Genomic DNA, 144179 nt, shown 5'->3' with positions numbered 1-144179 from the left:
TACCCTTCTATGGGTCGCACTGCCATTTCTGGTAATTCCCTACCCTCACAACACTACACCTGTCCCCAAACTGTATATGGAGATTTACATATCCCCCACGCTCTCGATACGAGCAACTACATAGTCCCAGGATGTACACGGCGACACACATATAGTGATGTCCTCCCCTAAAGTCCCTAATCTTCCCCTTTCCCTACGTCTAGCTGTCTCCTATGCCTTCATAGACTGTGCTCCGGTATTATTCTATCAACTTGTTTTAGGTTAACTACTACTTTTGGCTGATCAGAAGGGTTTGAGTGTGTTAGGAATATGGCCCCCACAATCAAACAGCTACCTACCGTCAGGAGACCTGTGAATCCCCACCCTTGCCCTGAGAACATGTCAGACGCCAACCCATTACTTTACCTTCTACCAAACTCACACAGGGATGATCAGACAGGGTAAGGGAATCTTCGTTAAGGAGGCAACCCCCGATCCATAGTGGATGATCGGATCTTTCTCCTAACTCTGTGTTTGTTCATCAGGTGTAACTGGGTTTACCTTTTTGCAGTGTGTGACATGCACCCAGATTGATCTAATAGGACTTGATAGGGCCCTTCCCAACAGGCCTGCTTCCAGTTTTTCTTCTTTTAGGGACTGGATTCACACCCAGTCTCCTGGTGTGATAGAGTGGGTCACCTTCTCCTTTAGTTCACCTGTGGGGCACAAAACCTCTGACATACGGGTGTGGTTAATAAACTATCTTCACACATACATGTTCAGCTCTCAATTTCTATTGTTGTTTTTTCTTTTTAAGTATTATTATTTAATTCTATCAATATTATTTAATCCTATCACTCCCCCTTTTTTTGACACATGATTCGCCCATGTGTCAATATTACCACCTTTCTAAACCATTTCTTATGTAATTTATCATCCTATTGGCATGCCTTTCATTTTTTAGATTATCTTTTGCTCCTTTATTGCTCCTCCCACTTCCTTTGTCTTTTATGGAAGCTAAATTCAACTTTCATCCAGTTCAGAATCAATTAGTAATCCAATCAATCAATCTCTTATCTTATAAAAACACTTATGTTTAGTTCAAACTCTGTTCTACCCAGGCTCTCCCGGGCTTGACCTGAAGACTAATTGTTGGACATGACAAGTCTATTTTTTAAGTCACCTAAGTCTTCTGTCTAGCAACAAAGAATAAAAATCTCTATGTTCATGATTAACCCAGTTATATCTAATAGCCCACCAAAAAACCTCATCATCTTTAAATCACTACCAATGTCATATCCCTCGTTACTCTCTACCATTTGGATAACATCCCTGATGTATGTATGCCTCCTTAGAGTTCCAAATTACTTTACCATGGGCTACCATTGCCTTCCCATAGATAAGATCACTTAATTTACCCGTATGCAGTACATAATGGAGTACGCAAACTTTACAGCACTTTATCATTACCAATAAGCTCATCATTTGTTTTTTGTTTTAACGGTTTTGGCGCTCCAAATATAGCAGTTTTTATGGATGAGTTTAACATTCTCCCCTCCTGTGTTATAGTGTGTCCTAGGTAAATGACCTCGATCTACCAAAGTTTAAGTTTCTTTCTGCTCACTTTGTGTCCCTGTTCTTCCAGGAAGGTTAACAATTGGATTGTATCCCTCTTACATCCCTCCTGAGTGGGATTAGCCAATAGAATATCATCTATATAAACTAACATTTGCATCCTTCCCTATGTTCAAACTTTCCCAAATTATTAGTTATAGCCTGGGCAAAGATTGTAAGACTTTCCGAGTAGCCTTGAGGCATCCTAGCCTAAGTCCATTTCCTTCCCTGAAAAGTAAAGCCAAACCACCCCTAACTATCCGGATGAACTTGGATGCTAAAGAAAACATTAGCTAAATCTATCACTGTAAAATAGGAGTTCTCTGGTTTCAATTGGTTCAGCATTGTATGTGGATTTTGTACACATGGAACTCTGGGAATGATATTTCTATTAAACTAACTGTAAGTCCATGACCATCCTCCAGTCGGCGCTAGGTGCCTCCTTTCTAACAGGAAATATTGGAGAGTTTCATTGTACCACATCTCCAGGAATTATCACCTCTCCCTTAAGTAAATTCTCAAATGTAGGTGTTATCCCTTTTATTGCTTCTGGTTTCATAGTATCATTTTTGGTATGGTCTATTATCGGATTGAGGAATCACTTGTACTGGAGCTACCCCCTTTATTAGTCCTACATCTGTTGTCCTTGTGACCATAATTTGAACAGAATTGCTGCTAACTCACCCTCCTGTTCCTGAGTTAAGAAAATCTCTTCCTGTCATCCGTTAAAACTTATCTCCAGATGGACACTGGGCTGGGTTTTTGCTCTCCCATTTAACTTTATTCTATATCTCCCAGTGGAGTGGCCATACTGATCCCCATTTGGTATATTCTGCCAGTCAGTAATGTTCTTCCCTTGTTTTATATATTTACCTAGTGATAAACATTCCTCTGAATGTTCTTTCACTAGGACAACATGGGGGCTCCACCTTTCTCTGTACAGCCTCTGGCTCTGTGAACCCATTTTAACCCAATTTGAAAAAACAACAATCACAAATAGCCAGGCCTCACTCAATTTGATAGCTCACTTTTATGACCTAAATTCTGCCTAACTGAGATGAGCTAATCTCTTTCTCCTAGTTATATTCTAAAGATGGTAGTACACACAAAACATGATAGATATTCCCAGTCTTAACCCATCAATAATTGTTTGTATCATTCTAATTCCTCCTAACTAATCCATTAAACCACTCAAAATTCCTCGAGTATACTATGATTATTTAATTGATTACCCTAACTCTGCTACATGTGATCTCATCTCAAATTATCCATTTATCAATTATTTATTCAACCCCCTATGAAAACCTGTCTTCTATTCTATTGTTCCTGTACTCCCTGTATATGTCATATTTGAGTTTTTAGCCAATATAATCACAGTTACATCAAATGTTCCCTCATTTAATGGTATTTTCTTCCTAATATAACTTCCCTAAATGAGATTAAATCCCCTGCCTTCCTCTACCTTCCCTACATCATTACTGGATCAATGATAATAACCGTAACAACTATCAACAACAATTGTAATAACTAATTCACATTAAATTGTGTATTTTTTCTGATTATGCTACAATTGTAGCCTATTCTATCGCCCCAGTCCAAAATATAAGTTTATGTAACAAATCCATAACCCACCACAGGCTGGCGCCATTCCCCAGCACAACAGCCAATGCATACTTTCATCCTAACCAAAATAAATTATCGTTTTATATTCGTTCCAATTATTTTGTATTTCCCCGCTAACCCATTTCAGTTCGCTATTCAATGTATTTAACTGTTCTCTCTGATTATGCCCTAATTAATAAAACAAATACTTGCTATCGTTGGTCAGCATACGCTTAATGACATTCTTATCATCTGAACTATACTGTCTCTCACCCTCCCCTTGCTCCTTCGGGGAGAGCGCATGGTAACCTTATTACATATTTTCATAGACTTTTCTAGAATACTTCTATTTAAGATATCTAATTCAACCTTTCACATAGTAATCTAGGTATATAGCCCCACTGCGAAAGCTTTGTCTACTGTCCCTACCTGTGTTCGAACCAGGGACAACGCCAGTCACTTCACACCATCTGCGATGCTCTCAAAGTAACTACTTCCAGTTCATAGAGCAAGTGACGTCACCAAATGAAAATCGCAGTAGCTTTCACCTCAGCAAAAAACTCTCTCTCCTTTTGATTCCCTATTGTTTAAGTTAGTTTTTTCTATTTACCCCCTAAACACGCTCGCTACAAATAGTCCATTCAACATTACCAAACCAAATACTCCATCGTACCCATTCAATCAACACATCAGCCGTGGAATTCACACTCATAAATGCAGATTATTACTCCATGCCTTGAAATGATAAATAGATTTCCACTAATAGTACCATTAATGATCTCATCTTACCCTCTGACACAAAATGAAGTTCCCTCACTGTACTACGTTAGCTCTACCATGATAATTAGTTCAATTTAACCCTCTATTTGTTTTGTACTATATTATACATTACGTCTAAAACAACATTACTTATGGTCAGTTTATTCCGCCATCATATTATCCAACAACGCCACAATCTTAAACTCATATGGGGCGGCCGACAGTTTAGTGACCAATAGCGCCGCGCCAACAACCGAGAGGTCGCCGGTTCCAATCCCCGAGCCGACCAGGCGAAAAATCTGCCGATGTGCCCTCGAGCAAGGCACTCAACCCCAATTGTTCCCATAAATCGCTCTATTCAATAGCGTCTGCCAAATTACCAAAAACGCACATGTAAATATTCTCTACTCTCTCACCCAACGCACGTCTACGCTCGGTGAGCAAGTTTAGAATAATAATAAAATAAAATTTAGAACACTCTCTCGCCAGATACCCACATGCGTTCCCAGCCATCTCCCAGTCTTTTCATGGCTCCAAAAGCCACACTTTCGCTCTCTCCAGCCCCTCCCCTCGCAACTCTACCTTTTTGAGGAGCTGTGAGGAGCTGCTTCTCGTCCCAGCGCGCCTCTAATATTCCGCCGTTACTCAAAGTACTCCAGTCCATTTATTTAAATCAAATAATTCCCACCTAATTAGTTAAAGTTTGTGCACGTTTATAAACCGAATTATTTCGGTCTAATTGTTTAACCAGTATTTTGCACGGTCAAACATCAAACGTTAAATCAAATAATAAACCAAATAGCCCAAACCAAGCACCTAAAACCAGTATTATTCTATGTCAAACATCAAACCTCAAATCAAATACTAAACCGAATTGTTTCGACACAACTATTCAAAAGCAGTATTATGCTATTTCAAACACCAAACGTTATATTTCAAATATATCAATTCAACCGTTTTACATTTACATTTACATTTACATCATTTAGCAGACGCTCTTATCCAGAGCGACCTACAAATTGGATAAGATTGATCCCCTACCCTGGGTCCTGTTTCAAAGGGTAGCTCTCGCTGAGGCAGACATAACGTCTCACTCAGAATATATGCTTGGTCTGTCTGTACAAAAACACACCAAAATTAAATTTTAAAAAAATCGTACATGCATAAAACTATAGAAAACACTACAGCATTAAGTAGAAAGTACAATTACTGGAGCCAAAGCCTTATTTTGAGATGTATCTAAATATAAGACTAACTGGAACAAAGCCTCTAGCAACTGTATATTATGCTGGTGGATATCTTGCATTATAACAGGAAGTAATCTCTCATGTTGATTTGCATCCATTAGGCTGCTACCTGCTGAGTCTTTCAGGACACTTGAGAGAACAATCTGACACTGATTACATTGGCCTGGCACTGGCAGCACAACCATTTTAGGACCATGCAGAGAATTAAAGGACAACCATTACGCGTAAACTAATGGCTTTACAAGTTACAAATCCAGGCTTGATGTTTTTTTTTTTTTTCATTCTGCATGAAAATGTTTGACAGCATTAGCATATTTTTCGATCTTGACTTCCATCACATATTTCATTTCAGTATGTCTACTTTACATGCGTATCACTATGTTTTTGTGCATCTGAAATAAACCTACCGATTTTTTTTTATGCATCTGATTAATTAAATCTATTTAAAATAAAAAACGAAAATGTGGGATATTTCATATCTCACAACATATGATTCACATTTAGTTCAATCACACAATTCACCACTTTAGCTTTATGTTCCCAATTGTTTTTAACGGGTTATATGGTTTAAGCAACCACAAATCCAACAGTTATTCCCAAATTATACCGTTTGGACAGCCACAGACGTCTTAATATACAGGTTTATTATTTTTTAATAACACCTATTCACTATTTTATTTCGTCTGTGATCATTCGCGCACTCATGCATACAACAACACCCAGTGTCCCCCTGACTCTATCCGTATCTAGCATTTTGATACGTGTCAGTAGCGTAACACTATCTAAAATTTAAGTGGCCGTTGTGATCCTAGCCATATCTTCAGTGGATATGTGCCACAACGTTACACTTTGATCAATTAATCCCTGTATCTCACAGTTACACCATTTGTGCTCCAGAGATTTCAGTATTTTTCTCAGAACCTAGCCATATCTCTTCTGGATATGTGTCAAAGAAACAATACTCAACTAAAATTTTTGGCGTTCCTCTAATCCTAGCCATATCTCTGATGGATATGTGTCAGTAGCCAACGCCCTTAGCCAATATTTCCCTGTATCTCCAGTTCTCACCCCTGGTGATCCTAGCCTGGAGACTTCAGTATTTTCCTCAGAACCTAGCCATATCTCTTCTGGATATGTGTCTCAGAAACAATACTCAACTAAAATTTTTAGCGTTCCTCTGATCCTAGCCATATCTCTGATGGATATGTGTCAGTAGCCAACGCCCTTAGCCAATAATTCCCTGTATCTCCAGTTCTCACCCCTGGTGATCCTAGCCTGGAGACTTCAGTATTTTCTCAGAACCTAGCCATATCTCTTCTGGATATGTGTCAGAGAAACAATACTCTACGGTACCAATGTTTTAACATCACATCTACCAAAGGCTTGCATGTCACAATATTGTGCTTGTCTACTCATAATAGTTTCATAATTTAGTTCACTTACATCAGACAGGTGTTTCACAAAATTAATTTGGATAAAGCCAATTTGCAGATCTTTGGTTATTTAACAACAGGTATCTGCTTACCTTTGTAGAAGCCCGGGCAGTTTGTGAAACACACGGTTCGATTAAAGAGTTGACCAAATGGGCCGGACATTTACCCAGCGAAGTCCCTTCTACCAGATCACGTCGGGGTATCACCAATTGTCAATGTCGCGTCAATTCAAATCTGGTATCAGGAACAAAAGAGGTCAACACTACTTCTAAGGTATACCAGTTATTTTAATTAATGCAAAAACCTTCAATGGTAAATATGATGTTTCGTATATACGGGTTCTCTGATATGCCTCGCAGGACATTCCAGACAACTAACACATTGCTTTCAGAAACAATACCCAAATACCCTGACAGAAAGTTTCCCACTTCTCTGCTGGCCAATTAGAGTAAAGACTTGAGCAGTTTAAACTATCTCAGCCAATCCGTTGATGCAGGGGGTTGGTCTCATCTCTTTGGCGCCCTTTGTTACACACTCCAGCCAGACACAAGATTATCATAACAACCTGTCATAGTGAGAAGAGCCAGCTCCCTTAGACATCATTCCCATGTCAAAGGAAGACTCATAGATCACAATGAACTATTATAGTCTAGCATTTGAAGACACAATCCTTATCTTCTCTTCACATCAATCACAGCCTTGCCAGGTGTCACAGCCTACATTAGCCCAGTCAAGAATGCATTCTTTCTAAGTTAGTCATCCTATCAGTTTAGAAGAATAATAAATCCCTAATAAACATATCTCCCTAATTTCTGAATCATGTTTGTAACGTTGTCAGTAGGATACAGTAACCTATGCTTCAGAGGGGAGGAGCAGGTAGTTTCCACACGCACACCCACTGGCAAAGGTTTCCATTCCAGCTGGCAGGCAGAAACTGGAATACGTTTCTAGAGTGAGCTTTCCCAGCTAACAAAATTACGTTCCAGGACGTGACAAGTTATTTTAGTCCCTACATAAGTCATGATAACGTCATTGTGAAATGTTCCTTCTACGTAGCTGTGGTGTCCGCTGACAAAACTTATGTCCCAAGTCTTTTCAGGACGTATAAATGTGGGGAATTTTAAACCGTTAAATATGTGTATTTTTAAGTCAACCTCATAATGTTGCTAAACGTCAGAAAGTACGTTGAGAGCCCCATAAAATGCAGTTTCTGGTAACCACTGGGAACATAACTTTCGTACGTAACAGTGTGATGGGGACAAGGACATTCCGGCTGGCCAAACCCTCCCCTAACCCAGACAATTGTGCATCACCTCATGGGTCTCTCCAGACAGGTATCGAACCAGCATCTGTAGCAATGCAGCTTGCACTGCGATGCAGTGTCTTAGACCACTGCACCACTCGGGAGGACCCTGAAGACACGTCATTTAATCTACCCTGAACATATACACAGTATCCTGTCGGTAGGTGTCCACTGACGAAATATGCAAAATGCCAGAAAATAAGTTCATTTTTTTACTTAAAATGTATCACAATAGATTCATAAACAAAATCACAGCAATAAGCTCACAAAATAACAAGTCAGTTAAAAACATGAACACTGCACTCCAATCAAGAACTGTAAAACTGCTTAAAGCTAAAAGTGAATAACTATGTTATGTTTATTCAGGTGCTCTCTTCCTCGACCCGCTCCTGGAAGTCAAAATAACACAAACTGGTCATTATTTTCCGTAAACAAATGATCAAAATGCCGGTTTAACGTCGACTCCCTACTACATTCCTTTTTTACTAGCACAATCATTTAGCTATATTGACCGACTGGATTAAAGTGAAGTAAAAAGGTCATTATCCTCTATGGCCTCCATAACTTAGTTCAGAGCAGTCCTGAACTCTGTACGGATCATCTCCAGTTTCACCATTATCCTCTATGGCCTCCATAACTTGGTTCAGAGCAGTCCTGAACTCTGTACGGATCATCTCCAGTTCCACCATTATCCTATATGGCCTCCATAACTTGGTTCAGAGCAGTCCTGAACTCTGTACGGATCATCTCCAGTTTCACCATTATCCTCTATGGCCTCCATAACTTGGTTCAGAGCAGTCCTGAACTCTGTACGGATCATCTCCAGTTTCACCATTATCCTCTATGGCCTCCATAACTTGGTTCAGAGCAGTCCTGAACTCTGTACGGATCATCTCCAGTTCCACCATTATCCTCTATGGCCTCCATAACTTGGTTCAGAGCAGTCCTGAACTCTGCTTCTCTGTCGGCTTATCTGTCAGGCCGTCTGCTTCTCTGTCGTTTACCGGTCAGGCCGTCTGCTTCTCTGTCTTTTACCGGTCAGGCCGTCCGCTTCTCTGTCAGCTTAATGGTCAGGCCGTCTGCTTCTCTGTCGTTTACTGGTCAGGCCGTCTGCTTCTCTGTCGGCTTATCGGTCAGGCCGTCTGTTTCTCTTGTCGGCTTATCGGAACTACAGAGTTGGTTTAACGTTGGAACAGAGCTAATGTTAGCTAGCTAGCTAACAACCTTGTTTGTAAAGTGCAGTGAAGCACTATAATTAAAAAGAGGTCGTACCTTTTTGTTGTTAATAAATCCAATGTGAAACGTGGTGACTATAGTATCCTTAACTAGCATTGAAAAAGTTCATCCATTCTTCTCAAATTAAACATATCTCCCTAATTTCTGAATCATGCTTGTAACGTTGTCAGTAGGATACAGTAACCTATGCTTCAGAGGGGAGGAGCAGGTAGTTTCCACACGCACACCCACTGGCAAAGATTTCCATTCCAGCTGGCAGGCAGAAACTGGAATACGTTTCTACAGTGAGCTTTGTTGCGATTTTTGTGGGACTGGAGAAAAATACCCGAAAAGGAAAATAAGGTTATTACCTGGATTACATGCTTTTAAAATAACTGTGCTGTTCCTAAAAAGTATAGAACACTTTTTCCGGTTCTTTCCCTGAACCGTTTCCAATCCTAGATAAATTATTTGGATGAAGGTCATGCTTAGCCTAATAAACTATAAAGGGAAATAAATTGCTACAGTTTACACATTTTTTTAGTAATTTAATGAAATGTTGTAATCTGATCTCGGAATGCACGGACCGTTAGTAGTGGGGGAACAGGAAGTTCCGGGCAGGCGGCACCATTCTTCACAATAAAGAAAGCGCCATAACTGTGCAGTCAAGAAGATAACCTTTGTGTCCGTTTCTATTTATTACTAGAGGTATGTAATAGCACGTTTACACTTTCTAATGTCGAAAGAACATGTCATACCATGTTAGGTAACAAATCCGTTAAGGTATTATCACGTTTGTTATAGGTTTGATGTGTTATTTTTGTGTCAAACCGAGTGAGTGAAAGAACGTGATAAAAACTATTTTACAAGTCACATAGCTAGAGATGTTGGGTTTGTCCAAGTGAATGTACATAATTTTCTCATGTTAGTTTAATAAATAATCAATTTATTTGAGATTGAGTTCGTTTTGCATGTTATTGGTTTTGTGTAAAATTCACAAGCTGATAAAATGGCGGCTACTCTCGGTCAGCGTCAACGGACTTCAGTGAGGACAGTGCGGGTGCATCAGAGACAATTTCACGGTCGCACTACTGTTTTGAAGATGAATGTAATGATTATCAATTTTCTACATGTGTACTAATATTCAGACACATTCTGTTGTTTCTGTCTTTATCAATAAATGTTGCTATGGTGTGAACAGGAAATACAATTGGTTTTTGATTGAAGTAATACAGTGAAGACAAGGTTATTCAGGAAATTAGCACATAGTGCTGTCTAAAACAATCTGTAACCTTGTACTAAATGGTTTGAGTCATTTATGTGTTTATCTACTATAGGTTAGGTATTAGCTCAAAAGTATTGTGGAGCTCCTGCACCTTAATATAAACAGTACCGGCACCCAAAATGAGTATTAGCACTGTAATGATGTCATGTCATAGGATTGTGAGGACAGGGAAAGTGTTAAGAGATGAGTGGTTTGGGGCCATAAAGTCTACATTCCTTATGTCAAGGTAGATTAGAGATGTTTAGAATAGCATGAGTGATGGGCAGGATACTGACTTGGGGTAAAAAGTGATGAACATCAAAGACAGGGAGTTCCCATGGAGACTTGCCAGATGTATGCCAGCAGAAGGGTAATGAAGGCTATATAAGGTAGAGTGTCTTCTTTGTTAGTTAGTTCGTAGCATCAAGGGCAAAGCTCTGGTCATTGCTGTCACGAACCCCGTACCGATCATTAAATCATTGTATTAACTTTCCTTGATTCTTTGAACACCTGAGAAACTCATCATAACAAGTACCTATTTCAGTCCAAGTCGAGCACTGAATTAGATAATTGAACAAGAAAAAAGCGAAAATATTTTTAGAGAATAAAGAAAGTGCCAGAACTGTGAAGACAATAACTTTTTGTATCTGTTTCTCTTTATTACTACTGCCGATTCAGGTAAGTCTGAGGCCGGTAACATCAACAGTGAGGACAAAACCCAGCCTGCCTTTCTCCTTCCACGCTGAGTCCAAACCTACAGTCACTGGGTCCTGATTGTGACAGTGGAGCCCAGTTTACTGCAGGTACCAGAGATGGCATCAGGGAAGCTGGAAGACTGCAGTCAAACACTGGAGCTGAATGTCAACATTAAAGATGAAGAAGAGGAGGAGAAGATTGGGAAATCTGTTTGTCATGGTAAGAGCAGGTTCTATCTAATTAAGTTTGTTGGACATGATTTGGAAAGGCACACACCTGTCTATATACAGTGCATTCGAAAAGTATTCAGACCCTTTGTCTTTTTCGACATTTTGTTACTTTACAGCCTTATTGTAAAATTGATTAAATTGTCATCAATCTACACACAATACCCCATAATGACAAAGCAAAAACTGGTTTTTATCAGTTGTTGCAAAAACAACAACAACTGAACAATCACATTTACATAAGTATTCAGACCCTTTACTCAGTACTTTGTTTAAGCACCTTTGGCAGTGATTACAGCCAAAGTCTTAATGTGTATGACGCTATAACCTTGGCACACCTGTATTTGGGGAGTTTCTCCCATTCCTCTCTGCAGATCCTCTCAAGCTCTGTCAGGTTGGATGGGGCGCGTCGCTGCACAGCTATTTTCAGGTCTCCAGAGATGTTCGATTAGGTTTAAGTCCCGGCTCTGGCTGGGCCACTCAAGGACATTCAGAGACTAGTCCCGAAGCCACTCCTGCGTTGTCTTGGCTGTGTGCTTAGGGTCGTTGTCCTGTTGGAAGGTGAACATTCGTCCCGGTCTTGAGGTCCTGAACGCACTGGAGCAGGTTTTCGTCAAGGATCTCTCTGTACTTTGCTCCAATCATCTTTCCCTCTATCCTGACTAGGCTCCCAGTCCCTGCCGCTGAACAACATCCCCGCAGCATAATGCTTCCACCACCGTGCTTCACCATAAGGATGGTGCCAGGTTTCCTCCAGACGTGATGCTTGTCATTCAGGCCAAGAAGTTCAATCTTGGTTTCATCAGACCAGAGAATCTTGTTTCTCATGGTCCGAGTCCTTTAGGTGCCTTTTGGCAAACTCCGAGCGGGCTGTCATGTGCCTTTTGCTGAGTAGTGGCTTCCGTCTGGCCACTCTACCATAAAGGCCTGATTGGTGGAGTGCTGCAGAGATTGTTGTCCTTCTGGAAGGTTCTCCCATCTCCATAGAGGAACTCTGGAGCTCTGTCAGAGTGACCATCATGTTCTTGGTCAACTATATAGACAGCTGTGTGACTTTCCAAATCATCTCCAATCAATTGAATTTACCACAGTTGGACTCCAATTAAGTTTTAGAAACATCTCAAGGATGATCAATGGAAACAGTATCCACCTGAGCTCAATTTCGAATCTCATAGCAAAGGGTGTGAATACTTATGTAAACAAGGTATTTCTGCTGTTTTATTTTTAATACATTTGCAAAAATGTCTAAGAACCTGTTTTCACTTTGTCATTGAGGTATTGTGTGTAGATTGATTATACTTTTTTAATTTAATCAATTTCAGAATAAGGCTGTAACGTAACAAATTGTGGAAAAAGTCAAGGGGTCTGAATACTTTCCAAAAGTGGACCTAGAAGTTTGTCCTTAAATATCTATTGGGAGCCCATCTGGACCTTCCGCTTAACCTCCCTTCATATCGAAAATAGCATCAGATATTTCAACACCATCCAATTCCTTTTCCAGGTCCAATTTAGTGTCTTCTGAAGTAGAGGGAAAATCAAGACCTGACTAGTTCAGTTCTCAGGAGATTCAGAGTTGTAAAGTGTGTTGTAATAGGAAGCAAATGTTTGGTTTATTTCTACAGGATCCATTGATAATTGTCCTTGTAAATTATGAATTGCATTAAAGGCTGAATTTTACTTCTTACTGTGCCAGGCCAGCAATTTACCAGGTTTTTCACCTTGATCATAGGACTGTTTCAGCCTAGTTAAGCTGTTTGCAGCCTTTGAGGTGGGAAGTTCATCATACTGAGCTTTAAGACCAAATCATTCCTTGTTTACTTCTACTGAGTTATCCAAAAAAGCTTCCCTCTCCAATTCTCTGATTTTGCTGTCCATCTCTCATTTTCTGATTTTTATTTGATTTTAAACTGGTAAAACGTATACTTTGCCCCCAAATATGTGCTTTGAAAGCCTCCCATCTGGTTCTCACTGACGTTTGGTGAGTGTTCAATGTCAAATAATTATCTATAGGCACTCCAACGTAATGTAAGAATTCTGGGTCCTGTAACCATCTGGGATGCAAACACCATCAAGAGGATCCTTTTACTAGTTTTGTATCCCTATAGAATAATCACACAAGGGAATGGTCATTCAAAACAATAGTATCATATCCACTTCCTGCTACATTGGGAAGCAATAAGCAAGAAACTAAAAAGTAGTCTACATGAGAATATTATTTAAATGTTGACGAGTAACATGAATACTCCCCTTTACTCGGGTTCTGAGTCCTCCAAGGTTCACATAGATTTAAATCCTTAATGAAATGCTGTAATTTCTTTCTACTCTGCGAGTGGGAAGTGTCTAAACCAGAGGAGCAATCTAGATGAGGATCAAGAGTGCAATTAAAGTCCCCTGCCATTAGGACCTTACCAGGAATGGAGGCTATCAATAGAAATACATTCTCAAAGAATTTGGGATTATCAGCATTAGGACCATAAACATTATCCAGATTAATATGCTCATTCAAAAGAGTTCCCTGTATCTAAATGTATCTACCAGCTGTATCAGTTATAATAGTATCCACTTGAAACGAAACAGATTAGTGAATTAAAACCATAACACCATGAGAATGAGAGGAGAAACAGGATGCTATTACTTGCCCTTGCCATCTCCTGCACACTTTAAGTAGCTCATCCTTCAACAAGTGAGTTTCTTGTAGGAACACAATAGATGAATGAAGTTGTTTAAGCCTAGTAATAACCTGTTTTAAGCTTGGATAGTTTACAAACTCCACAGACATTCCACAAAGTACATTTAAGTTTTGCATTTGAAGTCATTTAATCAAAGATGTAAACATGGAATAAGCTATAGCATAAAGTCATATCTAAAATCTGTTTAGTAACCACAAGGATCGCATGAATATTTTGTAGTGAGGAAAATATGTAAAGATCTGTTGAAACAAACATAAATATTTCCTAACAGTAAAACACTGAACTCCATTTCACTGTCTCCCTAACCGAGACAACCAACGCTTCCTCTCTGTTACGTGAATTATTTAACAAACTATTTTAGTGTCTCTGTGCGTCTCCCAAAAGGTTGTAAGTCTTTTGGGATTTAAGTAACGCCAAGAGTCCCGGTCTGCATGGTCAGAGAAATTTATTCATTGAGAATTCTGCCATCACAATTTCAGAGTCCATCTTTTATACTCATACGTCATACAAAAAGAAATCCCTTCCCTCTGTAGGCGGGCTGTAGTTTTCCACTCTAAAACTGCTCTACTGACCTTCAGTTCACACACACACACACATATACACACATGCATACACACATACATACACACACACACACACATATCCTACTCCCTGCTTTACTCAGTTATTGCCGTTCTCACAATATTCTGCACCATGTTTTCATAAGTTTCTCCCCTCCCTAAATTGGGAGGCCTCTTTATCTTAGTTTCTCAGTTGTCTTTGTTGTCTGGCCTGACTCTTACTCACATTGCTAAATAGTGGCTCAATGCCATAGCCTTTACTGGTCCTACACTCACACATTATACACAGTTTCAGGGTGTAATAATTAGTCATTAATAATTAATCTATCAATTCCACCCTTTGACTAAATATTACACACATACAAAATATATGTTGTTATAGAAATGAATCACACTCATTGAAGTATATCAGTTGGTTTGCATATTAAAACATTACAGGTTCATCAGGGTTACCCCATGATTAAAAGCATAACGTTACTTTTTAGCAATGGTAACTAGTACATCATACTTAAAACGAGACTTTAATACACAAAAGATCATTACAATAACTTTTAAACTAGAGATTTATAGTTCTAGGAAAACATCCAGTCTCAAATTATCTGGATCATCGTCGTCCTCCACCAAGCCTGGTAGGTCATATCCTTCAGTCGGAGTCCGGGATTGGGCCGTATCTCACCATCTGTTGGGAAACCGCCTTGCTCACCAACCCTCAGACACAGGGAATAAGACAACATCCACAAAGAACAAGTATACCCATAGAAGCTATAACTTCACCCAGAATAGTTACAACAATAGTTTTCCATTTACCAAATATGTTATCAAACTAACCGTTTAGGGAGCTATCAATATCAGAGTTCTCAGCCAGTTCGTCCCTGAAGCGCTTTGGTCACGGACCCGTCCGGTGCTGTATTGTTGGGGATGAAAGTACAGCACATAGATCCAAACAGAACACAAACCCCGTCCCGCTCAGCCAAAAGCATATCTAAAGCTATTCTATTCAGCCATGTCATTAAGCTAGTTGCCGCTGTCTGCTCAGCTAATCCCTTTATTGCATCACAAGTGTGGTTTATAAATCTTTGCTGGTTATAGTAAACATAATTCATCCAATCTACGTTTTTATTAATTGTTGACCACCAGAAAATACTTGATTCAAACCCAGCTGCGATCTGATTCCTAGCTTTGAATTGTTCTGGAACCCCTCGAGGTACTCCTATCCCATCAATATATATATCCTTTCATCAAAGGATCCCGGGAGGAGGTTCTACTTTCTACGTGACAACTCACCAGTCTCTGACACGTTTGATTGTTTGCGTATGTAGGTGAGTTCACAATCAGTTATCACCACACAACCATCAGATGTCAGCACGGGCCTGGTTTTGGTTCCTAAAATCCTCTGGCTGCAACAAAGAGGAGAGATTAGTCATGGTCTCTTTTAGTTGTGATATTCTCTGTGTGGGAGCAGGAGCTAAGATGCCTTACCCTGTATCCTATCTTATTAGTCATAGAAAAACAATAAGACTCCCCTGTGACTTCAAACGGAGGCAACCCAGGTCGGGATTACTTTGTTATCGGGGGATACAGATAGTGCAAGTTACTACAAGACTCTTTCACCACATTCCCAGGTGGCTTGCATGGAACCTGACAGAGAGTTAAAGCCTGTCAAGGGGAACGGAGTAGTTGTTAACCCTGGTTTGGCTGTCCCACAGGCAAAACAGTCCTCTTTAGACATAGTTCTTGCCGTATACTGAATCCATTCCAACCACAGGTTAAGGTTTCTATACCCCGTTTCCACCTGTACTACTTCCTTCAGGTCTATAGTTTGCACTATCTTCACCACGGCCCCGGTCTCACTACCTCCCTCAGAGAGGTTTACTCTATAGGGTGCCCCAGTTGAAGAAGATATCTCACTTGTCAGGTCTGTAATCTGTTTTAGCATAGTTCAGACTTTCAGACAGTACCTACCCTCATATGGGTCGCACTGCCATTTCTGATAATTCCCTACTTTCACAATACTACACCTGTCCCTAAACTGTGTATGGAGATTGGTGATGTCCTTCCCTAAAGTCCCTAGTATTTCCCCTTTCCCTACGTCTAGCTGTCTCCTATGCCTTTTCAACTTGTGTTAGGTTAACTACCACTTCTGGCTGAAACAGGAGGGTCCGTGTGTGTTAGGAATATGGCCCCCACAATCAGACAGCTACCTACCGTCGGGAGACCTGTGAATCCCCACCCTCGCCCTGAGAACATGTCAGATGCCAGAGGCCAACCCATTGCTTCACCTTCTATCGAACTCACACAGGGATGATCAGACAGGGTAAGGGAATCTTCGTTAAGGAGCCAACCCCCGAGCCATAGTGGTGATCGGATCTTTCTCCTAACTCTGTGTTTGTTCGTCAGGTGTAGCTGGGTTTACCTTTTTGCAGTGAGTGACATGCACCCATATGGATCTCTCAGCTATTCTGCTGGCAAAGGCAGTACTTGGTAGGGCCCTTCCCGCCAGGCCTGCTTCAGTCTCCTGGTTAGATAGAGTGGGTCACCTTCTCCTTTAGTTCACCTGTGGGGCACAAAACCTCTGACATACAGGTGTGGTTAATAAACGACCTTCTCACGTGTTCTGCTAGGGTGCTCTCTAGTTCTATGTCTGCCTGTCTGGTCCTGCCAACTGTGGCATTCTGTAAGGTCTTCCAAACACTTTCTCAAAGGGGGATAACCCATCTTTATCTGGGGTTACTCTAAATTTCTTCCCTTCACTCCGTGATAACACTATAAAATCCATTTCCAATTGCTGGAAAGGGTACTTAGCCGGAGGATACTCACCCTGAGGTGCCCTTTGTCTGCCCTGGTGATTATTTTGAGCACAGATAACATATCTTTTTTTTAAAAATAATTAGTAATCCCATGTGCAACAAAGTGTTGTCTAATCTGTTCTACCATCCATCCCTCCTTTTGACACATGTCACTGCCCATGTGTCAATATTATCACCTACCTAACAATCACTTAGGTAATATTGGTAATTTATCATCCAATTGCCATCCCTTATTTTTATTTATTGGTAAAATAAATTATCTTAAAGTCCTCCTCTCATGCCTTTAGAATTTACCAGTGTGGATGATTAATTAACACCAGAAAGTTCAGAGGCAATTGAAATACCATCCCATAGAATACCAAACATTACCATTATTCTAAATATTTAATAAATGTTACTTATCCCAAGTGTTCATTAATCCTCATGACATTCATTCTCATAAGAAATCATATATACCCCAAACTCAGCCAACACCTAAAAAACTCCATAAAATTCACTGTGTGCTCCTCTAAGACCTATCACCCTTGACCTGCTGAAAACCCCCCAAAATTGAAACAACGAGGCTTTATTAACATCATACTAGGTGTGTTGTTTTTTATTTGAAAACCCCAATTAAAAAACAACAACCAAACAGCCAGGTCATGAGGACTCCTGATTTCTCTCTTCCCCTTCTGCCTACAGTTTCTTAACTGGTGCCCTTTCCTTGCACAGTAACTACACGGTTCCTCACATTCTCTAGCAAAATGTCCCGTTTTGTCACAATTGTAACACTTCCACTCACTCCTGTCTCCACTATTACCATTTCCTTCTTGTTTGTCTTTGCTACCGTAACCTCTCTTCTCTCCTAGCTATTGACTAATAGTCTCACTGTCTCTAATTCAACACAAAACCCCATCATCCAATGTACTCCCAGCAGAACTGAAAAAAAACAAAAAACAGACTGTGATTTCCAGGACACTGCACCTTTGTTTCTGGCCTCACTATCTCCCTGGGAATTGGCCATCCCTCAAGGTCCCTCCCAATCTGCTCTTGGTAAACTGCAAACCTTTTATTGCTTCTAGTTTCATAGGGTATTGCTTCTGATGTGGCCTATGATTAGATTTGGGTATCACCTGTACTGGAATTACCCCTTTTATTAATCCTACGTCTGCTGGACCCCGGGACCACAAATGCTCTGGAACTTCTTTTAAGTCTGACTCCTGTTGTTCTGTCAACAGGTATTCCTCTCCTCAGCATCTGCTATTCTCATCTAAATGTACTATCTGTGGATGGGCTGTGTTGATCGCCACTCACAATATTGACCCAATCAGTGATCCTCTTACCCTTGGATACCCACTGGCCCATGTCTTTCCAGTCCTCTGCTGGCTCCTTTGCTAGGGACACATGTGGGCTCCATATTTCCCTGAACAGTCTCTGACTTTGGGGCCCTAGTTCCACCTCCACTACTGCGTGGGTGTTGTCATAGTGAAACCATTTCAAGGCTATAGTCCTTTCTGTGGTTTTAAATAATGCTTTCTCATAGATTGCATCTGGACCTGGGTGTTTGTTATACCAGAGAATACAGTGTAGGTCATCGGGGGACATTTTAGTGGGGCCTGGTACTACATTATCAGCAAGTTCCATCAAGGTTCGGGGAATATCAGTTATTCCCCCCCTAAACAAATCTTGCCTATACCAATAACATGGCTCCCCTTCCCCACAGACCACCATATTGTCTCTGACTATGTGTACTTTCATTCCCCTCTCAGCGGAAATGACAGCCACATTCAATTTAGTCATTACATCACGTCTTAGTAAATTTACCCGACACAGCTTAGATATCAGGATGGGTATGGTTGCCTCTCATCCTGATTGGTCATGTTTTAGGGTTATTGGGGCTGATAACCTTTCAATAAATTGATGACCAGAGGCAGATCGCACTATGATTTTCTCCCCATCAATCCTGACTCCCTCTGGCTTGTCTGTTGCACAGGTTGCTGTCCTGCAGGCTCCCGTATCACAAAGGAATTTAATTTTCATACCCATTACTGTCAATGCCAAATAAGGTTTCTCTGTTCCTGTTGAAGTGCTAAGTCAATAGTAGCCAATTCAAACACCTCACAATTTGGATCAAAGGGTTCCTTAGTCTTCCCCCCACTAGAGTCTACTATTTCTCCCTCAAGGACTAGTCATGCCTTATCTTCCTCTTCCTCACGCTCAAAGCTGGGGGATGGACTTCTCTCTCTCTCTCTTCTCTCTTTTCTCTCTTTTCTCTCCTGTCTGACTTTCTCTGCCATTGTCTGGTACTCCTCTACCTCTGGCTCTTCCTCACCTTCATCTTCCCTTCCTCCTCCAGCCCCTTCTTCCTCATAGGGAGGTGGGGCCGGTGTGGGGGCAACATTATTCCCCTGCACTCTCCTTCTCCTCCCTACGTATTCATCATCTGGATTTTCTCTCCATGCCTGGTCTGCCAAGTTTGGATATAACCTTTCTGCCCTCTGCTCTGGGGGAGGCACGGAGACCTCAACCTTCACTTCTCTTTCCCTCTCACTCACTTCTCTTTTCTTCCTGCCTTATCTCCTCTCTCTCCTAAGTTTCTAGTTCTACCCGCCATCTCTCCCAGAGTGGCAATTAGTTACTCTGCATCTTCCTCTTCTTTCTTGGCTCTGTCCTGTCTGTTATTCTGCTCATGATGGATTGCATGTCTCTCTGAGGCTATTACACAATTCAGTTATTTTCCCAACATACTCTCCGTAATCGGCCCATGGCAAAAGTGTCCTCTGGGCATCCCCTGAAACCCACTGCCCTCTAACGGCAGCCCAAACCTTACTATTCCTGTTTTGGGGTGGGTCATTCCTTCTACCGCTCTGGCCACGTCCTCTGTGTTCATGGCCTGTCTGCTAAATGGCATATTATTATTATTACTGTATACATCTAAGGTTGCTGGGGCCCCTTTCATTCCCCGCCAATAGATTAGGTAAGGCTATCAGTTGGGTACTGGCCCCCTCCTACTCTCTCTCTCTCTCACTGCTTATTTCTCCTTTACACACCTTATGTATCTGTTTAAGCATGGATTTGAGTTTATCTGCGTCTAGACGTCCCTCAAAACCATACCTCTCCCTCCACCTGGTTACATAATGGAGATTTCTTCTATCCCTGGATTCCATTTTAATTACATCAAGTATTTCTCGTCCCCAGTAAATTCTGGGACCTCTTGTGAGGATTTGCCCCCCCATGGTTGGTACTGTTAAAAATCCCTTAGCCACCTCTTCTATATAACAAGTCAATTTAACAAGTAATTCAAAATAGCTTCACACAACAACACCTTGAATCACCCCTTCCTGTATATGTAATCTTGACTAGTCCCCCAGAATTATCTCATACTTTTACAGAGGGATTGATCCCCACAATGTAATCTTGATAATTCCTGACAGTCTCATACAACAGGAATGGGTTCTCCCTCCTCTATACAACCACCTCTCCCTGTATATGTAGTCTTGACTAGTCCCCCAGAATTATCTCATACTTTTACAGAGGGATTGATCCCCACAATGTAATCTTGATAATTCCTGACAGTCTCATACAACAGGAATGGGTTCTCCCTCCTCTATACAACCACCCGGAATTATTCATGTGACTTTTGAGCAAACATTAGGTCTCACACGTATACAACCTTACATGATTATTGGTGTTGTATCGGTAACCTGGAGTTTATAAGGCTCCAGAACGGATAGAGTTACAGCAAAATCTACAGTTGTTTGTGACTTTTGACTTAACTAATATTCTATTTCTCACACATGCTATTTTAATTCCTTCTGGTGTACTTTTTGTATTTGTTTAACCCGGATTATTTGTTGACTGCTCAATAATCTCTTACAGGTTACATCCCATAGGTGTACTTTTAATAGTTCCTTCTATTTCAACACCGGGTAGTTTCTTTTGGTAATGGCCTATTACCGTGAATCATTACGGACCCACCACCAGGTTGACTAGTCCCCCAGAATTATCTCATACTTTACGGAGGAGTCTATCCTCACAATGTGTAATCTTGATAATTCCTGACAGTCAACCCCACTTAAAATGGCTACGCATTGATCAATTTGCTACTTTTCAATATTTTAGCAAGTTCTCAAATCAATTTCACCAAGTTAATGAATAAAGACTACTGACCTTATCCTTGCAGCCGAGATTCAATGTAGGTTTGGATTCCGTCACCGTCTCTGTCATTAATCAGGTGTCCTCTGGCCTGTTTTAACCCTTAATGTCAAAGGGCAGGACTTTCTATTTACGAATGTATCATTCGCCCGTCGACGGTTTTCAGAGTTACCTGGAATGACAGAAACAGGGTATTGGAGTCCGGCTCAGAAGGACCAAGCTGTTACGTGAATTATTTAACAAACTATTTTAGTGTCTCTGTGCGTCTCCCAAAAGGTTGTAAGTCTTTTGGGATTTAAGTAACGCCAAGAGTCCCGGTCTGCATGGTCAGAGAAATTTATTCATTGAGAATTCTGCCATCACAATTTCAGAGTCCATCTTTTATACTCATACGTCATACAAAAAGAAATCCCTTCCCTCTGTAGGCGGGCTGTAGTTTTCCACTCTAAAACTGCTCTACTGACCTTCAGTTCACACACACACACATATACACACATGCATACACACATACATACACACACACACACACATATCCTACTCCCTGCTTTACTCAGTTATTGCCGTTCTCACAATATTCTGCACCATGTTTTCATAAGTTTCTCCCCTCCCTAAATTGGGAGGCCTCTTTATCTTAGTTTCTCAGTTGTCTTTGTTGTCTGGCCTGACTCTTACTCACATTGCTAAATAGTGGCTCAATGCCATAGCCTTTACTGGTCCTACACTCACACATTATACACAGTTTCAGGGTGTAATAATTAGTCATTAATAATTAATCTATCACTCTCCCACCTCCCCCTAATCGTAGAGTGTAGCCTGGTGGACGACTGATCCATTAAAGAGAGCAGTCTAACAAAACAAAGTATCTCCTGCCTACTCTCGGCCATTACTTCTCACAAACAAAACAAATTGCCTATCTAGCAAGATGATATGTGAAATATCACATAGTATTTGTTTGAAAAGTAGCAAAGAATAATAATAATAATATGCCATTTAGCAGACGCTTTTATCCAAAGCGACTTACAGTCGTGCGTGCATACATTTTTTTGTGTATGGGTGGTCCCGGGGTTCGAACCCACTACCTTGGCGTTACAAGCGCCGTGCTCTACCAGCTGAGCTACAGAGGACCACAAAAGGCTGAATTGGTTTGGATCAAGAAGAATAGCTCCACCTAAAACAGTAACGCTAGTTAGTGAAGCCTGAGACTAACTTTACAGTATGGACCGTCCAAAATAGTCGTAGATGATCCACAACACAGGGTCTTTTGCTAGTAGCTACCAAGTAACAAAATGGCGCATACATATAGCGTTAACATTTACATTTACGTCATTTAGCAGACGCTCTTATCCAGAGCGACTTACAAATTGGTGCATTCACCTTATAGCCAGTGGGATAACCACTTTACAATATGTAATTTTTTTGGGGGGTGGGGTAAGGAGGGGTAGAAGGATTACTTTATCCTATCCCAGGTATTCCTTAAAGAGGTGGGGTTTCAAGTGTCTCCGGAAGGTGGTGAGTGACTCCGCTGTCCTGGCGTCGTGAGGGAGCTTGTTCCACCATTGGGGTGCCAGAGCAGCGAACAGTTTTGACTGGGCTGAGCGGGAACTGTGCTTCCGCAGAGGTAGGGGGGCCAGCAGGCCAGAGGTGGATGAACGCAATGCCCTCGTTTGGGTGTAGGGACTGATGAGAGCCTGAAGGTATGGAGGTGCCGTTCCCCTCACAGCTCCGTAGGCAAGCACCATGGTCTTGTAGCAGATGCGAGCTTCAACTGGAAGCCAGTGGAGTGTGCGGAGGAGCGGGGTGACGTGAGAGAACTTGGGAAGGTTGAACACCAGACGGGCTGCAGCATTCTGGATGAGTTGTAAGGGTTTAATGGCACTGGCAGGGAGCCCAGCCAACAGCGAGTTGCAGTAATCCAGATGGGAGATGACAAGTGCCTGGATTAGGACCTGTGCCGCTTCCTGTGTAAGGCAGGGTCGTACTCTCCGAATGTTGTAGAGCATGAACCTACAGGATCGGGTCACCGCCTTGATGTTAGCGGAGAACGACAGGGTGTTGTCCAGGGTCACACCAAGGCTCTTTGCACTCTGGGAGGAGGACACAACAGAGTTGTCAACCGTGATGGCGAGATCATGGAACGGGCAGTCCTTCCCCGGGAGGAAGAGCAACTCCGTCTTGCCGAGGTTCAGCTTGAGGTGGTGAGCCGTCATCCACACTGATATGTCTGCCAGACATGCAGAGATGCGATTCGCCACCTGGTTATCAGAAGGGGAAAAGGAGAAGATTAGTTGTGTGTCGTCTGCGTAGCAATGATAGGAGAGGCCATGTGAGGATATGACAGAGCCAAGTGACTTGGTGTATAGCGAGAATAGGAGAGGGCCTAGAACTGAGCCCTGGGGGACACCAGTGGTGAGAGCACGCGGTGCGGAGACAGATTCTCGCCACGCCACTTGGTAGGAGCGACCGGTCAGGTAGGACGCAATCCAAGAGTGAGCCGCGCCGGAGATGCCCAACTCGGAGAGGGTGGAGAGGAGGATCTGATCGTTCACAGTATCAAAGGCAGCAGACGGGTCTAGAAGGACAAAAGCAGAGGAGAGAGAGTTAGCTTTAGCAGTGCGGAGAGCCTCCGTGACACAGAGAAGAGCAGTCTCAGTTGAATGACCAGTCTTGAAACCTGACTGGTTTGGATCAAGAAGGTCATTCTGAGAGAGATCGCAAGAGAGTTGGCTAAAGACGGCACGCTCAAGAGTTTTGGAGAGAAAAGAAAGAAGGGATACTGGTCTGTAGTTGTTGACATCGGAGGGATCGAGTGTAGGTTTTTTGAGAAGGGGTGCAACTCTCACTCTCTTGAAGACGGAAGGGACATAGCCAGCGGTCAAGGATGAGTTGATGAGCGAGGTGAGGTAAGGGAGAAGGTCACCGGAGATGGTCTGGAGAAGAGAGGAGGGGATAGGGTCAAGCGGGCAGGTTGTTGGGAGGCCGGCCGTCACAAGTCGCAAGATTTTATCTGGAGAGAGAGGGGAGAAAGAAATCAAAGCATAGGGTAGGGCAGTGTGAGCAGGACCAGCAGTGTCATTTGACTTAACAAACGAGGATCGGATGTCGTCAACCTTCTTTTCAAAATGGTTGACGAAGTCATCCATAGAGAGGGAGGGGGGGGGAGGATTCAGCAGGGAGGAGAAGGTGGCAAAGAGCTTCCTAGGGTTAGAGGCAGATGCTTGGAATTTAGAGTGGTAGAAAGTGGCTTTAGCAGCAGAAACAGAGGAAGAAAATGTAGAGAGGAGGGAGTGAAAAGATGCCAGGTCCACAGGGAGTCTAGTTTTCCTCCATTTCCGCTCGGCTGCCCGGAGCCCTGTTCTGTGAGCTCACAATGAGTCGTCAAGCCACGGAGCAAGAGGGGTGGGGAGGACCGAGCCGGCCGGGAGGATAGGGGACATAGAGAGTCAAAGGATGGAGAAAGGGGGGAGAGGAGGGTTGAGGAGGCAGAATCAGGAGATTGGAGGGAGAAGGTTGAGCAGAGGGAAGAGATGATAGAATGGAAGAGGAGAGAGTAGCGGGAGAGAGAGAGCGAAGGTTGCGACGGCGCATTACCATCTGAGTAGGGGCAGAGTGAGTAGTGTTGGAGGAGAGCGAGAGAGAGAAGGATACAAAGTAGTGGTCGGAGACATGGAGGGGAGTTGCAGTGAGATTAGTAGAAGAACAGCATCTAGTAAAGATGAGGTCAAGCGTATTGCCTGCCTTGTGAGTAGGGGGGGACGGTGAGAGGGTGAGGTCAAAAGAGGAGAGGAGTGGAAAGAAGGAGGCAGAGAGAAATGAGTCAAAGGTAGACGTAGGGAGGTTAAAGTCACCCAGAACTGTGAGGGGTGAGCCATCCTCAGGAAAGGAACTTATCAAGGCGTCAAGCTCATTGATGAACTCTCCAAGGGAACCTGGAGGGCGATAAATGACAAGGATGTTAAGCTTGAATGGGCTAGTGACTGTGACAGCATGGAATTCAAATGAGGAGATAGACAGATGGGTCAGGGGAAAAAGAGAGAATGTCCACTTGGGAGAGATGAGGATTCCTGTGCCACCACCCCGCTGACCAGATGCTCTCGGGGTATGCGAGAACACATGGTCAGACGAGGAGAGAGCAGTAGGAGTAGCAGTGTTTGTAATCCATGTTTCCGTCAGCGCCAAGAAGTCGAGGGACTGGAGGGTAGCATAGGCTGAGATTAACTCTGCCTTGTTGGCCGCAGAACGGCAGTTCCAGAGGCTGCCGGAGACCTGGAACTCCACGGGGGTCGTGCGTGCAGGGACCACCAGGTTAGAGAGGCAGCAGCCACGCGGTTTGAGGCATTTGTATAGCCTGTGCGGAGAGGAGAGAACAGGGATAGACAGACACATAGTTGACAGGCTACAGAAAATGGCTACAATAATGCAAAGGAGATCAGAATGAAATTAACTAAACATCTGGGAAAGCGAGAGAGCGGGGCCTCCCTCATTTACGTTTCACTGAAACACCCAAATATAACTCTCCCAACTTCCACCTCAGAAACTATAATTGTTGTGAACTACAGCAGTTCAATGTTTTCTAGGAATAGACTAACTTAGTTTATTCAGCTAGCTAACTTGGTACAGTATTCTTCAGTGAAAACCGTCCAGGGCACCTAGTCCTATGACGCCACAGCCAACTAGCATGCCAGCCTCCAACAACACGGTTTAGCACCAATACTCGGCCACAACAAACCACCAGTGTGTTAAAACATCAAGCAGATCATTCGTGTCCGTGTCTAACGTTGTGGGTTAGTCCCGACAGCTTGAGCGAGTCCGTCGTCAACTTATTCAGCCAGTTAGTTAGCTAGAATAGTTAGCATACTAGCTAGCCATTGCTTTCTGCCAACGAAAAACCCCCTCCACCCACGGCACAAACACACAGAGAGAGCCAAGCTAACGTTAACTAGTCACCCATGTCCCGAATTCCCTTGAACGACTCTGGCTACCAGTATGTAAAAACAAAACACAAATGTAGGTTATAACTTACCCCTAGCAGCTACTGTTAGCTAGCCAAGTGCAAAGCTAGCCACTGAATCGACTCAGCCAGTTTGTCTGTTCGCTAGGTCGTTCCAGCTATTGTTTAGTAGTTATCCAGGTAGCAACAAGCTAGCTACATTTAGAGCACAGTAGCTACTTACTACCTAACGTTAGTTCTAACGTTAACGCTTCAGACAATGAGGTTAGAAAAATAGCTGAATGGTAGGCATTATTGTATGTAATTATTGTAGGCAGCTAGCTGGCGTAATTACAGGCACTCTTAAGCGTGAAGCAACTATCCACAGTTGCTAATAGTTACCAGTAGCTACCCGCTAGCTAGTCCAGGTAGTGGGTAGCTAGCTAGCCTCGTGCTTCACCGGGCTCAGCCGAATACAATACTTACCTACAATAATTACATACAACAACCCACGATAACTACCTACAATACCTAACTACAATCTAACTACATAGTTTAAGCTTTACTCTACACCATATAAGCCATATAAGGCAAGCTTACCTCCCGCCAGAGAGAGACACAACCTCACCCGACGAACGGGTGTTAGCGTAGTATATCATGATACGTTTATAAACCAAAAAAAGTTTCAAAGACCAGAAATGAACAGCCTACGTGAGAAAAAGAGATCGTTGAATATGTGCTACGTTACACAAAGGCCCTATGCACATGATGTTAGGCTTGCACCTGAGAGTCAATCATTTTAGTACAAGGACATGATCGAAAGGCCTCCATCATTCTTAAATGGAAGAAGTGTGGAACCACCAATACTTTTTATAGAGCTGGCTGCCCGGACAAACTAAGCAATCGGGGGAGAAAGGCCTTGGTCAGTGAGGTCACCGAGAAGCCGGTGGTCACTCTGACAGAGCTCCAGAGTTCTGTGGCGATAGGAGAACCTTCCAGAAGGACAACCATCTCTGCAGAACTCCACCAATCAGGCCTTTATGGTAGAGTGGCTAGACGGAAGCCACTCCTCATGAAAAGGCACATGACTGCCCGCTGGGAGTTTGCCAAAAGACACCTAAAGGACTCTCAGACCATGAGAAACAAGATTCTCTGGTCTGATGAAACCAAGATTGAACTCTTTGGCCTGAATGCCAAGCGTCACGTCTGGAGGAATCCTGGCACCATTCCAACGGTGAAGCATGGTGGTGGCAGCATCATGCTGTGGGGATGTTTTTCAGTGGCAAGGACTGGGAGACTAGTCAGGATCGAGGGAAAGATGAACGGAGCAAAGTACAGAGAGACCTGAAAATAGCTGTGTGGCGACACTACCCATCTAACCTGACAAGCTTGAGAGGATCTGCTGAGAAACTCCCCAAATACAGGTATGCCAAGCTTGTAGCGTCATACCCAAGAAGACTTGAGGCTGTAATCACTGCCAAAGGTGCTTCAACAAAGTACTGAGTAAAGTCTGAATACAGTTTTTATTATTATTATGTTTGCAAAAATGGTGTCATAAAACCTAGCGGTCAAACAGGGAAATGGTTCCATTCATTTTTCCTTTTTATTCCTTTTACATTTTAGTCATTTAGCAGACGCTCTTATCCAGAGCGACTTACAGTTAGTGAATTATTTTATTTTATTTTTTTATACTGGCCCCCCGTGGGAATCGAACCCACAACCCTGGCGTTGCAAACGCCATGCTCAATCAACTGAGCTATATCCCTGCCGGCCATTCCCTCCCCTACCCTGGACGACCCTGGGCCAATTGTGCGCCGCCCATGAGTCTCCGGGTCGCGGCCGGCTGCGACAGAGCCTGGATTCGAACCAGGATCTCTAGTGGCACAGTTAGCACTGCGATGCAGTGCCTTAGACCACTGCACCACTCAGGAGTATATTATTCATTTGAGAAACACTTAAAATAAGGGCTGTGTTTCGTGTAGGCATACCCTGGCGTGACTTTTAGCAATATATTCTGCTCTATTTCCTCTCAGATTTTAAAACGCTAATTATCATAAAAGTAGACATCATGCAAAACAACAAATCACTGCAAACTCCTGCACGTCATCTCTAGCTGACAACTTTGCTACAGGTGTTGTGTCAATTTAAAACTTGCACAAGACAGTTCACAGATTTGTCCATTGCCTTCACGAAACACAGCCCTTATTTTAAGTGTTTCTAAAATACCCTATGAGAAAAATGAATGGTGTAAAAATGATTGGAACCATTTCCCTGTTATGACTGCTAGGTTTTATGGGTATTATCATTTATACTGTGGTACTCCATTGGTGTGCAGCTACCTGAAGCTATTGGGGTGTGGATGAGCTGAGACAAGTGGTAAGATGTCGGACAAGAAAAAAGTGGAATGGAGGATTGCAGTGGGGGATGCACAAACCTTCTGGAAGATCTGATGAAGGAGAAGATGGTGGACAAGGACAAAGGATAATTAACTGTGGTGGCAGGTGCAGTGATGACCGCTGAGAAGGAGCGGAATGTAGAGGGAAGCAGTGTGGTGAGGGAGGTTATCGTCAAGTGTAAAAAGAGTAATACGTGCTCCAGTTGCCAGAGAACCTGAGGATGAAGGACCTGCGGTGAGGAACTCCGAGTTCGGGCCTCGTTCCCAGGATGATTCTGGCCCAGTGGGACTGAGATTTGTAGAGAGAATGGATCCATATGTGGTGTCAGGTTAGGTGGAGAAGAGGTTGGGGACTGTTGAGTTGGTCGTAGCCGGCTGCGACCGGGAGACCCATGGGGCGGCGCACAATTGGCCCAGCGTCGTCCAGGGTAGGGGAGGGAATGGCCAGCAGGGATGTAGCTCAGTTGGTAGAGCATGGCGTTTGCAACGCCAGGGTTGTGGGTTCGATTCTCACGGGGGGCCAGTGTGAAAAATAAAAATAATGTATGCACTGTAAGTCGCTCTGGATAAGAGCGTCTGCTAAATGACTAAAATGTAAATGTTGGTGAAGGTAACTCGGAGTGGACTCGTGATTATTAATTGTTTCTTCTCTGTCCAGAGGGAGCGGGCGCTCCGGATTACGTGATTAGAGACAGGAATTGTGACTTGAATTGCTCTCCGGAACAGGGTGGCATTGAAAGGAGTGATAACGGGGTTAGGTCTAAGTGTTGAGGATGAGCAGTTGAAATGGAAGATTCCAGGTGTCTGTGACACCCTCCGTTTGGTGAGACGTAGATCCGATGTAGAGCGTGGGGAAACAGAATACATTATCTGTCATGATGGATTTTGATAGATAGTCTCTGCCCGATAAAGTCAAGGTAGGAAGTGTCAGTTATCCCGTGAGCGATTTTGTTCCGTAAATACTACAGTGTTTTAGGGGTGAAGTTTATGGGCCTGTTGCAGCATTGTGTAGGCGTGAGATGCCTAGATGTGACAAGTGTGCAGGAGGGCATGAGATGAAGAAATGTGTGGTATCGGTGGAGAAAGTTCTGTGTGTTAGTTGTGGGGGTGCTAACGTGCTGGAGATCTGAGGTGTCAGGTGAGAGAAAGGCAGATTGAGGTTGCCAGGGTTACAGTAGTACAGAAAGTGTTGTATACCGAAGCATTGAAGAGAGTGGTAGAGGAAGATGGGTACAGGGTGAGGGATCTAGAGAGGATTCCTGTGAGTAGGCAGAGACCAAGAGAGAGTGATGGGAAGAATATGTGCTTCAGTAAGGTGGGCTTTTTAGCATTTATAGCAATGGTTTTCAATTGTACTGCAGAAATGGATCAAAAAGTCCCAGAAAATAGAGGCTGTGGTGGCAGCGGCAGAGAAGTACTTGGGATTGCGAGGATTTACTGCAGAACAGCTGCATGGGGTGTTGAGTGGTAGTGGTCTGGCGTAGGACTAGATGGTGTTAAATAGTGGAATGGGGTGGTGGGTTTTTGTCGTGGAAAATCGCCACGAAGGGACTCAAAGTCAAATGAGTCCCTTGTTGGAGAGGTTCCAACAAACGTAAAAGCACCATAGTACACGTCGGTCGGGAGCTCTGCCGGGGCAGTCCCGTTAGTTGTCCTATATACTGCTTACACAGACAAGTTATATTTGCATGATTTTAGCTTTATTAATAATTAATTAATCGTTAACATTTGGTTCCTGCATGTGACCGACCAATACCGCACAAGGCTTCTTCTCTCCAAGCTGAGACCTTGAAACTGAGATATCCCTTTTGGATCCCAGAACAATGTTCTGGGCGTACTGCCAATTGGTCTCAGGAGGTCAGTCATCTGCACGAACCAAGAACATTTAGCCTCACATTTTGTAGAGCAGGCTAATACTGCAATTTTGTATTAATTACCGTATCAATGAATTTAATGTATATAGGCTCTGAATGGCCTCACACACCAGTACAGTAGGTGGCAGTGTATGCACCTAAAAGTTGAATGCGCTCCGCCAACCAAATCCCGAAGAAGAAGGATGGAGAATGTGAAAAAGGAGCAGCGTTCATCTTTATTATTGATGTTTGATGAAGAGTATCTACCACCCTATGTAAAGCTGGGATATATAATATACCCCATAAGAGACTTTGTGTAAAACCTGATGCAATGCAAGAAATGTAAAAAGTTTGGCCACATGTCAAGTGTTTGCAGACGGAAGGAATATGTTATTGAAGAGCATGTGAATGTAAAATGTTGTAACTGTGGTGGGGGTCATATTCCTGAATTCCCAGAGTGCCCTGTTAGGGTGAAAGAGGTTGAGGTGTCAAGGATCAGGGCTGTACAGCAAATCTCCTATGTGGAGGCGGTGAAGAGAGTTATAGTAGCAAGAGGCCACAGTTCTGAAGAAGATATGGCGGTGAATGCACTGCAACCAGTTGCAAATGTTGTACGTCAATCAAGTGATCTGGATACACTTATTTTGAAGGTGGATTTTATAGTATTTTTTGCCACAGTTATTAATTTTACTGCACAATACGTCCAAGAAGCTGGACGTCATTATATCTGTAGTTGAGAAGTTTTTGGGCCTCCAAGACTTCACAGCAGAAGCCCTGCAAGGTCTACTGTTGCCAGAAAATGTTCCACCCTCACAGGATCTTTCTGAGCGTGTGTAGGGAGCTGATTAGAACAGAAAAGTAGGCTGATTTAGTTCAATTTAAATGTTGTTATTGATAGTTTGTATGATTTTTTTGAAATACTGTATACACTGAACAAACATATAAACGCAACATGTAAAGTGTTGGTCCCATGTTTCATGAGGTGAAATAAAAGATCCCAGAAATGTTCCAGACACAAACTTATTTCTAAAATGTTGTGCACAAATTTGTTTACATCCCTGTTAGTGAGCATTTCTCATTTGCCAACATAATCCATCCACCTGACAGGTGTGGCATATCATGAAGCTGATTAAATAGCATTATCATCATTACACAGGTGCACCTTGTGCTGGGGACAAGAGTAGCTGAGGAGGTGCTTGGCAGCATCTAATGGGGATCCCTAACAAATACAAAAATGTGCAGTTTTTTCACACAACACAATGCCACAGATGTCTCAAGTTTTGAGGGAGCATGCAATTGGCATGCCGACTGCAGGAATGTCCACCAGAGTTGTTGCCAGATAATGTTAGGTTAATTTCTCTACCATTAGCTGCCTCCAATGTTGTTTTAGAGAATTTTGAGGTATGCCCAACCAGCCTCACAACTGCTGACCACCGTGTATGGCGTTGTGTGGACGTACGGTTTGCTGATGTCAATGTTGTGAACAGCGTACCCCATGGTGGTTTCGGGGTTATGGTATGGCATGGCATAAGCTACAGACAACTAATACAAATGCATTTTATCGATGGCTGTTTGAATGCACAGAGATGCCATGACAAGATCCTGAGGCCCGTTGTCCTGCCATTCATCCACCTCCATCACCTCGTGTTTCAGCATGATAATGCACAGCCTCATGTCACAAGGATCTGTACACAATTGAACATGCTGAAAATGTCCCAATTCTTCCATGGCCTGCATACTCACCAGACATGTCACCCTTTGAGCATGTTTGGGATGGTCTGGATCAATGTGTACCACAGCTTGTTCCAGTTCCTGCCAATATCCAGGAATTTCCTAGAAGCCTAGAGTCCGGGAATTTTTTTTAATTTTATAAATGGATTTCATGCAATTCTATATAATTTTAGATGACTGGAGATTTTCGCAGAATCTTTTTTAATACCTCACAAATGACCAAAATGAAAGGCTACTTGAATGACACTGAGAATCTGAGATCAATAACCACGACCTTATCTTGAATCCTCCCTACAGTGAGGAAAAAAGTATTTGATCCCCTGCTGATTTTGTACGTTTGCCCACTGACAAAGACATGATCAGTCTATAATTTTAATGGTAGGTTTATTTGAACAGTGAGAGACAGAATAACAAACAAAAAAATCTAGAAAAACGCTTGTCAAAAATGTTATAAATTGATTTGCATTTTAATGAGGGAAATAAGTATTTGACCCCCTCTCAATCAGAAAGATTTCTGGCTCCCAGGTGTATTTTATACAGGTAACGAGCTGAGATTAGGAGCACACTCTTAAAGGGAGTGCTCCTAATCTCAGTTTGTTACCTGTATAAAAGACACCTGTCCACACAAGCAATCAATCAATCTGATTCCAAACTCTCCACCATGGCCAAGACCAAAGAGCTCTCCAAGGATGTCAGGGACAAGATTGTAGACCTACACAAGAATGGAATGGGCTACAAGACCATCGGCAAGCAGCTTGGTGAGAAGGTGACAACAGTTGGTGCGATTATTCGCAACTGGAAGAAACACAAAATAACTTTTAATCTCCCTCGGCCTGGGGCTCCATGCAAGATCTTACCTCGTGGAGTTGCAATGATAATGAGAACGGTGAGGAATCAGCCCAGAACTACACGGGAGGATCTTGTCAATGATCTCAAGGCAGCTGGGACCATAGTCACCAAGAAAACAATTGGTAACACAATATGCCGTGAAGGACTGAAATCCTGCAGTGCCCGCAAGGTCCCCCTGCTCAAGAAAGCACATATACAGACCCGTCTGAAGTTTGCCAATGAACATCTGAATGATTCAGAGGAGAACTGGGTGAAAGTGTTGTGGTCAGATGAGACCAAAATCGAGCTCTTTGGCATCAACTCAACTCGCCGTGTTTGGAAGAGGAGGAATGCTGCCTATGACCCCAAGAACATCATCCCCACCGTCAAACATGGAGGTGGAAACATTATGCTTTGGGGGTGTTTTTCTGCTAAGGGGACAGGACAACTTCACCCCATCAAATTGACGATGGACGGGGCCATGTACCGTCAAATCTTGGGTGAGAACCTCCTTCCCTCAGCCAGGGCATTGAAAATGGGTCGTGGATGGGTATTCCAGCATGACAGTGACTCAAAACACACGGCCAAAGCAACAAATGAGTGGCTCAAGAAGAAGCACATTAAGGTCCTGGAGTGGCCTAGCCAGTCTCCAGACCTTAATCCCATAGAAAATCTGTGGAGGGAGCTGAAGGTTCGAGTTGCCAAACGTCAGCCTCAAAACCTTAATGACTTGGAGAAGATCTGCAAAGAGGAGTGGAACAAAATCCCTCCTGAGATGTGTGCAAACTGGTGGCCAACTACAAGAAACGTCTGACCTCTGTGATTGCCAACAAGGGTTTTGCCACCAAGTACTAAGTCATGTTTTGCAGAGGGGTCAAATACTTATTTCCCCTCATTAAAATGCAAATCAATTTATAACATTTTTGACATGCGTTTTTCTGGATTTCTTTGTTGTTATTCTGTCTCTCACTGTTCAAATAAACCTACCATTAAAATTATAGACTGATCATGTCTTTGTCAGTGGGCAAACGTACAAAATCAGCAGGGGATCAAATACTTTTTTCCCTCACTGTACATGGTTTGACACCAGTATTGCCAGCATTTGTTTTATTCACTGGGCTATCTAGAGTGATCAGAGAGTAGACTAAAGAAGTGAAGTAGACAAACTGCCAATGTTTTAAAGTTCTATTAAATGAGTCTGTGTAGTTACTAACCCTTGTGATAGTGAGTGGAGAATGATATGGCTTCTTCATCTGCATTGCTTGCTCTTTGGGGTTTTTGGCTGGGTTTCTATAAAGCACTTTGTGACAACTTCTGATGTAAAAAGGGCTTCATAAAATACATTTGATTTACATGTATATCACACCAACTGACTGGTTCTTCTGTTGTTGTTCACACAGGAGACCGTGTTGAGACATTCTCTAAATCCCGAGAGCAACAGGAGGAAGATCACAGAGCTAAGAGGTCTCACCACTGCCCACATTGTGATGCGAGTTTCTCAATTCTATCAAAGTTAAAAGTACACCTACAAATACACACAGGAGAGAATCTGAATTCCTGTACTGACTGTGGGAAGAATTTCACAACATCAAAGGCTCTGACAGTTCATCAGATAGTGCACATAGGAGAGAAGCCTTACAACTGCTCTGACTGTGGGGCAAGTTTCTTTCAACTGGGCAGCTTAAAACAACATGAACGTATACACACAGGAAAGAAGCCTTACTCCTGCTCTGACTGTGGGAAGAGTTTCTCTCGACCTGGCAACTTAAAAATACATGAACGTATACATACAGGAGAGAAGCCTTACTCCTGCTCTGACTGTGGGGCAAGTTTCTCTCAACTGGGCAGCTTAAAACAACATGAACGTATACATACAGGAGAGAAGCCTTACTCCTGCTCTGACTGTGGGGCAAGTTTCCACCGTCTGGGACACTTAAAAACACATGAACGTATACATACAGGAGAGAAGCCTTACTCCTGCTCTGACTGTGGGAAGAGTTTCTCTCAACTGGACAACTTAAAACAACATGAACGTATACATACAGGAGAGAAGCCTTACTTCTGCTCTGACTGTGGGAAGAGTTTCTCTCTTCTTGGCAACTTAAAAAAACATGAACGTATACATACAGGAGAGAAGCCTTACTCCTGCTCTGACTGTGGAAAGAGTTTCTCTCAAATGGGCCACTTAAAACAACATGAACGTATACACACAGGAGAGAAGCCTTACTCCTGCTCTGACTGTGGGGCAAGTTTCCACCAACTGGGACACTTAAAAACACATGAACGTATACATACAGGAGAGAAGCCTTACTCCTGCTCTGACTGTGGGAAGAGTTTCTCTCAACTGGACAACTTAAAACAACATGAACATATACATACAGGAGAGAAGCCTTACTTCTGCTCTGACTGTGGGGCTAGTTTCTCTCATCTTGGCAACTTAAAAAAACATGAACGTATACATACTGGAGAGAAGCCTTACTCCTGCTCTGACTGTGTAAAATGCTTCACAACATCAGCTCAGCTAAAAGTTCATCAGAGTACACACACAGGAGAGAAGCCTTACTCCTGCTCTGACTGTGGGAAGAGTTTCTCTCAACTGGGCCCCTTAAAAATACATGAACGTATACATACAGGAGAGAAGCCATACTCCTGCTCTGACTGTGAGATGAGATTCTACATATCTGGCAATTTAAAAAGACACCAACGTATACATAAGAAGTGGTAGTGGATTGGATACACTCTATTGTAATCCTATTGTTTCTCACTGTGAGAGAACTGTGCAGAGGAACGGGAAGTTGTAGAATTTTAGCATCTCTTTACTGATCAGTGTGCACCTTGTCAGTTTTGCAGTGCTTAGATATCTCCTACTGTAAAGATAATGAGAGGTCTAGGATATTGAGGAAACCACGAGTACATGAATCCATGCCTTGTGTCAGCATTGCAGGCTGGTGGTGATGGTGTGGGGTGTGTTTTCATGGCAGACATTGGGCCCCTTGATAAAAGTGGAGAAACGTTTGAATGCCACAGGATATCTAAAAATCATTGTCAATCAGGTGCATCCCTTCATGGCAGAAGTTATCCATCTGCAAATATATTTTTTCAGCAGGATTATGCCCCATGCCACAAGGCTTGTCCAGAAAAGGTTCCACGAACATGATAGTGAATTCAGGTTACTGCAGTGGCCTTCCGAGGCACCAGATCTCAAATCCAATTGTGCATCTGTTGTAGGAGATGGAACGAGCTATTCTGAGTAGAAATCCACTGCCAGACAACTTGACACAACTGTGGGAAGCATTGCAGTCAACATGGGCCAGCATCCCAGTGGAACGCTTTCGACAACTTGTAGAGTCCATGCCCTGACAAATTGAGGCTGTTCTGATGACAAAGACTATCAGCTGTTCAGAAATGACAGGTCCAGAGAGGGGATGCGAGGAGGGGGTGTGGCTATGTATGTGAATCACAGTATGCAGGCAAAGAGAAGAATAACTGACCTAGAGAAAGAAGAGTTTGAGTGTCTTCAGCTCCGTTCCTAAACAACACCCCAGCTCAGTTTCATCTCTGGTAGTGGAGTGCTCCAACATCCACCATGGGCACATGACAAAACACTGCAGCAGAACACTGTGGATTATCTCATAATCACTGTCCATGTGATCAGGATGTCCTCTCCCCAAATGGGTCTCATCCTGTGTGGAGACTTTAATCACCTGCCCATCAAGATGCTGACAAACTCCCATCCAGACATGAAACAAGTGGCCAAAGACAAGACCACAGAGGGGACTCCATCCTAGATCTGATCAACACAACCCACTGTCCTTGCCCCTCTCGGATCCAGTGATCACAAATGTCTGCTGTTCTCTCCAAACACAACATCAGGAGGGAGAAGAGAGGTGCAGCGGAAAAAAGGACATCTGGTAACCCAGAACAGAAAGGAGACCTTTGCACGATGTATGGCCAGTACTGACTGGTCTGCCATATATGAAGTGGAGAGCATCGACGTAAAGGTGGAGATGTTCAACTCCTGCATTCAAACTGCACTGTGCAAACTACACATGCCAATAAGAAAACAACAACAACACTGGACAAGCCCTGGATGACTGAAAGAATAAAGGCTGCTATCAGGAAAATACAGAATATTTTCAACCGATGGGGAGAAACAATGACATGGAGAAAATACAGAAACACAGTGCAAATGATTATCAAGGAAGCAAAGACAATCTTCTACAAAACTGAAATCCAGGACCTAAAGAAGAAAAACCCTAAGGAATGGTGGGACTTCATTAACAAAGGACTGGGACCAAAGAAAACATCAGGAGGGAGAATACTGGTCAAGGGAATTGAAGACGACAACGTGGCTGATGTTTTGAATGGCTTCTTTGCTGAGGCATGGACAAGCACCACACCTCTTGCCATCTTCCCCCTGCCCATGTCTACAAAGCAGGTTGAGCTGTGCAGCATTGGCCAGTTAAAGCAAGCTCTGAACAGACTCAGAGCACGTAAAGCATGTGGGCCTGATGGCATTCCAGTGGTAACAACAACCAAGTATCTTGATTTTAATCTAGACTCTAACCTCAGTGGTGACATGTGGAGCAGCCAGTGAGAAAGGCCTCGAAACGACTTTTTGACTGTTCTGGAATACGTTGGAGTGCTGTTAGTTGGATGCAGTAAAAAGCAGCAGGCCCAACTAGACAGGGTGCAGAGAAGGGCCTTGAGGATCATCTCCAGAGGTGGAGCAGTCCAACCACAGCTCCCATCACTGCAGAGCAGGTGAGAACAGGCTGCAGTGCACCTGGTGAAGGACATGCACACTCTTGACCATCCACTGAATGACCTGCTCCCTCCAAGAAGAGGTAACTGCACCACCAGGCTCCTGAGAAACAGCCACAAACTGTCCTGTATAACTGCCTGTACAAACCGCCTGCGAAACGCCACTCTACCCACTGCTTTTTTTAAATAACATTTTAATATTTAAATTTCCATCATGAAAAATGTCCTGTAATGTTTAATAAATAAATAAATTGGGCATTTAGCAGGCGCTCTTATCCAGAGCGACTTACAGGAGCAATTAGGGTTAAGTGCCTTGCTCAAGTGCACATCGACAGATTTTTCACCTAGTCTGCTCGGGGATTAGAACCAGCGACCTTTCGGTTACTGGCACAACGCTCTTAACCACTAAGCTACCTGCTGCCCAAGTGTTCTGTATTTATTCTACTTATGTCACGTATTGTGTTATGTATTTAACAGGTAGCCTAGCGGTTAAGAGTGTTGGGCCAGTAACTGAAAGGTCGCTGGTTTGAATCCCGAGCCAACTAGGTCAAAAAATCTGTCATTGTGGCCTTGAGCAAGGCAATTAACCCCAATTGGTCCTATAAGTCGCTCTGGATAAGAGCATCTGCTAAATTACAAATATGTAATAAAAAATCATGTTTGTACATGAATTTGTGCTGGGCAACCTCTTCTTCTCTTGTGCATAAATATAACAAAGTGTTTAAAGTGAAATAGTTAGTGTCTATACAGTGCATTCTGAAAGTATTCAGACCCCTTGACTTTTTCAACAAAAAAATAAGTTACAGCCCTATTGTAAAAATGAATTTTTTTTTTACAAACAACAAAAGCAACAAAAATCCCTCATCAATCTACACACAATACCCCATAATGACAAAGTGGAAACAGGTTTAGACATTTTTGCAAAACCTTATTTACATTAGTCTTCCAGACCCTTTGCTATGAATCTCAAAATGTATAATCCTGTTTCCATTGACATTCCTTGAGATGTTTCTACAACTTGATTGCAGTCCACCTGAGATAAATTCAATTGATTGGGCATGGTTTGTCTGTCGAAATAACATCCCACAGTTGACATTGCATGTCAGAGCAAAAAGCCATGAGGTTGAAGGAATTGTCCGTAGAGCTCCGAGACAGGATTGTGATGAGGCACAGATCTGGGGAACGGTACCAAAAAATGTCTGCAGCATTGAAGGTCCCCAAGAACACCGTGGCCTCCTCCATTCTTAAATGGAAGAAGTTTGGAATCACCTAGATTTTTCCTAGAGCTGTCCGCCCGGCCAACTGCGCAATCGGAGGAGAAGGGCCTTGGTCAGGGAGGTGACCAAGAACCCGATGATCACTTTGACAGAGCTCCAGAGTTCAGCCCGCTTGAAGTTTGCCAAGAGGCACCTAAAGGACTCTGACCATGAGAAACAAGATTCTCTGGTCTGTTGTTACCAAGATTGAACTCTTTGGCCTGAATACCAAGCGTCACTTCTGGAGGAAACCTGGCACCAAGCCTACGGTGAAGCATGGTCGTGGCAGTATCATGCTGTGCAGATGTTTTTCAGAGGCAGGGACTGGGAGACTAGTCAGGATCGAGGGAATAATGAAGGGAGCAAAGTACAGAGAGATCCTTGATGAAAACTTGCTCCAGAGCGCTCAGGACTTCAGACTGGGGCGAAGGTTCACCTGGCCCAGCCAGAGCCCAGACTTGAACCCGATTGAACATCTCCGGAGAGACCAGAAAATAGCTGTGCAGCAACGCTCCCCATCCAACCTGATAGAGTTTGAGAGGATCTGCAGAGAAGAATGAATGAAACTCCCCAAATACAGGTGTGCCAAGCTTGTAGCATCATACCCAAGAAGACTCGATGCTGTAATCGCTGCCAAAGGTGCTTCAAGAAAGTACTGGGTAAAGGGTCTGAATACTTAGATATTTCCATTTTTTATTAATAAATTAGGAAAAATGTCTAAAAACCTGTGTTTTGCTTTGACATTATGGGGTATTGTGTGTAGATTGATGAGGGGAAAAATGATTTAACCAACTTTAGAATATGGCTGTAACGTAATAAAATGTGGGAAAAGTCAAGGGGTCTGAATACTTTCAGATTGCACTGTATATAGCCAAGCTACCATTGGACTAGGTATTGGCACCCCATGTATATAGCCAAGCTACCATTGACTAGGTATTGGCACCCCATGTATATAGCCAAGCTACCATTGCTCATCGTGTATTAATTCCTTGTGCTACAATCTTTTTCCTATTATTATAATTGTTGTATTTTGTTCTCCATTGTTGGTCAACATTTCACTGTTAGTCTACACCTGTTGTTTACCAAACATGTGACAAAATGAAAGGACTACGTATTTAGTTAATTGTCTTCTAAAACTATACTGAAAAAATATATAAACTTGACATGTAAAGTGTTGGTCCCATGTTTCATGAGCTGAAATAAAAGATCCCGGATATTTTCCATACGCACAAAAGCTTATTTCTCTCAAATTTGGTGCACAAATTTGTTTCCATTTCTGTTAGTGAGCATTTCTCCTTTGCCAAGATAATCAATCCACCTGCGAGTTGTGGCATATCAAGAAGCTGATTAAACAGCATGATCATTACACAGGTGCACCTTGTGCTGGGTACAATAAAAGGCCACTCTGAAATGTGCAGTTTTGTCACACAACACAATGCCACAGATGTCTACATTTTGAGGGAGTGCGCAATTGACATGCTGACAGCAGGAATGTTCACCAGAGCTGTTGCCAGAGAATTTAATGTACATTTCTCTACCGAGAATTTGGCAGAACGTCCAACTGGCTTCACAGCCACAGACCACGTGTAACCGTGCAAGGCCAGGACCTCCACATCTGGCATCTTAACCTGCAGGATCATCTGAGACCAGCCACCCGGACAGCTGATGAAACTGAGGAGTATTTATATCTGTAATAAAGCCCTTTAATGTGGAAAAATCATTCTTATTGGCTGATGGGTGGGCCCCTGTCATGTGAAATCCATAGATTAGGGCCTAATGAATGTATTTCAATTGACTTATTTCCTTATGAACTGTACCCTTGTAAAATTGTTGAATGTTGTGTTTATATTTGTGTTCAGTTAGTTAAAATCTTACCAAAAAAGTGATGATGAATATGTTTGGAAAACTGCATTGATCTGCCAATGAAAAATAACATGAGTATGTACTGGTAAACCTCCTCTTCTGTATTCAGTTCTTCCATATTAGATCTGACAGTATGAATGGTTCTTCTGGTTGTATTCAGTTCTTCCATATTAGATCTGACAGTATGAATGGTTCTTCTGGTTGTATTCAGTTCTTCCATATTAGATCTGACTGTATTAATGGTTCTTATGGGCTGAGTGCCTGGAGTGACTACAGTCATACCAAGTTTTCTCTGACCCTGTGATCTCACCAGGACAGAACCACATGTCTCTGTCACACTCCAGCCCAGAAGGTGGCAGTGATGCACCTTTAATGTTGGTCTGAACACCACCAATAAACACCATAGAAGAAGAATGCCTGCTTAGCAACAACCAAGGGGCCATGCAGCTTTCCACTGTTCCAAAGACTGTCTATTATATGGAACAGATTGGCTTGTGACCACTCTAACAATGTAGACACGTCCTCAAAGATTGGACATGAATCTGTGTTGGTCAAACTCTTCTCTTCTCTATCATTAAATACAACAAAACGATGTTTTAAGTGAAATATTTAGTGTTTGTCTGAAGCTGGAAGAAATACCTGAAATGAGTATCACAGAGATACATTTGACCTATGCACTAACAAGCTTTTACAATATACGCAGCTTTGTCACTGGCTGCAGTACTGTAGCTTTATTAATCTACTGTACTTCAACATGTACTCACATTGGATGGGTTGATTAGGGTTCATACCATGTCTTAAACCGCTAGCTAGCTACTTACAAGCCACAACATTTACATTTTAGTCATTTAGCAGACGATCTTATCCAGAGCGACTTACAGTAAGTGAGTGCATACATTTTCATACTGGCCCCCCGTGGGAAACGAGCCCACAAGCGCCATGTTCTACCAACTGAGCTACAGGGGACTTACAACACACGTACATTTGCTGTAGAACTGTTTCATGGGGTGTGAAAATATATGTAATCAAAACTACTGGATATCTTTAGAAGGAAAGTTGTTCTACCATTTTCTTACACTTTGAAAATGTGGAATAGTTTTTGTAGGTCGGCAAGATAAAAACTATATTGAATCTCTATTAAGATTTAAGCTTGCAAAATGTAAAGGGGTGTGTAGACTTTCACTGTGACTATACGTACCATTGACTTGCAATGGATTTGTGCCACAAATGCTAAAAAGTTAGCAGTTATAACAATAGTAAGATAAACAATATATGCCCAGGACTATATTGAGGGACAGACTGTTGAAATGCCCAGTTGATTATGTAAACAGTCTTGTAGAACTCTGGCATTGATGGTCCATCTGAGGGTGAGTCATTGATATGAATGCTCAGAGTAAAAGAGCTGTGAACTCACCTGTGATGGCCCACGTCTACCACAACCTTTCCTATTGTGTTTGTAAGCACCACAGCATTTTAGGCAGCCATGGCTCAAAATGTGTTCATACATACAGTACAATGGGAGGGCGTGTGGAAGGAACAGGGGAGAACCAGGAGTTTGATCTCTGACTTCTATTTAGGACTGGGATCCATCTTTGGGCCGGCCTTTTCAGATTATCACTCGATTCTTGTTTAAACATGCTAGAAACATAAAGGACAGCCTATTAAGAGCAGATGAATATGTTCCCCCTCAGCATTTCCTTTCCACTCTCCCCTCAAATCAAGGGGGATTTCTTTCTTCACCCTCATACTGGAAATAAAATGTATGTCATTGGTAGAATTTCCTGTAAAACAAAACGTGTGGTATATTTCTTGATGTGCCCATGTGGCTATTATTATGTTGGAAAGTCTAAGAGAAAATTGAAAGCTGAAAGAGCAACTCCCTGCAGTGTTGCCAACTAATTTTCAGGGGAAGTTGTTAGAGGCAGGTCGATTTGTTGCTAAAAGACGTTGTGATGTCATTACGTGATTACGTAATGACATCACAACGTGATTACGTTGTGATGTCATTACGTGATGACATCATTACATTTTAGTCATTTAGCAGACGCTCTTATCCAGACCGACTTACAGTTAGTGAGTGCATACATTTTTCGTTATAACAGAAAACTGTGTCATTACGTTAAATACACAATAACGTTAATCAAATTGACTGGCGTCTCGGCGACAAATATGATTTGACATTTGTTAGTTTAGATTTGTTTGTTTATTATCACATATTTGTATTTGTAAAAGTAATATAAACACATAACATTTATATGATCAGATATTATTATTTTTAAACACAACACATTGAATTATTGAACAATTACACATAACACATTATTGAACAATTACATTTGATTTATTTTCTTATTAACTAGTAAACCTACACATTCTGAACAATTATAGTTTCAAGCAGTGTATTGGTAGTTAGTTAACATGCTACCTGACTGATCAACAATTATAGGTACAAGCTAATAACAAGTTATACAGTGAGGGAAAAAAGTATTTGATCCCCTGCTGGTTTTGTACGTTTGCCCACTGACAAAGACATGATCAGTCTATAATTTTAATGGTGGGTTTATTTGAACAGTGAGAGACAGAATAACAACAACAAAATCCAGAAAAACGCATGTCAAAAATGTTATAAATTGATTTGCATTTTAATGAGGGAAATAAGTATTTGACCCCCTCTCAATCAGAAAATGTCTGCCCCAAGGGGGGCACTTACCCTGCGACTTGAACAGAATTGCTAAAGTGTAAACTGTACACTGTAATCCCAAACAGTCGTACTAGCTCATAAATAATAAGGTCATAACAGTCAAATGACGTTATGCAGTTGACCAAACTATAAAGTGTTGAGCTCTGTTGAGATTTATGCCACTTTAATTGAAGAGGGCTCAATATTTTATAGGTAATTTGTTTGGAACGCTCAAAAAGTTTAGGTAGTGTCATGACGTTATCGACGTCATGACGTTCTGGTGGGTGGGTCATCTCTCCCTCAGGAAAGCTGAGTCAGCCATCTTGAATTTGCCTTGATGCGGGGATGTTTGGGCCGCCCGTGTGGATGTGGAACACAGTTTAATTTGTTTTAATTTGTTTGCAATGCTCACTTTTATGCTGCCCGCTTGAAACCACCACCACCTCCGTTTTTATCATTAGTCTTATTGCCCTCGTTTTCTTAAGCGCCATCTTATCATCACCTCTGATTTGGTAAGTAACTCTAATGTTGTTTTAAAAAAAATTGAATTTCGATAGTCTTAAATGTGGAACTGGGAATACATTTGTACAATGTGCACAGTGAATATTTGTTGTAAATAGTTTAAAAATCCAAGTAATTGTAACTTTAGAAGTTGTTAAATATGTGACAAATACGTTACTTCATCTTACAACGGTGTAACGTTGTCAGCGGTTTCCTGGATGAACTACATTTCCCATAATGCATGTTTGCCCGGGACATTGACGGTGGAGGAAGGTCCATGAGTTTTCGCTGTTCGCCGGTAATGCAAGTGCGTACTGTGAGTAGACTTATTTCAATAAGTGTCTGCCTTACACAGTAAATATTTTACGTTATCGAGCTGTGTGTGCTAGCGTGAAACGAACAATGCTAAACAACATAATGTGAGTGTGTTATCATGATGCTAACAAGGCCTGTGTTTGTATTTCTTCCTAGGCTCAAGTGTGTGGTTGTGAGATCATCTCGAAATCCCTTTAACAGTTCAGGTAGGATGTATTATGAAATAGTGTTACTAATGTAATGCATTGCTAAAACCAAGTATAGAGTTTATTTGTTACAATTCATTGGTATTAGATTTAAAAGGTGATCGAATAGCTCCTGATTTGTAATGTCATTAATGCATTTCTTTTGAAGCAATGTTTAAAAAAAATGTACAAGTGAATAGGTTGGTTTACTTTTAAGTTTAAATTTCCCACGTATCTCGTTAAAGTTTTGACCAATGAGCTAACTTGTTAAGTTGTGGCCAATGGGAGAGTGGACTGGTTGCTGGGAAAGAAAGGAGAGGGAAAAGTTGAAAGAAGGGAGAGGAGAGACGTTAGTGGGGTTGGTGAAGGAAAAACGACCAAAGGAAACGATAAAGAGAGAACAAAACCATACCTAGAGTTTTTTTTAAAAGGGAAATCCTGATTTTATTTCTATAAGAGAGTGTTTATTATTTAGTTAAGAAAGACCAAGTGGAGACTGAAGCTGCCGTTGCATTGTGGAGACATTCGACATCCTAGAGGTTAGCCTAGCATCGTGCAAGACTTGGAGAGAATTGCTTGTGACGATCAGTTCGGGTTTCCAACGGATGTCTGTTGCTGCTACCGAGTACTGGCTGCATTGATAGCTGTGGATCTTGTGAGGACACCTGCGCAGAACTACTATATTTTGCTGAGGCATTATCTACAAGTAGTGAGTAACTACAAATGTGGGGTGGACTTCGGGGCTTTATGTATGTAGTCATTTTTTTTATGAGCTCCAACGCGCGCCCAGGGTTTAAGCAAGCTTGCAAATAATTTGGACATGGGTTGTGGAAAAATCATTGGGGTTTATAATTTTTATTTCTTTTGATGTGATACTTTGAACATTTGATTAATATAGATCTTGAACCGTATGTCTGTTGTATTGGTGGAGTCATTTACTGTTTCAGTTTCATTTAATGCATGGGAAAGCATATCCTTATAACAATAACCAAGTCTATAATCATTCTATCTGAAGTTAATACCCTATTTGTCATTCACCCTAGCAAGTTTACAATAGGGATTCTTATTGGAGATGTCCTTCTCACCTAATATCCCATGCTGTTCAGATATTTTAAATAAGGTAATATCGTGAGAGTCAAATTCGAGCCTGGTGAGAGGGTTACACTAATAATTGGTTTTATTTTATGTGTTTCCACAGTCATTCTTTTGCTATTTCTCTAAATGTTTTTATCTCAACTGTGGGGTCAACAGTTGATCACTTGAACCCTTTATTAATACTTTGTTAAATACAAAGAACAACAACAGAAATAGCAGATCTTTAAGCACACAACTTTGATGCTTTGCTTGTTAATAACTAACTTGCTTATCTTTTAACATTTTAATTTTTACTATAATTAGTGTACAATGAATGTTTTTGATATTTGTGTAATTATTATTGTAATGGATATTTTTTGTCCATGTAGGAACAACGTGATGTAAATATGAGACGGCCCTCGTCCTTCGTGCACTTCTTGTGTACCTGCGTGAAGATGCCTCCATGTTTTTCAGGACCTGTAATGTAAGTGTACTGGCCTCACTATCAATCCCTTTGCTTAGCTATTCAGTCAGCTTAAACATGACATCACTCAAAGAACTCTAGGAGAACCAGAGGTGCATTCCAGAAAGCAGGTTATGTGAAAACCATCAGTATAGCCAATTGTATTTTTCCCAACAACGCAATTTCAAAGTCCGTGTTTCTAGTTTGTCGCCGCATTGAGTATGAGATAAAATGTTTTTATATTTCATTTTCAGCCGATTTTAAATAAAACAAAATAGCCTAAAATAAAACATTGAACAACATTCAACCACTTCCTTAAAGGCTAATATAAAATAAAGTGATGTTAAATTCAAAATGAAAAGACGACTGCATCTGAAACTCTGTCAGTGATTTATATAACAGCCGCAGCCAGAAAATGTCTGCTTCCTGTTTTCTCCCATTGCCATGGTGAATAACCGTATCGGAGCTCCATTGATGATGGCTTTTTACTAGTCGTCAGGCACAAGCTCAACTCCGAGTTAACGTACTCTGAGTCAACTTACCTAACTCAGATCAGCTGTTCTGTAACTGAAAACTCAGTTTCACTTCACAGGGTAAGTCAACTTTGAGTTCAGGGTTAGGCTCAGTTTGTTGAACCTCCTTTCTGGAATAGCCCCCAGGACCTGTTTATGAAGTTTCCTTGAGTTGTTATTCTGCAAACTGACATGTAGAAATTACATAAATGAAAAGGTAAGTATAAAGAATTCCACTAAACAAAAAGTATGCTTACAGGTAGGTGTGAAACTAACATAAAATAATAAGCATGTGTAAAGAAAATAGTTTAAACATGTAGCTTAGTTGCAGTCTAAGTGCAAAGTGACCGTAATGTCTAGACATCATTAGCATTATTTGTATCCTTGAGGGGCTGAACTTATTTTTGTATTATTTGTGTTTTATAGTCAGCAGATGGTCCAGACCTCACTGACACTCCGGTGGCTCTCCTGACAGTTGTCACTGATGATACTACTGATGCGGCCCTCTTCAGCCCTGAGAGCATCTGTATTGTCGTGGAAGATGAAATACTTGTGAGTGGTCCCACAAACCTGGCTGACTCATTTCTCCTGCTCTTTGGGTATGTCTATGCACTAGACCTACAGTACCCAAAGAATCTCAAACTTACATTCACATTTATCCAAAAAGTTGTGATGTGTCTTGAGGACAACAAACCACTGAAAGGGCGTCTGACACGGAAGAATGATTTGTTCAATGAGTGAATCACTCAGAATGGACTATTTGTTGAGCTGAGTATTGAGGATGTTTTTTGTTTTTTTTCCCCTCTTTACAAATGTAATAATTTGCCTCTTCTACCTCATGTTTAATATGTTACACTGTTTGCCTCTTCTACCTCAGATTTAATACATTGATTGTTAATAGATAAATATCACAACATTGACGTATTGCCAAGCCCAAGTTTTTGTACTGTACTTGTGGGAAACGACTGTTGAATTCATGCACTATACATGTTTAATGTTGTGTGACCTAATGCTTACCTTGATGTTGCCAGTTGAAGTACGGCACAGTAGAAACCAGTACTTTTATTTGAATGTTTTATTTTAAAAAAGTGAGTTGCAGCCTTCAAGGTACAGTAAGTGCCAAAACGTTTTAAATGGCTCCACATTCTAATAGTTGTCATTGCTGTTGAGGATGGATTATAATTAGAATCTTATTGAATTTTATCATGAAGCCTTTGAGTTTTTATCATAATGTTTACTGAATAATGTGATATGGAGACCCAAAATACTGAATCTACCCTCTGTAGCAATGACCACTATCAGAATATGGAACTATTAACACTTAATGTACTTTAAAACACATTTTGTTTTTATGGAGTCATTTCCTTTTCCTTTTTTGTTTTAATTTATGACAAGCACTTTGTTTTGACTGAGCTCCTTTTGATTCGTGCCTTTTTAAAAGCACATTGTGTTGAATAAAAAAAAAAGTTAAATTGTCACTGCGGTGTCACTTTCATGTTTTCTAACATTATTCGCTGATTATAATTGTGTAATGGACCGACATCAGTATTTCAGCTTAGAATTAATTTTGATTGCATGTCCCACATTATGAGTTGAAGAATATTGAAAATTTTGAGTGTATTTCCCACATTTATGAGTTGAAGAATATTGAAAGTTTTGATTGCATGTCCCACATTATGAGTTGAAGAATATTGAACATTTTGAGTGAATTACTCCCTAATTATAAGTTGAGGAATATCAATATTTATAAGATAACATTGAGATAATTTAAGGCAACTGTAAATGTAATTTTTATTTTATGTAAATTTAAAACATTTAAAAACATCACTAAAATATTTTTGTGTAATCTGTTACAAAATAATTTGAGTTATGTGAACTTATTAGGGTTTACAGTGTAGAAGAGCGTCTGATAAATGACGTAAATGTAAATGTACTATTGAAGTTCAGGCTGTTGTAATGTCCAGTTGATTATGTAAATAGTATTGTAGAACTCTGGTATTGATAGTCCATTGGAGGGTGATTCATTGATATGAATATTCAGAGTGAAAGAGCTGAGAATTCACATGTGATGGCCCACATCTAACACAATATTTCCTATTGTGTTAGTAAGGACCACAACATTTTAGGCAGCAATTGTTCAAATCTGTCCAGAGTTTACAGATTAACAGTGAGTACAAACCCAGCCTGCCTCTCTCCTTCCACACTGAGTCCAAACCTACAGTCACTGGGTCCTGATTGTGACAGTGGAGCACAGTTTGCTAAGCAGGATCCAGAGATGGCATCAGTGAAGCTGGAAGACTGCAGTCAAACACTGGAGCTGAATGTCAACATTAAAGATGAAGAAGAGGAGGAGAAGATTGGGAAATCTGTTTCTCACGGTAAGAGGAGGTTCTTTAGTGATCATATATATATATACAGTACACCTCACCTGCTACTCGTGAAAATACTTAAACATTTTAGTAGACTTCATTAATTAAATGTATCTGACACCATAAAGACAATTAAAATATGCAAGCATGCATTAGGCAATGAGTTGATGTTGACTAGCAAGAATTGGTCTGATATTGGAATACTAAAGGTAAATAGATTTAATGACATTGTAAAAATAACGATTCACTTACATTTTTTAAATTTTCAGAGGATCTGGGGTTATGTGCCTTGCTCAAGGGCACATCGACAGATATTTCACCTAGTCTGCTCGGGGATTTGAACCAGCAACCTTTCAGTTACCTTCTGCCCAAGGCGTGAAGCCTAAGTTACAAGTCAATACTGACATTAAACAAAACATTAAGTATCTAAACATGATCAGACAGGAAGAGAAAGACAAAGAATCCATAGCTTGTGTCGTGGCCCATAGCTCATGAGATAGAGAGAATCCATAGCTTGTGTCATGGCCCATAGCTCATGGGATAGAGAGAATCCATAGCTTGTGTCATGGTCCATAGCTCATGGGATAGAGAGAATCCATAGCTTGTGTCATGGCCCATAGCTCATGGGATAGAGAGAATCCATAGCTTGTGTCATGGCCCATAGCTCATGGGATAGAGAGAATCCATAGTTTGTGTCGTGGCCCATAGCTCATGGGATAGAGAGAATCCATAGCTTGTGTCATGGTCCATAGCTCATGGGATAGAGAGAATCCATAGCTTGTGTCATGGTCCATAGCTCATGGGATAGAGAGAATCCATAGTTTGTGTCATGGCCCATAGCTCATGAGAGAGGGGTAGAGAGAAAGACAGTGTACACTGAGTGTATTAAACATTAGGAACACCTGCTTCTTTCCCTGCCATATACTGACCAGGTGAAAGCTATGATCCCTTATCGATGTCTCTTGTTAAATCCACTTCAGTGTAGATGAAGGGGAGGAGACGGGTGAAATATTTATTTGTGTATGTGTTTCATTCAGAGGGTGAAAAAAATATTTAAGTGTCTTTGAACAGGGTATGGTAGTAGGTACCAGACGCACCCGTTTTAGTGTGTCAAGAACTGCAACACAGTTTCCCGCAGTTTCAATAGTTTCCCGTGGGTATCAAGAACGGTCCACCACCAAAAGGACAGCCAACTTGACACAACTGTGGAAAGCATTGGAATCAACATGGGCCAGCATCCCTGTGGAAGGCTTTCGACACCTTGTAGAGTCCATGCCCTGACAAAGTTAGGCTTTTCTGAGGGCAGAAGGGGGTGAAACTCAATATTAGGAAGGTGTTCCTAATGTTTTGTACACTCAGTATATTTCTCACCACAGCAGGTCAAGAACAAAAGAGAAAGACACATTGAAGCTAAGACCCTTTTAGAACCATTTGACCATGTTTGGATTCAAAATCGGACTTGTTGATCAACAACATTACTGTTGAGTTAACTTCCAATCAGATATCAGACCTACAGTATGTTCTCACAACAGGAGCTCAGAGGTGTGACAGAATGGGGGATGGTGAGATAATGCATCATTCAGAATGGGGGGTGGTGAGATAATGCATCATTCAGAATGGGGGATGGTGAGATAATGCATCATTCAGAATGGGGGATGGTGAGATAATGCATCATTCAGAATGGGGGATGGTGAGATAATGCATCATTCAGAACGGGGGATGGTGAGATAATGCATCATTCAGAATGGGGGATGGTGAGATAATGCATCATTCAGAATGGGGTATGGTGAGATAATGCAGCATTCAGAATGGAGGATGGTGAGATAATGTATCATTCAGAATGGGGGAGGGTGAGATAATGCATAATTCAGAATGGGTTGGTGAGATAATGCATCATTAATAATGGGGGATGGTGAGATAATGCATCATTCAGAATGGAGGAGGGTGAGATAATGCATCATTCAGAATGGGGGATGGTGAAATAATGCATAATTAATAATGGGGGATGGTGAGATAATGCATAATTCAGAATGGGGGGATGTGGGGAGCAACACAGAGAAGGCTGAATTCCTGAGAAGACAGTAAAACCTTTGGGTTGATAAAAGAGAAGTCTGGGGTTGGGCCCGCCACTATAGTACTATCTACATCTAGGAGTTATCTCCAATAGTAAGACCTCCATAAGTTCATTCTGTCATTCTGACACACCTGAAGAACTCAACACAAAAAAGCTTGATTTATCGTTGTGCATGAAAAGTTGTTATAGAACTGTTTCGATGATAAGATAGATGTTATTTCATGCTACTGAGACTTGCATGGATGACACCAGTATTGTCAGCATTTGTTTTATTAACTGGGCTATCTGGATTGATCAGAGAGTAGACTAAAGAAGTGAAGTAGACATAGTGCCAGTGTTTTGAAGTTCTATGAAATGAGTCTGTGTGGTTGCCAGGGTTGGTGTCAATTCCATTTAAATTCCAGTCAATTCAGGAAGTACACTGTCATTCTAATTCCAATTCTCTTCAATGTTTTTCAATCAGGAAAATTGGTTTACTGGAAACACCTTTCCTCTTTTGACCTCACCCTTTCCCAGTCCCCTCCCACTGCTTGACCCCATCTTCACTAGAGGCTGTTCTCCTACTAATCTCACTGCAACCCCCCTCCAAGTCTCTGACCCCTACTTTGTTTCCTTTTCTCTCCATCTCTCCTCCAACCTACCCACTCAGCCCTAACCCAGATGGTCATGCTCCTCCCACTCAGCCCTAACCCAGATGGTCATGCTCCTCCCACTCAGCCCTAACCCAGATGGTCATGCTCCTCCCACTCAGCCCTAACCCAGATGGTCATGCTCCTCCCACTCAGCCCTAACCCAGATGGTCATGCTCCTCCCACTCAGCCCTAACCCAGATGGTAATGCTCCTCCCACTCAGCCCTAACCCAGATGGCCATGCTCCTCCCACTCAGCCCTAACCCAGATGGTCATGCTCCTCCCACTCAGCCCTAACCCAGATGGTCATGCTCCTCCCACTCAGCCCTAACCCAGATGGTCATGCACCGCCGCAATTTTCACTCTCTCTCTCCCGCTTCTCTCGCCTATTTTATCCTATCCTCTCTCATGACTCTGACTTTGCCTCCTGGACCCTACTCTACTCCCTTTCTGCACCCTAGAAAATGTAATTGATACGATTTTGATGCGTTGTTGTCTCACCCAGCTATCTTAAGATGAATGCACTATTGTAAGTCACTCTGGATAAGAGTGTCTGCTGAATTAGTCAAATTTAAAAATGTGAATTGATATGGAATTGACCCCAACCTTGATGGTTACTAACCCTTGTGATAGTGAGTGGAGGATGATATGGCTCGTAACACTTTAGAATAGTTTTATTCCCCTGTATTGTGCAGCATACTTATATTAAGTCATTTGTTACCCAGTACAGCCAGAAGAGGACTGGCCACTGCTCAGAGCCTGGTCCCTCTCTAGGTTTCTTCCTAGGATCCTTCCTTCTAGGAAGTTTTTCCTAGCCACTGTGCTTCTGCATTGCTTGCTCTTTGGGGTTTTAGTCTCGGTACCTGCACCCTCAGCGGAGTCAACAAACACCGGAAGCATCCGTGTTTCAGGGAAAAGGCAGAGAGGAAGGCAAAGCCTGAAAACCGGAAGCTTCTGGTTTCTGTGGACCTCGTTTAGGTATTTCTTTTACGCCTGATACATTAGGTTAGGGTATCTGTAAAGCACTCTGTGACAACGGCTGATGTAAAATGGGCTTTATAAAATAAATGTGATTGATGTAAATCACACCAACTGACTGGTTCTTCTGATGTTGTTCACACAGGAGACCATGTTGAGACATTCTCTACATCCAGAGAGCAACAGCAGGAAGATCACAGAGCTAAGAGGTCTCACCACTGCCCACATTGTGAGGAGATTTTCCCAATTCTATCAAAGCTAAAAATACACACAGGAGATAATCTATTTCCCTGCTCTGATTGTGGGAAGAGCTGTAAAATATCAAGGGATCTGGTACTCCTGCTCTGACTGTTGGAAGAGTTTCTCTCAACATGGCCACATACATGTGAGAATCCTCATCAGTTGTCTGACTAGCTAAGATTAAAATCATTCCATCACTTAATTCTCAAGAAATCGTAGCACACTCTATTGTAATCCTATTGTTTCTCACTGTGAGAGAACTGTGCAGAGGAAAGGGAACGTTATAGAACGTTAGCCTCTCTTTACTTTATTGATCAGTGTTCACCTGGTCAGTTTTGGTGTGTTTTGTTAGCTTCTATTGTAAAGATATTGAGATTACCTTGGATTTGCCCTTAGGGTTGAATATCCTCTGTGAGGCTGGTTGACTGGGTGGTTTTGCTTCCCTCTGTAGTTTTCTGTGGGAATGAGCTAGTAGACACAACATGTATCAGATAGAGATGGTGTGATGATCAGTTTTCACCATTAGTTTGGGTGGATACTTTTTGTTTATTAAATTGTATTTTAAAACTAGATTAGTTATTTTAGTCATTAATAGTCATTAAGGCTTCATTTAAGCCTGTTTAATTTATCTGCCAATGAAAAATATTGTGTATATGAATTTGTACTTTTGTTTTTCTTCTCTTTTGTGTAATGAATTACCAAAAAACTATGTTTGAAGTGACATATTTACTGTTGTTCTGAAGCTGAACAAGACAGGAAGTTTAAATGAGCATCACAAAGCTAAATCTGACCTATTCACTAACATGTTTTGTCAGCATAAGCAGCTGTGAGACATGCTAGAGTACTGTAACATTACTGATCTACTGAATCATTGTAGTTGTTGGGGGTTATCTTTACAGTAAATATAATGGTGGTGGATAAGCCTTCAATGCAAGCTGCAGGGGTTGCCTTACAACAAGATGATCCTGACATTTTAAGGTTAAAAAGGTGGACTTTGTGGCCTTTATCGCAATGGTGATTAACGGCACTGCCAAGGTGGAGAAAAGTTCTAGGAAGATAGAAATCATTGTGGTTGCGGCAGAACGGTTCCTGGGGCTGAAAGATTTATTGGCAAAAGAGTTACATGAAATATTGTCAAAAGCCATACTACCATCTCAGGTCCTAGAGACTGAGAAGGGAGATATGGAGATTTAAAGGAAGGAAGAAATGGGAGTTTTGTTTGTTTTGGCAATGTACTATTTTTATTAGGGTGGAGTAAGTTAGTATCACTATTAAGTATGGATTTATTTTTTATTTAATTTATTTTGTGGTTTCAAACCGTCCAGTTGGTGGTGGCAATGCAACTTTTGGATGTAGTCTGCCATAAAACCCACAGAAGAAGAAGAAGAAGAAGATGTCGCTGTTGCATTGTGGTAGTTGGGGAACAGGAACTTCCGGGGAGGCGCGCAACATTCTTCATAACAAAGAAAACGACAGGACTGTGCTTTTCGTTTCTCTTTATTACTACAGGTATGTAATAGCACGTTTAAACTGTCTAATATCGAAATAACGTCATAACATGTTAGATAACAAATCAGTCAAGGTATTATCACATTAAGGGAAAGGTTTTGTGTCATGTTTGTGTCAATCTGAGTGATTGAAGAACGTGATAAAATATATTTTACAAGCACACGGCGCGGCGTCCATTACACGTTTTCATTTGTGAGGCTTTCCAGGTTCGTATATAGGTCAGTGCGTTTCGCCTGGGCATGTTCAGTACAAAAACGTTTTGGAAAGTTGCAGATAGAAATACCCTGAATAGAACTGACATGATTCCTTAGAATCAGAGGCATGTTTGTTCTACATAATACGTTTCTATCTGATCGTGGCCAACGTCTCCGTCCTCCTGCTGGACGCAGCCCTGGTACCCGCTTGTCCCTATGTATGTGAAGCTAGTCATAATAACGATTAACCACAATAGTGGAATTTGCGGTTCGCCCTCAAAATAAAAGGCCCTCATTGAAAGTGATGAAAACTGATACAAAATATTGGAATCATGTCAAACCTTGTTACTTAATTTAAAATGAATTACAAAAACTTATTTTTTGAAAATAAACAGGGGGAAAAACTGTTGAAATCCCACTGTGGAGGTATTAGACCACATAATTGCATTGGGGGCATTCTTATATGCACTTATGAAACGGGTTGGATTGTGCACCCATGGAACGGGTGACACCCACAGAAAACAATTCTCAAGAGTTTATACAAATATTAGCGTCTTAGCTCTTATTGCAGGACTTTAACTGTGAAAAATCACCTTCCCAGTCAGTCTATTGCAGGGGTACTCCAGTACTATTTGAGAAGGTCCGGTCACACACATTTCCTAGGTGGCAAATGTCCGGATGGATATAGTCATTTATTGGTGTAGTAACAAACCCCCAACTTGTGACCCCAAACTGTTCACAACCCACTTGTTGGCGGAGAGAACATTTAGCAGTTTTAAAGCTAATATCCTGTAATTCTACAAATTTTTATGACAGGGCTGAGATGTTTTGTTGTTACTGTTTTTAAGCAATTCTACATGTTTCCATGTCTTATGTGTGTTTATATGATACCAGGGGTTGAAGCCCAACCAAAACAGTATTATTATATAATTATTTTGTGACCTGTGGTCCATATTGACCCCGTTCTTGGTCCTTACCGCGCTACGCCAGTTGAGTATGCTGTTTCTTTTGTTTGTATTGGACATTCATATTGCACTGTACAGCCCTACCTATGTATTGTTCAGCCTACTCAGTGACACCCACAGAACACAACTATGTAGAGTTTACACAAATATTAGCGTCTTCACTCTATTGCAGGACTCTGAAACCACTGTTGTCCGGGAGTTTAACCCTGTCAGCTAAATTGTCATCATAATCAGTGGTTTCAAGTTTGTCTCTGTACATTTTTGACGAGATGATCATAGCAAAAAATTAAATACTTCTAAATTTCCCGCTGTGCAAATGCATTGTTTCTCATTGCAAATAGGCTCAGGATAACTCCTGATAAAGTTGGGTAGCTGATAGGCCTTTTCAGAGCTTAAATAGCCAAAATGATTAGTCACAGGGCTCCCGAGTGGCGCAGCGGTCTAAGGCACTGCATCTGGCACTACAGACCCTGGTTGGATTCCAGGCGGTATCATTATCCGGCTGTGATTGGAGTCGCAATCAATTGGCCCAGCGTCGTCCGGGGTAGGCCGTCATTGTAAATAAGAATTTGTTCTTAACTGACTTGGCCCAACCATTGGGTCAAACATTAGACCAGACCAAATCTGAACCAATCACTCAGACATTAGGCAGGTTTCCATTGACCCAGCTGCATTCGACAAAAGCAATGTTGCTAAAATAATCTTTGCGATGTGTGTAATGGAGACGGCAGATATAGGAGAAATGTTCTAAAGCTCGAAAACATTTTTTATCATTGGATGGGTGGATTTTTCTTTTGTCAAAGTTTCTTTATTCTGACAAGTGAGGATTGAAACAGTGTTTTTTAAATAAATGATTGCCAAATCATTTTGACGGTACAGGGTGAGTCATTACGTCCAGTTGTTTTTATCGACACAGGATAGTTACATGGAAACACATCCTAGATGGCAATTGTCGTATCTATTTTCTATGCAAACTTTTTCTTAATGTCGAGAAACAAAGCACTGGACAAGTTATTGGAAACATAGCTACTGTTTCACAAGATTGGAAAGTACAGTACAGCAGAGTACAGGAAAGAGAAGTTTAGTTCAGTACAGTACAACAGTACAGAGTATAGTACAGTATAACGTACTGTATTGTATTCTACTTTAATGTACTATGTTCGGGCTGGGCTATATGGACTAAAAATCATACAGAGTTTTTTTAAACTTATGGGCGATTAACGATATATCTCGATTTTGTTTTTCTCTAAGTAAGCTTGTACAATTAAAGGTCAAATACACTGCATTTCAAACAGTCAGCTATAATCTAATGAATTCAGGGCTTGTGAAGTTATACCTAGGCTAAATATAAGCCATCCACAACCAATAAGACACACTAATTATTTTATAAAAAATTGTTTAACCTGCTTTTTTTTGTTGGCAATAATCACTGATCTGGCTTTCAAGTTGGTCTATGAAAATGCAATTTTTTGTTACAAATTGACTAATTTATTGTAGCAGGCATTAGGCTATAGACAATGAACACAGGTCTCATCAACAATCTCTCAAGCTCACGTGCTAGTGATTAACCAGCTATTTCAAGATTAGCCAACTTGGATCTGTTTGCTAACAAGGTTGAACAGTTGAGTTGTTATGAACACACCATTTTGTCTGTCTCCAACTGTTTGAAAAGCATGTTAGCCTGTCCACTTTGTTCAGATGTTGAAATCAAGTGGCCTACCTTATTTCTCAGAATGAGAACGAGTTGCCAATTTCTTACAGTGCATTCGGAAGTATTCAGACCCCTCCCCTTTTTCCATATATTCAGACACATTCAGTTGTTTCTATCTTTATCTATAATTGTTATTATGGTGAGAACGGGAAATACAATTGGTTTTTGATTGAAATAATACAGTGAAGACGGTTATTAAGGAAAATATTACATAGTGCTGCCTAAAACAAACTGCAACCTTGTACTAAATGGTTTTTGAGTCATTTATGAGAATTTCTGAAATCTACTATAGGTTAAGTGCACTTACATGGTTTAATTCAAAGTGTGCAATTTGTGTCTAATGTGAAATTAATACATGGTTTGTTGTCAATGCTTAGCTACCTGATCTAATATATTTTTAGAGAATAAAGAAAATGCCAGAAATGTCAAGACTAACTTTTGTGTCCGTTTCTCTATATTACTACTGGACGACTCCGATTAAGTCTGAGGCCGGTAACATCAACAGTGAGGACAAACCCAGCCTGCCTCTCTCCTTCCACACTGAGTCCAAACCGACAGTTACTGGGTCCTGATTGTGACAGTCGAGTCCAGTTTGCAATGCAGGATCCAGAGATGACATCAGTGAAGCTGGAAGACTGCAGTCAAACACTGGAGCTGAATGTCAACATTAAAGATGAAGAAGAGGAGGAGAAGATTGGGAAATCTGTTTCTCATGGTAAGAGCAGGTTCTATCTAACTATAATCTTTTTTTAGTCAAGCAGTGGCAAATATACAGCACCTACTCATTCAAGGGTTTTTCTTAATTTTTACTATTTTCTACATTGTAGAATAATGGTGAAGACATCTAAACTATAAAATAACACATATGGAATCATGTACAGTGGGGAAAAAAAGTATTTAGTCAGCCACCAATTGTCCAAGTTCTCCCACTTAAAAAGATGAAAGAGGCCTATAATTTTCATCATAGGTACACGTCAACTATGACAGACAAAATGAGGGGGAAAAAATCCAGAAAATCACATTGTAGGATTTTTTATGAATTTATTTGCAAATTATGGTGGAAAATAAGTATTTGGTCAATAACTAAAGTTTCTCAATACTTTGTTATATACCCTTTGTTGGCAATGACACAGGTCAAACGTTTTCTGTAATTCTTCACAAGGTTTTCACACACTGTTGCTGGTATTTTGGCCCATTCCTCCATGCAGATCTTCTCTAGAGCAGTGATGTTTTGGGGCTGTCGCTGGGCAACACAGACTTTCAACTCCCTCCAAAGATTTTCTATGGGGTTGAGATCTGGAGACTGGCTAGGCCACTCCAGGACCTTGAAATGCTTCTTACGAAGCCACTCCTTTGTTGCCCGGGCGGTGTGTTTGGGATCATTGTCATGCTGAAAGACCCAGCCACGTTTCATCTTCAATGCCCTTGCTGATGGAAGGAGGTTTTCACTCAAAATCTCACGATACATGGCCCTATTCATTCTTTCCTTTACACGGATCAGTCGTCCTGGTCCCTTTGCAGAAAAACAGCCCCAAAGCATGATGTTTCCACCCCCATGCTTCACGGTAGGTATGGTGTTCTTTGGATGCAACTCAGTATTCTTTGTCCTCCAAACACGTCGAGTTGAGTTTTTACCAAAAAGTTATATTTTGGTTTCATCTGACCATATGACATTCTCCCAATCCTCTTCTGGATCATCCAAATGCACTCTAGCAAACTTCAGACGGGCCTGGACATGTACTGGCTTAAGCAGGGGGACACGTCTGGCACTGCAGGATTTGAGTCCCTGGCGGCATAGTGTGTTACTGATGGTAGGCTTTGTTACTTTGGTCCCAGCTCTCTGCAGGTCATTCACTAGGTCCCCCCGTGTGGTTCTGGGATTTTTGCTCACCGTTCTTGTGATCATTTTGACCTCACGGGGTGAGATCTTGTGTGGAGCCCCAGATCGAGGGAGATTATCAGTGGTCTGTTATGTCTTCCATTTCCTAATAATTGTTCCCACAGTTGATTTCTTCAAACCAAGCAGCTTACCTATTGCAGATTAAGTCTACCCAGCCTGGTGCAGGTCTACAATTTTGTTTCTGGTGTTGTTTGACAGCTCTTTGGTCTTGGCCATAGTGGAGTTTGGAGTGTGACTGTTTGAGGTTGTGGACAGGTGTCTTTTATACTGATAACAAGTTCAAACAGGTGCCATTAATACAGGTAACGAGTGGAGGACAGAGGAGCCTCTTAAAGAAAAAGTTACAGGTCTGTGAGAGACAGAAATCTTGCTTGTTTGTAGGTGACCAAATACTTATTTTCCACCATAATTTGCAAATAAATTCATAAAAAATCCTACAATTTGATTTTCTGGGAAAAAAATCTAATTTTGTCTGTCATAGTTGACGTGTACCTATGATGAAAATTACAGGCCTCTCTCATCTTTTTAAGTGGGAGAACTTGCACAATTGGTGGCTGACTAAATACTTTTTTCCCCCACTGTAGTAACCGAACATCAGACCAAAGGACAGATTTCCACCGGTCTAATGTCCATTGCTCATGTTTTTTGGCCCAAGCAAGTCTCTTCTTCATGTTGCATTCCTTTAGTAGTGGTTTCTTGCAGCAATTCGACCATGAAGGCCTGATTCACGCAGTCTCCTCTGAACAGTTGATGTTGAGATGTGTCTGTTACTTGAACTATTTGAAGCATTTATTTGGGCTGCAATTTCTGAGGCTGGTAACTCTAATGAACTTATCCTCTGCAGCAGAGGTAACTCTGGGTCTTCCTTTCCAGTGGCGGTCCTCGTGAGAGCCAGTTTCATCATAGCGCTTTATGGTTTTTGCGACTGCACTTGAAGAATCTTAAAGTAATGATGGACTGTTGTTTCTCTTTGCTTATTTGAGCTGTTCTTGCAATAATATGGACTTGTTTTTTTACCAAATAGGCCTATCTTCTGGATACCACCCCTACCTTGTCACTACTCAACTGATTGGCTCAAACGCATTAAGACATTCCACAAATTAACTTTTAACAAGGCACACCTGTTAATTGAAATGCCAAGAGTGTGCAAAGCTGTCATCAAGGCAAAGGTTGCCTACTTTGAATAATCTCACATAAAATATATTTGGATTTGTTTAACAATTTTTTGGTTACTACATGATTCCATATGTGTTATTTCTTATTATTATCCTATGTAAAGAAAACCCCTGGAATGAGTAGGTGTCCTAAAACCTTTGACTGGTACTATATGTGAATTTGGGAAAATATACTATAGGTTAAGTACCGGCACCTCAAATATCTAGTGCTTGAGCTCCTGTTCCTCTTATAGAATATTAGCTCAACAGTATTGTGGAGCTCCTGCACCTAAATATAAACAGTACCGGCACCTATTTCAGTCCAAGTCAAGCACTGAATTAGATTATTTAACAAGAAGAAAGAGAATATATTTTTAGAGAATAAAGAAAGTGCCAGAACTGTCAAGACAATAACTTTTTGTGTCTGTTTCTCATTGTTACTACAGGACGACTAGAATTAAATCTGAGGCCGGTAACATCAATAGTGAGGACAAACCCAACCTGCCTCTCTCCTTCCACACTGAGTCCAAACCTACAGTCACTGGGTCCTGATTGTGACAGTGGAGCCCAGTTTGCACTGCAGGATCCAAAGATGGCATCAGTGAAGCTGGAAGACTGCAGTCAAACACTGGAGCTGAATGTCAACATTAAAGATGAAGAAGAGGAGGAGAAGATTGGGAAATCTGTTTCTCATGGTAAGAGCAGGTTCTATCTAACTAAGTTTGTTGTTCGTTCCAACTTCCCACTGTGCATGAAAAGTTGCAGTAGAACTGTTTCTTGATGAACTGTTTCAATAAGATGGTATGTTATTCCATGCTACTCAGACTTGCATGGTTTGACACCAATTTTGTCAGCATTTATTTTATTTACTGGGCTATCTGGAGTGATCAGAGAGTAGACTAAAGAAGTGAAGTAGACAAACTGCCAGTGTTTTAAAGTTCTAGGAAATGAGTCTGTGTAGTGTCTAACCCCTGTTATAGTGATTGGAGGATGTAGCTCAGTTGGTAGAGCATGGCGCTTGTAACGCCAGGATTGTGGGTTCGTTTCCCACGGGGGGCCAGTATGAAAATGTATACACTCACTAACTGTAAGTTGCTCTGGATAAGAGCGTCTGCTAAATGACGTAAATGTAAATATATAATTTTCATGACTGATGAGCATACACTCAATTAGTATTTGGTAGCATTGCCTTTAAATTGTTTAACTTGGATCAAACAATTCGGGTAGCCTTCCACAAGCTTCCCACAATAAGTTGGGTGAATTTTGGCCCATTCCTCCTGACATACCTGGTGTAACTGAGTCAGGTTTGTAGGCCTCCTTGCTCGCACACACTTTTTCAGTTCTGCCCACACATTTTCTACAGGACTGAGGTCAGGGCTTTGTGATGGCCACTCCAATACCTTGACTTTGTTGTCCTTAAGCCATTTTGCCACAACTTTGGAAGTATGCTTGGGGTCATTGTCCATTTGGAAGACCCATTTGCGACCAAGCTTTAACTTCCTGACTGATGTCTTGAGATGTCGCTTCAATATATCCACATAATCTTCCTTACTCATGATGCCATCTAATATGTGAAGTGCACCAGTCCCTCCTGCTTCCAAGACCCCCCTTTTTCCTCCAAACATAACAATGGTCATTATGGTCAAACAGTTCTATTTTAGTTTCATCAGACCAAGGACATTTCTCTAAAAAGTACAATCTTTGTCCCCATGTGCAGTTGCAATCCGTAGTCTGGCTTTTTTATGGCGGTTTTGGAGCAGTGGCTTCTTCCTTGCTGAGCAGCCTTTCAGGTTATGTCAATATAGGACTTGTTTTACTGTGGATATAGATACTTTTGTACCTGTTTCCTCCAGCATCTTCACCAGGTCCCTTGCTGTTTTTCTGGGATTTACTTGCACTTTACACACCAAAGTACGTTCATCTCTAGGAGACAGAACGCCTCTCCTTCCTGAGCGATATGACGGCTGCATGGTCCCATGGTGTACTTGCGTACTATTGTTTGTACAGATGAACGTGGTACCTTCAGGCATTTGCAAATTGCTCCCAAGGATGAACCAGACTTGTGGAGGTCTACGATTTTTTTTCTGAGGTCTTGGCTGATTTCTTTAGACTTTCCCATGATGTCAAGCAAAGAGGCACTGAGTTTGAAGGTAGGCCTTGAAATACAGTGGGGAGAACAAGTATTTGATACACTGCCGATTTTGCAGGTTTTCCTACTTACAAAGCATGTAGAGGTCTGTAATTTCTTATCATAGGTACACTTCAACTGTGAGAGACGGAATCTAAAACAAAAATCCAGAAAATCACATTGTATGATTTTTAAGTAATTAATTTGCATTTTATTGCATGGCATAAGTATTTGATCACCTACCAACCAGTAAGAATTCCGGCTCTCACAGTCCTGTTAGTTTTTCTTTAAGAAGCCCTCCTGTTCTCCACTCATTACCTGTATAAAAGACACCTGTCCACACACTCAATCAAACAGACTCCAACCTCTCCACAATGGCCAAGACCAGAGAGCTGTGTAAGGACATCAGGGATAAAATTGTAGACCTGCACAAGGCTGGGATGGGCTACAGGACAATAGGCAAGCAGCTTGGTGAGAAGGCAACAACAATTATTAGAAAATGGAAGAAGTTCAAGATGACGGTCAATCACCCTCGGTCTGGAGCTCCATGCAAGATATCACCTCGTGGGGCATCAATGATCATGAGGAAGGTGAGGGATCAGCCCAGAACTACACAGCAGGACCTGGTCAATGACCTGAAGAGAGCTGGGACCACAGTCTCAAAGAAAACCATTAGTAACATACTACGCCGTCATGGATTAAAATCCTCCAGCGCATGCATGGTCCCCCTGCTCAAGCCAGCGCATGTCCAGGCCCGTCTGAAGTTTGCCAATGACCATCTGGATGATCCAGAGGAGGAATGGGAGAAGGTCATGTGGTCTGATGAGACAAAAATAGAGCTTTTTGGTCTAAACTCCACTCGTCGTGTTTGGAGGAAGAAGGATGAGTACAACCCCAAGAAAACCATCCCAACCGTGAAGCATGGAGGTGGAAACATCATTCTTTGGGGATGCTTTTCTGCAAAGGGGACAGGACGACTGCACCGTATTGAGGGGAGGATGGATGGATGGGGCCATGTATCGCGAGATCTTGGCCAACAACCTCCTTCCCTCAGTAAGAGCATTGAAGATGGATCGTGGCTGGGTCTTCCAGCATGACAACGACCCGAAGCACACAGCCAGGGCAACTAAGGAGTGGCTCCGTAAGAAGCATCTCAAGGTCCAGGAGTGGCCTAGCCAGTCTCCAGACCTGAACCCAATAGGAAATCTTTGGAGGGAGCTGAAAGTCCGTATTGCCCAGCGACAGCCCTGAAACCTGAAGGATCTGGAGAAGGTCTGTATGGAGGAGTGGGCCAAAATCCCTGCTGCAGTGTCTGCAAACCTGGTCAAGACCTACAGGAAACGTATGATCTCTGTAATTGCAAACAAAGGTTTCTGTACCAAATATTAAGTTCTGCTTTTCTGATGTATCAAATACTTATGTCATGCAATAAAATGCAAATTCATTACTTAAAAATCATACAATGTGATTATCTGGATTTTTGTTTTAGATTCCGTCTCTCACAGTTGAAGTGTACCTATGATACAAATTACAGACCTCTGAATGCTTTGTAAGTAGGAAAACCTGCAAAATCTGCAGTGTATCAAATACTTGTTCTCCCCATTGGGAAATTATTCAGACCCCTTGACTTTTTCCACATTTAGGTATGTTACAGCCTTATTCTAAAATAGATTAAGTTGTTTGTTTCCCTCATTAATCTACACACAATACCCCATAATGACAAAGCAAAAACGTGTTTATGAATTGTTGCTAAAAAATTTTTACCAAATATAATAAAAAATACGGAAATATCACATTTACATACGTATTCAGACCCTTTACTCAGTACTTTGTTTAAGCACCTTTGGCAGCGATTACAGCCTCAAGTCTTATTTGGTATGACGCTACAAGCTTGGCACACCTGTATTTGGAGAGTTTCTCCCATTCTTCTCTGCAGATCCTCTCAATCTCTGTCAGATTGGATGGAGAGCGTCGCTGCACAGCTATTTTCTGGTCTCTCCGGAGATGTTAGATCGGGTTGAAGTCCGGGCTCTGGCTGGGTCACTCAAGGACGTTCAGAGACTTGTCCCAAAGCCACTCCTGCGTTGTCTTGGCTGTGTGCTTAGGGTAGTTGTCCTGTTGAAAGGTGAACCTTCGCCCCAGTCTGAGGTCCTGAACATTCTGGAGCAGGTCAAGGATCTCTCTGTACTTTGCTCCGTTCATCTTTCCCTCGATCTTGACTAGTCTCCCAGTCCCTGCCGCTGAAAAACATCCCCACAGCATGATGCTGATACCACCATGCTTCACCGTAGGGATGGTGCCAGGTTTCCTCCAGATGTGATGCTTGGGATTCAGGCCAAAGAGTTCAATATTGGTTTCATCAGACCAGAGAATCTTCCTTCTCATGGTCTGAGAGTCTTGAGGTGCCTTTTGGCAAACTCCAAGTGGGCTGTCATGTGCCCTTTACTATTCCAAGATGGTGTAGCAGTGCGGTCGCGTTCTTTGTTGTGTGTCTGTGTAAATAGCCTGTATTTTTTGTATTTTTCGTACATATTTTCCTATCATACTTTTCATCCTTCTACAACATATACTTTCCTGCAACCTGCCTCACTCAATGTGGAACGGATTCTATTATTGACTTACCTTGATCTGGAATCTCCAGTTGAAACTAGCTAGCCAGCTAACTAGCTATTTGCTATTAGCCATCGTTAGCGGTTTTCACCCAGAACATCGGATTCTACTTCCAGAATAACTGATTCACTGGACATTAACACCGGATCGCAACTAGCTAGCCGCAACCGATTGGATGTTGCTGTTTGGCTGTTCACCACTGCCCCAGAAGCAACCACCAGTTAGCCGTGAGCTAGCCTCGAGCCAGGCCCATTTCCCGGCTATCTACCTCTGTCTACCGGACGGGAGTAGCCAGCTAACTAGCTACTTGCTATTAGCCACCATCAGCGGTTTTCCACCATTGTCTGTGGCCTGCACTACCAGCCAGCTCTAGCCTGGACTATTATCGGCCAGTCTAAAGCCCATCACCCGGCTATCTACCTCTCTGTCAACCGGACGGGACCTCCTAGTGTTGACACAGAGCCCCGCCGATCCAACACGACTGGTCTGCCGACGAAATCGTCTGATGTGGTTACAGCAGGCTTCCCGTTACGACGTCGACCACGAAGACCCATCTGCTAGCCCTGGCCCGCTAGCACACGCTAGCCATGGCCTCTTGCTCGCCAGTGCTATAGCAGCCTCCGAATTACCTCCGAACTCTCCTATTGCTGTTCACCGGACCTTATGATAACTCAGCTATACAGCTGATGCCTGCTGGACTGTTCCTTTATACGGTACCGCATCCTGTTTATGTTTAGCCTCAGCCCAAACTTTGTCGCCATTACCAGCTGTTGCCTTAGCTCTCTCGAATAACACCTGTGATTGCTTTATGCCTCTCTCCCATGTCAATATGCTTTGCTTATTGCTGTTTCGGTTATTTCTTATTGTACTATTTCACTGTAGATCCCCCAGCCCAGCTCAACCTACCTTTTTAGATTGCTCCTTTGTCCTACCCCCATACACGCGGAGACTGACTCAATCGGTGCCTCCAGTGATGCTATCTCTTTCATCGTTACCCAACGTTTAGATTTACCTCCACTGTACTCATATCCTTCCATATCCTTGTCTGTACATAATGCCCTGAATCTATTCTACAACGCACGGAAATCTGCCCCTTTTTTTCCTCTGTACTCAACGCACTAGAAGACCAGTACTTAAAGCCTTTAGCCGTATTCTTATTCTACTCCTCCTCTGTTCCTTTGGTGATGTAGAGGTTAACCCAGGCCCTGTAGCCCCCAGTATCACTCCTACTCCCCAGGCGTTATCATTTGTTGACTTCTGTAACCGTAAAAGCCTTGGCTTCTTGCACGTTAACATCCAAAGCCTCCTCCCTAAGTTTGAGTTATTCACTGCGTTGGCTCACTCCGCCAACCCTGATGTTCTAGCAGTGTCTGAATCCTGGCTTAGGAAGGCCACCAGAAATGTCCATCTCCAACTACAACATTTTCCGTCTCGATAGAACTGCCAAAGGGGGTGGGGTTGCAATCTACTGTAGAGAGAGCCTGCAGAGCTCTATTGTACTATCCAGGTCTGTGCCCAAACAGTTTGAGCTTCTACTTCTAAAAATCAACCTTTCCAGAAATAAGTCTCCCACTGTTGCCGCTTGCTACAGACCCCCCTCAGCCCAGAGCTGTGCCCTGGACACCATATGTGAACTGATCGCCCCCCATCTATCCTCAGAGTTCGTACTGCTTGGTGACCTAACTGGGATATGCTTAACACCCCGGCCAACCTACAATCTAAACTAGAATGCCCTTAATCTCACACAAATTATCAACGAACCTACCAGGTACAACCCCAAATCTGTAAACATGGGCACCCTCATAGATATCATCCTGACAAATATACCCTCTAAATAGACCTCCGCTGTCTTCAACCAGAATCTCAGCGATTATTGCCTGCGTCCGTAATGGGTCCGCGGTCAAACGACCACTCCTCATCACTGTCAAACGCTCCCTAAAACACTTCAGCGAGCAGGCCTTTCTAATTGACCTGGCCCGGGTATCCTGGATGGATATTGACCTCATTCCGTCAGTAGAGGATGCCTGGTTGTTCTTTAAAAGTGCTTTCCTCTCAATCTTAATTTTTTGAATGGGGCATGCTTATTTATCCTCAGACTTGACTGCCCTTGACTAGCACAAAAACATCCTGTGGCGTGCTGCATTAGCATCGAAGTCAGGAACCAATATACACAATCAGTTAGGAAAGCAAAGGCTAGCTTTTTCAAACGGAAATGTGCATCCTGTAGCACTAACTCCAAAAAGTTTTGGGACACTGTAAAGTCCATGGAAAATAAGAGCATCTCCTCCCAACTGCCCACTGCACTGAGACTAGGAAACACTGTCACCACAGATAAATCTACAATAATCGAGAATTTCAACAAGCATTTTGCTACGGCTGGCCATGCTTTCCACCTGGCTACCACTACCCCGGACACCAGCTCTGCACCCTCCGCTGCAACATGCCCATGTCCCCCCCCCGCTTCTCCTTCACACAAATTCAGACAGCTGATGTTCTGAAAGAGCTGAAAAATCTGGACCCCTACAAATCAGCTGGGCTAGACAATCTGGACCCTTTCTAAAATTAGCCGCCAAAATTGTCACAACCCCTATTACTAGCCTGTTCAACCTCTCTTTCGTAACGTCTGATATCCCCAGAGATTGGACAGCTGCCGCGGTCATCCCCCTCTTCAAAGGGGGTGACACTCTAGATCCAGACTGTTAGACCTATATTCATCCTGCCCTGCCTTTCAAAAGTATTTGAAAGCCAAGTTAACAAACAGATCACTGTCCATTTCGAATCCCACCGTACCTTCTCCGCTATGCAATCCGGTTTCCGAGCTGGTCATGGGTGCACATCAGCCACGCTCAAGATCCTAAACGATATTATAACTGCGATCGATAAAAGACAGTACTGCGCAGCCATCTTCATCAACCTGGCCAAGGCTTTCGACTCTGTCAACCACCGCATTCCTATTGGCAGACTAAATAGCCTTGGTTTCTCTAATGACTGCTTCGCCTGCTTCACCAACTACTTCTCAGATAGAGTTCAATGTGTCAAATCGGAGGGCCTGTTGTCTGGACCTCTGGCCGTCTCTATGGGGGTGTCACAGGGTTCAATTCTCGGGCCGACTCTATTCTCTGTGTATATCAATGATGTCGCTCTTGCTGCTGGTGACGCTCGGATCCACCTCTATGCGGACGACACCATTTTGTATACATCTGGCCCTTCATTGGACACTGTGTTAACAAACCTCCAAACGAGCTTCAACGCCATACAACACTCCTTCCGTAGCCTCCAACTGCTCTTAAACACTAGTAATACTAAATGCATGCTCTTCAACCGAACGCTGCTTGCACCCGCCCACCCGCCCACCCGACTAGAATCACTACTCTCAGCGGGTCTGACCTAGAGTATGTGGACTACTACAAATACCTAGGTGTCTGGTTAGACTGTAAACTATCCTTCCAGACTCACATTAAGCATCTCCAATCAAAAGTTAGATCTAGAATCAGCTTCCTATTTCGCAACAAAGCCTCCTTCACTCATACTGCCAAACATGCCCTCGTAAAACTGACTATCCTACCGATCCTTGACTTCGGCGATGTCATTTACAAAATAGCCTCCAACACTCTACTCAGCAAATTGGATGTAGTCTATCACAGTGTCATCCGTTTTGTCACCAAAGCCCCATATACTACCCAATATTGTGACCTGTATGCTCTTGTTGGCTTGCCCTCACTACATATTAGTCGCCAAACCCACTGGCTCCAGGTCATCTATAAATCACTGCTAGGCAAATCCCCATCTTATCTTAGCTCACTGGTCACAATAGCAACACCCACCCGTAGTCTGCGCTCCAGCAGGTATATCTCACTGGTCATCCCCAAAGCCAACACCTCCTTTGGCCGCCATTCCTTCCAGTTCTCTGCAGCCAATGACTGGAACGACCTGCAAAAATCTCTGAAGCTGGAGACTCTCATCTCCCTCACTAACTTTAAGCGTCAGTTGTCAGAACAGCTTACCGATCACTGCACCTGTACACAGCCATTCTGAAATTAGCCCACCCAACTACCTCATCCCCATATTGTTATTTATTTTGCTCATTTGCACCCCAGTATCTCTAATTGCACATCATCTTTTGCACATCTATCATTCCAGTGTTAATACGAAATTGTAACTATTTTGCACTATGGCCTATTTATTGCCTTATCTCCATAACTTACTACATTTGCACACACTGTATATATATTTTTTCTGTTGTATTTTTGACTATGTTTTGTTTACCCCGTATGTAACTCTGTGTTGTTGTTTTTATCTTACTGCTTTGCTTTATCTTGGCCAGGTCGCAGTTGTAAATGAGAACTTGTTCTCAACTGGCTTACCAGGTTAAATAAAATTACTGAGGAGTGGCTTCCGTCTGGCCACTCTACCATAATGGCCTGATTGGTGGAGTGCTGCAGAGATGGTTGTCCTTTTGGAAGTTTCTCCTATCTCTACCGAGGAACTCTGGAGCTCTGTCAGAGTGACCATCGGCTTCTTGGTCACCTTCTTGACTAACGTCCTTCACCCCCGATTGCTCACTTTGGCCAGGCGGCCAGCTCTAGGAAGAGTCTTGGTGGTGTGTGTGTGTGTGTGTGTGTGTGTGTGTGTGTATATATATATATATATATATATATATATATATCTCAGTTGAAGTCGGAAGTTTAGTCATTAAAACTCGTTTTTCAACCACTCCACAAAGTTCTTGTTAACAAACTATAGTTTTGGCAAGTAATGACAAGTAATTTTTCCAACAATTGTTTACAGACAGATTATTTCACTTATAATTCACTGTATCACAATTCCAGTGGGTCAGAAGTTTACATTCACTAAGTTGACTGTGCCTTTAAACAGCTTGGAAAATTCCAGAAAATGATGTCATGGCTTTAGAAGCTTCTTATATTCTAATTGACATCATTTGAGTCAATTGGAGGTGTGGTTGAGTCAATTGGAGGGCGGCAGGTAGCTTAGTGGTTAAGAGCGTTGTGCCAGTAACCGAAAGGTTGCTGGTTCTAATCCCAGAGCCGACTAGGTGAAAAATCTGCCGATGTGCCCTTGAGCAAGGCACTTAACCCTAATTGCTCCTGTAAGTCGCTCTGGATAAGAGCGTCTGCTAAATGACTAAAATGTAAAATGTACATTTGGATGAATTTCAAGGCCTACCTTCAAACTCAGTGCCTCTTTGCTTGACATCATGGGAAAATCAAAATAAATCAGCCAAGACCTCAGGAAAAAAATGGTAGACCTCCAAGTCTGGTTCATCCTTGGGAGCAATTTTCAAATGCCTGAAGGTACCACGTTCATCTGTACAAACAGTAGTATGCAAGTATAAACACCATGGGACCACACAGCCGTCATACCGCTCAGGAAGGAGACGCGTTCTGTCTCCTAGAGATGAACGTACTTTGGTGCGAAAAGTGCAAATCAATCCCAGAACAACAGCAAAGAACCTTGTGAAGATGCTGGAGGAAACAGGTACAAAAGTATTTATATCCACAGTAAACCGTGTCCTATATCGACATAACCTGAAAGGCCACTCAGCAAGGAAGAAGCAACTGCTCCAAAACCGCCATAAAAAAGCCAGACTATGGTTTGCAACTGCACATGGGGACAAATATCGTACTTTTTGGAGAAATGTCCTCTGGTCTGATGAAACAAAAATATAACTGTTTGGCCGTAATGACCATCGTTATGTTTGGAGGAAAAAGGGGGATGCTTGCAAGCCGAAGAACTCCATGCCAACCGCGAAGCACAGGGGTGGCAGCATCATGCTGTGGGGGTGCCTTGCTGCAGGAGAGACTGGTGCACTTCACAAAATAGATGGCATCATGAGGAAGGAAAATGATGTGGATATATTGAAGCAACATCTCAAGATATCAGTCAGGAAGATAAAGCTTGGTCGCAAATAGGTCTTCCAAATGGACAATGATCCCAAGCATACATCCAAAGTTGTGGCAAAATGGCTTAAGGACAACAAGTCAAGGTATTGGAGTGGCCATCACAAAGCCCTGACCTCAATCCTATAGAAAATGTGTGGGCAGAACTGAAAAAGCGTGTGCGAGCAAGGAGGCCTACAAACCTGACTCAGTAACACCAGCTCTGTCAGGAGGAATGGGCCAAAATTCACCCAACTTATTGTGGGAAGCTTGTGGAAGGCTATCCGACACGTTTGACCCAAGTTAAACAATTTAAAGGCAATGCTACCAAATACTAATTGAGTGTATGTAAACATCTGACCCACTGGGAATCTGATGAAGGACATAAAAGCTGAAATAAATCATTATCTCTACTATTATTCTGACATTTTCACTTAAAATAAAGTTGTGATCCTAACTGACGCAAGACTGGGAATTTTTACTAAGAATAAATATCAGGAATTGTGTAATACTGAGTTTAAATGTATTTGGCTAAGGTGTATGTACACTTCCGACTTCAACTGTACATTGTGTAGTGTGTACTTTGTAATGTTAATTATTTGTTGTCAATTCTTAGCTACCTGATCTATTAAAATGAGATCAGTGTTTTGACTTGGACAGAAGCTCAACAGAGCTGAATATCAGCACCTGAAATGTCTACTGCTTGAGCTCATGTTCCTCTTATGGAATATTAGCTCAAAGGTATTGTGGGGCTCCTGCACCGAAATATATACCTTACCGGCACCCAAAATTAGTACTTTTTCAGTCAAACACTGAATTAGATGATTGAAAAATACAAAATATTTTTAGAGAATAAAGAATGTGCCTGAATTGTCAAGACAATAACTTTTGTTTCCGTTTCTCTTTATTACTACTTGCCAACTCAGGTATAAGTCCGGTAATATCAACAGTGAGGACAAACCCAGCCTGCCCCTCTCCTTCCACACTAAGTCCAAATCTACAGTCAGTGGGTCCTGATTGTGACAGTGGAGCCCAGTTTGCACTGCAGGATCCAGAGATGGCATCAGTGAAGCTGGAAGACTGCAGTCAAACACTGGAGCTGAATGTCAACATTAAAGATGAAGAAGAGGAGGAGAAGATTGGGAAATCTGTTTCTCATGGTAAGAGCAGGTTCTATCTAATTAAGTTTGTGTTTGTTCCAACTTCTCACTGTGCATGAAAAGTTGCAGTTGAACTGTTTCATGATGATCAGTTTGTATGAAAAGGTAGATGTTATTTTGTGCTACTGAGACTTGCATGGTTTGACACCAGTATTGCCAGCATGTGTTTTATTCACTGGGCTATCTGGAGTGATCAGAGAGTAGACTAAAGAAGTGAAGTAGTCAAACTGCCAGTGTTTTAAGTTATATGAAATGAGTCTGTGTAGTTACTAACCCTTGTGATAGTGAGTGGAGGATGATATGGCTCATAAATTTCACGACTTTTGCCCCCCGATGCTGGGCCAATTTTGTGCCGCCCTATGGGACTCCCAATCACGGCCGGTTGTGATACAGCCTGGAATCGAACCAGGGGGTCTGTAGTGACGCCTCAAGCACTGAGATGCAGTGCCTTAGACCGCTGCGCCACTCAGTACAGCCAGAAGAGGACTGGTTCCTCTTTCTGTTTCTCCCTAGGTTCCTGCTTTATACTGAGTTTTTAGTAGCCACTGTGCTTCTACATTTGCATTGCTTGATCTTTCGTGATTTTAGGAAGTGTTTCTGTAAAGCACTTTGTGACTTTGCGGATGTAAAAAGGGCTTCAAAAAATAAATATGATTGACATGTACATTACCAGTCAAAGGTTTGGACACTCCTACTCATTCAAGGGTTTATCTTTATTTTTACTATTTCCTACATCCTACATTGTGTAATAGTAGTGAAGACATCAAAGCTATTCAACAACACATATGGAATCGTTTAGTAACCAAAAAAGTGTTAAACATATCAAAATATATTTTATACTTTAAGTTCTTCTAAGTAGCCACCCTTTGCCTTGATTACAGCTTTGCACACTCTTGGTATTCTCTCAACCATCTTCATGAGGTAGTCACCTGGAATGCCTTATCAAAAGTTCATTTGTGCAATTTCTTTCATTCTTAATGCATTTGAGACAATTAGGTGTGTTGTGACAAGGTAGGGGTGGTATACAGAAGATAGCCCTATTTGGTAAAAGACCAAGTCCATATTATGGCAAGAACAGCTCAAATAATCAAAGAGAAACGACAGTCCATTATTACTTTAAGACATGAAGGTCAGTCAATCCGTAAAATTTCAAGAACTTTTCAAGTTTATTCAAGGGCTGTCGCAAAAACCATCAAGCGCTATAATGAAACAGCCTCTCACGAGGACCGCCACAGGAAAGGAAGACCAAGTTACCTCTGCTGCAGGGGATAAGTTCATTAGAGTTACCAGCCTCAGAAATTGCAGCCCAAATAAATTATTCAGAGTTCAAGTAACAGACACATCTCAACATCAACTTTTCAGAGGAGAACGTGTGAATCAGGCCTTCAAGGTCGAATTGCTGAAAAGAAACCACTACTGAAGGACACCAATAATAAGAAGAAACTTACTTGGGCAAAGAAACATGAGCAATGGACATTAGACTGGTGGAAATCTTTCCATTGGTCTGATGAGTCCAAATGTCCGATTTTTGGTTCCAACAGCCGTGTCTTTGTGAGAGACAGAGTAGGTGAACGGATGAACTCTGCATGTGTAGTTCCCACAGTGAAGCATGGAGGAGGATGTGTGATGGTGTGGGGGTGCTTTGCTGGTGACACTGTCTGTGATATTTTTTAGAATTCAAGGCACACTTAACCAGCATGGCTACCACATCATTCTGCAGTGATACGCTATCCCATCTGGTTTGCGCTTAGTGGGACAATGACCCAACACACCTACAGGCTATGTAATGGCTATTTGACCAAGAAGGAGAGTGATGGAGTGCTGCATCAGATGACCTGGCCGCCACAATCATCTGACCTCAACCCAATTGAGATGATTTGGGATGAGTTGGACCACAGCGTGAAGGAAAAGCAGCCAACAAGTGCTCAGCATACAGTGGGGGAAAAAAAGTATTTAGTCAGCCACCAATTGTGCAAGTTCTCCCACTTAAAAAGATGAGAGAGGCCTGTAATTTTCATCATAGGTACGCGTCAACTATGACAGACAAATTGAGAGAATTTTTTTCTCCAGAAAATCACATTGTAGGATTTTTAATGAATTTATTTGCAAATTATGGTGGATAAAAAGTATTTGGTCACCTACAAACAAGCAAGATTTCTGGCTCTCACAGACCTGTAACTTCTTCTTTAAGAGGCTCCTCTGTCCTCCACTCGTTACCTGTATTAATGGCACCTGTTTGAACTTGTTATCAGTATAAAAGACACCTGTCCACAACCTCAAACAGTCACACTCCAAACTCCACTATGGCCAAGACCAAAGAGCTGTCAAAGGACACCAGAAACAAAATTGTAGATCTGCACCAGGCTGGGAAGACTGAATCTGCAATAGGTAAGCAGCTTGGTTTGAAGAAATCAACTGTGGGAGCAATTATTAGGAAATGGAAGACATACAAGACCACTGATAATCTCCCTCGATCTGGGGCTCCACGCAAGATCTCACCCCGTGGGGTCAAAATGATCACAAGAACGGTGAGCAAAAATCCCAGAACCCCACGGGGGGACCTAGTGAATGACCTGCAGAGAGCTGGGACCAAAGTAACAAAGCCTACCATCAGTAACACACTACGCCGCCAGGGACTCAAATCCTGCAGTGCCAGACGTGTCCCCCTGCTTAAGCCAGTACATGCCCGTCTGACGTTTGCTAGAGTGCATTTGGATGATCCAGAAGAGGATTGGGAGAATGTCATATGGTCAGATGAAACCAAAATAGAAATTTTTGGTAAAAACTCAACTCGTCGTGTTTGGAGGACAAAGAATGCTGAGTTGCATCCAAAGAACACCATACCTACTGTGAAGCATGGGGGTGGAAAAATCATGCTTTGGGGCTGTTTTTCTGCAAAGGGACCAGGGCGACTGATCCGTGTAAAGGAAAGAATGAATGGGGCCATGTATCGTGAGATTTTGAGTGAAAACCTCCTTCCATCAGCAAGGGCATTGAAGATGAAACGTGGCTGGGTCTTTCAGCATGACAATGATCCCAAACACACCGCCCGGGCAACGAAGGAGTGGCTTCGTAAGAAGCATTTCAAGGTCCTGGAGTGGCCTAGCCAGTCTCCAGATCTCAACCCCATAGAAAATCTTTGGAGGGAGTTGAAAGTCCGTGTTGCCCAGCGACAGCCCCAAAACATCACTGCTCTAGAGGAGATCTGCATGGAGGAATGGGCCAAAATACCAGCAACAGTGTGTAAAAACCTTGTGAAGACTTACAGAAAACGTTTGACCTGTGTCATTGCCAACAAAGGGTATATATCAAAGTATTGAGAAACTTTTGTTATTGACCAAATACTTATTTTCCACCATAATTTGCAAATAAATTCATTAAAAATCCTACAATGTGATTTTCTGGAATTTATTTTCTCATTTTGTCTGTCATAGTTGACGTGTACCTATGATGAAAATTACAGGCCTCTCTCATCTTTTTAAGTGGGAGAACTTGCACAATTGGTGGCTGACTAAATACTTTTTTCCCCCACTGTATGTGGGAACTCCTTCAAGACTGTAGGAAAAGCATTCAGGTGAAGTTGATTGAGAGAATGCCAAGAGTGTGGAAAGCTGTCAGGGCAAAGTTTGGCTACTTTGAAGAATCTAAAATATAAAATATTTTGATTTGTTTAACACTTTTTTTGGTTACTACATGATTCCATATGTGTTATTTTATAGTTTAGATGTCTTCACTATTATTCTACAATGTAGAAAATAGTTTAAAGAAATAAAGAAAAACCCTTGAATTAGTAGGTGTTTCAACTTATGACTGGTACTGTATATTACACCAACTGAATGGTTCTTCTGATGTTGTTCACACAGGAGACCATGTTGAGACATTCTCTACATCCAGAGAGCAACAGCAGGAAGATCACAGAGCTAAGAGGTCTCACCACTGCCCACATTGTGAGGAGATTTTCCCAATTCTATCAAAGTTAAAAATACACCTACAAATACACACAGGAGAGAATCTGTATTTCTGCACTGACTGTGGGAAGAATTTCACAACATCAACTAAGCTAAAACGTCATCAGAGAACACACACAGGAGAGAAGCCTTACTCCTGCTCTGACTGTGGGGTGAGTTTCTCTCAACTGGGCCACTTAAAACAACATGAACGTATACACACAGGAGAGAAGCCTTACTCCTGCTCTGACTGTGGAAAATGTTTCTCTCAACTGGCGGTCTTAAAAATACATGAACGTATACACACAGGAGAGAAGCCTTACTCCTGCTCTGACTGTGGAAAATGTTTTAAATCATCAGCTGAGCTAAAAGTTCATCAGAGAACACACACAGGAGAGAAGCCTTACTCCTGTTCTAATTGTGTAAAATGCTTCACAACATCAGCTGAGCTAAAAGTTCATCAGAGAACACACACAGGAGAGAAGCCTTACTTCTGCTCTGACTGTGGGGTGAGTTTCTTTCGACTGGGCCACTTAAAACAACATGAACTTATACATACAGGAGAGAAGCCTTATTTCTGCTCTGACTGTGGGGTGAGTTTCTTTCGACTGGGCCACTTAAAACAACATGAACTTATACATACAGGAGAGAAGCCTTACATCTGCTCAGACTGTGGAAAATGTTTTAAATCATCAGCTGAGCTAAAAGTTCACCAGAGAACACACACAGGAGAGAAGTCTTACTCCTGCTCTTACTGTGGAAAGAGTTTCTCTCTACTGGGCAACTTAAAACGACATGAACGTATACACACAGGAGAGAAGCCTTACTCCTGCTCTGATTGTGGATGTTTTTTTAAAACAAAATATGGGCTAATGCGTCATCAGAGAACACACACAGGAGAGAAGCCTTACTTCTGCTCTGACTGTGGGGTGAGTTTCTCTCTACTGGGCAACTTAAAACAACATGAACGTATACACACAGGAGAGAAGCCTTACTCCTTCTCTGACTGTGTCAAATGCTTTACTACATCAACTGAGCTAAAAGTTCATCAGAAAACACACACTGGAGAGAAGCCTTATTTATGCTCTGACTGTGGAAAATGTTTTAAATCATCAGCTGAGCTAAAAGTTCATCAGAGAACACACACAGGAGAGAAGCCTTACTCCTGTTCTAATTGTGTAAAATGCTTTACAACATCAGCTGAGCTAAAAGTTCATCAGAGAACACACACAGGAGAGAAGCCTTACTCCTGTTCTGACTGTGGGGCGAGTTTCTCACAACCGGGCAGCTTAAAACAACATGAACGTATACACACAGGAGAGAAGCCTTACTTCTGCTCTGACTGTGGGGCGAGTTTCTCACAACCGGGCAGCTTAAAACAACATGAACGTATACACACAGGAGAGAAGCCTTACTTCTGCTCTGACTGTGGGGCGAGTTTCTCTCGACTGGGCAACTTAAAACAACATGAACGTATACACACAGGAGAGAAGCCTTACTCCTGCTCTGACTGTGGGGCAAGTTTCTCTCAACTGGGCAACTTAAAAAAACATGAACGTATACACACAGGAGAGAAGCCTTACTCCTGCTCTGACTGTGGAAAATGTTATAAAACATCAGTTGAGCTAAAAGGTCATCAGAGAACACACACAGGAGAAAAGCCTCATCAGTTGTCTCAGACCAGTTAAGATTAAAGTCACTTCATTCTCACCTCAAAGGAAGTGGTAACAGTGAATTTGATAACATTAAGAAAGAGTAACACTCTATTGTAATCCTATTGTTTCTCACTGTGAGAGAACTGTGCAGAGGAAAGGGAGCGTTATAGAATGTTAGCCTGTCTTGACTTTACTGATGTGTAACCTTGTCAGTTTTGGTGTGTTTTGTTATCTTCTACTGTAAAGATATTGAGATGACCTTGGATTTGCCCTTAGGGTTGAATACACTCAGTGAGGTCTGATAGATGACTGGGTGGTACTGCTTTCCTCTGCAGTTTTCTGTGGGAATAAGCTAGTTCGGACACTCATCGGTACAACACAAGACATGCAGCAAGATGTTTCTTCACAGTCCCCAGGTCCAGAACAGACGCTGGGAAACGCACAGTATTAAATAGAGCCATGACTACATGGAACTCTCTGCCAGGCAACTCAAACTAGCAATAAAACCAGATTTAAAAAACAATCAAATAAACCTTATGGTACATTAAAAAAATAACAACAGGAACTTTTAGCTCAGCTGAGTGAAGCATTTTACACATCTCATATGTATATACTGTATTCTAAAATATTCTACTGTATCTTAGTCCATGTCGCTCTGTCATTGGTTGTCCATATATGTATATACTGTATTCTATAATATTCTACTGTATATGCCGCTCTGTCATTGCTTGTCCATATTCAGTTGAAGTCGGAATTTTACATACACTTATGTTGGAGTCATTAAAACTCGTTTTTCAACCACTCCACACATTTCTTGTTAACAAACTATAGTTTTGGCAAGTCAGTCAGGACATCTACTTAGTGCATGACACAAGGACATTTTCCAAAAATTATTTACAGACAGATTATTTCACTTATTCACTGTCTCACAATTCCAGTGGGTCAGAAGTTTACATACACTAATTGACTATGCCTTTAAACAGCTTGGAAATTTCCAGAAAATGATGTCATGGCTTTAGAAGCTTCTGATAGGCTAATTGACATCATTTTGAGTCCATTGGAGGTGTACCTGTGGATGTATTTCAAGGCCTACCTTCAAACTCAATGCCTCTTTGCTTGACATCATGGGAAAATCAAAAGAAATCAGCCAAGACCTCAGAAAAAAAAATGGTCTGGTTCATCCTTGGGAGCAATTTTCAAATGCCTGAAGGTACCATGTTCATCTGTACAAACAATAGTACGCAAGTATAAACACCATGGGACCACACAGCTGTCATACCGCTCAGGAAGGAGACGCGTTCTGTCTCCAAGAGATGAACGTACTTTGGTGCGAAAAGTGCAAATCAATCCCAGAACAACAGCAAAGGACCTTGTGAAGATGCTGGAGGAAACAGGTACAAAAGTATCTATATCCACAGTAAAACAAGTCCTATATCAACATAACCTGAAAGGCCACTCAGCAAGGAAGAAGCAACTGCTCCAAAACCGCCATAAAAAAGCCAGACTACGGTTTGCAACTGCACATGTGGACAAAGATTGTATTTTTGATTTTGCTGACATTTGCAAATGGTGTAACAGATGAACTTTACTCTGCTTTGCTGAAACATCTGGAAAGCATTACTAAATTCTTGGAAAAGAGGATATGGGAAGATATGTGAAAAGCCAGGGATTGGTGTATTAAAATCACGCCATACTATGTCACATAGGATATAAATACCATGTCTTGAACAAAGGAGGGGAGAATAACAAATCACAGATTAGGTCCGGCTATTCTTCAGATATCTGCAGATGTCTGTAAATCTGACGCTGAAACTCTTTGTTATAATAAACCTTTATAATCAAAGTACAGTGTCAGCGGATCTTCTTATCATCATGGCATTATCAGCATAGTTGTTTTTACACCACATTAAATGGCGACGAGGAACCTTTGGGACGAATTACGTCTTTTCTCAACATTCCATTCATGGGCTGCGAAGTGACTCCCGCTCAAGACGCCGGCAGATAAGGTGAGATTTCTCACAGTTTTGGGCGCTGGTCAGTTCGTGTGCTTGTGCATGTGTGTGGGTTCAGACGTACCGTCAAATAACTTGTGTGTGCACTTTGCTGGTATTTGCTGTGTGATGAGAATTCCGTTCAACATTTTCTAAATTTGTTTGCGTTGGGAACAACGCAAAAAGGGGGGAGTGTCTATAGGGCACACCGATATTTGGCTTGAATAAAATTAAAAGGAGTGTCCAGGAAAAGCATGAAGGAATAAGGCCAGGAATAAGGAAAAAGTATACTTTTAGGACGTCGCTGATTTAAGAAAAGCCCTCAAAACGAGGCGATCATTATGATGGGCCATGAATCTTGATAGTTATTAGATTAACTCTCAAGTCAGTTCTGGGAACTGCAGATTGTAGTATATACAGTGGGGAAAAAAAGTATTTAGTCAGCCACCAATTGTGCAAGTTCTCCCACTTAAAAAGATGAGAGAGGCCTGTAATTTTCATCATAGGTACACGTCAACTATGACAGACAAATTTAGAAAAAAAATTCCTGAAAATCCCATTGTAGGATTTTTTATGAATTTATTTGCAAATTATGGTGGAAAATAAGTATTTGGTCACCTACAAACAAGCAAGATTTCTGGCTCTCACAGACCTGTAACTTCTTCTTTAAGAGGCTCCTCTGTCCTCCACTCGTTACCTGTATTAATGGCACCTGTTTGAACTTGTTATCAGTATAAAAGACACCTGTCCACAACCTCAAACAGTCACACTCCAAACTTCACAATGGCCAAGACCAAAGAGCTGTCAAAGGACACCAAAAACAAAATTGTAGACCTGCACCAGGCTGGGAAGACTGAATCTGCAATAGGTAAGCAGCTTGGTTTGAAGAAATCAACTGTGTGAGCAATTATTAGGAAATGGAAGACATACAAGACCACTGATAATCTCCCTCGATCTGGGGCTCCACGCAAGATCTCACCCCGTGGGGTCAAAATGATCACAAGAACGGTGAGCAAAAATCCCAGAACCACACGGGGGGACCTAGTGAATGACCTGCAGAGAGCTGGGACCAAAGTAACAAAGCCAACCATCAGTAACACACTACGCCGCCAGGGACTCAAATCCTGCAGTGCGAGACGTGTCCCCCTGCTTAAGCCAGTACATGTCCAGGCCCGTCTGAAGTGCATTTGGATGATCCAGAAGAGGATTGGGAGAATGTCATATGGTCAGATGAAACCAAAATATAACTTTTTGGTAAAAACTCAACTCGTCATGTTTGGAGGACAAAGAATGCTGAGTTGCATCCAAAGAACACCATACCTACTGTGAAGCATGGGGTTGGAAACATCATGCTTTGGGGCTGTTTTTCTGCAAAGGGACCAGGACGACTGATCCGTGTAAAGGAAAGAATGAATGGGGCCATGTATCGTGAGATTTTGAGTGAAACCCTCCTTCCATCAGCAAGGGCATTGAAGATGAAACGTGGCTGGGTCTTTCAGCATGACAATGATCCCAAACACACCGCCCGGGCAACGAAGGAGTGGCTTCGTAAGAAGCATTTCAAGGTCCTGGAGTGGCCTAGCCAGTCTCCAGATCTCAATCCCATAGAAAATCTTTGGAGGGAGTTGAAAGTCTGTGTTGCCCAGCGACAGCCCCAAAACATCACTGCTCTAGAGGAGATCTGCATGGAGGAATGGGCCAAAATACCAGCAACAGTGTGTGAAAACCTTGTGAAGACTTACAGAAAACGTTTGACCTGTGTCATTGCCAACAAAGGGTATATAACAAAGTATTGAGAAACTTTTGTTATTGACCAAATACTTATTTTCCACCATCATATGCCAATAAATTCATTAAAAATCCTACAATGTGATTTTCTGGAATTTCTTTTCTCATTTTGTCTGTCATAGTTGACGTGTACCTATGATGAAAATTACAGGCCTCTCTCATCTTTTGAAGTGGGAGAACTTGCACAATTGGTGGCTGACTAAATACTTTTTTTCCCCACTGTATATATTCAGGTGTATGTTACCTCTCAGAATATGGTTGACGAATTATATGTCTGAAGTAACCTCTCATTGAATGTCTACAACCTGAGGTAGCAGAAATGTAGCAAAGGAATATAAAGGAAAATAGGAGCGACGGAAGCTTGCGGTATGAACGGATGCATTCTTTTCTGTGTGTGTATGAGAGGAACAGAGCCTATGTCTCTGTGTGTGTATGAGAGGAGAGCCTATGTCTGTGTGTGTGTGTGTGGGAGAGAAGAAGAAGAATAAGAAAAAATAGAGGTCTCTGATGTGTTCCAGCTGTGTGTCGACTAAGGCTATGACAACAGGGGTTTTAGTCTTTTGTAAGGAAATATGTTAGTTATGGTTAAAACCTTATGAGTCTCTATAAAAAGAGAACGTTCACTAATTATTAGAATAGCATGACCCTACAGGGAGGACTTTTTAAGACTGTATAGAGATGTTTTGTAATTGATAACAACATAACTATGAATCTGTAGATTAGGATAAGTGCAGATAACAAACTTGGAAGTAGGATTTGTGTTCTATGTTCTATGTTTTTCGTGTTCGTTTGTGAGCTCTGTTAAGTGTTATTGTTTGTCAAAGGGGGGAGAGCACGGAGCGATAGCTGGTCTGTCTACTCTGTTGTTTAGCTGGGAGAGAGCTGTTTAGGAGAGTTCTGTTCACTCTGAAATCGCATTGGTGACTGAACTGCGCACGCGTAGGATTTTATGAGTTTAGAGTTACGTAGAACAGATGTGCCACTCCCCTGCCTGCACTGAACTGCTGGGAGACGCAGTCTTAGAGCAGACAAAGAGGGAGGGGGAGACTTGCACACAAGTGGAATGTTCTGCTTGTTGAATTAACTGTTGCTTGACTGTGAAACTGTTTGGTTGACATCGGTTGAGTTGATGAATGAGAGATATATTGATGGATTAAAAATAATAATAATAATAAATAAATAAATAAAATAAAATGTTATTGAGCTATTTATATTCTTGAGTTAAGCTGTTTGCTTGTTTCTTAGCGTGAATGTGAACATAAGTATGCATAAAAAACTAAATTCTTGTCTGTTCCTTTGTTCTTCTGTCATATGAGAGACGAGAAGGAGGAGACAGAGAGAGAGAGAGAGAGGAGGTGCTGACCAGTACATCAGCGACAACAATCAAGTCAAAATCAAGGCCAGTACTGTTCTTATCCACAAAACCTACTTTCCCTTACAGGATATAATAGATACATTGTGTATGCATATAATATTTCATGTTGTGACCATTTCGCAGGAACTTGGCAACAGACTGATGAATTGATGTAATTGATGATAATTGCACATTAGAGTTTTTGTGAATGACTTGTTTTGATTAGAGTTGTGTTGGAAATCCAGCACTGACATTAGTCTGTAAAATTGAGGTAATTGGGTGATTATTAAGCAATTGGTTTGTGAGTGCTGTAGTGTTACTGGATTATAGGTCTTTTCTTTTTGGATTGCTCTGAAGTTGACTACTTTCCTTTTACTTTTCCTGATCGGATGTGGTAAGATTGCCACTAATCAATAATTTGGTAAAATAAAATAAATTGATATATTGATTAATTATTTGATTGATTGATTGATTAATTAATTACTTTTAATTTTAAAAAAAGAGAAAAAATAAGAGGGAAACATATAAAAGAGTGGTTCCAATGGGGAAAAAGGACATCAAAACTACAAAAGCAATTACTCCTCTTGATGTACTACAGAATAGTAATCCTCTAGTTAATGGTATTGCAAGGTTATCTGAAAAATGGAATAAACGTTGGCCTGACATTGAACAACCATGGCCAGTGGAAGGGACACTTAACCCAGACGTCATCAAGATAATGCAAGTGCTTGTATCCACGTATAAGGCAGATCAAAAGAAGGGGAAAAAAGGAGAACAACGTAAAGAAAAGAGACAAAGAGAGCTGGGTGTTCTTAAGCTGTTTGAAAATGAAGGACAAAAACTGATGAAAGATACCAATGATAAAATAAACAAAGGTATAGAGACAATGGTAAAACAAGTAAAGGTAACATAAAAACTAATGGCAGAAGTCAATACACCTTTCTCACATATGGATTCAGCAAAAAGACCCCCACCTTATGAGAAAGAAGTAAAGTTTAAGGACGTCTATCCTCAGCTTCCAGTGATCATTCAGGAGGGTGATTATTGCATCAGAGATGAAGATGAACGAAGAATAGAGAGAGGACAAGCAGAAACGACCATAAAGATGAATCCAAACTCCAAAAGTAGAAAGAAAACGAGATGTCTGGAGACTAAGGGTAGAGTGAGGTTCAGGAGGATGGAACTTGAAGATGATGATGATGATGATGATGATCAGAGTGATTCAGAAGAGATCATGGGTGGATATGACCCTGTGATCAGACAGAGGTTGGCCAGAGAGGAAAGAAGGGGTGATGGAAGTTGGAAGAAGAAGGATACAAGAGATCTGATCTCTGATGAAAGTGAAGATGGAAACAGCGATGAAGATTTGGAGATTAAAGGTGCTTCATATTCAAGAGGATTTTATCCAACAATGATTAGCACAGAAGAAATAGAAAGAGATATAGACCGATGTGTATCATGCCTGGATAAGGGGAATAATTTAGAAGAAGTAACACAACTGGAAGAACAACTCAAGAAGCTGAAAAAAGGATCCCAAGAATTGGAGAAGAAGTATACATTGAGGCCAAGACAAGGGAGCACAAGTAAGAAGATGATGCCAGTGATCATTTGAGGACAAAACCTAGAATATAAGCCTTTGCAGAATACCGATATGTCAGATATACTTGAGAAGCTGCCTACTCTTCAAGATGGAGCATATCCTTGGATTTCAAAGTTGGAAGAAATTACGGTGGGAAAACAGTCTGCCATAGGAGACATTAAGAGACTTTTGGCTAATCTCCTTGGGATTCCAGGTATGGAAGACATTTTTCAGAGAGCTGGACTTCATAGATATATGGGAACTGCTGTGAATGATCCTGAATTGTTGGCTGCAAGCAGGAATCGGCTGTGGAGACCACTGAAAGATACGTTTCCAACAAATGTGCATCCTGACAACATTCTGATTGACCCACTAGGACAACAAGAAAATCCGAGAGCCTATGTGTCAAGAGTTCATCAAGTGTGGAGAAATATTACCGGAAATGATCCAGATGTGAGTCAAATTGAGCAGTCAATTTTGAGAGCTAAACTACAGATGGGACTGCCCTCACCAGTAAGAAGCAAACTGGCAGAGGTGGTTGGACTTGGAAGCATGACAAAAGGTGTCTATACAGATCATATAGCCCATCAAGTGGATCTGTACAGGAAAAAAGAACACAACCAGGAAGAACAGGACCAAGAAACTCTCAGAAAACTCAATCAAATACAACTGGTGCAGAATAAGAAGGAGAAGAAATAAGCTTTGGTTATGAAGAATCAGTGTGCACCAAATCAACAATCACTGCTACAGCTTCAGGTCAAATGCAATTGTACCAGCCACAACTAGTGGTACAAGTTGTTTCATATTCATAGCCAGTTTCTGGGCAGACACAGAATTGGAGAGGAAGAGGATGAGAAGGCTTAGGAAGAGGAAGAGGAGGAAGATTTAAGCCATACTTCCAGCAATCTTCAGAAGTGTGTTATAGTTGTGGACAGGTTGGTGACTTTGCCTGTGAGTGTAATGGGCCAGGAGGAAACACCAGAGAGGAATTTCAGAGGAAGATACACGAGCAAGTGAAGATCATCTGGAGGACAGGTGAACCCTTATAGGGGCCCGGAGCAAGGATTCTAGAGGTGCCCAGAAGATCCGAAAGGGGGGTGTCAGCTGGTAGCATCAAGACCAGAAAAGATCCAACAATTGAGGTGAAAGTAAACAAACAACCATTGAAAGTGATGGCGGATAGCGGAGCTGCTTTTATCTGTGTTCAACCTGAAGAGGTTACACATCTCACTATGTTAAATCAACTAATTAGGAGAGGGATTTGGAGGAGTGAAGATCACCGATTTCTCAAAATGATTTCGGCTCAAGGACAAGGAGAGCCACAAGCTGTACGGATGACACATTAATCTATTTGCAGTGTGCAGATGGATTAAGAATCTATTAAAGAGAAGATGTTGCAAAAAGTTCAAGAATGTTTGTGATATCAAAGTAGTACTGATATTGGATTTGTGAAATCAGCCCAATTGAGGTGAAAGTTGAACTTCGACGAGGAGCCAGACCTACTTGGAATAATCAGTATCCATTGAAAGATGAAGCAATCTAAGGGATTGAACCATAAATTGAAGGACTTTCAAAAGTCCACAATCAATTATTGTTTTGGAGAAACCATGATGATTTAGGAAGCTATGGGTTAGCTAATGTTGCAAGGAGGGAGATTAGGATAAATATCACAAAGGAGTAAGGTTTTTGGGAACCATATTTGCTGAAATAGATTGACTATGTCATAGGCAGGTGCACAATCTGTCTAAAAAATAATGTGTGACTGTTATTTTTGGTTACATTCATATACCAAGAGGTGCATAAGATGTTCAACTAAGCTAAAAGATGCTCAGTCGGTTGCAAAGTTTTTGTGTAAAGAAGTCATAAGCAGGTGGCAATTTCCCGACTTAATATCCTCAGAAAATGGGAAAGAGTTTTGTGAATAAATCAGTGAAATGGTTTTTGAAAAAAAAATAGAGAAAAAAATATAAAAAATTTGAAAAAAGTCAGACTAAAATGTTATGAAAACTAGGGTTGAAATAACTCTAGGAAATTGGGAATATCTGATTGTGGGATAATTATATTATTGTGATATTTAGTGTTTTCTTATGAATCAAAGGGGGAAATGGAATGTGATTCATTTTATAAATAATTTTATATATAATTTTTAGTTGATATTAATGTTTTAATTTGCATGTGTTGTTTTGCAAAAGATACTGTTTGGTCTTTTCTTTTCTTCCAGAAGCATATGGGAATGTGTAGAGGGGACTCAAATACTCAAACATGAACAATATAAATGGACTGGAGAAAGTGGAACAAGGAAGGTGTGGAAATGTTCAGATTCCATCATCGACATTGCATTGAAAGTCGACACTGTGGAGGAGATGAAGTGTAGTGGACTACATTCCAGTGTTATATTCTTTCTGTATAAATTTTTTGAAGAATTATGTTTTCTGTTGTTGGGTACATGTGGGGACCTCAGATGTTTTTGTTTATTTCGTTGAAGCTTAGGGAAATTGGGTCTAGGCAGGGACAGAGAGAATCCACAGGAGGGTCCGATGGGTCGACCAGCCTGAATGTGGACAATTTGATTGTATTTTGTTTGCTGGGGTTTTCATATGTATTCAATTGCATCATAGCTTAAAATGTATTGAAAAAGATGTATAAGTTGATCTGGAGTACTTAGGTGGTCGCCTAGGGCAGAGGGGCCGTGAGAGAATTTTCCTGTCTTGATTGACTGATGGATATTTGGAATGAAAGCTGCCAGACAGGTTTTTCGCTCTTACACTCCATAACAATTTATTTACACTCCATAACAATGTATTTACACTACATACAAAAATGTGTCTATATAAACATGTGTTTACTCTCCATAAATTTTGATTTATTGCTAAAGTTACTCAAGAACAAAAATTATTATTTGTCATAATCCTATTCTTTTTGTTTTCGAGACTTAATTAGTCTCGAAGGGGGGAAATATGTAGTGTCTGAGGGTCTATGATTTTGCTGACATTTGCAAATGGTGTAACAGATGAACTTTACTCTGCTTTGCTGAAACATCTGGAAAGCATTACTAAATTCTTGGAAAAGAGGATATGGGAAGGTATGTGAAAAGCCAGGGATTGGTGTATTAAAATCACGCCATACTATGTCACATAGGATATAAATACCATGTCTTGAACAAAGGAGGGGAGAATAGCAAATCACAGATTGGGTCCGGCTGTTCTTCAGATATCTGCAGATGTCTGTAAATTTGACGCTGAAACTCTTTGTTATAATAAACCTTTATAATCAAAGTACAGTGTCAGTGGATCTTCTTATCATCATGGCATTATCAGCATAGTTGTTTTTACACCACAACAGAACTGTGGGAAGCATTGCAGTCAACATGGACCAGCATCCCTGTGGAACGCTCTCAACGCCTTGGACAGTCCATGCCCCGACGAATTGAGACTGTTCTGAGGACAATGGGGTGTGCAACTCAATATTAGGAAGGTGTTCCTAATGTTTTGTGGACTCAGTGTACATCAGATAAAGATGGTGTGATGATCAGTTTTCAGCATTAGTTTGGGTGGATTATTTTATATTACTAAACAACTTCTGTTTAATGATAAACAGGCTATGAATTGACTACTTGTGTTTTGTAAATTGTCTTTTAAAACTAGATTCATTATTTTATTTACATTTTTGTCATTTAGCAGACGCTCTTATCCAGAGCGACTTACAGGAGCAATTAGGGTTGAGTGCCTTGCTCAAGGGCACATCGACAGATTTTTCACCTAGTCGGCTCGGGGATTAGAACCAGCAACCTTTCGGTTACTTGCACAACGCTCTTAACCACTAAGCTACCTGCCGCCCAATTATTAATTGATTATGAAAGTATTTGAATAACTGTATTGAAGTTAATTGATCTGGCATGTTGGGCCAGTAACTGAAAGGTCGCTGGTTTGAATCCCGAGCCAACTAGGTGAAAAATCTGTCGTTGTGCCCTTGATTAAGGTAATTAACCTCTATTGGTCCTATAAATCGCTCTGGATAAGAGCATCTGCTAAATGACGAAAAATAATGTTTGTAAATTAATTTGTGCTGGGCAACCTCTTCTTCTCTTGTGTATAATGAAATGAAACAAACAGTTTTAAGTGAAATAGTTAGTGTCTATTTCAATCTTCTACCAACCATCCCTATGCCTGGTGTAGGCCTAGAACCATAGAGAGAAGATACGGCCAGATCTGTCATAACAGCCCGGAAGTAAAGCTGCACTGGGAGACACATTTGAAATGGAATACATTGAATACATGCAGCAGGGTGGGAAAAATCACAGGAAAACACTATTTAAATGTCTTGTCGGAAGGGCTGTGGTCACCATTCATGTAATACATTAAATATATACATCAGACGGTATTGGGGAGCTATTCCATAGGGTTTTCACAAGTACATTATTTTCCCATTTCAATCTTATACCAACCAGATTTAATTTACAATATACGGGGGTTGGCAACTAGACTAGGCCTCCAGTCAATTTGTTGCTGAGCTTGTAGCTAGTCTGCGGGCCAGAACATAATTAGCCTATTAACAAATAGCTTATAGCTGCCCAATTCATAGTCCTACACAGTGAAGCCTCACTACACATTTAACACGTGGTTAGTGGGCTAATCAATTCAATGACCATAACATAATAATGTCCATCTGATTACAGTGGTAAAATCACCAATGTCTGTATTAATAGTCCTACCTGTTCTATTAAAATATATTCATTGTATTTCTCCAGTATCAAACCGGTGTGTCTTGCTTGCAACGAAACTGTCGCTGTTTGCGAAGAGTTCAATCTGAGATGTTATTATGCATCTAAGCATGGTACTTTCAGAAGTAGATTTTCCACCCCAGACATGAGGCCGAAGTCCGACGCAGAAAGGAAGGTAGGCCTAAGGAGTGAACACCCTATGTGTTTTACAGTGGAGATTTTAGCATGTACATATTTTATTAATATTATTGAACCTTTATTTAACTAGGCAGTTCCTATCGACTTACACAAATCCAGAAGGAGTCAGTAGAAACCATATTTGTTTAAGCAAGTCAGCCATATCAGCTATGTTTTTTTTTTAAGGCAGTAAATGAGGCTGAATAAACTTTTTCGCTGCCAGACTAAGCTCTGGTGGCTGATAGCCAGGTGTAGCAGTGGTAAGGATTCACTCCATGGTGTTGAAAGGAAAGCTCAAACTTTACGCTGGGCTAACAATAATTATGTTACAAATGGTTTAAGCGTTCCGATATTGTCACTAATCTGGATTTAGACTGTCTGATACTTCAGGTCTAAATAGGGGTATAATCTATACCTTGTGACAATGTAGGACTACTGAAACCATTGTAAGACAGACTTTTTGTTAGCCTTTAAGGCGTCAGCATGCTTTCCAGCCGAAACAGTTCGGAAGAGTTTGTGCATATATTATGACAACATTTTTTGAGGTTTTTGTTTTGGACTTTCGGTAAGGGTTTTTTCAGCTTTTTGGGCACACAACATTTTTTCTTCGAGGCAAATCGGTAGCCAAAGTCTACGCCCCTTCGTTGGTGATTGGTCAACAGTAGGGATTCTTCATTAAAGTCTTTGTTGTCATTAAACTTGAGAAGACTCGTTTTCATGCAGGTTTTTTCATTGAGAAATACTGAACCAAACATGTTAGTTAGATGTAAAATTGCACAACTAAGATTTCCTCGGCAAAAACGTCAACATTAAAGATAGATTTCTTGAGTTTTCTGACTATTTTGAGGAAGTGGCTATGGACCCTTTTCCAGTACATGACACACTGACGTCACAAACAGATACGTGCGACTCTTTACATTTACATGTTAGTCATTTAGACTCTTATCCAGAGCGACTTACAGTTAGTGAGTGCATACATTTTCATACTGTCCCCCCGTGGGAATCGAATCCACAACCCTGGCGTTGCAAGCGCCATGCTCTACCAACTGAGCTACACGGGGCTAGTAACTAGCAACTCTTGGTGGCAGTAGTCTAGATTTTTCATTTTTATTACTTCTAAACAAAATAACTTTTTTGGGGCTCTCATAGGCTTAGAATTATGTTTTGATTCTTGGTTGAACATTCGCTAAGATTATATTTGGTTGTGATCTTTGCAAAATAATTTTTGGGGATGCAGCAGTTGTTAGCTACAATGCTAATGCTCATTGATATAGCCTATAGCAAACGCTAGCCAAAGAGCCATTTTACTGGTTGAAGTTGAAGTGTTTTTTAGTATAATGCAGTTGATTTGTGATGATGACACAAACATTATATTAAGCAGGACATTCATATGAACCTTAAAATCCAATTATACTCCAACGGTAGTGGGAAATGCACTCATAAGCAACATGTAAATAGAGGCTATTTTTTTGCTGGCGTTCTATAAGAACTCCCCCTTGTTCTGCCACCAACTCGCGCCCATCCCCCTCTTGCAGCAATGTGTGTAAACACAGAAAGGGGTCTATGGCGTCTCAAAATGGACAAACTGTACTACTGCCACTTTTTTCTCGTTTTTCAAGCAAAGGTCTTTAAGGGAGTATGTGAGCACACTCGTTCAGTTGGCCTATCCTTCTTAAGAGATGACAAAATACGTTTTCTTTATAAAACAAGTGAATGTTTATTTATAGCACATGCTTAGAGCAAATGCACCTCTGACCAAATGTAACTCCAAAGGAACTCTAATTAAAGGGATAGTTCAATCAAATTACAAATGTACACATCGGTTTCCTCACCCTGTATACAATCCCCAAAAATGTACGTGTCAGCAGTGAAGTTCTCAAGATGGAGGACTTTCAGTACAGCAGTGTTCCCCAATCCTGGTCCCAAAAGGCTCTGTCGTAGCCGGCCGCGACCGGGAGACCCATGGGGCGGCGAACAATTGGCCCAGCGTCGTCCAGGGTAGGGGAGGGAATGGCCGGCAGGGATGTAGCTCAGTTGGTAGAGCATGGCATGCCAGGGTTGAGGGTTCGATTCCAGTATAAAAAAAATAATAATGTATGCACTCACTAACTGTAAGTCGTTCTGGATAAGAGCGTCTGCTAAATGACTAAAATGTAAAAATGTGTACTTGTTTGTTTTTGCCCTCACATACCTTATTCCATTCAAAGGCTGGAGTTGCTTAGTTGAATCCACTGTGTGAGTGTTAAGGCAAAAACTAAAAAACGCACCCCTTTGTGTCCCCTGGACCAGGATTGGGAAACACTGTAGTACATTGGAACAAGTGTGATGATGCAAATTGTATGCAATTATCATTTTCCTCATTTGCATCATCACACTTGTTTCTCTGTACTGAAATCTTGAAAACTTAATTGCTAACATGCAACATTTTTGCCGTTGTATTAACAGTGGACTAATAAACAAAATACAATATTATCGTTTTTTTTTTTTTTTTTTACATCCCTTTAATAGCACCTACCACTCCATTAAAGGAGTAGTTCACTATTTTACAACTTTAAGTCCTATATGTAAGGTTTGTATACAGGGGACGTCGGTGTGTACTCAAGATTCGAAGGTATGTACTCAGGAGAAGAATCTCTGATTTTAGCAGCGCCATTTTTACACCTTCGCGACATTGCACTGTGGTTCTTCAATGTTTTCCTGCCCCTGTCGAACGGATAAAACATTTGTGGATCTTTAGAAAATGTCTCCTGTATCTGCCGTTTCCATCATGTTGCAATGATTTCTTTGCTAAATGTTTTTTTGTCAAATAAACCTAGGCCAATGGAAACCTGTCTACTGATGCCATCTCTAGATCCTGCAATGCAAACTAGGCTCCACTGTCACAATCAGGACTAGGTGACTGTAGGTTTAGAATCAGTGTGGAAGGAGAGAGGCAGGCTGGGTTTGTAATCTGTCAACTCTGGATAGAATCCCAGTCCTAAATAGTAGTCTGAGATCAACTTCCTGGTCCCCTGTGAATGCCACACCCCCTCCCATTGTACCGTATGTATGAACACATTTTGAACAATGGCTGCCGAATATGCTGTGGTCCTTACTAACACAATAGGAAAGGTTGTGGTTTATGTGGGCCATCACATGTGAGTACTCAGGTCTTTCACTCTGAGCATTCATATCAATGAAAGGTACATCACTGCCACCATCTGGTGGTTCTGTCCTGGTGAGATCACAGGGTCAAAGAAAACTTGGTATGACTGGAGTCACTCCAGGCACTCAGCCCATAAGAACCATTCATACAGTCAGAACTAATATAGAAGAACTGAATACAACCATAAGAACCATTCATACTGTCAGATATAATATGGAAGAACTGAATACAAAAGAGGAGGAGAGGTTGACCAGTACAAATTCATGTACAAACATTATTTTTCATTGGCAGATCAATGCAGTTTTCCAAACATATTCATCATCAGTTTTTTGGTAAGATTTTAACTGAACAAAAATATAAACACAACATTCAACAATTTTACTGGGGTACAGTGCATATAAGGAAATCAGTCAATTGAAATACATTCATTAGGCCCTATTCTATGGATTTCACATGAATGGGCAAGGGCGCAGCCATGGGTGGGCCTGGGAAGGCATAGGCCCAACCATTTGGGAGCCAGGCCCACCCATCAGCCAATAAGAATGATTTTCCCCCACTAAAGGGCTTTATTACAGATAGAAATACTCCTCAGTTTCATCAGCTGTCCGGGTGGCTGATCTCAGATTATCCTGCAGGTGAAGAAGCCAGATGTGGAGGTCCTGGGCTTGCACGGTTACACGTGGTCTGCGGCTGGGAAGCCAGTTGGATGTTCTGCCATATTCTCGGGAGAGAAATGTACATTCAATTCTCTGGCAACAGCTCTGGTGAACATTCCTGCAGTCAACATGCCAATTGCGCACTCACTCAAAATGTAGACATCTGTGGCATTGTGTTGTGTGACAAATGGCACATTTCAGAGTGGCCTTTTATTGTACCCAGCACAAGGTGCACCTGTGTAATGATCATACTGTTTAATCAGCTTCTTGATATGCCACACCTGTCAGGTGGATGGATTACCTTCGCAAAGGAGAAATGCTCACTAACAGAGATGTAAACAAATTTGTGCACCACATTTGAGAGAAATAAGCTTTTTGTGCATTTTGAAAATTTCTGGGATCTTTTATTTCAGCTCATGAAACATGGGACCAACACTTTACATGTCAAGTTTATATATTTATTCAGTATAGTTTTAGAAGACAATTTACTAAACACGTAGTCATTTCATTTGAATTGTCACATGTTTGGTAAACAACAGGTGTAGACTAACAGTGAAATGTTGACCAACAATGGAGAACACAATACAACAATTATAATAACAGGAAAAAAGATTGTAGCACAAGGAATTAATACACGATGAGCAATGGTAGATTGGCTATTTACATGGGGTGCCAATACCTAGTCAATGGTAGCTTGGCTATATACATGGGGTGCCAATACCTAGTCAATGGTAGCTTGGCAATATACATGGGATGCCAATACCTAGTCAATGGTAGCTTGGCTATATACAGTGCAATCTGAAAGTATTCAGACCCCTTGACTTTTTCCACATTTCATTACGTTACAGCCATATTCTAAAATTGGTTAAATCGTTTTTTCCGCTCATCAATCTACACACAATACCCCATAATGTCAAAGCAAAAGACAGGTTTTTAGACATTTTTCCTAATTTATTAATACAAAACGGAAATATTAAATTTACATAAGTATTCAGACCGTTTACTCAGTACTTTCTTGAAGCACCTTTGGCAGCGATTACAGCATCGAGTCTTCTTGGGTATGATGCTACAAGCTTGGCACACCTGTATTTGGGGAGTTTCATTCATTCTTCTCTGCAGATCCTCTCAAACTCTATCAGGTTGGATGGGGAGCGTTGCTGCACAGCTATTTTCTGGTCTCTCCGGAGATGTTCAATCGGGTTCAAGTCTGGGCTCTGGCTGGGCCAGTTGAACACAGAGGCTGTACCCTTACAGTTTTAGATAGCATTTTATTTCTATGATATAGCCTACAGTAGCCTATATGTGGTGTTCAATGCAGCCCTACATTGCATGATACTTTAAAAAACGTTTTTACATTATGAAGGGCTTGACATGAATTCTTGATTTTTTTACTTGGTTTGTAACACCATGGGCCAAATAGGTGACTGTAAATTGGATTGTGTTGTATGATGCAAGAAACCACTTTACAAAATAATATTAATTATTATTACCATACAGAGAATTAGACAATGTAGGCTACCCCTCTGCTCATTGGCTTATTTACATATTCAAGCCTGTCTCAAAATACAACACTGCCTCTTTAATTAAGAGATATTTTATCTGACTGGCTTTTCAAAGACAGCTTGAAATGTAGCCTACACGTTTTGTTCTCTTGTAGGAAGCAGTAATTCCCCATTGCTGACCTATACTTATGTATAACTGGGCTAATAACTCGCTAACTAGCAAAGAATATCAACAAATGTGCAGACGCGCGGCTCTGCGGTCTGATCTGAACTGCGCATTCACTCGCGGGTGATTGAAAGACCGCTCGTGGGCTACTCCCGCCAATAGAATTCTACTCGGTTCGGACTGGCTCTGCCTACAACAAAATCACGGACTCAATCTTGCAGAGTTATATATGTTTTGGTTTGTTGCATTGAAAAGGGGCTGATATAATATCGATTCGATCACAGAAAAAACGTTGATCTATATAGTGCAAAATAATGGGGCGAACTCAGCTAAATTCAATCTCTTGCGTCTCTGCGCGGCATGGCATTTCTTCTTCTCTGCAGTCCTGGAGGAAGTGCGCGGCTGCGCAGTTTAGAGGGAACATTGCCTGCAGCACACCTTTCATATTATTGATGAATCTAGATTTGAAAACGTCATTAAGCAAGCACACATTATGTAACGATCCCTGCTGTCTGAGTCGGTTCCTGTCTGTGTACTAGTTTTTCTGCTCGGGATCTCCAGTTTCCCGAGGGTTCTGGAACGCTCCCTGCCTGGTTGCCGGGCACGTTGCTAGGCGGGAGCTCTCTTGATTCCCGCACCTGCATCCCATCAGCAATCTACACACCTGGTCCTGATCATCACCCTTCTTAGGCTCTGTCCTATCATCCATTCCCTGCCGGATCGTTAGCCATGAACAGTATGTTTGTCCGTGTATCAGCCTTGGAACATCTAGCGTTAGTTTTGTTGTTTTGCACCTTGTTGACTTGCTGTGTACTTACCTCCGTTTTGTTCTGTCTGCAGTCTCTCACCCGGAACCTTCACCCAACCTCTGCCTGATGGTCGGCGGCTGCCGAGCCATTACTGGACCTACCACTGCACCCTCAACAACCCATCCACGCCACCCGCTCTGTTCCCTGGATTATTCAGCCTCACTCGGGGATCTATTAAATAAACACTCACCTTTGTTTCAACGTACCTTGTCCTGGTCTGCTTCTGGGTTCTGGCTTAGTAAACCGTGACACATTATGTCCGTTAGATAGTTATTGAGCCATTGCAAGATGTCTGATCCAGGCTTAATTCAGATATCGTATCGGATGAGTGGTGGCAATTAGTGCTGATAAACAAAGGAGTCTGCTCATACTGAATCCTTGATCATAAGTTTATTCAGATCACAAGCTTCCAGCATAAGTGACAGGTGACATGACACCCGGAGAGCGACGCCTCAGAATGGCTGCTCGTTCTGCCCTCTCCTTCGTTTTCCCCCCTATTTATAAACAATGATGCTCCCTCTTCTGGCCAATCACCAGTCTCCCCTGTCCACAACACACTTCCTGTCTGTTGTATGTGGCGTTACACCTAAAACATTCCCTCTTGATACTAACATAAACAACATTCCATTTCTTCATGAAAAACATTTAACACCATCATAATCTTAATACACTACACAGACAACCTTAGAAAAAGTAAGAAATGATTAACCGTATCAAATGGCTTCTACAGGTCAATAAATAAAGCAGCACAATGATTTTTATGGTCTAAACCACAGGTGTCAAACTCATTCCACGGAGGACCGAGTGGCTGCGGGTTTTCACTCCTCCCTTGTACTTGATTAATCAATTAAGGTCACTAATTAGTAAGGAACTGTCGTAGTAAATATAAAATGTTATAGCTTGGTCTGACTAAAATCTTGTGCATGACCCATTTTAATGTTAGGAGCTTGTTTTCAATCAATGCTGTTCCTATGCAAGAACAATGGACAGAGCCAATATCTTCTCAAGGACAACACCCACGCCACAGGCCACAATCTGGTTGCTCCCCACGAGTCTTTCCTTTGAGAACATACACACATTCACACACACATCTCCATGCATACGCACACTCATTCTCATGCCTCACGAGTTACGCACACACCAACTCCACTTCTTTCTACTGGTCGGGTGCCAAGGGCAGAGGACTCTGCCGTGCACCAAATGGGGCTTCTACTCTGGACAGAGCAGACCCGCCTCCTACGCCTCGGGAACCAATCAAGGGACTAGAAGAAGGACCCCTTCCTTTGTGTTACATTGTATAAAGTAATGCTGTAAACTCTGTTTTTTATCCTTCTCAACTGTCTCCATAAGAGGCAATTGATTGGGTCCATGCATTGGGCCCATGCATGTAGCTTGAGCAGTACCAGCTATCTCTGTGTTTAATAAACTGCCTTTTGCTTAAACATATTCCTCTCTGTCTAGCGTCGTTGGTTTGTACTTCCTCTCCTTATGGTTTCACCAACAAAAATGGTAGCAGAGGATGGTTTTTAATTCGATCTAAAAGTTGGTGCGAGAGGAAAAGGCAAATCATCGATCTAAAAACAGACGGAAGAGTGACCTGAAAATCCAGGAGACATCAACTATTCGTCTTGGCTCAGGAACCTGATCAGAGCGCTCTTCTAAAAAGGTACGCAGAGCCTGTTAAAACGAAATCTTGCATATTGTATTATAGACCAATACCAAATTTTGATCAGTAGTACTGAGTGTGAGTATGAATACTTGTTAAATAATTTCCATCCTAAATGAATTAAGGCATAAATGAGATATCTGGTACTGTGAACACTGAGAACTGTGATTATATTATGAGAGTCTTACCAGTGGCTGAATACTGATGGTTGTATAGAGTCTTACCAGTGGCTGAATACTGATGGTTGTATAGAGTCTTACCAGTGACTGAATACTGATGGTTGTATATTATGAGAGTCTTACCAGTGGCTGAATACTGATGGTTGTATATTATGAGAGTCTTACCAGTGGCTGAATACTGATGGTTGTATATTATGAGAGTCTTACCAGTGGCTGAATACTGATGGTTGTATATTATGAGAGTCTTACCAGTGGCTGAATACTGATGATTGTATCCTATGGGTTAAATTGTGATTTAACACAGTATGTGGATAAGATTTGACCCACAACTAGATTCCTAAAGGGACCCAGTTTGAACTGAGACTTTTTGCATAAATCCTATTAGGGGAGGTTGCGAGGAGGTTGAAGTCAAAACTGTGGCAGAGTTCTAGACATTAGGTGGGGGAGAATCACCGAAATTGACCAGAGGTACTAAATTCCCTTGATAGGGATCCAGTTGCTTCTGTGACTTCACATAATGAAGGTGCCTTTTTAAGGTTGTGTGAAGGGTGCAGTCGAACTGAGACTATGTTTTAGGACGCTCTGGTAATCTAAATTCAAGTTGCTTCTCCGACTTCACATGTTAAATTGGTCCTTACAAAAGGACGCGTGAAGGGTGGCAGTCGAACTGAGAATGTGTTCTAGGACTCTTGATAGCCTGAATACATTAAGCATTGTAATTCCAATTGGCTTTTGGCTGTGTGTTTTCATGTATTATAACGTGTCACTTTTGGCTGTGTGTTTTGATGTATTATAACGTGTAATGGATGATGGGAAGTTATAGTGAGACTTATGAGACTGAACACCAATCTGTGGAATTGAGTGAATTTGACCTAGGGTTTCAGGAACCAGGGACTGGGGAGACTGATATTGAGGTTGTGCATGATTCTAGAACAAGCGTTAGATAACTAAAGCGTGGTGTGTGCTGTGTGTAGAAATTACTGCATTGGTATATGTGACTGGAATTCTGATTTTTATGATAATGATTGCATTACACATAATATAAAAACAATCAGCCTCTTTACATACGAGGGTGTCATACATGAGATACGTCTGTAATTGATACCGATAGAGGAGAGTAGGAGGGTGCAACCTAAAAAATCTGACACAATGTGTGTGAAAGGGTCTCCTACAGTCGTCCCAGACACCAGCACCACTCCTGGCCCCACCTCACTATACAGCCTAAAAGGCACCATGACTTTTGGCCCACAACCACAACCATGGCCTCAGCGGGACACTCCACCAGGTCCTCCTAGAAGAGGGAACTACCTGTGCTACCATTGTGGAAGAACTGGACATTTCAAGCATGATTGCTGGGATCTGCAGAAATCTAACCATCAACCCCCAGGGAGGGGAAGAGACAGTGGTAAACCACAATGGAGAGGTAGAGGAAAGGGAGGACCCCCACAATAACCATAAACCCACCTGTCTGAACTCCAGGTGCCGAAGGCGTGATCCTCATCCAATACTACTACCACCGACATCACAGACTGAACTCAACCAAGGCGATATAGCACAGTTACAGAGCTCAGCAGACCCTATGAACACTCAGTCTGGGCCCAGGAGGGGGCGGCAGAGGACAGGACAAAACTCTGGAGGTGCCATGATGGAAGATGAACCAGCTAGACTCTGCCCAGAACTGTTGAGTGAAGCTCACGGGCCCACACATGAGGGGAAGTTTAAAACCCTCCAAAAGGTTTCACACATCTGGTGGCACCCTCACATGACAGAAACTGTAGACAGGTTTTCAAAATGGGTAGAGCCAATTCCTACAGAAAACTACAGAATTAGAGGATGATAGGTCAGTCATTAAAGTGGCTACAAACTAAATTAATACCCAGATATGGTATACCAAGGCAGATAAGATCTGACAACCACATATTGTAGCAACAAACACCTGAAAAAGGTGGAGGTAAGATTCGGAATCATGCACAGATTCGGTTCAGTAACATCCACAGTCCCAACCAAACATTTAAAGCTAAAATAACAGAGGTTTGTGCAGGAACAAAATTAACATAGGTCCACCAAGGGAGGGAGGTCATATGCCCTCCCTTGATGTACAACAGATAGAAATGACTGATTATGTGATGAAATTGACGGAATTTTCTGCAGCACTCTCTTCTCAGGTGCAGAAGGCCCAAGAGGGGGAGCTGTCGGGAAGTACGCTGCCACTGAAGGTAAAAGTGGGAGACTGGGTGAGGGTAAAAGTCCACAAGAGAAAGTGGCTGGAACCCAGGTGGACTGGACCGTACGAAGTGAAGGAGGTTACTTCACACTCAGTCCAGGTCAGAGGTAAATCAGGCGCACCCTGGCACCATCTAACACACTGCACACCAGCCCCCACTCCTTCTAGATCACTGACAGAAGTCAGGGCTGATTTGAGCAGCAAAACCACAATTTGACACCAAAATGAAGATGAAATAGAATTTGAATAACAGCTTTGATGCATTTAATCGTGCACTAGAGGGGGACTAACATTGTTTAATTAATGTTTTTTATCATTGCATTATGCCTAATCATGTGTTGTTTTTCTTTCCTACATTATTGTTTTTCTTTTAAGACTGATTCAACTATGCTTAATGCCAACATAATTAATGGATCACGTCTAGTAGACGTGAAGAGGGGGATTTGTCGTAGTAAAAATAATTTGTTATAGATTGGTCTGACTAAAATGTTCTGTAAGACCCATTTGGAGCCTGTTTTCAATAAATGCTGTGCCAGGTCAGAGAGCAAAAGGTCAGAGAACAAAAGGACAGAGAAAACCTTATCTTATCACCAAATGGCCTAGGAATGTGATAATAGACAACACCCCCACCTCCGGCCATAAACAACAGATACTCCTCAGGAGTTCCCTGGACACACAGACATTTCATTTTCACGCACACTCATTCTCAACCCCCCTTCTACTGGTCGGGTGCCAAGGGCAGCCATGCCGTGCACCAATGGGGCTTCTGCTCTGGACAGAGCAGACCCGCCTCCTACGCCTCGGGAACCAATCAAGGGACTAGAAGAAGGACCCCTTCCTTTGTGTTACATTGTATAAAGTAATGCTGTAAACTCTGTTTTTTATCCTTCTCAGCTGACACCATTAGCGTGGCATATGATTAGGTCCATGCATGTTAATTAGCAGGATCCCATGCATGTAGCTTGAGCAGTACCAGCTATCTCTGTGTTTAATAAACTGCCTTTTGCTTAAACATATTCCTCTCTGTCTAGCGTCGTTGGTTTGTACTTCCTCTCCTTATGGTTTCACCAACACTACTTTTAAAAACTTATTTGGAAATTTTAGCAACTTTTGAAAATTGACTCAAACACTAAAATGCACACAATTTCTTTCAAAATGACACTAAAACGATTTTCTCTGTCACACACTCAGTCACAATACACTCAGTCACAACACACGTGTCTGGATGCAAAAGTGCATTGTGAGTGACTTCAGCAGCAGGCGCTCAGCTCGTGCACAGGCAGCAGCAGGCCAGCCAAGCAGCACAACAACCTGGAGAGAGATGCCTAGCACACACATCATTATTTGAGTTAAGTTTCTTGTTCAATAAGATAGCATATATATTACATTTTAGTCATTTAGCAGACACTCTTATCCAGAGCGACTTACAGTTAGTGAATACAATTTTTTAGTTTATTTTTTTACACTGGCCCCCCCTGGGAATCGAACCCATCAACTGAGCTACATCCCTGCCGGCCATTCCCCCCCTACCCTGGACGACGCTGGGCCAATTGTGCGCCGCCCATGAGTCTCCCGGTCACTGCCGGCTGCGACAGAGCCTGGATTCGAACCAGGATCTCTAGTGCGCCACTCAGGAGGGTTATTAGCTTGTACCTATAATTGTTCATCAGTTAGGTAGCATGTTTACTAACTACCAATACACTACTAGTTAATAAGAAAATAAATCAAATGTAATTGTTCAATAATTCAATGTGTAACTAAAAATATCTGATCATATAAAATGTTATGTGTTTATATTACTTTTGCAAATACAAATATGTGATAATAAACAAACAATAAACAAATCTAAACTAACTAATGTCAAATCATATTTGTCGCCGAGATGGCCAGTCAATTTGATTAAGGTTATTGTTTATTCTACGTAATGTTGCAGTTTTACGTTATTACGTAATGACTGGTAGGGCCGTCCCAGGGATTCCGGAATGCACGGACTGTTGCACTGTGGTGGGAAACAGGAAGTTCCGGCAGGCGCGCCCATGCCACGTTCTTCAGAATAAAAAAAGCGCCAGAACTGTGCAGTCAAGAGGATAACCTTTTGTGTCCGTTTCTATTTATTACTAGAGGTATGTAATACCACGTTTAAACTTTCTAATGTCGAAAGAACATGTCATACCATGTTAGGTATCACATCCGTTAAGGTATTATCACGTTTGGTAAAGGTTTGATGTGTTATTTTTGTGTCAAACCGATTGAGTGAAAGAACGTGGTAAAAACTATTTTACAAGTCACATAGCTAGATACTTTGGGTTTGTCTGAGTGGATGTACATAATTTTCTCATGTTAGTTCAATAAATAATCAATTTATTTTAGATTTCTGAGTTCGTTTAGCATATTATTGTTTTTGTGTTAAATTCACGAGTTGGTAAAATGGCGGCTACTCTCGGTCAGCGTCAACGGGACTTCAGTGAGGACAGTGCGGGTGCATCAGATAGAGACAATTTCACGGTCGGACTACTGTTTTGAAGATGAATGTAATGATTATCAGTTTTCTACATGTGTACTAATTTTCAGACATATTCTGTTGTTATCAATAAATGTTGCTATGGTGTGAACAGGAAATACAATTGGTTTTTGAAGTAATACAGTGAAGACAAGGTTATTAAGGAAATTAGACACTTAACTTAAATTAACACCCAAAATGAGTATTAGCACCTATTTCAGTCCAAGTCAAGCACTGAATTAGATAATTGAACAAGAAAAAAATGAAAATATTTTTAGAGAATAAAGAAAGTGCCAGAACTGTCAAGACTAACTTTTGTGTCTGTTTCTCTTTATTACTACTGGACGACTCAGATTAAGTCTGAGGCCGGTAACATCAACAGTGAGGACAAAACCCAGCCTGCCTCACTCCTTCCACACTGAGTCCAAACCTACAGTCACTCGGTCCTGATTGTGACAGTTGAGCCCAGTTTACTGCAGGATCCAGAGATGGCATCAGTGAAGCTGGAAGACTGCAGTCAAACATTGGAGCTGAATGTCAACATTAAAGATGAAGAAGAGGAGGAGAAGAATGGGAAATCTGTTTGTCACGGTAAGAGTAGGTTCTAGATAACTAAGTTTGTTTGACATGATTTGGAAAGGCACACACACACCAGTGCATTCGGAAAGTATTCAGACCCCTGGACTTTTTTGACATTTTGTTACGTTTCAGCCTTATTGTAAAATTGATTAAATTGTTTTTTCCCTCATCAATCTACACACAATACCCCATAATGACAAAGCAAAAACTGTTTTTTATCAGTTGTTGCAAAAACAACAACAACTGAACAATTACATTTACATAAGTATTCAGACCCTTTACTCAGTACTTTGTTTAAGCACCTTTGGCAGTGATTACAGCCAAAGTCTTAATGTGTATGACGCTACAAGCTTGGCACACCTGTATTTGGGGAGTTTCTCCCATTCCTCTCAGCAGATCCTCTCAAGCTCTGTCAGGTTGGATGGGGCGCGTCGCTGCACAGCTATTTTCAGGTCTCCAGACATGTTCGATTGGGTTTAAGTCCTGGCTCTGGCTGGGCCACTCAAGGACATTCAGAGACTTGTCCCGAAGCCACTCCTGCGTTGTCTTGGCTGTGTGCTTAGGGTCGTTGTCCTGTTGGAAGGTGAACCTTCGCCCCGGTCTTGAGGTCCTGAGCGCACTGGAGCAGGTTATCATCAAGGATCTCTCTGTACTTTGCTCCAATCATCTTTCCCTCGATCCTGACTAGGCTCCCAGTCCCTGCCGCTGAACAACATCACCGCAGCATGATGCTTCCACTGCCATGCTTCACCATAAGGATGGTGCCAGGTTTCCTCCAGACGTGATGCTTGTCATTCAGGCCAAGAAGTTCAATCTTGGTTTCATCAGACCAAATAATCTTGTTTCTCATGGTCCGAGTCCTTTAGGTGCCTTTTGGCAAACTCGAAGCGGGCTGTCATGTGCTTTTTGCTGAGGAGTGGCTTCCGTCTGGCCACTCTACCATAAAGGCCTGATTGGTGGAGTGCTGAAGAGATGGTTGTCCTTCTGGAAGGTTCTCACATTTCCATAGAGGAACTCTGGAACTCTGTCAGAGTGACCATCATGTTCTTGGTCACCTATATAGACAGTTGTGTGACTTTCCAAATCATCTCCAATCAATTGAATTTACCACAGTTGAACTCCAATTAAGTTTTAGAAACATCTCAAGGATGATCAATGGAAACAGGATCCACCTGAGAAAAATGTCGAGGTTCATAGTCTCATAGCAAAGGGTGTGAATACTTATGTAAACAAGGTATTTCTGCTGTTTTATTTTTAATACATTTGCAAAAATGTCTAAGAACCTGTTTTCACCTTGTCATTATGAGGTATTGTGTGTAGATTGATGAGGATTTTTTTTATTTAATCCATTTCAGAATAAGGCTGTAACGAATCAAATTGTGGAAAAGGTAAAGGGGTCTGAGTACTTTCCTAATGCACTGTACATATCCAAAAGTGGACCTAGAAGTTTGTCCTTAAATATCTATTGGGAGCCCATCTGGACCTTCCGCTTAACCTCCCTTCATATCGAAAATAGCATCAGATATTTCAACACCATCCAATTCCTTTTCCAGATCCAATTTAGTGTCTTCTGAAGTAGAGGGAAAATCAAGACCTGACTAGTTCAGTTCTCAGGAGATTCAGAGTTGTAAAGTGTGTTGTAGTAGGAAGCAAATGTTTGGTTTATTTCTACAGGATCCATTGATAATTGTCCTTGTAAATTATGAATTGCATTAAAGGCTGAATTTTACTACTTAATGTGCCAGGCCAGCAATTTACCAGGTTTTTCACCTTGATCATAGAAGGACTGTTTCAGCCTAGTTAAGCTGTTTGCAGCCTTTGAGGTGGGAAGTTCTTCATACTGAGCTTTAAGACCAAATCATTCCTTGTTTACTTCTACTGAGTTATCCAAAAAAGCTTCCCTCTCCAATTCTCTCATTTTCTGATTTATTAGATTTGAAAATGGTAAAACGTATAATTTGCCCCCAAATATGTGCTTTGAAAGCCTCCCATCTGGTACTCGCTGACGTTTGGTCAGTGTTCAATGTCAGTGTTCAATGTCATCTATATGCACTCCAACGTAATGTAAGAAGTCTGGGTCCTGTAACCATCTGGGATGTAAACGCCATCTAGAGGATCCTTTTACTAGTTTTGTATCCCTTTAGAACAGGGGTGTCAAACTCATTTTAGCTCAGGGGCCACATGGAGGAAAATCTATTCCCAAGTGGGCCGGACCGGAAAAATCATGGTATTTTCTTTGTTTTAAAACGATCAACATACAACATAAAGCTGGAGCCTGAGGACAGTGTGTCCAAAATAGTACAAGCACAACATCACTATTAATCATAAAACACGTCAAGTTTATTTGAAAATTCTAAAGAAAAAGAACACACAAACACACAATGCCTCAGTGATTAACAGAACTGTTTCACAGATCACAGAACTATATCAGGGTGTCATTTCTCAGGCAGAAATGTAGATAAAAATAATGAAATCCTGTTCCCAAAACAAGTGCAAGAACCACAGAGTCAAGAATGGGTTAAATATACAAATAAAATAAAATCAATTAAAAACAATAGCACATCAACATAAAAACATATACATAAATCTGAAAGCGTTGCTCAAACTCCCGTAACAGTCCCGTTATTTTATCTTTGAACCGCTTCATGTCTGCCACATGTTGGGTCGCACACACATTTTTCAGACAGGGGAAGTGAGCTGCATCACCACCGGCAAGTTGCGTCTCCCACAATGACAGCTTCAACTTGAAAGAACGTATGCTGTCATAATACCGCGTGACAACTTTGTTGCGCCCTTGCAGCTGTTTGTTCAAGTTATTCAGGTGCTCTGTAACATCCACCATAAATGCAAGGTCCGGCATCCATTCTGCGGAATGAAATTCTAACACTGGTTTGCCCTTTACTTCCATGACCTGTTCAATTTCTTCTCGTAAATCAAAGAAATGCCTCAGCACAGCACCTCGGCTTAACCATCTTACCTCAGTGTGGTATGGCAGGCCATAGATGTGGTCTTTCTCTCTGAGAAGGCTGTCAAACTGACGGTGATTCAGGCTTCTGGATCGGATGAAATTAACAGTTTGGATGACCACCTTCATGACGTTATCCATCTTTAATGACTTGCAACACAAAGCCTCCTGGTGCAAAATACAGTGAAAAGTCAAAAAATCACGTCCTCCATTTGCAGATTGCACTTTCTCTCTGAACTTTGTCACAACGCCTGCTTTTTTCCCGATCATTGAGGGCGCACCATCTGTAGCCAGGCTGACAGCGCGGGACCAGTCCACTCCGACCCTGTCCAGCGCGCCGACGAGTGCGGTAAAAATATCAGCTGCTGTCGTTGTATCTGTCATCGGCACCAACTCCACAAACTCCTCGGTGACGGTCAATGTGTCATCAACTCCGCGGATGAAAAAATGGCCAGTTGTGCAACATCTGTAATGTCCGTGCTTTCATCAATTGCAACCGAAAACGCAATAAATGACTTTACTTTTTGCTTCAACTGGCTGTCCAAATCCACTGAAAGATCGGAAATCCTGTCTGCAACTGTGTTTCTTGTCAGGCTGATATTTGCAAAAGCCTGCCGCTTTTCAGGGCACACAATCTCCGCTGCCTTCATCATGCATGTTTTTACAAATTCACCCTCACTAAATGGTTTTGAAGCCACTGCGATTTCATTAGCAATGAGGTAGCTAGCTTTCACTGCAGCGTCACTAATGTCTCGGCTGTGAGTAAACACAGACTGCTGTTTCTTCAGACCCGCCAACAGTTCATTCACCTTCTCTCATCTCCGCTGTCCTTGAAAGTTGTCATATTTGTCGGCATGAAGACTCACACAGTGGCGACGAAGGTTATATTCTTTCAGCACTGCAACATGCTCTGAACACACCAAACATACAGCTTTCCCATTCAATTCCGTGATTAAATAGGATGACCATTTTTCTTGGAACACTCTGCACTCTGTGTCCACTTTTCTATTTTTTGACAGAGACATATTGGGGCAATGAGGGTGCCAAAGCACATAATGTTAAAAGAAGAAGCCATAATAAATATCGCGGGCAAAACAAAGTAGCTCATTGGCTGCACGTGCTTGACCTACTTGCTCTGCCCCGGTATAAACAGTTTGCTTGCTAAACACAATTGCTATTGCGCCATCCAGTGGACGCAATTGGAACAGCAGTTTATTTTATTGAATAAAAAAATATATATATATATATATATATATTTTTTCTTCTTTCAAAATCATCTCGCGGGCCGGATTAAACCCGTTTGCGGGCCTGATCCGGCCCGCGGGCCGTACGTTTGACACCCCTGTCTTAGAGGCTTACCTAGAAAGACTCACACCTGTAATTGCTGCCAAAGGTGATTATAACATGTATTGACTCAGGGGTGTGAATACTTATGCAAATTAGATATTTCTGTATGTTGTGTAGATGGGTGTGAAAAAATCTATTTAATCAATTTTGAATTCAGGCTGTAACACAACAAAATGTGGATTAAGTCAAGGGGTATGAATACATTCAGAAGGCACTGTATCTGCACCTATGTGACGTAGTACGCAATTCTCGGGGAACACTTTTGGCTCGTGAGTGCTACTTTCAGAACTACTGGCAAAAAAGTATACAAAAGTACAGAAGAATCTCTTTAATGTTTAACTATTTTTTTTCTCTGAAAAATATATTATTTTATAAATTAAATAATGTTGCCTATTGCATTTACAACACAACAGTACAACAACAAATCAAAATACCCCAAAAATAACTTGAAACATATGTTTTAAATGCAATATATTTTTATTACTATTCTAAAGAAATTAAATTACAAACAGAAAATGGAAGTCTTCAAAGGTGGCAGTCTCCATGTGATCTCATTTGGAGATGTAATATCTGCAGCTTTTATTCAATATCACTTGGTTTAAGAAGTAGTCCTCAGTCTTAATTGACGCAAACCTCAGTGAGCCCAGACTGTGTGTAGCAGGGCTTCTCGGTTGCCTCGTAGTTGGATGCCTCAGCATTGTCAGATACAACTTTGGCTAGCTTGGTGTCGAATGGGTTCAATGCCACCTGGATGGCAGGCTCAGAGTCAGGCACAAGGAAGTTATCTGGGATGCTAGGCAGAGGCGGCTCACACTCTCTCAGGCTGACAGCACTCTTTCCAGGTCTCTTTTCCGACTCAGATTTGTCCTTAGTGGAGATGAAATCCTTTGACTTCTGCAACTCTTTTGCAGAATCGTCAGAAATGGGGGCACACTGTGGTGTGGATGATGCTTGTTTCAAACCAAACCGTGAAGAAATGCTCTCCCGAACTCTGGATGCCAGTGTCTGTAGTTCAGTGGTGGCTGGTTCCCTTTTCTTCAACCTGGCAGTGGCAATAGCATCAGATCGCCTTCTAGCCTCCTTGGAGATTCTCACAGCATCATAGAGAACCACTATTACGATGAAGCCATAGAAAACGAGCCCCAAAATCAGGTTCACCTTCACAAGTGGCTCTGAGTAAGAAGGGTCAGTCAATATGTTGACTCTGGGTTTGATCTTCAGGGTGCTCTTCTGAGCTTTTGGAGCTGGAGCCTGAAGATTTTCTTTGAAGACGTTGTTGTCACCTTGCAATGCTTTTTGCTTGTAAGCCTGTAGATAAGGAATACGTTTCTCCACAATCATCTGTGGGACTTTAGCTTTACCTGGGAAAGTATCATCTTTCATCCTCTGAAGTTGTTCCAGCATCCGGTCCACTTGCACCATTTTGGTCAATTTTGCAACTGGCATCAAAGGCCTGTGCTCTGGAACAGAAATCAGGGGCTCTACAAGCTCCGAGGGCTCTTTAGAATTTTTTGAGGAATATCCTTTTGTCAACTGGCCCACGTTACCTGGAGAAGAATCGTCTTTCACCCGTAAACTCTCAAGTTGTTCCAGCAATGACTTAAAATTGGTCTCTTTTGTAGCATCAGGGTTGTTCTGAACAGAGTGGTCCTTCACTGGCATCAACGGCTTGTGCTCTGGAACAGAAATCAGGGGCTCTACAAAGTCCGGGGGGTCTTTGACATTTTTTGAGGAATATCCTTTTGTCAACTGGCCCACATTACCTGGAGAAGAATAGTCTTTCACCCGTAAACTATCAACTTGTTCTTTTGTAGCATCAGGGTTGTTCAGAATAGGGTGGTCCTTCACTGGCATCAAAGTCTTGTGCTCTGAAGACACCAACACATTTGCAGCAACAGGCGAAAGGAGACAGAAAATAACAGCCAACAATAACATCTTCATGTTGCACAGCCCACCCTTCTGGGAGAGCTGTGCCATTTTGATTAAAGAAATCGTCTTTCAAAAGTAGGCAGTACAAATTACAAGTCAAACTACTAGTTGGCTAGCTGTGCTTTGTAAAAGTGAATTGGGTTTACTGTTCACTGTCAAACATACACAAGATATGGACCCAACATGATGTAATAGAAGAATCTGATTATAACATCACGTGTTCCAGAATGTTGTAACCTGCTCCTCGTTGTATTCATTAATTCAGATAATTCATCTCTTTGGATACATTTGGCAATTAGTTTGACGTGCAGTCCCTGTCCCTAAACTGCTTTCTCCTACGACTTTGGCAAATGCCCCCGTGACCTACAGCTCCTCATATACTACCAGGTCATGGTAGTATCTACACTGGTGCTGGTGCTTGCGATGACCCAGCTAATTATGAGCTTTCTGACCCAGGGAGTGAGACAAACATACAGCTTTCCCATTCAATTCCGTGATTAAATAGGATGACCATTTTTCTTGGAACACTCTGCACTCTGTGTCCACTTTTCTCTTTTTTGACAGAGACATATTGGGGCAATGAGGGTGCCAAAGCACATAATGTTAAAAGTAGAAGCCGTAATAAATATCGCGGGCAAAACAAAGTAGCTCATTGGCTGCACGTGCTTGACCTACTTGCTCTGCCCCGGTATAAACAGTTTGCTTGCTTAACACAATTGATATTGCGCCATCCAGTGGACGCAATTGGAACAGCTGTTTATTTTATTGAATTAAAGAAAAAAAAAAGTTATTTTTTTATTTTTATTTTTTTATATCATCTCGCGGTCCGGATTAAACCCGTTTGCGGGCCTGATCCGGCCCGCGGGCCGTACGTTTGACACCCCTGCTTTAGAATAATCACACAAGGGAATGGTCATTCAAAACAATAGTATCATATCCACTTCCTGTTACATTGGGAAGCAATGAGCAATAAACTAAAAAGTAGTCTACATGAGAATATGATTTAAATGTGAACATGAATTCTCCCTTTTACTCGGGTTCTGAGTCCTCCAAGGTTCACATAGATTTAAGTCCTTAATGAAATGCTGTAATTTCTTTCTACTCTGCGAGTGGGAAGTGTCTAAACCAGAGGAGCGATCTAGATGAAGATCAAGAGTGCAATTAAAGTCCCCTGCCATTAGGACCTTACCAGGAATGGAGGCTATCAATAGAAATACATTCTCAAAGAATTTGGGATGATCATCATTGGGACCATAAACATTAACCAGATTAATATGCTCATTCAAAAGAGTTCCCTGTATCTAAATGTATCTACCAACTGTATCAGTTATAATAGTATCCACTTGAAACGGAACAGATTAGTGAATTAAAACCATAACTCCATGAGAATGAGAGGAGAAACAGGATGCTATTACTGGCCCTTGTCATCTCCTGCATACTTTAAGTAGCTCATCCTTCAACAAGTGAGTTTCTTGTAGGAACACAATAGATGAATGAAGTTGTTTAAGCCTAGTAATAACCTGTTTTAAGCTTGGATAGTTTACAAACTCCACAGACATTCCACAAAGTACATTTAAGTTTTGCATTTGAAGTAATTTAACCAAAGATGTAAACATGGAATAAGCTATAGCATAAAGGCATATCTAAAATATGTTTAGTAACCACAAGGACCGCAGGAATATTTTGTAGTGAGGAAAATGTGTAAAGATCTGTTGGAAGAAACAAACATAAATCTATCCTAACAACACAGGGTCTTTTGCTAGTAGCCTATATAGTAGCCTAAATATCACAACAAAAGGCCTCTCTAGCAAGATGATATGTGAAATATCACGTAGTATTTGTTTGAAAAGTAGCAAAGAATAGCTCCACCTAAAACAGTAACGCTAGTTAGTGAAGCCTGAGACTAACGTTAACTTTACAGTATGGACCGTCCAAAATAGTGGTAGATGATCCACAACACAGGGTCTGCTGCTAGTAGCTACCAAGTAACAATATGGCCCATACGTATAGCGTTAATGTAGTATACCATGATACGTTTATAAACCAGAAAACGTATCAAAGATCAGAAATGAACAGCCTACGTGAGAAAAATAGATATCATTGAATATGTGCTACGTTACCCAAAGGCCCTTTGCATATGATGTTTGGCTTGCACCTGAGTGTCAATCATTTTAGTCCAAGGACATGATCGAAAGGCCTCCATCATTCTTAAATGGAGAAGCCGGTGGTCACTCTGACAGAGCTCCAGAGTTCTGTGGCGATAGGAGAACCTTCCAGAAGGACAACCATCTCTGCAGCACTCCACCAATCAGGCCTTTATGGTAGAGTGGCTAGACGGAAGCCACTCCTCATGAAAAGGCACATGACTGCCCGCTAGGAGTTTGCCAAAAGACACCTAAAGGACTCTCAGACCATGAGAAACAAGATTCTCTGGTCTGATGAAACCAAAATTGAACTCTTTGGCCTGAATGCCAAGCGTCACGTCTGTAGGAATCCTGTCACCATCCCAACGGCGAAGCATGGTGGTGGCAGCATCATGCTGTGGGGATGTTTTTCAGTGGCAGGGACTGGGAGACTAGTCAGGATCGAGGGAAAGATGAACGGAGCAAAGTACAGAGAGAACTGAAAATAGCTATGCGGCGACACTACCCATCTTACCTGACAAGCTTGAGAGGATCTGCAGAGAAACTCCCCAAATACAGGTATGCCAAGCTTGTAGCATTATACCCAAGAAGACTTGAGGCTGTAATCACTGCCAAAGGAGCTTCAACAAAGTACTGAGTAAAGTCTGAATACATTTTTTTATTTATTATTATTATTATTATTTTTGCAAAAATGGTGTCATAAAATGTAGCGGTCAATCAGGGAAATGGTTCCAATCATTTTTCCTTTTTATTCATTTTAGAAACACTTAGAATAATGGCTGTGTTTCGTGTAGGCTTACCCTGGCGTGACTTTTAACAATATTCGGCTCTATTTCCTCTCAGATTATAAAACTCTAATTATCATCAAAGTAGACATCATGCAAAACAACAAATCACTGCAAGCTCCTGCAAGTCATCTCTAGCTGTAACCTTTGATAACAGGTATTGTGTCATTTTAAAACTAATTAACTGTGGTGGCAGGTGCAGTGATGACCGCTGAGAAGGAGCTGAGTGTAGAGGGAAGCAGTGTGGTGAGGGAGGTTATCGTCTAGTGTAAAAAGAGGGATACGTCCTCCAGTAGCTCAGAGATGGAACCTGGTGAGAGTGAGGATGAATTACCTGCTGTGAGGAACTCCGAGTTCGGGCCTCGTTCCAAGGATGATAAGGATGATTCTGGCCCAGTGGGAGTGAGATTTGTAGAGCGAATGGATACATATGTGGTGTCAGGTTAGGTGGAGAAGAGGTTGGGGACTGTTGAGTTGGTGAAGGTAACTGAGTGGACTCGTGATGATTTATTGTTTCTCCTCTGCCCAGAGGGAGCGGGTGCTGCGGATTACGTGATTAGAGACAGGAATTGTGACTTGAATTGCTGTCCGGAACAGGGTGGAATTGAAAGGAGTGATAACGGGGTTAGGTTTAAGTGTTGAGGATGAGCAGTTGAAATGGAAGATTCCAGGTGTCTGTGACACCCTCCGTTTGGTGAGACGTAGATCCGGTGTAGAGCGTGGGGAAACAGAGAATACATTATCTGTCATGCTGGATTTTGATGCATAGTCTCTGCCAGATACGATCAAGGTAGGAAGTGTCAGTTAACCCGTGAGCGATTTTGTTCCGTAAATACTACAGTGTTTTAGGGGTGAAGTTTATGGGCCTGTTGCAGCAGTGTGTAGGCGTGAGATGCCTAGATGTGACAAGTGTGCAGGAGGGCATGAGATGAAGAAATGTGTGGTATCGGTGGAGAAAGTTCTGTGTGTTAGTTGTGGGGGTGCTAACGGGCTGGAGATCTGAGGTGTCAGGTGAGAGAAAGGCAGATTGTGGTCCTCTATAGCTCAACTGTAGCTCAATTGGTAGAGCATGGCACTTGTAACGGGTAGTGGGTTCGATCCCCGGGACCACCCATACATAAAAATGTATGCGCACATGACTGTAAGTTGCTTTGGATAAAAGCGTCTGCTAAATGGCATATTATTATTATTATTATTATTAGATTGAGGTTGCCAGGGTTACAGTAGTACAGAAAGTGTTGTATGCAGAAGCAGTGAAGAGAGTGGTAGAGGAAGATGGGTACAGGGTGAGGGATCTTGAGAGGATTCCTGTGAGTAGGCAGAGACCAAGAGAGAGTGATGGGAAGAATATGTGCTTCAGTAAGGTGGGCTTTTTAGCATTTATAGCAATGGTTTTCAATTGTACTGCAGAAATGGATCAAAAAGTCCCAGAAAATAGAGGCTGTGGTGGCAGCGGCAGAGAAGTACTTGGGATTGCGAGGATTTACTGCAGAACAGCTGCAGGGGATGTTAAGTGGTAGTGGTCTGGCGTAGGACTAGATGGTGTTAAATAGTGGAATGGGGTGGTGGGTTTTTGTCGTGGAAAATCGCCACGAAGGGACTCAAAGTCAAATGAGTCCCTTGTTGGAGAGGTTCCAACAAACGTAAAAGCACCATAGTACACGTCGGTCGGGAGCTCTGCCAGGGCAGTCCCGTTAGTTGTCCTATATACTGCTTACACAGACAAGTTATATTTGCATGATTTTAGCTTTATTAATAATTAATTAATCGTTAACATTTGGTTCCTGCATGTGACCGACCAATACCTCACAAGGCTTCTTCTCTCCAAGCTGAGACCTTGAAACTGAGATATCCATTTTGGATCCCAGAACAATGTTCTGGGCGTACTGCCAATTGGTCTGAGGAGGTCAGTCATCTGCACGAACCAAGAACATTTACCCTCACATTTTTTAGAGCAGGCTAATACTGCAATTTTGTATTAAGTGATCAAGTGATCTGGATACACTTATTTTGAAGGTGGATTTTTTAGTATTTATAGCCACAGTTATTAATTTTACTGCACAATAAGTCCAAGAAGCTGGACATCATTATATCTGTAGCTGATAAGTTTTTGGGCCTCCAAGACTTCACGGCAGAAGCCCTGCAAGGTCTACTGTAGCCAGAAAATGTTCCGCCCTCACAGGATCCTTCTGAGCCTGTGTAGGGACCTGATTAGAACAGAAAAGCAGGCTGATTTAATTTAAATGTTGTTATTGATAGTTTGTATGATTTTTTTGAAATACTGTATACACTGAACAAACATATAAACGCAACATGTAAAGTGTTGGTCCCATGTTTCATGAGGTGAAATAAAAGATCCCAGAAATGTTCCAGACACAAACTTATTTCTAAAATGTTGTGCACACATTTGTTTACATCCCAGTTGATATACCCACAGGTGTGGTATATCAAGAAGCTGATTAAATAGCATGATCATCATTACACAGGTGCACCTTGTGCTGGGGACAAGAGTAGCTGAATAGGTTCTTGGCAGCATCTAATGGGGATCCCTAACAAATACAAAAATGCCACTCTAAAATGTGCAGTTTTTCACACAACACAATGCCACAGATGTCTCAAGTTTTGAGGGAGCATGCAATTGGCATGCTGACTGCAGGAATGTCCACCAGAGCTGTTGCCAGAGAATGTTAGGTTAATTTCTCTACCATTAGCTGCCTCCAATGTTGTTTTAGAGACTTTTGCCCAACCAGCCTCACAACTGCTGACCACCGTGTAATGGTGTTGTGTGGGCGTGCGGTTTGCTGATGTCAGTGTTGTGAACAGGGTTCCCCATGGGGGTATCGGGGTTATGGTACAGTGGGGGAAAAAAGTATTTAGTCAGCCACCAATTGTGCAAGTTCTCCCACTTAAAAAGATGAGAGGCCTGTAATTTTCATCATAGGTACACGTCAACTATGACAGACAAAATTCGATTTTTTTTCTCTCCAGAAAATCATATTGTAGGATTTTTAATGAATTTATTTGCAAATTATGGTGGAAAATAAGTATTTGGTCAATAACAAAAGTTTCTCAATACTTTGTTATATACCCTTTGTTGGCAATGACACAGGTCAAACATTTTCTGTAATTCTTCACAAGGTTTTCACACACTGTTGCTGGTATTTTGGCCCATTCCTCCATGCAGATCTCCTCTAGAGCAGTGATGTTTTGGGGCTGTCGCTGGGCAACACGGACTTTCAACTCCCTCCAAAGATTTTCTATGGGGTTGAGATCTGGAGACTGGCTAGGCCACTCCAGGACCTTCATATGTTTCTTACGAAGCCACTCCTTCGTTGCCCGGGCAGTGTGTTTGGGATCATTGTCATGCTGAAAGACCCAGCCACGTTTCATCTTCAATGCCCTTGCTGATGGAAGGAGGTTTTCACTCAAAATCTCACGATACATGGCCCCATTCATTCTTTCCTTTACACGGATCAGTCGTCCTGGTCCCTTTGCAGAAAAACAGCCCCAAAGCATGATGTTTCCACCCCCATGCTTCACAGTAGGTATGGTGTTCTTTGGATGCAACTCAGCATTCTTTATCCTTCAAACACGACGAGTTTAGTTTTTACCAAAAAGTTATATTTTGGTTTCATCTGACCATATGACATTCTCCCAATCCTTTTCTGGATCATCCAAATGCACTCTAGCAAACTTCAGACGGGCCTGAACATGTACTGGCTTAAGCAGGGGGACACATCTTGCACTGCAGGATTTGAGTCCCTGGCGGCGTAGTGTGTTACTGATGGTAGGCTTTGTTACTTTGGTCCCAGCTCTCTGCAGGTCATTCACTAGGTCCCCCCGTTTGGTTCTGGGATTTTTGCTTACCGTTCTTGTGATCATTTTGACCCCACGGGGTGAGATCCTGCGTGGAGCCCCAGATCGAGGGATATTATCAGTGGTCTTGTATGTCTTCCATTTCCTAATAATTGCTCCAACAGTTGATTGCTTCAAACCAAGCTGCTTACCTATTGCAGATTCAGTCTTCCCAGCCTGGTGCAGGTCTACAATTTTGTTTCTAGCGTCCTTTGACAGCTCTTTGGTCTTGGCCATAGTGGAGTTTGGAGTGTGACTGTTTGAGGTTGTGGACAGGTGTGTTTTATACTGATAACAAGTTCAAACAGGTGCCATTAATACAGGTAACGAGTGGAGGACAGAGGAGCCTCTTAAAGAAGAAGTTACAGGTCTGTGAGAGCCAGAAATCTTGCTTGTTTGTAGGTGACCAAATACTTATTTTCCACCATAATTTGCAAATAAATTCATAAAAAATCCTAAAATGTGATTTTCTGGGGAAAAAATCTCAATTTGTCTGTCATAGTTGACGTGTACCTATGATGAAAATTACAGGCCTCTCTCATCTTTTTAAGTGGGAGAACTTGCACAATTGGTGGCTGACTAAATACTTTTTCCCCCTGCTGTATGGCATGGCGTAAGCTACAGACAACTAATACAATTGCATTTTATCGATGGCAGTTTGAATGCACAGAGATGCCATGACAAGATCCTGAGGCCCATTAAATACTTATTTCCCTAATTAAAATGCAAATCAATTTATAACATTTTTGACATGCGTTTTTCTGGATTTCTTTGTTGTTATTCTGTCTCTCACTGTTCAAATAAACCTACCATTAAAATTATATACTGATCATGTCTTTGTCAGTGGGCAAACGTACAAAATCAGCAGGGAATCAAATACTTTTTTACCTCATTGTACATGGTTTGACACCAGTATTGCCAGCATTTGTTTTATTCACTGGGCCATCTAGAGTGATCAGATAGTAGACTAAAGAAGTGAAGTAGACAAACTGCCAATGTTTTAAAGTTCTATTAAATGAGTCTGTGTAGTTACGAACCCTTGTGATAGTGAGTGGAGGATGATATGGCTTCTATATCTGCAAGGTTTGCTCTTTGGGGTTTTTGGCTGGGTTTCTATAAAGCACTTTGTGACAACTTCTGATGTAAAAAGGGCTTCATAAAATACATTTGATTGACATGTATATCACACCAACTGACTGGTTCTTCTGATGTTGTTCACACAGGAGACCATGTTGAGACATTCAATCCATCCAGAGAGCAACAGCAGGAAGATCACAGAGCTAAGAGGTCTCACCACTGCCCACATTGTGAGGCGAGTTTCTCAATTCTATCAAAGTTAAAAATACACCTACAAATACACACAGGAGAGAATCTGAATTCCTGTACTGACTGTGGGAAGAATTTCACAACATCAAAGGCTCTGACAGTTCATCAGAGAGTGCACATAGGAGAGAAGCCTTACTCCTGCTCTGACTGTGGGGCAAGTTTCTCTCAACTGGGCCACTTAAAAACACATGAACGTATACATACAGGAGAGAAGCCTTACTCCTGCTCTGACTGTGGGGCAAGTTTCTCTCAACTGTGCCACTTAAAAACACATGAACGTATACATACAGGAGAGAAGCCTTACTCCTGCTCTGACTGTGTAAAACGCTTCACAACATCAACTAACCTAAGACTTCATCAGAGAACACACACAGGAGAGAAGCCTTACTCCTGCTCTGACTGTGTAAAACGCTTCACAACATCAACTAACCTAAGACTTCATCAGAGAACACACACAGGAGAGAAGCCTTACTCCTGCTCTGACTGTGGGAAGGGTTTCTCTCGACTGGACACCTTAAAACAGCATGAACGTATACATACAGGAGAGAAGCCCTACTCCTGCTCTGACTGTGTAAAATGCTTCACAACATCAACTAACCTAAGAGTTCATCAGAGAACACACACAGGAGAGAAGCCTTACTCCTGCTCTGACTGTGGGTAGAATTTCTCTCAGCAGGAAAACTTGAAATCACACCAAAGGATACACACAGGAGAGAAGCCTTACTCCTGCTCTGACTGTGGGAAGAATTTCTCTCAGCAGGAAAACTTGAAATCACACCAAAGGATACACACAGGAGAGAAGCCTTACTCCTGCTCTGACTGTGGGAAGCGTTTCTCTCTACTGGGCCCCTTAAAAATACATGAACGTATACACACAGGAGAGAAGCCTTACTCCTGCTCTGACTGTGGGAAGGGTTTCTCTCGACTGGACACCTTAAAACAACATGAACGTATACATACAGGAGAGAAGCCATACTCCTGCTCTGACTGTGTAAAATGCTTCACAAAATCAACTAACCTAAGAGTTCATCAGAGAACACACACAGGAGAGAAGCCTTACTCCTGCTCTGACTGTGGGAAGGGTTTCTCTCGACTGGGCCCCTTAAAAATACATGAACGTATACATACAGGAGAGAAGCCATACTCCTGATCTTACTGTGTAAAATGCTTCACAACATCAACTAATCTAAGACTTCATCAGAGAACACACAGGAGAGAAGCCTTACTCCTGCTCTGACTGTGAGATGAGATTCTACTTATCTGGCAATTTAAAAAGACACCAACGTATACATAAGAAGTGGTAGTGGATGGGATACACTCTATTGTAATCCTATTGTTTCTCACTGTGAGAGAACTGTGCAGAGGTACGGGAAAGGTGTAGAATTTTAACATCTCTTAACTGATCAGTGTGCACCTTGTCAGTTTTGCAGTGCTTAGATAGCTCCTACTGTAAAGATAATGAGAGGGCTAGGATATTGAGGAAACCACGAGTACATGCATCCATACCATGTGTCAGCATTGCAGGATGGTGGTGGTGGTGTGGGGTGTGTTTTCATGGCAGACATTGGGCCCCTTGATAAAAGTGGAGCAACGTTTGAATGCCACAGGATATCTAAAAATCATTGTCAATCAGGTGCATCCCTTCATGGCAGAAGTTATCCATCTGCAAATATATATTTTTTCAGCTGGATTATGCCCCATGCCACAAGGCTTGTCCAGAAAAGGTTCCACGAACATGACAGTGAATTCAGGTTACTGCAGTGGCCTTCCAAGGCACCAGATCTCAAATCCAATTGTGCATCTGTTGTAGGAGATGGAACGAGCTATTCTGAGTAGAAATCCACTGCCAGAGAACTTGACACAACTGTGGGAAGCATTGCAGTCAACATGGGCCAGCATCCCAGTGGAACGCTTTCGACACCTTGTAGAGTCCATGCCCCGACAAATTGAGGCTGTTCTGATGACAAAGACTATCAGCTGTTCAGAAATGACAGGTCCAGAGAGGGGATGCGAGGAGGGGGCCGTGGCTATGTATGTGAATCACAGTATGCAGGCAAAGAGAAGAATAACTGACCTAGAGAAAGAAGAGTTTGAGTGTCTTCAGCTCCGTCCTAAACAACACCCCAGCTCAGTTTCATCTCTGGTAGTGGAGTGCTCTAACATCCACCATGGGCACATGACAAAACACTGCAGCAGAACACTGTGGATTATCTCATAATCACTGTCCATGTGATCAGGATGTCATCTCCCCAAATGGGTCTCATCCTGTGTAGAGACTTTAATCACCTGCCCATCAAGATGCTGACAAACTCCCATCCAGACATGAAACAAGTGGTCAAAGACAAGACCACAGAGGGGACTCCATCTTAGATCTGATCAACACAACCCACTGTACTTGCTCCTCTCGGATCCAGTGATCACAAATGTCTGCTGTTCTCTCCAAACACAACATCAGGAGGGAGAAGAGAGGTGCAGCTGAAAAAAGGACATCTGGTAACCCAGAACAGAAAGGAGACCTTTGCACGATGTATGGCCAGTACTGACTGTTCTGGCATATATGAGGTGGAGAGTATTGATGCAAAGGTGGAGACGTTCAACTCCTGCATTCAAACTGCACTTGATTTATGCATGCCAATAAGAAATGAGAAAACAACAACACTGGACAAGAACTGGATGACTGAAAGAATAAAGGCTGCCATCAGGAAAATACAGAATATTTTCAACAGATGGGGAGAAACAATGACATGGAGAAAATACAGAAACACAGTGCAAATGCTTATCAAGGAAGCAAAGACAAGCTACTACAAAACTGAAATCTAGGACCTAAAGAAGAAAAACCCTAAGGAATGGTGGGACTTCATTAACAATGGACTGGGACCAAAGAAAACATCAGGAGGGAGAATACAGGTCGAGGGAATTGAAGACGACGACGTGGCTTTTGTTTTGAATGGCTTCTTTGCTGAGGCATGGACAAGCACCACACCTCTTGCCATCTTCCCCCTGCCCATGTCTACAAGACAGGTTGAGCTGTGCAGCATTGGCCAGTTAAAACAATCTCTGACCAGACTCAGCCCACATAAAGCATGTGGGCCTGATGGCATTCCAGCCTGGCTACTAAAAGAGCATGCAGAAGATCTAGCCCCTGTCATCAAACACATTGTTAACACCTCCTACTGGCAGTGGACAGTTTTATCTAAGTGCACAAATCAGTATGACTACCTCCCAAAGTCCAGCACTACTACCGCCCTTGTGAAAGCCACACATTCCTGCTGACAGCTACAGACTCCATAAAACCAACAATGGTGAGTGTGTTAGTTGCTGATGTGTCCAAAGCCTTTGATCGAGTATATCACGCAAAGTTCCTGCAACATCTGTCTGACATTGAACTGTGTCCAAGGTTACTAGCCTGGCTCCACAGCTACACCCCCGAAAATGGGCAGAGGGTGATGGCAACTGGCACATTTAGCCCTTGGTCAGAGGACCATCCACAACCTGCACCACTAATCCTAGGAGGACAGGAAGTACCAGTGGTAACAACAACCAAGTATCTTGGTTTTCATCTAGACTCTAACCTCAGTGGTGACACGTGGAGCAGCCAGTGAGAAAGGCCTCAAAACGCCTTTTTGACTGTTCTTGCCAGTAATGTCCTACTGAAGATCTGGTCACAGTCTATACTACACTGGCCAGGCCTTGCCTGGAATACGGTGGAGTGCTGTTAGTTGGATGCAGTAAAAAGCAGCAGGCCCAACTAGACAGGGTGCAGAGGAGGGCCTTGAGGTTCATCTCCAGAGGTGGAGCAGTCCAATCACAGCTCCCGTCACTGCAGAGCAGGTGAGAACAGGCTGAAGTGCACCTGGTGAAGAACATGCACACTCTTTACATTTTTAGTAATTTAGCAGACACTCTTATCCAGAGCGACTTACAGTTAGTGACCATCCACTGAATGACCTGCTCCCTCCAAGAAGAGGTAACTGCACCACCAGGCTCCTGAGAAACAGCCACAAACTGTCCTGTATAACTGCCTGTACAAACCGCCTGCGAAACGCCACTACCCACTGCTATCAGACTGCATAATAACTCCAGCTCTTAAATGGTTTTCCCAAAAACTCTTTTTTTTTTTTCAATAACATTTTAATATTTCAATTTCCATCATGAAAAATGTCCTGTAATGTTTCAAGTGTTCTGTATTCTACTTATGTCACGTATTGTGTTATGTATTTAACAGGTAGCCTAGCGGTTAAGAGTGTTGGGCCAGTAACTGAAAGGTCGCTGGTTTGAATCCCGAGCCAACTAGGTCAAAAATCTGTTGTTGTGGCCTTGAGCAAGGCAATTAACCCCACTTGGTCCTATAAGTCACTCTGGATAAGAGCATCTGCTAAATTACAAATATGTCATGAAAAATCATGTTTGTACATGAATTTGTGCTGGGCAACCTCTTCTTCTCGTGTATAAATATAACTGTTTAAAGTGACATAGTTAGTGTCTATACAGTGCATTCTGAAAGTATTCAGACCCCTTGACTTTTTCAACAATAAAATACGTTACAGCCTTATTGTAATATTGATTTTATTTTTATTTTGTATCCCTCATCAATCTACACACAATACCCCATAATGACACATCGAAAACAGGTTTAGACATTTTTGCAAATGTATTAGGAATGAAAAACTGATACCTTATTTACATAAGTATTCCAGACCCTTTGCTATGAATCTCGAAATTTTTCTCAGGTGCATCCTGTTTCTATTGATCTTCCTTGAGATGTTTCTACAACTTGATTGGAGTCCACCTGAGATAAATTCAATTGATTGGACATGGTTTGAAAAGGCACACACCTGTCTATATAACATCCCACAGTTGACATTGCATGTCAGAGCAAAAACCAAGCCATGAGGTCGAAGGAATTGTCCGTAGAGCTCCGAGACAGGATTGTGTTGAGGCACAGATCTGGGGAAGGGTACCAAAAAATGTCTGCAGCATTGAAGGTCCCCAAGAACACATTGGCATCCTCTATTCTAAGATGGAAGAAGTTTGGAACCACCAAGACTCTTCCTAGAGCTGTCGCCCGGCCAAACTGAGCAATCGGGGAAGAAGGGCCTTGGTCAGGGAGGTGACCAAGAACCCAATGATCACTTTGACAGAGCTCCAGAGTTCAGCCCGCTTGGAGTTTTCCAAGAGGCACTTAGAGGACTCTGACCATGAGAAACAAGATTCTCTGTTCTGATGTTACCAAGATTGAACTCTTTGGCCTGAATGTCAAGCGTCACGTCTGGAGGAAACCAGGCACCTTGCCTACGGTGAAGCATGGTCATGGCAGTATCATGCTGTGCAGATGTTTTTCAGAGGCAGGGAGACTAGTCAGGATCGAGGGAATAATGAACGGAGCAAAGTACAGAGAGATCCTTGATGAAAACCTGCTCCAGAGCGCTCAGGACTTCAGACTGGCACGATGGTTCACCTGGCCCAGCCAGAGCCCAGACTTGAACCCGATTTTAACATCTCTGGAGAGACCAGAAAAGAGCTGTGCAGCAACGCTCCCCATCAGAGCTTGAGAGGATCTGCAGAGAAGAATTGAAGAAACTCCCCAAATACAGGTGTGCCAAGCTTGTAGCGTCATACCCAAGACGACTCAATGCTATAATCACTGCCAAAGGTGCTTCAAGAAAGTACTGAGTAAAGGGTCTGAATACTTATGTAATTTTGATATTTCCGTATTTTTATTAATAAATTAGGAAAAACATCTAAAAACCTGTTTTTTGCTTTGACATTATGGGGTATTGTGTGTAGATTGATGAGGGGAAAAAACTGTTAAATCAATTTTAGAAAATGGCTGTAACGTAATAAAATGTGGAAAAAGTCAAGGGGTCTGAATACTTTCAGATTGCACTGTATATAGCCAAGCTACCATTGACTAGGTATTGGCACCCCATGGATATAGCCAAGCTACCATTGACTAGGTATTGGCACCCCATGTATATAGCCAAGCTACCATTGACTAGGTATTGGCACCCCATGTATATAGCCAAGCTACCATTGACTAGGTATTGGCACCCCATGTATATAGCCAAGCTACCATTGACTAGGTATTGGCACCCCATGTATATAGCCAAGCTATCATTTACATTACATTACATTTTAGTCATTTAGCAGACGCTCTTATCCAGAGCGACTTACAGGAGCAATTAGGGTTAAGTGCCTTGCTTAAGGGCACATCGACAGATTTTTCACCTAGTCGGCTCGGGGATTAGAACCAGCGACCTTTCGGTTACTGGCACAACGCTCTTACCCACTAAGCTACCTGCCGCCCATGTATATAGCCAAGCTACCATTGACAAGGTATTGGCACCCCATGTATAATATATATATATATATAATAATATAATATGCCATTTAGCAGACGCTTTTATCCAAAGCGACTTACAGTCATGCGTGCATAATTTTTTTTGTGTATGGGTGGTCCCGGGGATTGAACCCACTACCTTGGCGCTACAAGCGCCGTGCTCTACCAGCTGAGCTACAAAGGACCAAGCTACCATTGACTAGGTATTGGCACCCCATGTATATATCCAAGCTACCATTGACTAGGTATTGGCACCCCATGTATATAGCCAAGCTACCATTGACTAGGTATTGGCACCCCATGTATATAGCCAAGCTACCATTGACTAGGTATTGGCACCCCATGTATATAGCCAAGCTACCATTGACTAGGTATTGGCACCCCATGTATATAGCCAAGCTACCATTGACTAGGTATTGGCACCCCATGTATATAGCCAAGCTACCATTGACTAGGTATTGGCACCCCATGTATATAGCCAAGCTACCATTGACTAGGTATTGGCACCCCATGTCTATAGCCAAGCTATCATTGACTAGGTATTGGCACCCCATGTATATAGCCCAGCTACCATTGACTAGGTATTGGCACCCCATGTATATAGCCAAGCTATCATTGACTAGGTATTGGCACCCCATGTATATAGCCCAGCTACCATTGACTAGGTATTGGCACCCCATGTATATAGCCAAGCTATCATTGACTAGGTATTGGCACCCCATGTATATAGCCAAGCTACCATTGCTCATCGTGTATTAATTCCTCTTGCTACAATATTTGTTCCTACTATTATAATTGTTGTATTGTGTTCTCCATTGTTGGTGAACATTTCACTGTTAGTCTACACCTGTTGTTTACCAAGCATGTGACAATTAAAATGAAATGACTACGTGTTTAGTAAATTGTCTTCTAAACTAAAATATAACCTTGGACATGTAAAGTGTTGGTCCCATGTTTCATGAGCTGAAATAAAAGATCCCAGAAATTTTCCATACGCATAAAAAGCTTAATAATCTCAAATTTTGTGCACACATTTTTTTCCATCCCTGTTAGTATTTCCCCTTTGCCAAGATAATCCATCCACCTGACAGGTGTGGCATATCAAGAAGCTGATTAAACAGCATGATCATTACACAGGTGCACCTTGTACAATAAAAGGCCACTCTGAAATGAGAAGTTTTGTCACACAACACAATGCCACAGATGTCTACATTTTGAGGGAGTGCGCAATTGGCATGCTGACTGCAGGAATGTTCACCAGAGCTGTTGCCAGAGAATTGAATGTAAATTTCTCTACCGAGAATTTGGCAGAACGTCTAACTGGCTTCACAGTCACAGACCACGTGTAACCGTGCAAGCCCAGGACCTCCACATCTGGCTTCTTCACCTGCAGGATCATCTGAGACCAGCCACCCGGACAGCTGATGAAACTGAGGAGTATTTCTATCTGTAATAAAGCCCTTTAGTGGGGGAAATCATTCTTATTGGCTGATGGGTGGGCCTGGCTCCCAAATGGTTGGGCCTATGCCTTCCCGGGCCCACCCATGGCTGCGCCCCTGCCCAGTCATGTGAAATCCATAGATTAGGGCCTAATGAATGTATTTCAATTGACTGATTTCCTTATATGAACTGTACCCCAGTAAAATTGTTGAATGTTGTGTTTATATTTTTGTTCAGTTAGTTAAAATCTTGCAAAAAAACTGATGATGAATATGTTTGGAAAACTGCCATTGACTAGATCTGCCAATGAAAAATAACGTTTGTACATGAATATGTACTCGTCAACCTCTCCTTCTCTTTTGTATTCAGTTCTTCCATATAAGATCTGACAGTATGAATGGTTCTTATGGTTGTATTCAGTTCTTCCATATTATATCTGACAGTATGAATGGTTATTATGGTTGTATTCAGTTCTTCCATATTAGATCTGACAGTATTAATGGTTCTTATGGGCTGAGTGCCTGGAGTGACTACAGTCATACCAAGTTTTCTTTGACCCTGTGATCTCACCAGGACAGAACCACATGTCTCTATCACACTCCAGCCCAGAAGGTGGCAGTGATGCACCTTTAACGTTGGTCTGAACACCACCAATAAACACCATAGAAGAAGAATGCATGCTTAGCAACAACCAAGGGGCCATGCAGCTTTCCACTGTTCCAAAGACTGTCTATTATATGGAACAGATTGGCATGTGACCACTAACAATGTAGACACGTCCTCAAAGATTGGACATTAATCTGTGTTGGTCAAACTCTTCTCTTCTCTATCATTAAATACAACAAAACTATGTTTTAAGTGAAATATTTAGTGTTTGAAGCTGGAAAAAAGACTTGAAATGAGCATCACAAAGATATATTTGACCTATGCACTAACAAGCTTTTTCAATATACGCAGCTTTGTCACCAGCTGCAGTACTGTAGCTTTATTAATCTACTGTACTTCAATCAACATGTACTCACATTGGATGGGTTGATTAGGGTTCATACCAGGTCTTAAACCGCTAGCTAGCTACTTACAAGCCACAACATTTACATTTTAGTCATTTAGCAGACGATCTTATCCAGAGCGACTTACAGTTAGTGAGTGCATACATTTTCATACTGGCCCCCCGTGGGAAACGAGCCCACAACCCTGGCGTTGCAAGCGCCATGTTCTACCAACTGAGCTACAGGGGACTTACAACACACATACATTTGCTGTAGAACTGTTTCATGGGGTGTGAAAATATATGTAATCAAAACTACTGGATATCTTTAGAAGGAAAGTTGTTCTACAATTTTCTTACACTTTGAAAATGTGGGATAGTTTTTGTAGGTCGCAGGATAAAAACAATATTGAATCTCTATTAAGATTTAAGCTAGCAAAATGTAAAGGGGTGTGTAGACGTTCACTGTGACTGTATACGTACCATTGACTTGCAATGGATTTGTGCCACAAATGCTAAAAAGTAAGATAAACAATATATGCCCAGGACTATGTAGCTCAGCTGGTAGAGCACGGCGCTTGTAACGCCAAGGTAGTGGGTTCGATCCCCGGGACCACCCATACACAAAAATGTATGCACGCACGACTGTAAGTCGCTTTGGATAAAAGCGTCTGCTAAATGGCATATTATTATTATTATTATTACTATATTGAGGGACAGACTGTTGAAATGCCCAGTTGATTATGTAAACAGTCTTGTAGAACTCTGGCATTGATGGTCCATCTGAAGGTGAGTCATTGATATAAATGCTCAGAGTAAAAGAGCTGTGAACTCACCTGTGATGGCCCACGTCTACCACAACCTTTCCTATTGTGTTTGTAAGCACCACAGCATTTTAGGCAGCCATTGTTCAAAATGTGTTCATACATACAGTACAATGGGAGGGCGTGTGGAAGGAACAGGGGAGAACCAGGAGTTTGATCTCTGACTTCTATTTAGGACTGGGATCCCTCTGTGGGCTGGGCTTTTCAGATTATCTCTCGATTCTCTTTTAAACATGCTAGAAACATAAAGGACAGCCTAGTAAGAGCAGATTAATATGTTCCCCCTCAGCATTTCCTATCCACCCTCCCCTCAAATCATTGTGAGAACTGTAATGTGATGACCAAGGGGGATTTCTTTCTTTACCCTCATACTGGAAATAAAATGTATGTCCTGGGTAGAATTTCCTGTAAAACAAAATGTGTGGTATATTTCCTGATGTGCCCATGTGGCTATTATTATGTTGGAAAGTCTAAGAGAAAATTGAAAGCTGAAAGAGCAACATCAGAACTGGTGACTAGAAATCCCCTGTAGCCAGAAGTTTTAATGTGGTCGGTTATGTTGTGTGCCAACTTGAGGTTCAAGGGCTTAGAAGTTGTACAGCCACTTAAGAGAGGAGGTGATAGAGAATAATTGTTGTTACAGAGAGAGACATATTATATCCATGACTTACAAACAGAGAGAGACATATTATATCCATGACTTACAAACAGAGAGAGACATATTATATCCATGACTTACAAACAGAGAGAGACATATTATATCCATGACTTACAAACAGAGAGAGACATTATATCCATGACTTACAAACAGAGAGAGACATATTATATCCATGACTTACAAACAGAGAGAGACATATTATATCCATGACTTACAAACAGAGAGAGGCATATTATATCCATGACTTACAAACTGAGAGAGGCATATTATATCCATGACTTACAAACAGAGAGAGACATATTATATCCATGACTTACAAACAGAGAGACATTATATCCATGACTTACAAACAGAGAGAGGCATATTATATCCATGACTTACAAACAGAGACCAACTGGCAGGTGTCTTCACTGACATTTTCAACCTCTCCCTGACCGAGTCTGTAATACCTACATGTTTCAAGCAGACCACCATTGTCCCTGTGTCCAAGAAAGCGAAGATAACCTGCCTAAATGGCTTCCGCCCCGTAGCACTCACGTCGGTAGCCATGAAGCGCTTCGAAAGACTGATCATGGCTCACATCAACACCATCATCCCGGAAACCCTAGACCCACTCCAAATCCCAGTGCTTGATTATGGTGATGTAATCTATAGTCATACGGCTGCCTCTGTTTTAAAACCTTTAGCACTGTGTTTTATCACTGGGATTTTAAACATTTTAAATGAGCCAATTTCTCTTCTATATTATTTATCTAGTCAAAACATGTCACTACACCTCTACACATCACCATTGGGACAATCCAATTTGCTAGTCCCCATTATTTTCTATAATGCATATGAATAGATGTTTTCAGTATAAAGGACTTAGACAGGTTTTCTTCTTTGGTAACAATTAAATAAAACAACAAATATATTATTTGTCTTAAAATGACCCACTTACTATTGGGGAATGGAACCAGAGAGGAAGCTTGTGTTACCTTTCTCACACCACTACAGTATTCATTTCAACAGACCCCATTGTTAGAGTTCAATATATGCCCAGGACTATATTGAGGTTCAGGCTGTTGTAATGTCCAGTGTATTATGTAAATAGTATTGTAGAACTCTGGTATTGATGGTCCATCTGAGGGTGAGTCATTGATATGAATGCTCAGAGTAAAAGAGCTGTGAACTCACCTGTGATGGCCCACGTCTACCACAACCTTTCCTGTTGTGTTTGTAAGCACCACAGCATTTTAGGCAGCCATTGTTCAAAATGTGTTCACACATACAGTACAATGGGAGGGCGTGTGGAAGGAACAGGGGAGAACCAGGAGTTTGATCTCTGACTTCTATTTAGGACTGGGATCCCTCTGTGGGCCGGCCTTTTCAGATTATCTCTCGATTCTCTTTTAAACATGCTAGAAACCTAAAGGACAGCCTAGTAAGAGCAGATGAATATGTTCCCAATCAGCATTTCATATCCACCCTCCCCTCAAATCATTGTGAGAACTGTAATGTGATGACCAAGGGGGATTAATTTCTTTACCCTCATACTGGAAACCTCCCGAGTGGCGCAGTGGTCTAAGCTGTGCCAGTGGTCTAAACTGTGCCACTAGAGATCCTGGTTCGAATCCAGGCCCTGTTGGAGCCGGCCGCGACCGGGAGACCCATTGGGCGGCGCACAATTGGCCCATCGTCCAGGGTAGGGGAGGGAATATAGCTCAGTTGGTAGAGCATGGCGTTTGCAACGCCAGGGTTGTGGGTTCGATTCCCACGGGGGGCCAGTATGAAAAATATATATATAATAATGTATGCACTCACTAACTATAAGTCGCTCCGGATAAGAGCGTCTGCTAAATGACTAAAATGTAAATAAAATGTATGTCATGGGTAGAATTTCCTGTAAAACAAAATGTGTGGTATATTTCCTGATGTGGCTATTATTGTGTTGGAAAGTCTAAGAGAAAATTGAAAGAGCAACATCAGAACTGGTGCCAGAAACTTTAATGTGGTCGGTTATGTTGTGTGCCAACTTGAGGTTCAAGGGATACAAAAAAATGTATCCACGCATGACTGTAAGTCGCTTTGGATAAAAGCGTCTGCTAAATGGCTTATTATTACTATTATAAGGGCTTAGAAGTTGTACAGCCACTTAAGAGAGGAGGTGATAGAGAATAATTGTTGTTACAGAGAGAGACATATTATATCCATGACTTACAAACAGAGAAAAACATATTATATCCATGACTTACAAACAGAGAAAAACATATTATATCCATGACTTACAAACAGAGAGAGACATATTATATCCATGACTTACAAACAGAGAGAGACATATTATATCCATGACTTACATACAGAGAGACATATTATATCCATGACTTACAAACAGAGAGAGACATATTATATCCATGACTTACAAACAGAGAGAGGCATATTATATCCATGACTTACAAACAGAGAGAGACATATTATATCCATGACTTACAAACAGAGAGAGACATATTATATCCATGACTTACAAACAGAGAGAGACATATTATATCCATGACTTACAAACAGAGAGAGGCATATTATATCCATGACTTACAAACAGAGAGAGACATATTATATCCATGACTTACAGAGAGAGACATATTATATCCATGACTTACAAACAGAGAGAGACATATTATATCCATGACTTACAAACAGAGAGAGACATATTATATCCATGACTTACAAACAGAGAGAGACATATTATATCCATGACTTACAAACAGAGAAAAACATATTATATCCATGACTTACAAACAGAGAGAGACATATTATATCCATGACTTACAAACAGATAGAGACAGGGGGGTGTGCTTAGTCCCCTCCTGTACTCCCTGTTCACCCACGACTGCGTGGCCAAGCACGATTCCAACACCATCATTAAGTTTGCTGACGACACAACGATGGTAGGCCTGATCACCGACAACGTTGAGACAGCCTATAGGGAGGAGGTCAGAGACGAGGCAGTGTGGCGCCAGGACAACAACCTCGCCCTCAATGTGAGCAAGACAAATGAGATGATCGTGGACTACAGGAAAAGGAGGGCCGAACACGCCCCCATTAACATCGACAGGGCTGTAGTGGAGCAAGTCGCGAGTTTCAAGTTACTTGGTGTCCACATCTCCAACAAACTATCATGGTCCAAACACACCAAGACAGTCGTGAAGAGGGCCCGACAATGCCTTTTCCCCCTCAGGAGAATGAAAAGATTTGGCATGGGTCCCCAGATCATAAAAAAGTTATACAGCTGCACCATCGAGAGCATCCTGACCAGTTGCATCACCGCCTGGTATTTCAACTGCTCGGCATCCGACCGTAAGGCGCTACAGAGGGTAGTGCATACGGCCCAGTACATCACTGGGGCCAAGCTTCCTGCCATCCAGGACCTATATACTAGGCAGTGTCAGAGGAAGGCCCAAAAAATTGTCAAAGACGCCAGTCACCCAAGTCATAGACTTCTCTGTGCTACCACACGGCACGCGGTACCGGAGCGCCAAGTCTAGATCCAAAAGGCTCTTTAACAGCTTCTACCCCTGTCACAATAATTTTGTTATCTCAATGGTTGAAGTCAACTACAGTGAGGGGAAAAAGTATTTGATCCCCTGCTGATTTTGTACGTTTGCCCACTGACAAAGACATGATCAGTCTATAATGTTAATGCTAGGTTTATTTGAACAGTGAGAGACAGAATAACAAAAACATTTCCTGGAAAATGCATGTCCAAAATTTTATAAATTGATTTGCATATTAATGACGAAAATAATTATTTGACCTCTCTGCAAAACATGACTTAGTACTTGGTGGCAAAACCCTTGTTGGAAATCACAGAGGTCAGATGTTTCTTGTAGTTGGCCACCAGGTTTGCACACATCTCAGGAGGGATTTTGTTCTACTCCTCAATGCAGATCTTCTCCAAGTCATTAAGGTTTCGAGGCTGACGTTTGGCAACTCGAACCTTCAGCTCCCTCCACAGATGTTCTATGGGATTAAGGTCTGGAGACTGGCTAGGCCACTCCAGGACCTTAATGTGCTTCTTCTTGAGCCACTCCTTTGTTGCCTTAGCCGTGTGTTTTGGGTCATTGTCATGCTGGAATACCCATCCACGACCCATTTTCAATGCCCTGGCTGAGGGAAGGAGGTTCTCACCCAAGATTTGATGGTACATGGCCCCTCCATCGTCCCTTTGATGCGGTGAAGTTGTCCTGTCCCCTTAGCAGAAAAACACCCCCAAAGCATAATGTTTCCACCTCCATGTTTGACGGTGGGGATGGTGTTCTTGGGGTCCTAGGCAGCATTCCTCCTCCTCCAAACACGGCGAGTTGAGTTTATTCCAAAGAGCTCCATTTTGGTCTCATCTGACCACAACACTTTCACCCAGTTCTCCTCTGAATCATTCAGATGTTCATTGGCAAACTTCATACGGCCCTGTATATGTGCTTTCTTGAGCAGGGGGACCTTGCGGGCGCTGCAGGATTTCAGTCCTTCACGGCGTAGTGTGTTACCAATTGTTTTCTTGGTGACTATGGTCCCAGCTGCCTTGAGATCATCGACAAGATCCTCCCGTGTAGTTCTGGGCTGATTCCTCACCGTTCTCATGATCATTACAACTCCACGAGGTGAGATCTTGCATGGAGCCCCAGGCCGAGGGAGATTGACAGTTATTTTGTGTTTCTTCCATTTGCGAATAATCGCACCAACTGCTGTCACCTTCTCACCAAGCTGCTTGGCCATGGTCTTGTAGCCCATTCCAGCCTTGTGTAGGTCTACAATCTTGTTCCTGACATCCTTGGAGAGCTCTTTGGTCTTGGCCATGGTGGAGAGTTTGGAATCTGATTGATTAATTGCTTCTGTGGACAGGTGTCTTTTATACAGGTAACAAATTGAGATTAGGAGCACTGCCTTTAAGAGTGTGCTCCTAATCTCAGCTTGTTACCTGTAAAAAAGACACCTGGGAGCCAGAAATATTTCTGATTGAGAGGGGGTCATATACTTATTTCCCTCATTAAAATACAAATCAATTTATAACATTTTTGACATGCGGTTTTCTGGATTTTTGTTGTTGTTATTCTGTCTCTCACTGTTCAAATAAACCTACCATTAAAATAAATTATAGACTGACCATTTCTTTGTCAGTGGGCAAACATACAAAATCAGCAGGGGATCAAATAGTTTTTTCCCTCACTGTACTTCTCAAGCTTTGAATAAGGCTCTAGTTAATAATGAATTAAACAAAGTCCCATTTCTGCATTAGATCAGTATTTTATTCATGAGAGCTCTGAAAATCATCCAATGCACAATGTTTTTTATACCTCTACTACGCCCCTAAGTGGGCCAATGAGAAAGCTCCTAGCCCATATTTAGACAGCTATCATATTTCTCTGTTAGCTTGCACAGCAACCTATTGTTTCTTCCTGGATCTATTTCACACTCCAGCTGTGTTCGTGTGGTTGCTTTTCTGGTTCCTCCAGTATCAGGTCACACATACACAGACTTCCTTTACTGGTTTCACAAGACACAAATACTCTGTTGCTGGGCAAATATGCATCTTATACAAGCACATATGATTAACTCTCTAAGCTCTCTCACTGTCCTCACCCTAGGTGGGGACATGTTTTTCAGTGTCTAGTTTCACATCCTGTTTTCTGTTGTTGGTTTCACAGCTGCACTCTGCTTGCATAGATACAAAAATAAGACAACTGCCTCATTTTACTTCTAACTAAGCTAAACACATGATCAGATTATAGTCTTATGATTCTAACACATTTCACACAGTTTCGGGGTGGAATACTTTAGTCATTACCTTAAACATACAAATGCTTCTATCAGACTTGGGTGACTGGAGTCTTTGACAATTTTTTGGGCCTTCCTCTGACACCGCCTAGTATATAGGTCCTGGATGGCAGGAATCTTGGCCCCAGTGATGTACTGGGCCGTACGCACTACTCTCTGTAGAGCCTTACGGTCGGATGCCAAGCAGTTGCGATACCAGGCGGTGATGCAACCGGTCAGGATGCTCTCGATGGTGCAGCTGTTTAACATTTTGATGATCTGGGACCCATGCCAAATCTTTTCAGTCTCCTGAGGGGGAAAAGGCATTGTCGGGCCCTCTACACAACTGTCTTGGTGTGTTTGGACCATGATAGTTTGTTGGTGATGTGGACACCAAGGAACTTAAAACTCTCGTGTTCGGCCCTCCTTTTCCTGTAGTCCACGATCATCTCATTTGTCTTACTCACATAATAAAATGTAATTGTTCAATAATGTGTAATGTGTAATTGTTAAATAATTAAATGTGTTGTGTTTAAAAATAAAAATATCTGATCATATAAATGTGGTGTTTTTAAATTACATTTACAAATAAAAATATGTGATAATAAACAAACAAATCTAAACTAACAAATGTCAAATCATATTTGTCGCTGAGATGGCCAGTCAATTTGAATTACATTATTGTGTATTCTACGTAATGACGCAGTTTTACCTTATAACGACACATCACAACGTCATTTAGCAACTTTTAGCAACAAATCGACCTGCCTCTAGCAACTTCCCCTGAAAATTAGTTGGTAACACTGCAGGGGAGTTGCTCTTTCAGCTTTCAATTTTCTCTTAGACTTTCCAACATAATAATAGCCACATGGGCACATTAGGAAATATACCACACATTTTGTTTTACAGGAAATTCTACCCATGACATACATTTTATTTCCAGTATGAGGGTGAAGAAAGAAATCCACCTTGGTCATCACATTATAGTTCTCACAATGATTTGAGGGGAGGGTGGATAGGAAATGCTGAGGGGGAACATATTCATCTGCTCTTACTAGGCTGTCCTTTAGGTTTCTATAATGTTTAAAAGAGAATCAAGAGATATTCTGAAAAGCCCGGCCCACAGAGGGATCCCAGTCCTAAATAGAAGTCAGAGATCAAACTCCTGGTTCTCCCCTGTTCCTTCCACACGCCCTCCCATTGTACTGTATGTATGAACACATTTTGAACAATGGCTGCCTAAAATGCTGTGGTGCTTACAAACACAATAGGAAAGGTTGTGGTAGACGTGGGCCATCACAGGTGACTTCACAGCTTTTACTCTGAGCATTCATATCAATGACTCACCCTCAGATGGACCATCAATGCCAGAGTTCTACAAGACTGTTTACATAATCAACTGGGCATTTCAACAGTCTGTCCCTCAATATAGTCCTGGGCATATATTGCTTATCTTACTATTGTTATAACTGCTAACTTTTTAGCATTTGTGGCACAAATCCACTGCAAGTCAATGGTACGTATACAGTCACAGTGAAAGTCTACACACCCCTTTACATTTTGCAAGCTTAAATCTTAATAGAGATTCAATATAGTTTTTATCTTGCCGACCTACAAAAACTATTCCACATTCTCAGTGTAAGAAAATTGTAGAACAACTTTCCTTCTAAAGATATCCAGTAGTTTTGATTACATATATTTTCACACCCCATGAAACAGTTCTACAGCAACTGTACATGTGTGTTGTGGCCTGTAAGTAGCTAGCTAGCGGTTTAAGACATGGTTTGAATCCTAATCAACCCATCCAATGTGAGTACATGTTGAAGTACAGTAGATTAATAAAGCTACAGTACTGCAGCTGGTGACAAAGCTAAGTATATTGAAAAAGCGTGTTAGTGCATAGGTCAAATGTATCTTTGTGGACTCTACCCGGACTATTTGCACTGCCCCCCCACCCCATCCTTTTTACGCTGCTGCTACTCTGTTAAGTATTTATGCATAGTCACTTTAACTCTACCCACATGTACATATTACCTCAACTACCTCAACTAGCCGGTGCCCCCGCACATTGACTCTGCAACGGTACCCCCCTGTATATATAGCCTCCCTACTGTCACTTTATTTTACTGTATATATAGCCTCCCTACTGTCACTTTATTTTACTTCTGCTCTTTTTTTCTCAACACTTTTTTTGTTGTTGTTTTATTCATACTTTTTTTGTTTAAAATAAATGCACTGTTGGTTAAGGGCTGTAAGTAAGCATTTCACTGTAATGTCTGCACCTGTTGTATTCGGCGCATGTGACCAATAAAATTTGATTTGATTTGATTTGTGATGCTCATTTCAGGTCTTTTTTCCAGCTTTAGACAAACACTAAATATTTCACTTAAAACATAGTTTTGTTGTATTTAACGATAGAGAAGAGAAGAGTTTGACCAACACAGATTCATGTCCAATCATTGAGGACGTGTCTACATTGTTAGAGTGGTCACATGCCAATCTGTTCCATATAATAGACAGTCTTTGGAACAATGGAAAGCTGCATGGCCCCTTGGTTGTTGCTAAGCAGGCATTCTTCTTCTATGGTGTTTATTGGTGGTGTTCAGACCAACGTGAAAGGTACATCACTGCCTCCTTCTGGGCTGGAGTGTGATAGAGACATGTGGTTCTGTCCTGGTGAGATCACAGGGTCAGAGAACTCCTGACTGTGGTCATACCAAAACACTCCAGGCACTCAGCCTATAAGAGCCATTCATACTGTCAGATCTAATATGGAAGAACTGAATACAACCATAAGAACCATTCATACTGTCAGATCTAATATGGAAGAACTGAATACAAAAGAGAAGGAGAGGTTGACCAGTACAAATTCATGTACAAACATTATGTTTCATTGGCAGATCAATGCAGTTTTCCAAACATATTCATCATCAGTTTTTTTTATAAGATTTTCACTGAACAAAAATATAAACATTAAACAATTTTACTGGAGTACAGTTCATATAAGGAAATCAGTCAATTGAAATACATTAATTAGGCCCTAATCTATGGATTTCACATGACTGGGGCCCACCCATCAGCCAATAAGAATGATTTTCCCCCACTAAAGGGCTTTATTACAGATATAAATACTCCTCAGTTTCATCAGCTGTCCGGGTGGCTGGTCTCAGATGATCCTGCAGGTGAAGAAGCCAGATGTGGAGGTCCTGGGCATGCACGGTGACACATGGTCTGCGCCTGTGAAGCCAGTTGGACGTTCTGCCAAATTCTCGGTAGAGAAATGTACATTCAATTCTCTGGCAACAGCTCTTGTGAACATTCCTGCAGTCAGCATGCCAATTGTGCACTCCCTCAAAATGTAGACATTGGGGCATTGTGTTGTGTGACAAAACTGCACATTTCAGAGTGGCCTTTTATTGTACCCAGCACAAGGTGCACCTGTGTAATGATCATGCAGTTTAATCAGCTTCTTGATATGCCACAACTCGCAGGTGGATTGATTATCTTGGCAAAGAGAAATGCTCACTAACAGAAATGGAAACAAATTTGTGCACCAAATTTGAGAGAAATAAGCTTTTTGTGCATATGGAAAATATCCGGGATCTTTTATTTCAGCTCATGAAACATGGGACCAACACTTTACATGTCAAGTTTAAATATTTTTTCAGTATAGTTTTAGAAGACAATTAACTAAACACGTAGTCATTTCATTTTGTCACATGTTTGGTAAACAACAGGTGTAGACAAACAGTGAAATGTTGACCAACAATGGAGAACACAATACAACAATTATAATAATAGGAAAAAAGATTGTAGCACAAGGAATTAATACACAATGAGCAATGATAGCTTGGCTATATACATGGGGTGCCAATACCTAGTCAATGGTAGCTTGGATATATACATGGGGTGCCAATACTAGTCAATGGTAGCTTGGCTATATACAGTGGGGGAAAAAAGTATTTAGTCAGCCACCAATTGTGCAAGTTCTCCCACTTAAAAAGATGAGAGAGGCCTATAATTTTCATCATAGGTACACGTCAACTATGACAGACAAAATTAGATTTTTTTCTCTCCAGAAAATCACATTGTAGGATTTGTAATGAATTTATTAGCAAATTATGGTAGAAAATAAGTATTTGGTCAATAACAAAAGTTTCTCAATACTTTGTTATATACCCTTTGTTGGCAATGACACAGGTCAAACGTTTTCTGTAAGTCTTCACAAGGTTTTCACACACTGTTGCTGGTATTTTGGCCCATTCCTCCATGCAGATCTCCTCTAGAGCAGTGATGTTTTGGGGCTGTCGCTGGGCAACACGGACTTTCAACTCCCTCCAAAGATTTTCTATGGGGTTGAGATCTGGAGACTGGCTAGGCCACTCCAGGACCTTGAAATGCTTCTTACGAAGCCACTCATTCGTTGCCCGGGCGGTGTGTTTGGGATCATTGTCATGCTGAAAGACCCAGCCACGTTTCATCTTCAATGCCCTTGCTCATGGAAGGAAGTTTTCATTCAAAATCTCACGATACATGGCCCCATTCATTCTTTCCTTTACACGGATCAGTCGTCCTGTCCCTTTGCAGAAAAACAGCCCCAAAGCATGATGTTTCCACCCCCATGCTTCACAGTAGGTATGGTGTTCTTTGGATGCAACTCAGCATTCTTTGTCCTCCAAACACGACGAGTGGAGTTTTTACCAAAAAGTTATATTTTGGGTTCATCTGACCATATGACATTCTCCCAATCCTCTTCTGGATCATCCAAATGCACTCTAGCAAACTTCAGACGGGCCTGGACATGTACTGGCTTAAGCAGGGGGACACGTCTGGCACTGCAGGATTTCAGTCCCTGGCGGCGTAGTGTGTTACTGATGGTAGGCTTTGTTACTTTGGTCCCAGCTCTCTGCAGGTCATTCACTAGGTCCCCCCGTGTGGTTCTGGAATTTTTGCTCACCGTTCTTGTGATCATTTTGACCCCACGGGGTGAGATCTTGCGTGGAGCCCCAGATCGAGGGAGATTATCAGTGGTCTTGTATGTCTTCCATTTCCTAATAATTGCTCCCACGGTTGATTTCTTCAAACCAAGCTGCTTACCTATTGCAGATTCAGTCTTCCCAGCCTGGTGCAGGTCTACAATTTTGTTTCTGGTGTCCTTTGACAGCTCTTTTGTCTTGGCCATAGTGGAGTTTGGAGTGTGACTGTTTGAGGTTGTGGAGCCTCTTAAAGAAGAAGTTACAGGTCTGTGAGAGCCAGAAATCTTGCTTGTTTGTAGGTGACCAAATACTTATTTTCCACCATAATTTGCAAATAAATTCATAAAAAATCCTACAATGTGATTTTCTGGAAATGTTTTTCTCAATTTGTCTGTCATAGTTGACGTGTACTTATGATGAAAATTACAGGCCTCTCTCATCTTTTTAAGTGGGAGAACTTGCACAATTGGTGGCTGACTAAATACTTCCCCCCCCCACTGTACATGGGGTGCCAATACCTAGTCAATGGTAGCTTGGCTATATACATGGGGTGCCAATACCTAGTCAATGATAGCTTGGCTATATACATGGGGTGCCAATACCTAGTCAATGATAGCTTGGCTATATACATGGGGTGCCAATACCTAGTCAATGGTAGCTTGGCAATATACATGGGGTGCCAATACCTAGTCAATGGTAGCTTGGCTATATGCAGTGCAATCTGAAAGTATTCAGACCCCTAGACTTTTTCCACATTTTATTATGTTACAGTCATATTCTAAAGTTCGTTAAATCTTTTTTTCCCCTCATTAATCTACACACAATACCCCATAATGTCAAAGCAAAAGACAGGTTTTTAGACATTTTTCCTAATTTATTAATAAAAAACGGAAATATCTAAGTATTCAGACCCTTTACTCAGTACTTTCTTGAAGCACCGTTGGCAGCGATTACACCATCGAGTCTTCTTGGGTATGATGCTACAAGCTTAGCACACCTGTATTTGTGGAGTTTCATTCATTCTTCTCTGCAGATCCTCTCAAACTCTATCAGGTTGGATGGGGAGCGTTGCTGCACAGCTATTTTCTGGTCTCTCCGGAGATGTTCAATCGGGTTCAAGTCTGGGCTCTGGCTGGGCCAGGTGAACCTTCGTCCCAGTCTGAAGTCCTAAGCGCTCTGGAGCAGGTTTTCATCAAGGATCTCTCTGTACTTTGCTCCGTTCATTATTCCCTCGATCCTGACTAGTCTCCCAGTCCCTGCCTCTGAAAAACATCCGCACAGCATGATACTGCCACGACCATGCTTCACCGTAGGCATGGTGCCAAGTTTCCTCCAGACGTGACGCTTGGCATTCAGGCAAAAGAGTTCAATCTTGGTAACATCAGACCAGAGAGTCTTGTTTCTCATGGTCAGAGTCCTTTAGGTGCCTCTTGGCAAACTCCAAGCGGGCTGAACTCTGGAGCTCTGTCAATGCGATCATCGGGTTCTTGGTCACCTCCCTGACTAAGGCCCTTCTCCTCCGATTGCGCAGTTGGCCGGGCGAACAGCTCTAGGAAGAATGTTGGTGATTCCAAACTTCTTCAATTTAAGAATGGAGGAGGCCACGGTGTTCTTGGGGACCTTCAATGCTGCAGACATTTTTTGGTACCCTTCCCCAGATCTGTGCCTCGACACAATCCTGTCTCTGAGCTCTCTACGGACAATTCCTTCGACCTCATGGCTTGGTTTTTGCTCTGACATGCAATGTCAACTGTGGGATGTTATATAGACAGGTGTGTGCCTTTTCAAACCATGTCCAATCAATTGAATGTATCTCAGGTGGACTCCAATCAAGTTCTAGAAACATCTCAATGAAGATCAATGGAAACAGGATGCACCTGAGCAAAATTTCGAGATTCATAGCAAAGAGTCTGGAAAACTAATGTAACTAAGGTTTTGCAAAAATGTCTAAACCTGTTTCCACTTTATCATTATGGGGTATTGTGTGTAGAGTGATGAGGGATTTTTGTTGTTATTGTTGTTTGTAAAACAAATAATCATTTTTACAATAAGGCTGTAACTTATTTTTTGTTGAAAAGGTCAAGGGGTCTGAATACTTTCAGAATAAACTGTATAGACTAACTATTTCACTTTAAACACTTTGTTATATTTATGCACAAGAGAAGAAGAAGAGGTTGCCCAGCACAAATTAATGTACGAACATGATTTTTCATTACATATTTGTAATTTAGCAGATGCTCTTATCTAGAGCGACTTATAGGACCAATTGGGGTTAATTGCCTTGCTCAAGGCCACAATGACAAATTTTTGACCTAGTTGACACTCTTAACCGCTAGGCTAACTGTTAAATACATAACACAATACGTGACATAAGTAGAATACAGAACACTGAAAATATTACAGGACATTTTTCATGATGGAAATTGAAATATTAAAATGTTATTGGGAAAAAAAAGAGTTTTTGGGAAAACCATTTAAGAGCTGGAGTTATTATGCAGTCTGATAGCAGTGGGTAGAGTGGCGTTTCACAGGCGGTTTGTACGGGCAGTTATACAGGACAGTTTGTGGCTGTTTCTCAGGAGCCTGGTGGTGCAGTTACCTATTTTTGGAGGGAGCAGGTCATTCAGTGGATGGTCAAGAGTGTGCATGTCCTTCACCAGGTGCACTGCAGCCTGTCCTCGCCTGCTCTGCAGTGACGGGAGCTGTGGTTGGACTGCTCCACCTCTGGAGATGATCCTCAAGGCCCTCCTCTGCACCCTGTCTAGTTGGGCCTGCTGCTTTTTACTGCATCCAACTAACAGCACTCCACCGTATTCCAGAACAGTCAAAAAGGCGTTTCGAGGCCTTTCTCACTGGCTGCTCCACATGTCACCACTGAGGTTAGAGTCTAGATTAAAATCAAGATACTTGGTTGTTGTTACCACTGGTACTTCCTGTCTTCCTAGGATTAGTGGTGCAGGTTGTGGATGGTCCTCTGACCAAGGGCTAAATGTGCCAGTTGCCATCACCCTCTGCCCTCTTTCGGTGGTGTAGCTGTGGAGCCAGGCTAGTAACCTTGGACACAGTTCAATGTCAGACAGATGTTGCAGGAACTTTGCGTGATCTACTCGATAAAAGGCTTTGGACACATCAGCAAGTAAATCACTCACCATTGTTGGTTTTATGGAGTCTGTAGCTGTCAGCCAGGAGTATGTGGCTTTCACAAGGGCGGTAGTAGTGCTGGACATTGGGAGGTAGTCATACTGATTCGTGCACTCAGATAACACCTCCTACGGGCAGGGGACAGTTTTAACAATGTGTTTGATGACAGGGGCTAGATCTTCTGCATGCTCTTTTAGTAGCCAGGCTGGAATTCCATCAGGCCCACATGCTTTACGTGCTCTGAGTCTGTTCAGAGCTTGCTTTAACTGGCCAATGCTGCACAGCTCAACCTGCTTTGTAGGCATGGGCAGGGGGAAGATGGCAAGAGGTGTGGTGCTTGTCCATACCTCAGCAAAGAAGCCATTCAAAACATCAGCCACGTCGTCGTCTTCAATTCCCTCGACCTATATTCTCCCTCCTGATGTTTTCTTTGGTCCCAGTCCATTGTTAATGAAGTCCCACCATTCCTTAGGATTTTTCTTCTTTAGGTCCTGGATTTCAGTTTTGTAGTAGCTTGTCTTTGCTTCCTTTATAATCATTTGCACTGTGTTTCTGTATTTTCTCCATGTCATTGTTTCTCCCCATCTGTTGAAAATATTCTGTATTTTCCTGATGGCAGCCTTTATTCGTTCAGTCATCCAGGGCTTGTCCAGTGTTGTTGTTTTCTTATTTCTTATTGGCATGCATACATCAAGTGCAGTTTGAATGCAGGAGTTGAACGTCTCCACTGGGATGCTGGCCTATGTTGACTGCAATGCTTCCCACAGTTGTGTCAAGTTGACTGGCAGTGGATTTCTACTCCGAATAGCTCGTTCCATCTCCTACAACAGATGCACAATTGGAATGAGATCTGGTGCCTCGGAAGGCCACTGCAGTAACCTGAATTCACTGTCATGTTCATGGAATCATTCCTGGACAAGCCTTGTGGCATGGGGCATAATCCTGCTGAAAAAATATATTTGCAGATGGATAACTGCTGCCATGAAGGGATGCACCTGATTGGCAATATTGTTTAGATATCCTGTGGCATTCAAACGTTGCTCCACTTTTATCAAGGGGTCCAATATGTGCCATGAAAACACAGCCCACACCATCACCATAAGCCTGCAATATTGACACATGGCATGGATGCATGTACTCGTGGTTTCCTCAATACCCTAGTCCTCTCAATATCTTTACAGTAGGAGCTATCTAAGCACTGCAAAACTGACAAGGTGAACACTGATCAGTAAAGAGATGCTAACATTCTACAACGTTCCCATTCCTCTGCACAGTTCTCTCACAGTGAGAAACAATAGGATTACAATAGTGTTCTACGCTTTCTTCATTTGATCCAATCCACTACCACTTCTTATGTATACGTTGGTGTCTTTTTAAATTGCACAATATGTAGAATCTCATTTCACAGTCAGAGCAGGAGTAAGGCTTCTCTCCTGTGTGTATACGTTCATGTATTTTTAAGTTGCCCAGTTGAGAGAAACTTGCCCCACAGTCAGAGCAGGAGTAAGGCTTCTCTCCTGTGTGTATACGTTCATGTTGTTTTAAGGTGCCCAGGTGAGAGAAACTCTTCCCACAATCAGAGCAGAAGTAAGGCTTCTCTCCTGTATGTATACGTTCATGTATTTTAAAGAGGTCCATTCGAGAGAAACTCTTCCCACAGTCAAAGCAGGAGTAAGGCTTCTCTCCTGTGTGTGTTCTCTGATGAAGTTTTAGCTCATTTGATGTTGTGAAGCATTTTACACAGTCAGGGCAGGAGTAAGGCTTCTCTCCTGTGTGTATACGTTCATGTTTTTTTAAGTTGCCCAGTTGAGAGAAACTTGCCCCACAGTCAGAGCAGGAGTAAGGCTTCTCTCCTGTGTGTATACGTTCATGTTGTGTTAAGGTGCCCAGTTGAGAGAAACTATTCCCACAATCAGAGCAGGAGTATGGCTTCTCTCCTGTATGTATACGTTCATGTATTTTTAAGAGGCCCATTTGAGAGAAACTCTTCCCACAGTCAGAGCAGGAGTAAGGCTTCTCTCCTGTGTGTGTTCTCTGATGACGTTTTAGCTTATCTGATGTTGTGAAGCATTTTACACAGTCAGAGCAGGAGTAAGGCTTCTCTCCTGTGTGTATACGTTCATGTATTTTTAAGTTGCCCAGTTGAGAGAAAATCTTCCCACAATCAGAGCAGGAGTAAGGCTTTTCTCCTGTGTGTATATGTTCATGTGTTTTTAAGTGGCCCAGTTGAGAGAAACTCTTTCCACAGTCAGTACAGGAATACAGTTTCTCTCCTGTGTGTATTTGTAGGTGTATTTTTAACTTTGATAGAACTGAGAAACTCTCCTCACAATGTGGGCAGTGGTGAGACCTCTTAGCTCTGTGATCTTCCTGCTGTTGCTCTCTGGATGTAGAGAATGTCGCAATGTCACCTGTGAGAACAACATTAGAAGAATAAGTCAGTTGGTGTGATAAACATGTCAATCAAATGTACTGTGGGGAAAAAAGTATTTAGTCAGCCACCAATTGTGCATGTTCTCCCACTTAAAAAGATGAGAGAGGCCTGTAATTTTCATCATAGGTACACGTCAACTATGACAGACACAATGAGGGGGAAAAATCCAGAAAATCACATTGTAGGATTTGTAATGAATTTATTTGC

At 41.9% G+C, this 144179-nt stretch overlaps 1 long non-coding RNA gene across 1 annotated transcript; it reads left to right on the top strand.

Annotated features, from left to right (window-relative positions):
- The first annotated feature begins 61174 nt into the window (after positions 1-61174).
- On the top strand, positions 61175-104667 carry LOC311126699. Its single transcript, XR_014613062.1, has 3 exons — positions 61175-61296; positions 72292-72396; positions 104587-104667. It is a non-coding gene; the product is annotated as an uncharacterized lncRNA (long non-coding RNA).
- Positions 104668-144179: the final 39512 nt, after the last annotated feature.

The sequence above is a fragment of the Coregonus lavaretus genome (genome assembly GCF_964263955.1).
Source record: "Coregonus lavaretus genome assembly, contig: HAP1_SCAFFOLD_160, whole genome shotgun sequence".
In the NCBI taxonomy this organism is placed as follows: domain Eukaryota; kingdom Metazoa; phylum Chordata; class Actinopteri; order Salmoniformes; family Salmonidae; genus Coregonus; species Coregonus lavaretus.
This window is presented reverse-complemented; position numbering and strand designations above follow the sequence as displayed.